The sequence below is a fragment of the Halyomorpha halys genome, unplaced genomic scaffold (assembly GCF_000696795.3).
Source record: "Halyomorpha halys isolate HHAL.00 unplaced genomic scaffold, Hhal_1.1 Scaffold343.1, whole genome shotgun sequence".
In the NCBI taxonomy this organism is placed as follows: Eukaryota; Metazoa; Arthropoda; class Insecta; order Hemiptera; family Pentatomidae; genus Halyomorpha; species Halyomorpha halys.
In genome coordinates, this window is record NW_027109758.1 from 1650231 (window position 1) to 1794409 (window position 144179).

The 144179-nt window shown below is 30.1% G+C and overlaps 3 protein-coding genes across 4 annotated transcripts in view; 2 read left to right on the forward strand and 1 right to left on the reverse strand.

The window, feature by feature from the left end:
- The window catches only part of hh (hedgehog signaling protein), a 79647-nt gene extending 61993 nt beyond the window's left edge, over positions 1–17654 (forward strand). The window contains exons 2-3 of the mRNA XM_014421795.2: positions 3899–4160; positions 15783–17654. Of these exons, the coding sequence (XP_014277281.1) occupies positions 3899–4160; positions 15783–16471 (951 nt within the window). The 3' untranslated portion in view covers positions 16472–17654. The remainder of the gene's footprint in view (positions 1–3898; positions 4161–15782) is intronic.
- Positions 17655–25039: 7385 nt separating this feature from the next.
- On the forward strand, positions 25040–48287 carry LOC106681501 (RNA-binding protein cabeza). 2 transcript variants are annotated; one of them, XM_014421846.2, is made up of 10 exons: positions 25040–25178; positions 25367–25555; positions 31708–31932; positions 33205–33286; positions 40622–40650; positions 42643–42773; positions 45253–45382; positions 46164–46577; positions 46695–46836; positions 47789–48287. In XM_014421846.2, the coding sequence occupies exons 1-10, from the start codon at positions 25166–25168 to the stop codon at positions 47820–47822; spliced, it is 1389 nt and encodes a 462-aa protein (XP_014277332.1). In that variant the 5' UTR covers positions 25040–25165; the 3' UTR covers positions 47823–48287. The 2 variants fall into 2 exon arrangements, with proteins under 2 accessions (XP_014277332.1, XP_014277333.1); XM_014421847.2 differs by lacking the exon at positions 31708–31932.
- Positions 48288–50593: 2306 nt separating this feature from the next.
- Positions 50594–62745, reverse strand: rl (Mitogen-activated protein kinase rl). The gene is made up of 7 exons (XM_014421848.2): positions 62623–62745; positions 60961–61071; positions 59681–59815; positions 59167–59283; positions 58898–59065; positions 55973–56161; positions 50594–55823 (listed from the first exon to the last, which is right to left on the reverse strand). Exons 2-7 carry the CDS (start codon positions 61024–61026, stop codon positions 55704–55706), a joined length of 795 nt encoding a protein of 264 aa, XP_014277334.1. The 5' UTR covers positions 61027–61071; positions 62623–62745; the 3' UTR covers positions 50594–55703.
- Positions 62746–144179: the final 81434 nt, after the last annotated feature.

The following is a 144179-nucleotide window of genomic DNA, read 5'->3' on the forward strand; positions in this document are numbered from 1 at the left end:
GTAAGGTTTGGGAATATTTAATGTTTTTTCAATAAAAAATCCAACACAAATCCTATATAAAAGTAATAGAAATATTTAGCAGTATGTAATGTAAAATTAACAAAATATCATTTCATATTATTTTTTGTATCCAATTCATTCCTTTTTTTCTACTCTATTTCTGTAGTTATACCCTGTTTTTTTTTTCTTTTAGAGCAATATATTTTTGTCAGGATATTGGTTATATTACCAATTGCCCTCTGTATTTTGACGATTTTCTGAAAAATGAATTCTAAATCTGATATAATATTAATATGATTAATTCAAACGTGAAAAATAAATACCTGAAATAACATAATTTTTATTTCTAAATATGGGACCCATATTTAAAAAAAAAAAATGCTATTCTAAGTGAAATAATAGTGTAGTGCCATATTCGATTGGAAATTAGTCTTAAATTATTCTAAAATTGTTGAATTTATTACTTCTGTATTACTCATAAATTTTATATTACTTGCTGTTTGATGATATAACAGTAACCAGGGTCCTAAAGGATAAGGGCGTGAAATAATGGCCGCCATCACTACAGCACCGGACCTTAGGCCGGAAGGGAATAGCACTATTCTCGATTGGATTAGGCCATACTATTCGCCACGCCCTTCACTTAGTTCATAAATTATACTTACTCCATTCATAAAACGAATACTCTATTTGACTCCGACGTTTATCGAGGATGGAAAGGATCATGTCCTATGAAATCATTGGCATTAATGTTAGTATGAGTGTTCAATTTCAAGCAGCTTTATAAGCCATATTTTTTATCTAGCTATGGAAAAAATAAATAAATAAAGTGACAGATATAAAAACTTTATCCCTTCATACTTTTTTTCTAGGAGTGTAGAGCATTGTTATTATAACTTGTCCTTACAAAGAATCTAATAAATCATATAAAAATAGATGATAATTTTTTGTGAAAAAGAAATAAATTTAATAACCTTCTAAATACAATTATTTGTATTTATTATTATGATCCTGGAATAAGAACTACGGTGTTAATTTTAATTCAATAAACCTAATTCAATATTAATAAAGACGGTGTTGATAAATCAATAACATTTTACTTACTTTTAATTTTTTAAAATTAATTATTACAATTAATTTCTCAAAAAAAAATATCAAGATCTTCCACCAACAAATAAAACTATTATTTAAAATGTATTTACTTATTTTTACAATTTTTTTATAACTTATTTTTACAAAGTATCACGTTTTAATTTTTCTTGGTTGAGATAGTTGTTATTTATTTTCATATCGGTAAATATATAAAATTATAAATAGTGAATAATAACTATTTTGACGTAAGAACACAAACTACTCTTATTATGGTAAAAGTATTTGAGTTTCAAAATGGGCAATCTTAATGCTTCGAAGCTGACCAGTTCATTCTGTTTTATTTAGTAAAGAATAACACAATTTATTTTTTTTTTGTTCTTATTACGAGCCTGAATATAAAGTAACTTTAAAATAAACTAACGGTATATATTCCGACTCTCAGGTAGAACTTGTTGAGGAGACTTCCTCATTTCCTTGGTCTCAGGTGTTTCTAGGGGCCATAATCCTGGTGTCTGTCCATTGGAAACCATAAATTCACCAACTTCAGAAATAATAAACCCATCAACTTACTGTAATAAAAACTGACATCCAAAAAGGTTTACCTGCTCTGATCCGAGCAACTGTCAACCTTTTATTCCATTTGTACCTAGGGATGTATGTCAATGTCAAAATTTTATGTTTATTCCAGGTACAATATGTCCATTCCATAAAAATGAACCTAACTGTTAATATTTGCTCCCAAACCTAGAAAAATATTAAAGGATCTTATGCTTAAAAGACTGTTCTACAAAAATGATAACACTTTCGCAAGGTCCAGATATCTATCATTTTAAAAATTCAGAACAGTTACTATTTATATACAATGTATATCAGGAATAATATTTTCTAATAATTTATTTATTAATTTTATTTGTGCTATGTACGGACTGGTTATTTATAACTGTTTCTACCTTCATACTTACACTTAATCTTTCATTATCCTTCTAAGTCCAAAACTATTAATTTAATAGTTTAATTATTATCTACTTTTTTTAAATTTCATATATACTTCATGAAATAAAAAAGTAATGTAAAATTCCATTGGTTCTAATGACAAAGGACTCCACCAACGAGTATTATTGCGTTGGTATTTTTCTAGTTTACTTTTTAAATTTTTTATGTAGTCTCGAATGTAAGCTATCAAAGGTAATGAATAAACAGATTTGTTTACCATGAAACAAAATTCAAACTACTCCAAATTAATTTAAATTTATAACAAAGAAATTCACAAATGCAAAGGTTTTTTTTTTCGCCCTTAATATTTGCATGTCGGAAGGAATCCAGTAGACAGAACACTATTCTGCTTTACGATGCCTCCTCCAGAGGGAGACTAAACGATATTACCGCTCAATTTTATTGCCACCAGCCAACTGTGGAATTAAATAAAAGGCCTGCAACATGTGCACCTTTATGTTAGGCTATGGTTTTATTAGGCCTTCGTTAGTAATCATGGCCCCATAAAGAGGCGCTCTGCAACTGGGTTCTTTATCTGCAGCTTTATACCGCATCTATCCCTCCTTGGTTGGTATCCGTTTGTCGTTTTCAACTGGAGAGAAATTGGTTTAATTACATTGAGATGATTTTGCTGCAATTGTTGAGTCGTGAAATGAGTTCGAATAGAGTCGAGTCCAAATTACTAAACGTTTTAATTGGCGAGTATAGTATACCCAATTAATGCTAGTTTCAATATTCTCACAACCAATGAGGACGATATTCATTTTATTTTTGAAAAGTTGTAAATATTTCGAAATATCGTTTTGTGAGTATTTACATTATTGAATGTAATCGAATGTCTTTACACTGATTATATTGCTCCAAACACTGCCTTCATTAATTAAAAAAAAATAAGGATAGCAACCATTTATACAAAAAGGCTAGACAGGGAGAGGAGATAAGATCGGAACCGACCGAAAAATCCTGAAATTATCAGCGGATGCAGAGGCACACCCCCCCCCTCTCCCTCCACGGTGGGGGATTCCAGGGCCCTTTGTCGCTTTCTTTTTTTAAACTGTAATTTTCGCACCATTAAAATGCAAATGCAATAGTCTGGGAACGGGCCGCATGTTTTATTTGTCGGCTTTTTAATCTTGTTAAATTTTAAATTGATTTCACCCCATAAATCCGTTAGCATAAATGGGAGCGACCAGCCCCAGCTAGCTGAGTTCTTTTTTTCTTTTCCTTTTTTAATGCCGCATCGGAGATGGTCAGCGAATAATACAAGTTGTCCATTGCATCCGAATACTGGAGCCACAGCTCATTCAACAACTCCAGGTATCAGCTTTTTGAACAACTGGTTCTTTTTTTTTTTTATTAATTCTTGTTCTGTTCTCGTGGCTGGAATAATATTTGGCATTGGTTGTGATCTTAAGGAAAATATTTTGGAGGTGAATGATCTATACGGTCATTTCTTTGTAAAGGAGCAAGGTACAAAACTTATCCTCAGCTAGTAATTATAATATTGTGAATGAGGAATATAAGCAATCATAAAGAGAGGGGAAGGCGGTTATCTATATCAAATCAAAATTCAATTCTAATTTAATATAACTAAATTATATTCCAGGGATCTCATGATATGCTCTTTATTGAATGTAATACAGGGGATACTATAACTGCATCCTGCTTTAAATTTCTACGCTTTACTACCTCTACTTCTTCAAATATTATTTGTATCCCATCTGATTTAAAATAATCAGTTGAACTATAATTTTCCAACGCTTGATAACCAACACATCCAATATGATTATTAAAACAATTCTTAATCTTTCAGAGGTGCATGGAGAAACTGAACACGTTGGCTATCTCAGTGATGAACCAGTGGCCCGGCGTCAAGCTGCGGGTGACGGAGGGCTGGGATGAGGAGGGCTACCACGCCGTGGACTCGCTCCATTACGAGGGCCGCGCCGTGGACATCACTACCAGTGACAGGGACCGCTCCAAGTACGGGATGCTAGCGAGGCTAGCGGTGGAAGCGGGCTTCGACTGGGTCTACTATGAGTCCAGGGCGCACATCCATTGTTCCGTTAAATCAGGTAATTTCCAACACCTTAGATTAGTAATAAGTAAGATTCTGAGATTACTCTAAACTTGTGGAATAAATTACGCAACATCTTCTATTTATTTATTAAATTATTGCGGTTATGGATAGCAATCTAAGTTACCACTCATTTTATATAATATATATAACTCTTGAGTTCCCAATCATGTTGGAATGTATGCTGCTGACATCGGATACTAAAGATACAAGACCAATGTTTCCTTACCAAACCTCTTCAGTTACCACCTAAGGTATCATTTACACACAATTACCACCAGCGCAAGAGGGCTTGGTCAAACTAATGCATGAAAAAACCAGTAATAAAAAACATTAAAGAGCTGAAGAACATTAAATTTCCATAAAATGTTACAAACGAAAATCAAAACCAGTACTGAACTTTCTGCTTTCTGGCTAGAGACGTACAACAGAAAAATAGACTTTTTTTGGAATGAAAAATTTCTTCTAACAGATTCGTAGTTGTAATAATCACTAGGTCAAACTGCGGCTATTAAGAAAATACCACGGGTTTCTGAATTTCCACCAGAATGGACCCATTTTGAACATTAACTGATATTACAGCGAAAGGTTTTTGTCTGTAGAACCAGTTCAGAATTGTTGAAGCCAAGCCGCGAGTTTTCGATTTAAAATATATCTATAATCTATAAACGTGAGTTGTTTTGTTTTATCAATCGAATTGTGAAACACCAGGTTGTTTCCAGCAGTCGTACTTGGTTCATTGTATGACTTGTCTACCTAAATTAATTTTATTATGTTGCTGGTGTGATAGAGTATTCACATATATTTTATATAAATAATTTGGTAAGTAAACCAGTTGAGAGGTGGTGGAACTGTTTGAAATGGTATGCCTGCTATCCTGCTATCCTTTCTACTTTAGCACAGTTGAAATGAGCGTTCTCGGGTCAGATTCAATTAGTGACTATTATGAGAGCTGGCTCATCTATCATCATTCCCAGCCGCTATAAATTGTATTCTCATCCTCTAGTCTTGCCTAAATAATTCCTACTAGTGTGATGTGGCATATTAAATACTAAAAACTCTGGTGTATCGTAACTTCAAGCTAGTTACGAAATGTGTGGAAACAATGTAAACCTCATTAATTTGTTGCAACCGTTCTTATTTTAGTTAAAATCCAACTATGATATATATATGAATACTAGTTGAATTGTTCTACAGAGAGAAAAAAAAATCAAGACATAGGTTGTAATATTGTATATCTTTTTACAGGGGTTCCTCGCCAAGATAATAATAGGCGTAAGTGAGCAAGTTACCACTTTCTGGTTCGTATCGGAGGCATGAAAATTACCATTTGCCCACCATTAATTACATAGCTAAATCTCATCACCGATGGACGATCTGGAGTCGATTATAACAGTAATATATCGAAGTGATTAGAGGAGGAAAGCGACGGGTATAACCAGCTCCAGGGCGGGTCCCTTAATTGTGGCCAATGTAATCTTCCATCCATCATCTCTTATAATTTCTGGTCAACGCCTTCTTTCTTCTTAATACAAATTTGCTTTCTCTAGGGGCCATCTGATGTATAAATTGCAATTTCGCCCTATTATTAAGAGCGACCATCTGCCGCCAATAGTTGCTTATATCGAATGGCGTTAGGTCATCGATCCAACCAGCCACGTCTAGATCGGCGGTATTAGTCACATTGCCGACCTTAGAACAGACAAAGCCGTCCGCAAGGTCGGCAATCCAATGTCCTTGGAATAGCGTATAAAGAACTTTTTACATGTTCAAATCAGAATACAGCATTCATCAATCTATTTTTTTTTATTCCAATGTTTTGATTTTGGAGACAGAAATACTTCTTGAGACGTCAGTTTAATAGCGCAAGATTCCATGACTCAATTTCATCACTCAGTCGAATTTAAATCAGATCACAAGTTATTTTAAATTCAAGAATTAAAGCTTTAATCCCACCTGGGTTGAACCTTGTAGGATTTTTTCATGGATATGATCACGTTAAATTAACTATTGATTTTCCTTTGAGCTGACATGGAGATCGCTAATACCGTTGGCACTTACCCTCAGTGGTGGAGTATATTCCATTCTCATTCACACTACCGTGGGACAGAAGTGCGGAGAGACAATGTAGCGTGAAATAGACTCGCTTACCCCGCCATACCTCATACTTCCTCGCTGGCAATACATCAACCTCGGACAAAGATCAACTCCTACTTATATTTCAGATAACATTTTAGGATTCACGCTGTATTTTCAACTTTTATTACTACGACGGTCGGTTCCTTTCATCCCAACGAAAAAAAAAAAAAGAAAAGAAAAAGTAAAGGAGTGGACTTCTAAAAATGGAGGGCATCTACCTGTAATATATACTTCGCACGTATTCGGTTTGAAGTGTTGTTTTTTCTCTTTTCAATATGCGTGAATACGTTTTTAAATTGCCAATTTCTTTTCGATTTCACAAGTGTTGATTTTTAATGAGAAATATTTGGTGTTCCATGTTCTCAGAAAAGAATTATTATTTTTCTCTGTTTTTAACTTTATTTATTTTTTTTAATGGGATAACTCTTCGGGATAGAGCCTCTTGTAGCTAATTATATACTGATTTAAATTACAGAGTATGAAGTAAAAACAAATCTGAGCCTTATTCTGAATACCTCAACATTTTCAACATGACATTTTTCTCATGGAGGTTTATATGCGTTATGTAACAAAAACTATCAACAAATACTTCACTTAATTATTCAATAATATTAAGATTGCTTAGATTAATAACTAATATCCGAATCACCATCAATTTATCTCGTCGATTAAAAACAAAATACCTGCTTAAATTTAATATATTTTATGATTCACATTCGAAAAGAGGACTGGTATATTGTGATAATATTTTGACCATAATATATTAATGTATCCGAAAAGTTAAAATGTTAATGGTTTAAAAAGAAACCTAGACGTATGTAGATTTTGAAGGTGCAAGACAAGAAGCGAGGGATAAAAAACTTGTCAAGTGATAAATATAAATTTATATGGTGTTTAGAAGAGAGGATCAGATAAAGGGTGGCATCCCTCAGGGTGAATTAATAACCTCTCTTCCCTTTTCAGGACCCACCACCCACTCGAGCTACTATCGTCTTCAAATGCTTTCCCTAGGTAGGATGCCATTGGTCATAGCATTTAGGTCCGTACAATTCTAGTTGCTTCTCTTTCGATTTGTATAGTATAATTTTTATGTAATCCATGGTATAATATTGTATTTTTATAATTCTTTCATCCCAATAGTGGGAGAGATATTACTGATTTTAAACGGTAAAACTTATACAAATAGTTACGTCCCAATCCCGCAAACACCTATGGATTTCTCACATACTAAATCTTGTGGATATGGCGTTTTAATTAATGAGATATATAAAGCTGATCCCGTTAACTGACCAAACAGCTCACATAAATCACAAACAGAGCCGGAGACTCGGATACTTGATGCTTCTTTATTTAAATGAGGCTATAAACAGATTCAAGAGGGGTGGTTTTTAGAAGACTGCATTCCACACGTGGGCGCCCTAGCGACTTCTGAAGAAGAGGAGTCCAAGACGCCAAGTCCAGAAGTAATGTCCCCACCAGATCTTATCTCCTCTACAGAGTTCTTCTATTAGGGCTCTTTAAAATTTCCACTGCCTGTTGACAAATTACACAAGATCAACGTCGTATTGTACATTAGACACTAGTTCCATTCATTAACATTATAAAAAAATAAAACTGGATTAATCGTAATTGCGTTCCAACCGAAATTATTGTTGTGAATAAAAACCTAAGATTGGGCACATCATACGTCTTGCCAATAGAAATTACATCCATAGTAAGACCCCTCTATTCAAGAGAATTTGAGCAATCCTTGTTTTTATGTTTGCTTGTCTCCATTCATATTTCTAAAGTTGGTAAAGTCAGAAAATCGCGGAGAGTTTCTTTAGCGTGCTAAGCTAAAGAAAAATGTTTTGACACAAGAACCATATCGGTTTCGATATGTTCATCATAGCTCGTAAAACCTATTTCCGCCATTTTCAAACTTAACTATTTCTGGTGCAGTAATTCGCTGATGGATTGGATAATGCAGAGTTTGTCCGAAACGTCTTCCATAATATATTGAAATAAAGGAAGTAAAATGTATTAAGGGCTCCTTTTCTTGAAAATAAATAAATATAGACTTATAATACAATGAGAATTAGCAATAACGGTTAATTTTTAAAATAAAAAATAAAGAACCTATTAGTAGTAAAAGAAAATATTATTTATATACATGTGAAGTACAAAGGTTTGTACTGAATACAAGATCAACCTCATATTCTATCATACATAATAGGTAAAGTTGTATTCTTCTACATTAATAAGTCGTGGAGGCATCTCTTGGAGCGAACTAATTTTCTAAATATAAGAACTGAATTACTGAAATATTCGTAATGGCGCTAAGTTGTCAGCTTACTCTTCAGTGTAAGTTTTTTTTGTCGTGGTAAAATTGCTGCCGTATTATTTTAATTTCATATATAATCCTTGTATAAATAATAAATAATTCCTTATATACTTATATAATAATATAATAGTGATTTTATAATTATAATCATTGATAAAAGGTATAGTTCCATCAACAATTATTAAGGTTAGTTCCATCAACAATTACTTTACTTCAAATAATAATAATAAAATCTGAATTATCCGTAGTAATATCAAACCAAAACCAGCATACATCTCTTCAAGCGAAATAAATTTCTAAATATAAGAACTGAATTGTTGAAATGCACAATCCTATTATAATAATACTATGATAACAAATATTTTTGTAATTACAAGTTGATGATATAGTGGCAGAGATATTGGCGAAAACAATCGATATTTTATTGTTAGCTGTTGTAGAGAAGTACTTGTCTTATAGAATAAAAGTTACACTTTCTTAAAAAAATAACTGAAAATATATCAATAAAGTCTCATAAAGTTATCATAAAAATTTATCATAAAAGTTATCATAAAAAATAAATAAACTTAGAATTTTGTCAGTAATATTAATTGTAAATAATGAAAGTCGTTTATTGTTCACAATATTGTTCTTAAATAAATTTGTAAAGGTTTTTCACAAGACTATTTTTTGTTAATTTTACCGAAATGTTAAAAACAAACAAATAATTTTGATTCGAACCTGTACACTTAAACCTTTTAAGATTTAATAGTAATTCCATTTAATATATCGTAATGACTGCGTATAAAGAAAGCTGAAGAAATTATATTACTTTATTACTTTGTATTACTTTATTTTATTTTTACTTTTTTTTTTTTCTTGAATACAGCCCTAACCATTTTCAATTTCACATCAATCATCTATATATTAAATATGATTTTGTGAATTGATTTTATGAATTACATAAAAATGTAAATGAGGGTTTTTTTATTCCACAAATATTTTTCCGTTTATAAGGGTTCCGAGTATAAGGAAAACTTAGGAAATTATGATTTTATTTTTTTAAAAATGTATATATGGTTTTATTTTCTTATTTGATTTTGTTTTAGAAAATGTATATATGGTTTTATTTTCTGAGACTCTTGTTGTAGGAATTTCTACCATCAACGGAGCATCCATGTTAATGTGTACTTATGTAAATAGATGCCGAAGTAATCCTCTCATAACAGCTATTGAAATTTGTTTGATTTTTTTTTAATAGAAACGCTTAAGAAAATAATCTTCAACCCGAACTTTCAACTGCTCACTGATTCTCTACCCCCTTATCAATAATGTTTGACTAATCTCAATACGATTATTATGGTAACAATAACATGGATTTTTCAAGAATTTCTATTTCTATTATTTTTTGTTAAGACATATTTTCTGCTACATTCAAGTCGTTTTCTGTGAAAGACCTTTTCGGTACACTAACCGGAAAAGACTCTTTTCAGAATACCATCTACTTAACTTTTACTACCGGTCAAGTCGGTCGTAAAATCAGTTTTGGGACCCAACTAAGCCAAAAGCCACCTTCCAGCTACCTGGCAAAATAATCCCTTTGCCCGTTATTTGACTAACGAATACCAACCTTCAAATGTTTTCCTCGAAAATATTTAACATTTGTCTACTCTTAAAGTTTACTGAGCTGAAAATTGTAACGGCTGATGTACTTAACTGAAGTCATTTCTCGAAATTCTGGATGTCCGTTTGTCACAGAACCGTTAGGTCTTGACCACTGATTTCTGTTATGTATATAATTGCAATACACCACATTTAAAATTCAATTTGGAGTTTAATTGTAGAAATAAATTACATAATCACAAATCATTGGCAGACATAAGGAGGGCATTAAGGATAGCAGCTCTTCAGAAAGTTCGATGCGCGCATGACACAACTTTCGCTTACCACCCTGGATGCTTCACCCAAGTTTTATGTAGATTGGTGGGTTCATGTTGAAGTATCGCCGTTTTGTTAATTTTCAAAAAGAAAATGTAAAGACCGTGGAAGGCCTAAATTATGAACTACAATTTTTTATTTTTTTTGTAGCTATAAAAATATATTTTACACATAGCTAAGTGAAAGTAAAAAGTAAACACTACTCAGAATGTATATTTCAAAAAAGATTAAAAATAACAATTATTACAAATCATTAAGGTAAAATGGATCTTCTTGTTTGTACCACCAAATACAGAAATTATAACAGGATAATATATCAAGTCCGTTATACCAATCGTTGATTATTCTAACAATTAAATTGGTAACAAAATGTTTAGGATAAAAACTTTACTTCTTTTTTTTTTTTTCACAAAATTAGATTAGAACATTGTATTTAAATGATCAATTAATCAATCGTTCGTAATAGATAGAATGAACTACAATCAACATATCAAATTCAAACCTCTCAAAATATTAATTAACAGTTTACTTTCCAAAAACTAATATAATCTAAGTTGAAAAGAAGAGCTTAGTTTAGTTGTTTTTGTAAGCTGTAGAAGATTGTTGATTTGCAAATGATAATTCATAACAGGAACGTACTATTCCCTTGGGACAGACCGGAAAATACATAATATAGAACATAATGTATTGGTTCTGCTGTCAAAGCAGGTTCCGTCTCTTTTGTTGAGAAGGAAAACAATGGCGGAAGTGGAAGCCGCAGAGCGCTGAAGGTATTTCCATTCTCCTCCACATGAGGGCGGCATCAAACAGTTGGAAAGGTATCCAGTAATAAATTAACAAAGCGAATCATATATCGGGCGGGCCCCTGTAGTGACCTGAGGACTGTTTGACGATTTGTCTCCGTGGTCCATTAGTGTGGCTGCCACAAACAGGCACAAAAACTGGCGGCGGTTAAAGAGGCGACCCCCTGGGCAGGGTCAATATAAATATTGGGGTAGTTTGGGGTCTTCTCAGGTAATCACGTGGGCCACACGCTAAGGTGCCGATACAACAAAAGGAAAGGCCGTTCGCAAGTCTCTTTGAAATATATAGTTGCTATTTCCATTACGAGGGATTTTAAATACAACATGCAACAATTATTTGAAAAATTACATTTCATGTTCACGAATTTGTTGCATGTAATTCATAACAATGTTAGATCCGGGTGTCTTCTGGACGGAAGTTCAATGTAGGAATACCATCACCAGTATTTGTGAAAACCTTATTGTGTTTTTATATTTGAAATATTAATGTGTATAATTTAAGAAAAACGTCAAGCGGTATTTTCTTTATCAGAATTTTAATTTCAAATCCAAGAAGCTAAAGATAAGACCCTTCCATTAAGATCATTATTAAAAATATAGTTTCCTTGTTGAGAAATATTTTAATTGACATTAAACAACGGGGTAATGCTATGTAATAACCCTAATTGTTTTTCAACTTCTTAACTCTAATAAAATAGAGAACAATCTCATTTTGTCAAATATTAAATTCCCAACATGTTGTTAATTTAATAATTCAAATATTGAAACAATATAAATCAATATTGGCATTTTACAAGAATATTATATTGTCCCAAGATCTGGGGTACAATAACATTTTAAAATTATAACAGTTTTCATTTTGTGAGTTATCCTACTTCGCGACCGAAAGCTCATTAGAAACTAAGGATTGCTGACACATAACATTAGGAGTGCCGAAATAATGAAAGTGTATCATATTGAATACATTATTACTAATTTATGGCACAGATATATAATTTAACTTATTTATATAACTAACATTTTGTTTTTTAGATCTATATATTAGTTTTTTTTTAAATCTATTTCATTGTTTTTTTTTAACTGATCTACTGCTATTATTATCGTGTCTTCGATTTATTTTCATATTGCCATCTAATGATAAATTCTTTTAATTTGTTAAATGGTTTGAGTCAGAACTGAATAGATTTTGAAATGGAGGTAGAGTGCTTTTTTTTTTTTTCCAACACATAACCATTCTTTTCAGCAGGCAATCCGTCTGTCATTTCTGTTTTCTATTTTGTCTGTTTATATTCAGTGTTGTTAATTGTGCCTTATGTATGTATTAGGTTAGAGTAACATGAATTTAAATTGTGTACATCCGATTTTTTGTTGATAGCCAAATTTTTATAGCTTCTACATATGTCCGATATATAATTTTTGGTGCGTCAAATTTGAATTTATGGCCGGTTAGTCTAAAATGTGTAGTGAGAGCAATTTGGTCAGGTTTGTTGGAGTTGTTTATTATAGAGTTATAACTATATTTGTGTTGATATACCCTTCTTTTAAGATACTGTTCTCAAGTACCAAAATAGGATTTCCCGCAGTTCTCTTCACAGAAAATTTCATATATTATATTAGATTGTAGCTCTATGAAAGCTATATATATAGCTATATTAGATTGTTTTGTCTTAGTCTTTCGTATTGGTGTAAAGTTTGGATAAGGGACCCGCGTTTTTGCATGAATTGCGTAATCGTTTTTGTTTAGATTTTTTTGATATCATCTCTTAAAGGGTTGGTACATAAGGCCTTGTGTAGTATCTTTTGCTGTTAATTTCTTGGGGTTCAGGCTGTCAATGTTCGTGTTTGCTTTAATAATTGGCACACCAGTTTATATGGGTACCCATTTGTTAGGAGGAGACCTAGACTAAATTTTACCATAGAATTCAAAATAGAAAAAAAAAATATCATTTTTCGATGTATTTTTAATTAGAAAATCAAATGGAGAAATAGAAAGAAAATGGTGGAAAAAAACTATTCACTCTGGAAAATATATACACTATACTAACCAATATCCAAAAAGATATAAAATCAACACCGCGAAAAATTTAATAAACCAGGCACGCACATCCCCTAAAAACAGAAGAAAATAAAGTAGTAGATCTCCTCCTAACAAATGGATATCCACATGAACTAGTCAACCAATTACTAACACCAACATTGATACAACCTCAACCCCAAGAAACCAACAGGCAAATATAATAAACAATTCCTTATATGCCAACACTCTTTGAGAGGATGTCAAAAACTCTAAACAAAAATGATTATGCAATTAAATACAAAAAAACGCCCACCTTATCCAAACTCTATACTAATACGAAAGACAAGGACAAAATAGCACAACAATCTTATATAGTAATTTCTCTGTGAAGTGAACTGAGGGGAAATCCTGATTTGGTAATTCAGAACAGTATCTTAAAAGAAGGTCATATCAACACAATGCATATAGGGATGTATCTGAAATCATTTTGGCTTTCTTCTGATACAATCTCCGAACAAATTACAGACTCAAAGCATACCATCTTGACACCTTTGTCTAATTAACCGCTCATCATTGCACCACAACATTTATAATTGGAAAGAATATAAAAGATTAATATCAATAATGATTTGTTCTGGTTATTTCGATAATATAAACTTATTAGAGCTCCTGTCAACTAAAGATATCTACGCTGTGCATTGTCATATTTTGTGTTGCTCTCAGTACTTCAAAATCAGATTATTCAATGCATCAGAAGAATATTATAAGTTTGCTAACAATGAATGAGTTCAAAATAATCGATATTTGAAAAGGAAGAAGAGAGATGAGAAGACAAACAGCTGAGCAGAGCAGTAGAGAGAGAACCCTGGGAGGGCGGAGATAAGGTGACAGGACAGCCCCCTTTGTCGGCCTGTTTAACATAAACTACAAGGACCCCTACCTCTAAGCCTACATCTAGCACGCCGATAGATCACTCCGGTTAAGTGCTCCTCCCTGTAGCGGCTCCTCTTGCAGTGTCTCCCATTCGATCTAGTCTTCCGAACAAATAATGCATTTTTTAGTAATTCTTTTTGCAATTATGGAACTAATATATGCTGCGATATCTCTTACCTGAACAATTTTGGCTATCGACGTTAGGAATATCTAGAAGGAATCCACATTTAGAAACAAACATGTCATATTGTCTGTTATTAAGTTGGATACAGATTTACACAAATAACTTCAATACCGGGAAATTCAAAACCCACTTATATTATTGACTACCGACGTTTCGACCTAAACATGCTGAGGCCATCATCGGGGGTAAAATTGAGATAAAGAGTACGCGTAATATGAGTTATAATAAATGAGTAATAAAATTGAAAAATATATATAAAAATTATAAAACAAAAACGGTAATAATTTAATGGAAACACAATGACATTCTCTATAACTTAATTTTTGAATTTGAATGAACTCTCGTTATTTGAGCTGGTTTTGTGAACTACTACCTCAAATGGACATAGTTCAGCATGGCAAAATTTAGTTTTTATAGTTCCTGCTTCTCTAAAATTTTTTTGGACATATTTATTAATAAAACCGATATAATTTGAATTTTCAAGATAAGAATCAATCAGGTATTGAAATATTCTGAATACTTCTTAAAATCATTTAAGTTTGATGAGGCATTACAGAATACACCACAAGAAAAATAATAATTATGTGCAATTTTGAGAATGTACAAATACCCCCATTTCTTCCCACTTCAGCTACAAGTTTGCCAACTAACTGTTCTTTGAAATGTAAAGATATTAAAAATTACTTCTAGCATTCTACTAGTTAATGTCCACTTACTTAATATTTTTTAGATGTAATTCAATAGCCAATATACTTTGTACATACTCAACTACTTGGTGATATACTCCACTGCAACTTTAAAGAATGAATTGATGGTGCCTCACTGTTAACAGATGCCCTGAACATTGCTTTTGGGTTAATCCATCACACCTCCATATGCTGTAGTCCTTCCTCCACCATGGATTTTAATGAAACAGGAATCTTCAATCAAGGAATACAAATTCCATTAGTTATTATTTTATTTGACCATTAGTTATATCTATAAAAGTCTAATATATAACTGATGGTCGACTAGCTAATTAGTGATTGATTACTTTATGCTGCTTTATTGCTGGTGGAAAAAAAAGGCTTCAGTGTAACAGAAAACAATTTTCTGCCCAGCCAGATTCGAACCAGGGTCATTAGAGCTAGTAGTATCATGCCTTACCATGGTGGCACCCCACTTCCTAGGGCATTGCTGGTACTGTAAAATAAAAATATTAAATGGTGTAAAAATAAAATTTTAAATTTGTTAGTAAACATGTATAAAAATTATATGGAATTTATATAATTGTTTATTTATAATTGAATATTTTCTTATTTCAGAATCTTCTCAAGCAGCTAAGAATGGAGGATGTTTCACCGGAAACAGCACTGTTGAAGTACCTGGAGGAGGGAAGAAGAAACTGTCAGACTTGAAAATTGGGGACGAAGTTGCCACCTATGACAATGGCAAAATTGTTTATTCTGAGGTAATAATGTTCTTAGATAGGAACCCTGACAGCAGAAGGCAGTTTTTGGAGATCAATACTACATCCACCAATCTGCGGGTAACTCCACAACATCTCCTCATAAGAGTAAAGAGTAATAACACATTGGAGAATGTATTTGCAGCTAGGATAAAATTAGGAGATGTTCTCTTGGTTAGCTCGGATAAAGGTGAACTCCGTCAAGAAAAAGTTATTAATTCCAAATTAGTTCTTGATATAGGAGTATATGCTCCTTTGACTAAAACCGGAACTGTGATAGTTGATAGGGTTGTTGCATCTTGTTATGCAGTTATAGAAAGCCAAACCATAGCTCATTTAGCTTTTGCACCTATAAGATTATATGTAAATGCAAAGGAGGCTATTTCTAGGTTTTACAGCCTAGTTACATTCCGTCAAAGTTCTGTGCATTCTAAAGAGACTGCAGTGAAAGGAATACCTTGGTATCCTTTTTTCTTATATAAATTTTCATCCTATGTTGCACCAAAATTTTTAATGTATGACACAAGTGATGTGAATGAAGTATGAAGAAAACTAGTTAATTAATAGTTTATATAAGATTAATCATTAGAGCCTTGTTTGGTCATTAAAGAGCTGCTGACTCCTCAAAATATTGTTAAATTTACCATTAATATAGTACTTGATATGAATTAGGATTCACAAAATTTTTAGAGGGCGAGTATATTCTTGTAGTAAAAAAAATTGACAGTTATGATTTATTAAATTAATCACTAGAACTGCAAAATATAAAAATCGAATCATAATATTTCATTAATGGAGTTGTTTTTTAAATAAATGAATTAAACCAAACAGTCCTTTCTCTTGGCTCTGCAAGAACGCTTATTTAAAAATTACCTAAAAGACTTAACATTTGTTACATATTTAATTTATATATTTTTTATTTATAAATTGTGTATATTTAAAAATTGTAAATCATTCCCTTGGCGACTACTTAATTCGAAAAAAAAAAAATTAATATTCGAATATGGTTATGAACTCGCCTGTAAACTAATAGATTTTTAAGTATGTAAATATATCATTGTAATATATACTTGTAATATTTCTTAGTCTTGTACAGAAAAAAATATTATATTTGTGAACTTGGTTTATTTATTGGTTATTTATAAGAGCCATCACAACAAATTAAAACCTTATATTATCGCAAAGATATATAAGAAAGAATATATATTTATGTTAAAAATAGAAAAAATTGTATAGATAAAAATACAATTAAAACAGTGATGAATCTACTAGGGTCAGTTATGTTTAAGAAATGTTCAAAAATAACCAAGTATATTCCAAACCAAGTTCACAGAATATTTTTAAGTTGTAAATTGAGTACCAATTTATTGTGATCAAACTTATAGAGCTTTACTATAGCAATATATAAATATAATATAAATCAAAATTAGCTCATTATTTATGTACTGCCTAAAGTAATATGTAAATATTATTTATTTATGAGCCACCATTGTGTATTTTAGATTGTAAATAAGTATGTATATTATATAATTTTATAATGCTATTCTTGTACAGTTTTTAAATATAGTTTACCATTTTATTTTTCCATTTTTACAATACCATTCTTACATGTTATTTATGAAATTTTGCTGTAATGTGATATACTAATGTTGAGCAATGTTAAAAAATAATGTATCCAAAATTACAATAGTGTTTTTCATATTTTGACTAATAATTTTATAGTGCAGTGAAGAAAAAATAACTTTATAAAAAATAAACATGATTTTAAGGTATATCAGAATTGCTTATTTTATTTTATTTTTTTATCACTCCAAAAAACCAATTTTACCAATCAATATTTAACCTATTAATTTATCTAAACACCTATCATGAAGATGAATGAAACTTATAATATAAAGTTTCAATAATAAATAAAACATTTAAGACCTCAAAATTCATTTAGGACTTTCCTTATTACAACTAAAAACCAATATTAAATTAAATTCAAAAATAGCATAATTATAATATAAACAGTTATAAAGGCATTTATTATGTTTCAGATATGACACACTCCACTAAAACATTTGTAAAAAATAGCTACCAGAATTAATCAATAAGTAATAGTTTTAATCATGATGATTCATTCAAGATTTGTGTTTTATAGAAATTTAAACAAAATAATTAATGTGTGCATATTTATATGTAAATAGACTTGCGGTTGCTACTAGAAATATCAATGTCAATTCTATCATTTTTGTACCAGGAGGGTTTGAAATTTCATGTTTGTAACTGCTTATCACATCATAAGAAAGTTTACAGATTTTTTTCTTTCTTTTTTTACATGAACTAATTTTGTTTAATATTAATGAAATAAAATTATAATCAATATAAATCAAACCCCCATAATATCTTTGAAATCAACCATCATCAACAATTCCTGATCCTAATTACATTAAGCTACTGATGCAATATCTTATAAATCAGAAGAAATATATAAAAATAAGCAGCTTTCTCCTATTCCCTTCCTCTTTCTACCTTTCAACATGTATGACAATTAAACTTCAATAAATTATAATCTCAAAAAACCATTGCTGGAAAAATACTTTGTATACTTAATATATTTGTGCTGTTAGTAAACCTTTCCCCAATTATTTATGAAACTCTAACAAATATTCTTTTATATAGAACAAAATGAATAGGCCATTCAATATTCTATTAAAATCAAAACTCTAAAATTGGATTTGTTAAAAAGTTATATTATTTAAAGTTTTTATTTTAAACTTTTGATTATCCCCCAATTAAAACATGCAGAATAGGCCCAATTATTACACCAATCATTTTCCAAAATTAATATTTGAATAAGCTATAGTCCGTTAGTTAGTTTAAATTTTATCATTGGTAAGGAAATAATTTTTCCAAAAATAAATTTGTTGAGTAGGTAGTATAAGTTTGGCACTATTCTATATTTAGTCGTTATTTCCAGTAGACATTTATCCCATTGGATGACATTCTTCAACATTTAAGTTGGCCGAATCAGGAAAAGCTATGGCCCAGTCTTGAACGATCTTATTTATGTATTCTCCAATTAAATTCTAGAATTTTAAAACAGCTTTGTTTAATTTTCAGACTTTGGCCCTTTCTAAAAGGTAATTAAAATTTTATACTGATTCCGTTTCTAAAATCAACTCAGCAATACACACTATTTGGAAAAGAAAAATTAAATGTAGTATACTTAATGCAATAATTATTTTATTTAAAAGACTAAGCGAGTTTTTTTTCATTTTTTTTTTCAATGAGGTCAAAACCGACAACACACGATCTATGGAAACATTTTTTTTTTTTAAAGACCTAAATAATAGATGTTTTGAATGAAAAATATATATTGAACAGCCTGTTCAACTTATTTATTTGGACAGCCCTGATGAAGCCCTGCAAAGTGGGGCGAAACGTTGGAAAATAAATAGTTGTAAACTATTTTTGTTTCACTATTGACCGCAACCCTGACCATCTCCCTATATATAGAAAAATATATATGTATACATGGAAAATAGAAATGTATAAATAAAACTATAATCTGGGCATTTTTTCTTGTCTACTTGTCAAGAATGTTATCTTGGTTTATTGTTAAAAGCCAGCTTAATAATTCTTGATGAAATTACATAAATATTCCAGATATGTTTTTGACCATTTTTTTAAAAGTTGATAAGAGCCTGAAACATAGAGAACAAATTTAGTGAAAATAGAACTTGAGTTCTCAGAACAAACTAAATGAGATTATATCATTAAATTTTGAAGTTGACCTCAAGTTAAGCATGATTCTCAAGAACTGTAATCATTCAACTGTCCTCCAATAGTGGAAAATCATGTTTAATTAAATAATTAATATACATGCTATATTTCAACTATTTCTGGTTTAGGAACCAAAAAAGAATTTCATTCAGGCTTTCACTCACTTAGAACATATATTTGTTCCTTATCTAAGATCACTGTTTAGATCTACCTTTATAGAATCAATTTTTCCAAAAAAAGGATCAATTAATTTTGTTTATTAAGATCAATAATTTTAATCTTATTTCCTTTTTAAAATAATATAGCCCTTAGTTATATATTTTCATTTGTCAAGGGGTATAAAAATATACTTGATATGAACAGTATTATATTAAACTTAGGAAACATCTTCTGGTTTGTAGCCAATCTTTACCAACTTCATCGTATTCAAGAATCATGGACGGAATCTCCAGGTGAGTAGATCTCATCACAATAGGACTGAAAATTGGATCAGAATTTTGCTCTATCCAGATATTTGGATTTCATAATATCTTAATTATCTAGGTTTCATGATATCTCATATTGGGATGTTCAAATCTCAATTTATAAAGTAAATTTTAAAATATGATTTAACAATCCTGAATTCAAAATCTATATTAAAATAAAAAAACTAACTGACATTGTCTATGAGGAAACTGAAAAGTTATGGGGAAGGATATTATAAGCCTTGCATTATAACTCCAATCTTACTAGTTAATGGATAAAATTAAAAGAAAAAAAATCTACAATACTTAATTTTTTTTTAAATTATTAATTAGCAATATTTGTTATTTTATAATGTGAAAAAACCATATTACATGCTTTAAGAAATAAAACATGATATTGTTCCATCAAAATCCTCTTCCAGGAAATCCAGATCAGAAAAAATCAGAGCCCTCAGAATCGAGTTTACTGTGTTCCATAACCATGACATAACTAATGAAATGTTTAGAGCCACTTTTTTGTAAAACCTAAACAACCATTGATACAGAAGGACTTGAAACAAGAAAAAAACAGCATAATTTCTAATACACCTGAAGCATTTTTAAGTTAATCAAGAGTAAAGAAAAAATATACTTTGGTTCACAATAGCCCTTAAAATTTTGTCTATGTCCTTTAATACAAGAACTTATACAATTAAGTTTTAAACTAAAGACAATAGTTTTGGCTACCTAGGCCCTTCATGTGATGTAACTGTTAGGACTAATTTATTAAAGTAAAAAAATAATATCAAGAAAACTAAAAAAGAAGGTTGTGAATTATAAAATATATCTTAACTATTTGATAATACTTTATTGTAACAAACAACTTTGTTGCCACTAATTTGGTAAGTTAGTGTAAAAAATATTGATCTTTGGAATAACTTCAAAGAACTTTTACAAACCAAATTAAAACAATCTGTTGCAATGTAGAAAAACATTTCATAAATAATGATAAAATGGAAGGTGTAATGGTTTTTTTTTTTACACACACAGTTAAAGGAATTTTATAATGTATATTCAGAAAACTGAATTCCTTTATGTAAATTTTAGTTCTTTTTCTACCATAGATATGACCGTACTTGGAAAATTGGGGATTATTGTAGTCGATTGTTGAGATAATATTTTCTCAAAAGAAATCAGTAATACTATTAAATATATTGCTTCTTAAACTTCCAAAACTAGTTTAGTATATAGCATTTATCACATTAAAGCAAGTTGGTCATCAAAGGGAATTAAAGAGATTTTCATGGCACATACACTGGTTATCATTAATCAATGCCATTATCATTAATCAATGCCTCAAGGGTCCAGGCAGATTTGATCATTATAGCAGATTACTGTTATAACCACTATATAATCACTACACACAAATATGTAAATATGAAAAAGGAATTTTTAAAAATCAATTATTGCTCCCAAACAATAATAAATTGCCTTATTTGGATGAAGATTGCTTTAGTTGACAATCAGTCATTATAACCGTGGTTGCTATATATGTTAATACAAATAAACAGATAAGGCTCTGAAAATCATAGATCCAGAAATATCTATCCCTATAACTGATACATTGTTATATCTGATATCGAGCGAATACCTGATGAATATAACTTTTTGAAATGTAAAAATATGGAATTTTTAAATGGGTTGGGGGAAGAATAATTTAATGGAAAGATCAAGTAAAAAAGAATGAGTAAACAATAATGAATACTCTTACTGAACACATGAAGTGTGAAAACATTTAGTCTAAAACAATCAATCAATTACTTTTAAAACATGATCATTAGAAATCTAAACAACATATAACACGGGGTTTAGAAGTATTTACAAAGACATTTAACATTGGTCAACAATAAAAGCTATTTCAAATTTAATCAGCCTAATTAAAATATTAAGTTCATTTTAAAAAAATGGACATACAGCAACCTCATTTCTAGGAGGAATTCAACACAATGAGTGATAGAATATATCATAATTCAACGATCCTTAGCAACATAACATAAATAAAATCCACCAAAGCTAATGGAAAAATGTTCAAAGAGAGGAAGTTGAAATGCGTACTATGCAATCAAAGCAAAAAAAAAAAAAATGTCAGGTTTTACAATACCAAATTATGATATCAATCCTTTGTCAATAAAAATAAAATCACAAACATAAAATAAGAGAATAAAAACCTTAAAACATGATATTTGCTTAAAATAACAGAGTACTCATTGAATACAACAAATGGAAATATAAATAAATAGCATAACTGAAACTTAATTAATGTAATTTAAGACATAAAAGAACCTTAAAGCATAATTTAAAAATTCATAGAATTAATTTCAAAAATACATAAAAGTCATTTTAATTATACATAAAAACTCATATGTAAAACTTGAAAGTAATTTAAACCATAGAAAAAAATCAATATTTCAAGTAATATAAAATTTTAAAACACTTAGTAACATAAGAAACAAAAATAATCAATTTAAAATATTTGTATAATAGAAAAAATAATTGTATAGTAATTAAAAATCATCTCATAATTTTAATTTTTTTTGTTTAAAAGTGTATAATGAATCAGAAAACATACCACAATTGACGTTGTTTGCTTTCCTTTGAATTCTATTAACAGGAGAATAGTAGGCATAATTATTTTGAGTAAAAGGAACGTTAAAGGTCTTTGAATGTATGCAATACATTATGAACAGGTGTACAAAAATTAATGAATTTCATAAGTTATGGACAGTTAATTTTAAAATTTAACAATTCCTATTGAAATACCAGGTCACTGTTGACTCTGTGAGTTTTAAGAAATTTCAACTTTACCATTAACTGTTTCAGGAAAACCAGATAATCAACTTCTAAAGTTCAGTTAACAAATCTTAAAAATGTGTGCTGGACATTTACTAATGCAGCAATCTTACACTATGTATAAAAATTCGAGATTAGTAGAATATAAATATTTCGCAGTATTAATATTTTGGATGCCTTGGCTAACTCTTTTAATAAAACAAAGCATTTTGATGGCTCAAATATGCAATCATTAATGTATTTATTAAAATTTAAATTTGAATTGAAAAAATCTCCAAATCCCTTACATTATATGACTTAACCATTAATTAGTCATGTCAAACATTCAGTTATGTTTTTTCGGCATAGCAAAGGAAATATAATATAATTATATAACAATAATTGTAGTTATATAGTTACTTATGACCATTATCCAAACAAGGTTTATGTAAAATGGGTAAAATTGTATAAATTATTGTTATGATAATTTGCATTTTTCATTTTTAATTATGCTTCATAAGCTCCTTAACTGAATGAAACTCAAGCATTCATTTAGTTACTCTTCATTGAATTGTTCACGAATTATTTCTTCTAATGTTAGTAATTATTCCTAAATTGTAGTTTTAAGTAGTTAATTCATTTATAATTTCAAAACCTAATAAAAAATAAATCTTGACCTTTGAAACCCAACTATAATCATTTTGCTAGTAATGATTTTTACTGGAGGTAAGGACAGTCACGTAATAATAAAAGTGAACATCAATTTAATCAGTGCATAAACATGATCATATAACTATGGAATGTTATTAGGAAAACCATGTATTTACTCTGGAGATGATGACAGTTTAAGGAGATATTTGTATTGAGAAATGGTTTGGAAAATCATATCATATTTTCAACAGAATGAAATTATAAGTCATGGTCCAAATAAATTAACAGCACAGTAATAAATATGAAATAATTACTTTTTAAAATACGATAACTATATATAAAATGGATTAGTAAAATAGACATCAATATATCTTTTTTTTAATTATCTTTAAAAGTAATTACAACATTCAATAATAGTTCATTAATTCATGAAAGAATTAAAAATCCTTTGAATTCTTATAAGGTTAAACTCAAACCTTTAATTAATTTGAATGGATTTGTGTTTAACAATTATATAATGTTTTGATATTTGAGGCCCTGGGTCCTAAAACATGGTGTCTCACATTAACTGTGAGTTTGTGGGATCACTAATTTCATATGATTTTGAAAAAAATTTTAGGAAATTTGTAATTTTAAATTAATTCCATAGTATTAAGTTGTGGAAAACAACTACAGAACATTGCAATCAATAAACATTGCAACATTACAAAAGTTTTAATTTTTCCAGCTTAAATTTATGAACTGAGTGCTTCATTAAACAAATATGTTCAGGGGGTCATTATAGTTGGAAGAGGTTCAGAAGCATCACTCCAATAATTTGAATAAAGGTAAAGTTAAAAACTTCAGAACCTACTTCAAACTGCGAAAATTAAGGTAAAACATTATTCGAAGTGGTTATTATATCAGAAATTTCTTTTAAATGGTATCTAGAGTGTGAAGACAGTTTTCCACAAATGTTTAAGTATACAGCAAATTTCATGGAATACTCGCCACTCATCGAGCAAGCTCCGAAATCCGAAAATTTGATTTTGCCTCTTCCTCCATGTGTTGTAACAACTTTCTGGCATATATTTAGATACATTTTCCTTTTGTAATTGAACGTTATAATATCGTTACTTAGTTTCTGATATTGGATTATTGATGTTGACTATCGATACATAACCCCTCACACATTTTCATAAGAATCAGTTTAAAATAATCAATACAGCAATACAAATTTATTAGAAAGTTTGAGAATATACAGATGAACAAAGAAGGCTAATGTAGTCATCCAACCCGAAATTTGAATGAAACAGAGAAGAATAGGATAGAAATAAACGTTTATATGGTAAAATTATTCTGAACTAAAAATAATCAAGTAATATTATTTGAACTAAATTATTTTTTAGCTCTCATTTTATAATTAGAACTGCAACCGTTTCAGATAATATAAATTGTAAATTTAATGAGCCTTGCAAAACAGCTGATTCCGTTCGATAGCTGAGCTGAACAAGTTCCGAATGTTCAACGACGCCATTGTTAGTCTAGTTGTTTAGCGTTACTTATTGTGATGGCGGATAACCGTAAGTAGATTGTTGTATTATTGGTGTAGATTATTAGTCCCTAGTAACTGTTATTTATTGCTTTACGTTATAATTGATAATTTTATACAACTTAATTTGTTTTGTTCATCTGTTGTACTAATTGTTTTCTACCGGTACTCTAATGAAGCGTGCACTTGTAACTTAACCTCATTGATTTTAATATTTAGAGTACGGAAATTACGGCGGCTATGGAAGCTACAGTTATTCTCAAGGAGGTTCGTCTGTAGCAACCAATTATCCTCCTCCTCCAACTTATGATCAAACAACATACAGTCAGCCACCACCTAATCAGTGGCAGCAGCCAAGCTATTCTGAACAAAACCCACCGCCACCCTACCAACCACCTCAACCTACAGGTAATATTCATTTTCTTAATTTATTACTCATAATTTATTATTCAAACTTAATATTTATGAAACTGCTAAGCATTATTATTCTATTAATGTGTAAGGAATTACAATGGCATTTATTCATAGTTGCTGTTAAAGAAACTCTAGAGGCATTTGTTCATAAGAAATATTATTTTCTTATTCTTAAATTAATTATAATCTTGAAATGATTTGTAGACTTAATTATAAGTATTAAATATTCCTAAACAAAAATAATGTAAGGCTTAGTGTAAAGAACATATTGAAATATAAACTAGGCGCATATTAGTTGGAAGGTATTGAATTCTGTCGCTGGTTTTCCCTCCTTTCATGTTTTTAATGCAGGTATTGGGTGAAATAATGCATGGAGTTCCTTCTGTGCTACAATCAAACTCCTATTCTTAATTTATTCAAGTAACATACAAAGTTAATGTATTTAATAACTAATCACATGGGAAGAGGTATCATGGATTTGCTACTGAAAGTAATGTAAAATATCAACAGAAAATTGATGAGTGACTATGGGTTTTTAAATCTGTTTATTAGAAAAGTTTGAATGCTATTAATAATTGCTACATTGGCAGTTCCATTTGAAATGACCACTTCGCTCATACCAACTAACTGATTGGACTGTAACCATACACTACCTTCCATTCATATTTTTATAGTTTAACTTGCAGATATTAAGAAAGAAAGTGTGGTTTGTGTAGTTACGTTGTCCTTTCTCCCCACTTTATTCAGGCTCAAATCTTAAAACAATCCATTCATTTAAAAATGTATTGGGTTTTTTCTGTAGATCAACAATAATAATACCGAAGGCCTAACGAACGTGAAGGTTTGATGCCGATACCACTAATCAATCTCTACATACATCCTTCCAGTGATGTCCTTCCAAACCCTATTCTACTTGATCAGTTTTAACGCAATCCTCCCGTCTACCCTTTAGAAGTTTACCCATCGGTTCAGTGTTTATTAACATTTAAGGGATCTGCTAGTTAATAACACGCTACAATCGTACACGCCCATCTTATATGCATCAATACTATAACTTGAATTATATTTACTGGGTGTAGGCCCCTTAATTCAGTGTTGTGTAATCTTTTAAATTTTCCTGAAATTCATCATTTTTTGGTCCAAATATTTTCTGCAATATTGTATTTTTGAAAATCCTAAGATGCTGTTCATCCCTTTGTGTAAGGGGCCACGTCTCGCATCCGTAAAGAACAGTAGGAAGGATAATAGTTTTGTAAATTCTAATTTTAAAGTTTTCCGGTAGAAGGCGCGAGCTAAGCAGTTAGGAAATTTAAGAACAAGAAGCATTTCCCGCCTTTAACCTAGCTTTTATTTCTTCATTAATTTCTTTTTTTCTAGTTTCCGTAGAATATAAATACTTAAACTTATTTACCTGTTCAAACGTATTTCCTCCTATGTCTATATCACCGAAATTGCTTGCTTTTTTACTGCTAACTAAATATTTTGTTTTATCTGTATTTATTTTAAGACCTAGTTTCTTACTGGAGTTTATTAACGTGCTTGTATTTAGTTCTACAGTTTCTTTGTCCTCACCTAATAATACCAAATCATCAGCATACCCAAGTACTGGTATTTTATCACCCAAAGTTAAACTCTTTTCGGTATTCATCACACTTTTAATGACATATTCTAGTGCTAGATTAAATAAGATAGGTGATAAAGAATCACCTTGTTTTAAACCCAACCGGACCTGAAATTTCTCAGAATAATGATAACTGATTCGTACCTTATTAAATGTTTCGGTCATGCCCATCCGTTCAAGATTTACTAACTTCTTTGGTATTGTCTGTTCAATCTGAATATTATACAGCTTCTGGCAGTCAATAGAATTGTAAGCCTTTTGGAAATCTATATAAAGCTGTTGAACTACCCATTGTATTCCAAATTTTTCTGCAAGATTTACCCTGTAATGAAAAAAATTTATCAATAGTTGAATGATTTTGTCAAAAACCACATTGATAGTCCTTTATAATTTCTTCAGCATATTCCATGATTTGACTAGTTAAGAATAGCGTAAATATTTTATAACACACAGGAAGGAGTGAGATTCCTCGATAGTTATTACATTCTGACGTCGATCCCATTTTGTGAACAGGAATAAGTAAAGACTCCTGCAATTTCTCAGGCATCTTCTCATTTTCCCAAATCTTTTTAACCAAAAGGTCTATTTTAGAAACTTCAATTTCACCACATACCTTGATAAGTTAACTAGGGATATTGTCAGTTTTTGCTGCTTAAAAAGATTTTAATATTGCAATGGTCATTTTGACTTCCTCCTGACTTGGTTCTTTTATCCACGGTTTACCACAGCACTCTGGTATTCAGTCAGAGGAAATTGACGATTATTTCCGTAATTAGAATACTGTCAAAGTCTTTCTAAAACGTATCTAATTTATCTACCAGATTAACTAATATATTATTTTTTCTCTTATTTCCGTCACTACATAGCGGAATTTTCAGGATCGGTTAATACCTTTATACATTTCTCTGATGTTATTTTCTATTTTGTTATTTTATATCTCTAGTAGTTCATTTTTATGGTATTCTCATTTTTTATTTCTGAGAAATTTAGACATCTCATTCTTTAAGGCTCGGAAGTAACATTGTTTTAGGTAGGATTATTGCGAGTTTTTATCTTAGCAGCTTTTCTTTGTTTGCACATTTTAAGACACTCTTCTTTGAACTAGGATTTATTCTTATTAATTTCTCTTTTTCCCAGACACAAATTACTGACCTCTTTAATATAATCTCTGATTGCTACCTTTAACTTCTCAATGTCTTTGTAACCTTCATCTAAAGGTTCTAAGACTTCAAATCTATGTTTTATTTCAAGTGCGAATTTATATAGAATTTAAGAGATTTTTAATTTCTCCAGATCAAAATTTTCGGGACAGAAACCGTTTTCATTTCTCTTTTTTATACTAAGTTTTTGTCGAATTTTCATGATTTCTAGTTTGTGATCTGAACCACATTCTGCCCCTCAATTGGATCTCACGTTAATTATACTATTTTGCCATCTATGTTGTACTATGACATGATCTATTTGATTACACCTTGGCGAATCTGGTGATTTCCAAATGTATTTGTAAATATCCTTACATTTAATGTAGTATTTTGATTATTAGGTTTTTAGATATGGCAAGGCTTATTAGTTGAATTCCATTATCCTTACTATATTCATACAAACTTTCTTTACTGATCGTTGGATAATATACTTCTCTTCCAATCTTAGTGTTTGCATCACCTAATATTATTTTCATACAGCATTGTGGTAATTTATCATAAACTTCTTCCAATTTATCATAGAATTCGCATTTAATCTCTTCATCACTGTTTTCGGTTGGAGAATAAATGTTTATCAGAGTGATTTTAAACCACCAGTTTTTTTATTTGAACCAATGTCCCAGAACTATTGCTACTAATATCCTATCATTAAAAAATTGGACATCCCTCTACACGGGAAGCAAACTCTTCCTATCTCCCCAGGCATTGTTGGTCAGTGAGTCCATTGGACTTGGACGCGAGAAACTTCCGAAGAATTTCCATCAACTATCCCACATCCGCCACCTGTGAGACGCTCCTCTATGCGGTAATGACCCCATGCAAGGTCTAGCCCAAATTTTACCTATTAAAATTATTGTAGTGAACGTTTGGACATGTTTATATTTGCTGTCAATCACGCTTAAAGGTCATGCCTTTCTTTAAGGTCTGCATTTCTCCTTCAAAAATTTCTGATTTTTTTTTAATGTTATAATTAATTGGCATAATATATCACACAAATTTATTGAGGTTATATTTGAATTTTAATGAAATGATATTTCTACCTAATCACTTGAATTAAACCACTTTGGGGTATTTAGAGGGCAGGATCAAGCACATTCATCTCATAAATCATATGGGGAACATTTTATATATCATATTAAATTGAAATTGAATAGTTATATAAGTATATAAGTATTCTATGAAAAGGCAAAAGTGTGAAAAGAATGAATTTAAAAAATCATACTTATATAATGTAGGGCATTGCCTTTAATAGTTGAAAATGTCACCATCCAATATCAACAGTGGATTGGGGATATTTTAATGATATCTTTTATGTTAAGGAGCCCTTGAAAAAAAAAAAAAAAATGGGATTTTTACAAAGTTTAGGACCTTATAAAATGATAATATACATGTGCCTGAAATGAAAATCCGCGTCTACCATCTTAAAGGTGCTTAAATAAAAACTGATGATCGGGTTAATATGATATATACCTTTGCGCGTATTTTATTTCAGTATTTTTTTTTTTTAGGAAGTTTTAATGTTGATCTAACTTTTTACAAAAAGGTAAACTTTCACTAGTATAGCTCATCTGCTGGATAAAGCTGGAAGTGACTGCCAACTGATTCTGTTAGGATTTTTATTTTGAAACTGTTTACCAACTCCTCCCACACCTGGCTTATACTAGTTTTAAGTATCATAAATCACAATGTTAACCATTTATTTGTTGAAGAATCATTTTCTTTAAAATTATGGAATATATCATATCTGTGATACTTTTTTAATCCAAATACATCTTATTTAATTTGAAGAACATTTTGCTGCTCTGGAAGAATAATAGTGTAATGGCAAAATGTTGTGAAATTGACTCTATTTATTATGTTGGCAGGCTCTAAAGTTTTTTTACTAGATTTGTTGTATTGATATAATTGTAATTATAAAATTCTTCCCATGGCGAATTTTCAAGTACAATTATATCAGGTTAGATACATCTTACAAATATATTTTTAGTTTTTGCGAGGTGGTTTTTCTTGACAATGTTAACCACCAGATAACGTTGGTTATGGACACATTGTCATTTATAGCACTTGCTCTGTGATCAGAATTTTTCTAATCATTTAGGTTATAATTAAGAAATGACCAAGAAAGTGTGATATCCACAGAGTTTATGAACAATACTACTCAATACTCAGACTACCGAAGTGTGACAGCTCTATGGCATTCACTGTGAGAGAATCCTTTCTAAGTATAGGCCAATTGCACAGGAAGTGTATTGGTTTTGTCATTTCAAGGTGACCCCTAATGCTGACAGATATAGGTGTGAGGGGTAAGTACTGTTTGGGTCAGAATGGGCAAATTCTTAAATATTAATTGTGCCCCCTTGCTAGGAGTCGCAAATGCGTCAGAGAGTCTAAAACACCAGCCTGTGTGATGGGAAATGCCCCAATAACTCCCTCCTCATAACTCGTGGACTCTTCTGGGTCTAAGTGGATATGATAAAGCTCTATAGAAAAAAGTACTTCATGAAAAAAAAAAAGTGCTTTAATGAGTTTTATTGTAGTGTTCACACCGACAGATCCGTGAGTTACGCAGATATTGTGTTTTCTGACACAAGAGGTACTGGCCTTAGATTTGACAGTGATATTTGAAAGTAATGAACCTCAATCAGGTGGGTGGAGTGGAAAGGGAAAAGGACATTTACGAAAAATCTATCCCTTTTCTTAAAAAAAAAAAATTCCGCTAGACCTTAGGAGAGAGTGAGTTCATCATGAGAGGCCTGTGGGTTAGATTTAGCAGAACAGTCGTAAATAGGAAAACGAGCTTCTATAGAGACTTAGATGTTGGTATGAGAGTGAAATAGAGTGAATATCGTAGATAGAGAACAAAAAACAGGGAAAGAATGAATAAGGAAAATGTAATATAACTTTGTTTGAGGAGGGGAAAAATATATATATATTAAATAAAATAAAATTTTAAATATATTGTATTTAGGTTATAGTTAGTTATTGTTTGAAAATAGAAAAAAAAAAATGCATCTGTGATTATATGTTAATGATTATATATATCCAGTCATGGTTTGATGTGTTGCTATAGCACTAGTCAAGTTGGATTGAGAGCCAAAAGTGGTGGTTTGGGTCTAAACTATTGTTTAAAATTCTTATAATTATTGGTAATTTAATTAATCAAGTTTTTTTGTTAAACCAATAAATTTGTTTGGAATACATTTAACCTTATTTAATAGGTTTCATTAAGATAAGAGATACTTTTATATTCGTATTGATTATTTATTTAGTTTTGGTTATTAGATGAATTTTCGTGTAATAAGTGACAGTTAATTTTTGTCTAGGAGCTGCTCCTGCTCCGAATTATAGTCAACCACCACCTGCGGCTCCACCAACAAATTACGGTTCTCAACCACCCCCCTCATATGATAATAATATGAGTGGAGGTGGTGGTGGATATGGTCAAGGAGGTGGAGGCGGATATGGAGGTGGTTATGGTGGTGGAGGAGGAGGAGGGTATCAAGCCTCTCAGGGAGGTTACCAGGGTCAACCACCGCCTCGTCCTCAAGGTAAGTTCTACTAATTTTTTTAATAGTATAACTTGTAGTTTTTAAAAAATATTTATTGTATGAATAACAGTATCTATAGTATAACAGTCTGTAATCGTAGCAAAATTAACCTAAATATAATTGGGTCAATATAACAAATACGTAACCATAGTTTAGTTTTTTTTAGATAACTAGATATTTAAACATGCATAATGAGTAGAATTTATATTTTGCCTGATGATGACTAAGAAAAGTTAAGGAACCCACTGGTCTACTATAGTTTCTTTAATGGAGCAATGTTAGTGAAGACAGCAAACAATTATTGTATTGGTTTTAATAAAGATCATAATTAACAGAAAACTTTCCCTTATAATTAATATTTTATCAAAATATCCCAAAATTATGACAATGACGATATATTTAGGTTACAATTTTTCCTCAATATAACAATTAAAAATAACTGAAAACATATAAACTGATACAGAGGGTGAAATTGGTTCAAAGTTCAGGTCAGTTAGGCAACAATAAGTGCAAAACTTGCTGTCATGGTTTTTAAAATGCTACTTTCCTGATATATAAAATGTATGTATGTATGTATATGAGATATCGACATTTTTAACCAACATCAATATCTGTATTTCTATTTCCATTTCCCATTTCTGTTGAAGGCATCTGAGACATGTTATACTTAGCTACAAATCTATAGCTCTCATACTGTATCATACATCTATCATGACACGCATTTGCATTGTGTTGCCAATGTGCATTCATTGAGATGTGTTTTTAAAAAAAATATTCATCTAGTTTTATAGTAACTTCGGTCCTGTATTTTCGGAATAGGAATAATGGTGAATTTTTCTTTGGTAAGGCAGTGACAAAGAACTTAATGCTTTAGTCATGATTAAATTTATTACCTTTTATTTATGTTATTTTTTAGTTTTTTCTGTTGTTAAATCTTGGTACCCTATAGCTTATTCATGTTTAGAACTGTGTGTTTTAAACCGATAGTGCTATAGGAACATTAATAAAGAGCAAGTTAGCCCAGAATTGGCTATCGATTGTGGGTGATCAGCTCATTGACATTTATTCATGTGAAAATATTTAAAGTTGGCCCGTAACAGACAGATTAGCTGCTCAAGTCAATTTTAAATCCAACTTCTTTTATTAATTTTAACAAAGTTTCAGATGTAATTTATAAGTTTCAGGGAAATGCTTTAAACTTAAGCATTTCAGTTATAACTAAAACCACTTTTTTGCAGTTAATGTGAATCAGACTATTTTTATTTTTTCCAGGTGGAGGTAACTATGGCGGAGGTGGACGAGATGGGGGTTATGGAGGTGGTGGTGGTGGCGGCGGCGGCAGAGATAGCTATGGGTAGGTCAACTTCTTTAAATTACTCTTTGGTTCTTCCTTAAATTAATTCTTTTTATGTGTTTACTAAAGGAATATCTTAAAATCCTTTCTTTTGCAAAATGATGAATTTAATAAATAATAATTATCTGATTCCAAATAAATGTTTACTTGCATATTTTAACTTCAATCCAATCCTCCCTATACACCCTCTTTTATCTTACAGGAAAAGTATAGAAATATAACTTATTTATGTAATTTTTTATTTTATTTTCCCAAGTATTTAACAATGATATAAGTTTTGCCATTAAATTTTACTTTTGTTGCTAATAAATTTACTTTGTTTTTCGGGCAATATTTGATCGCAGTTAGAGAATTTTCTTTTTAAATGTATCTTAATCATTAATAAATTTTATGAAAATACTTTTATGATTGCAGTTAAAGAATTTTCTTTTTAAATGTATCTTAATCATTAATAAATTTTATGAAAATGCTTTAGGATTACTCTAGGTGGATAACAATGCCTTAGTTTTCCCTTTTTTGTTAGTTTATACCTCAAATGAAATATTTTATAATATGTGGTAAAAGTAATAAGATTGTCTACTTGGATATCCTGTAATTTAGTTTTATCTGAAATTTTTGTTATACAAAATCTGGAACTTCCTATGATCCTTGAAACTTCAGTATTTTAATGCTTAACCAGCAAAAAAATGAACTTGATTGTTTCGGTTGTATTCTTTCCCAAAACAAGTAAATATTTTAAATCCAATTTTATGCTTCCAGTTTTAAATTTATTGGAACTTGAGTTTTCCATGCATTCACTGAAAAAAAGAGTAAGACGTGTTACATTTTGGTAGTCATTCTACATATTTTGCAAAAAAAATGGTTTCTGTAGTATTCTGGAGGTGATAATGTATTTATTGTATAAATTAATCAATTTATTTTTTATGACAGAATTCTATTTTCTCATGTACCTACCATAAATAAAATTCAGCCTCATAATCTCCAATTGTTTGTTTGAATTAATGCTGCCTCCAGTACTCTCACCTGCTTTAAAGTTATTCCAATCTTAAAAGTATTTATGTTGGATGAACAATTAATGTAAAGAAAGTAATTCTTTACTGGCAAAGAAAATTTCCAATCTTGTAACTAAGTAAATTCTTGCATGCAATATGCAAACATTTTGTCTCTCAGGTCCTGGGATGTTTTTTAAGAATGTCTTAAGATGTACCTATTGAAAATTTAAAAAAAATAGTCTAATCAAATTTATGAAATAATAAGTGTTAAATAGATTATCAGAATCAAGGACCAGGGAATTTTTCCTTAAGGTGATTCATTGTAATTTCATTCTTATATCCAGTTGTTCAACCATTTGTTGGACTATCAGTAAAACTCACTTTTTTCTCAGTGTCCTTCTGGCTTTGTATACTTATTCACTTCTGCTAAATATAAGAAGATTAAGAGGAGATAGATTTTCTCAATCTGTAAAATGTTTGATTTCTCGACAGGAACATTTTTTAATAGAGGAATTCCATAGTTACAAAGTATATAACACTCGAATATAATTGCATTTTTTATGGACTAGATAAGAACAAATATGCTATTGTTATCTTACTAAACCATATTCACTCTTTTTTTTACACCATCTTGGTATTTTAAAAAATTCCATACCACACAAAAAATTATTTTGAAATGATATTTCTGTATTTTTTTCCCCTAACATATATTAATGAATTATTAGAGGATTCATCTTTAAATTCAGTGTTCAGTTTGGCCCAAATTAATTAAAATTGATTCATCAAATGTATACAATAAACAATTTTAATATAATATGGTACAAGATTTTATCACCATGTAAAATGATGGTGTGAGTACTGGATTGTTATGAAGTCCTAATATTGCATATTAAAAATCATCAAATGAACTATTAGAGAGTGAGGCATATTTTTCTTTTATAGGAATAAGTTATATTTATTTAATAAACAACCTGATTTAAGGGTTTAATATTGTTTTATGTCTATAAACATAGTGAATAAGGATAATTGTGAAAACAATGCAGTACAGGTCTGGTTAGAATGTGGGATTAAAGGTATTTTGATCATTAAAGGCTTAGTAATCTTAAGGCAATAAATAAAAAGAATTTGAAATGAACAGATAAAACTTAAATATATATATTGTTAGATATTTAACAGTATATTTTCCTTATAATTTATTATTATTTTTTTGTACTGAGAGATTTAATGTTTTGGTTTAAACTTCCCAAAAGTATTATTTTGAAGAAAACTGCTTATTATTGCAATGTTTTTTTATACATTTTGGTGGGGTTATTAGCTTTACAATTGTGAAACTAAAAGGGAAGGTATACATTTCAAGTTTGCCTAACCCTGTAATGAAATTACTGTTTAGGATGTGTAACTGTTGTCGATTAATTAAATCTAATTAGAGTATTAAGATGACATATAACACACAGCATTAGCAGACAAAAAGTTATATTTTAATTTTCATACTACTTGCATTATTTATATGTGTGACGTTAAAATCAAATTATATTTATTCTGTCACACTTCAAGGTCTTATGTTGGCACTGCCAAAATTTTTCAGCAATTGTCACAATCCTTCCACCTAAATCTTTTTCTACTTCTCCAATAAAGCACAATTTGCTAACAATCATAAGTGAAGATTACAGAACTAGATTAAAAAAATTCATTTGATCAGGAATTGGTAAAATGTTTAAACTTAATAAATGCTCTTTACCAAAATGCTGGTTTTGGCTTTTACATGGTGTTTACATGTGGGTAATCATAAAATATTGTGTAAGCATTGCTTTTAGTCTGTATCATCGATAGATGTTCAAATTGTTGGTATTAAAAAAAGAAATCCATATTCTACACCTTTTTAAATGAGGTTATCATATTTAATTAGTTATGTAATTGTATAAATTGATGAAAAAAACTGGAGTAAGTGGAGTGTCGGCCAATGAAATAACACCCATGTTAATAAAATTTTGCGTTGGACTTCTAATTATTTGTTATCTTGATAACTTGAACATCTCAAAAATTCTTATTTTACTCTCAGATCCTTGGCAATACAGATTATCAGGATTCTACTGTAAATAGGAGGGCTTGGTTTAAAACAATAGCTGAAGTTGTGAAGTAGATTTTTATTGGTGATTTAAAATTTTTTTGAAATTAAACTTCTCTTACATGATTAAATGTTAATACCTTATTACAATACTAGATAGCAACTAATAAATTAGGGCAGTTCAATAAAATATAAATAATAAACAACATGTGTCGTGTTGGTTATAACAATATTTAATGTATATTTTTTAAATGTCTTAAAGATTTAGATAAAGGACACATGTTTACATATATGTTTTATTTCAATAAGATTATAAATGTATTATTAAGAATCATCAAGAAAAATATGCCTTCTTGATAAAAATGAGTTGAGTGTAATTACAAAATCAGTCCTAGACACCTAACCTAGCACACTTTTTTATATATATATCATCACGGATTGTTTATTAATATAGTTTTGTCTTAAAGTTTAGTTATAGTTTGTGTTAAGTATAGTTTCCATGCATTGCTAATGTTTAACCATTTTTGTAATTGTATAAGCTTAGGAAAAATACGTAACATTACAAGTGGTATACAATATCAACCTGTTTTGATTCCCTCGATCATACATGGAAAAATAGGTATCATAGTTACATATTTTATGTTATTTTTCTATGACTATTATTTTGATAAAATTATTTGTTTATAAGTATTTCTAATTAATGTTCACTTATTACTATTTGCAAGCATTGCGATCTTTTTTTCTCATTTTGCATAGTAGTAAAAAACATGCTAGTAATGTTATAAAATTAAGTTTTCAAAATAAAATATAATTTTGCTTAGGACAAAATTTGGCCTGAACATTATTTGTTGCAATCTGCAAATAGTAATTATACTTGTATGTTAATGGTTTTTGTTAATTTTATTTCATTATTTAAATTTGATTTATAATATTATTCGCTGGTTGAAGTGTTTTAACAGGTATTATGAATGTTATGACAGGACTCTTAACGAAATGGTTTTTGAAAAAAAAAAAAAAAAAAAAAAAAGTAGTAAAAAATACTGAAAATGGAATTAATGGTAGTAAGGGATTTACTATTTATTCATTTAATTATTCTTTTCTTTTTTTTTATCAGTGGTTTATTTTGCTATTTAATTAGATTTTTTTATTGTAAGAAATATTTTTTAACATCTGCCATAATTGAGTAATAGTCCTTAGTGTACACAGGTTTTATCCAAAATTATAGAAACAATAAAAATATTGACTATGTTGGTGTCCTCAGCTCTGCAAATCAAGTTCATGGTATTGTAATTTACATTACTAAAAAGTTTTCTACTGGTATTTTATATTTGCTAAAACTTTGCCAACATTTAGTATTAAATGGAATATTTGTTCTTTGTTTTCTTTGTGGTTCAATACTTTTTTGTTACTTGAAATTGATTTATTTTAGTTTTTCATATTTCTTAGAGTTAATTTATCTTTGCCAGTATAAAGTAATGAAATATTTGTGTACATTAATCTGACACAGTTCCTAATTTTTCATTGTAAATGTGTGATGTAGTTTCTTATAATTTCTATTGATAACTCGTTAAAACTTATAAATAGTGATTTCAATTTGTATTTACTTTTTTCCCTTCCAAAATGTTAGCATATTAGGGGTCTATTAAAGAGGTTTAGAATAGTTGCAATCATCAGTCTTTAAAGGTGTATTTCAGAATTACTTTCTATAAACGGGCTAAATAAATTCTAAGCCTTCTTATATTTTGCTGTGGTTCCTATTTAATTATTGTTTGTCAGCTAAATTTATTTAGTTTAAATTAGTTTAGTTTTGATACTGATACTTATTATTTTGATGATTGTTGAACTCAACTTGCATTTGACATCTCAATTACTTAAAAACACATTTGTTATTTTGCAATTAACATTAGAACTAAACTAAACTGCATATTTATAGCTAATACTTCCAGTTTGTCATTAACTTACTCAATATCTTGCTTAGACGATAAGCCTAAAAAGAAAAAAAAGTACAAATTTAAACATTAAATGTACATCTATTGTTCTATATGACCAAGTGCTTTAACTAAAATAATAATTTTCAATATGTAAAAACCTCATTAAAAAAAATATCAGTGAAGTATTTTTTATATTTTATTAAAATTTTAAATTACATAAATTCAAAACTATTACTGGAGAAAAATATAGTTACAATATTATTTACAATAGACCATTTGATGATATATCTCCTGGTATTATCAGTATTACTAGTATAAGCCAGAGCATCGTGTGGGTCTAATGGTTCTTAGAGCCAATCCCTACTTAAAATTTGCCACTGCATTCTAATCTGAGTGAGAGTGTGTGTGTAGATCAGTAAAGAAAGAAATATTAATTACCCCAGATGGGAATTTAACCCATACCATTTCAAACTGGACACTGGACTATGTGCTTAGCCATTAAGGGCTCAATTTTGATCTAGATTTTATTGTTAAAGCAGATTTGCTTTAATAATTTTTATGTGTAGTTACTATTACAATTAAAAGATGCATAGTGAGAAGGTATTAAATATAATTTATAGAAATGATAGTAAATATTACTTTTAATTGATTTATAATTAGATGACTGTGTTAAACATGCTACTAACCTTAGGGTTACCAGTAGTTTCCTGTGCTACTGACTCTAGGCCACTGGTTTCCCATGCCACTTTCAAGGATTTTGCGAAAAATATTTTAGGAATAGGTCATTCCACACCAACTCAACACAATTTTTAACCTTATCATCTCAAATATTCTTCAGCTTTACGAAGGTTTTGTGTAGTATCCTAGCCTTTTAAGCTTACACTGAAAAAACAGTCTGATCCTCTATTTGTATCAAATACTACTGTAGAGGTTCTGCCATATACCTAATTCTATCAAAAGGGTTCTGCCATTTTCCTATTAGAACCAAAGGGGTTCTTCCTCCCAAAAAAGGTTGGGAACTATTGCTTTAGGCATTTTGGTCAAAACGAGTGGTTTTTTAAGTTTACTGTTAAACATCTATATGTTCAAGTATTCTTACCTACTGAATTAAGTTTAATAAGGCTTATTTTTATTTTAATATTTTTTATTTGATTGAACTAGTAATTTATTTCTTATACTACAAAGTTCTAAATTAAACAGCCCTCTTCTGTGTCCATGTATATCTAATCATAAATATATCTTAATGTCACTTCAACTTGAACTTTTATCTCATCTAATATTTTTGTACAACCTTTTAACACCATAGTCTAGTCAGATTTTATAAGGAAATAAAAAAAAAAATATGATAGATTTTATTAAATATATACGCTTAACTCACTCTCATTGGCAAACTCGTTTTACAATATTAGGCGCCTAAGGTTTCTTAATTAAATGACTAATCTGTTAACATCACTACTGTGTACGTGTATTATATTTGTTGCACCAGAATAGGGTGGAGGGAGGGGGACTATTTACTATTTCAGTTTCTGTTTTATATTAAATTAAAATAAAAATATAAATTTGATAATACCTTTTGAAAAAAACAAAACATTTTTTTAGACATACTCTAAGAAGATATGATAATAAAACCCAGTTGTCTTGGATTTCGGAATATGGGTGGTATATCTTGATACATCTTTTAAATTTTAATTATAATAGTGACTATCAACATGTTTAGGATTTTCTTGATATGGTCATCTTATTATTACTAACTTTTCTATTCCTGATTTTTCTTACTTTGCTCAAAAATTTGTCATTTTTATGATTGCTTATAATGTTTGTGTTTACTTCTTAATTTTAATATTGGTTTTCCTTACATTACTCTCCGATTTGATTTGACTTCCACCTACTAATTCTTATTAGAAATTATTCTCTTTTCTCTTTTTAATTCACTTAAATCTCTTAAGATATTAGCTCTCTGGACTTTTTTTTTTTTATCGATTAAAGTTCTAATTATTCACATTGATGGAATCATTAGTAGGGTTCTAATTTTTACGAATTTGTTTGTGTTGATTTTTTTTTTTTACTTAAATTCTAAGTGCCTTAAATAAAATTTCTTTTGTTTTATAATAATTCAGTTTATTTACTAATTATGTTTGAATCATTTAGGACGGTCTGTTTTAAATCATTTATTTTAATTTTGAAAGTAATTTAAATTCAAACCTGTTCGAGAAAATATTTAAGGAAAATTTTGACGGACATGACTTAACTGAAAGAAGAAGAAGAGGGAGGAGACTTCCTAAGTTAATGGAGGAAATTGGATTTGAAACAACCGCACTTACATCATTTTTTTTTCTTTCTGTTTTAGCAGTGGGGGTCGAGGTGGTTATAACAAAGGTAAATGCACCAATAAAAATTGGTGCTATTATTTAAAAACTTTATTATGAATTTTAATGGTTCATGAATCACTTAAAATGAAATACATTTTGAAACTTTTATAAAGTTTGTTTTATTTTATTTTTATATAGTATGTATATATTCTGAAACAGTTTCAAAATGTATTTAAATGTTAATTGGAAGATATTTTTATTGAAGCTAATTGTCATGCAGTGATTATTTAGATTTTAATAAACTTGATAACTTACTTAATCTTTTTTTTATTTAGTTTAAAATTAAATAGAAGTTTTAGACCAAGCTTCATCCTCAGATTAATTCAGGGGTCTTCCGCAACACACATGAAAAAGTTGCTACTAACCTCTTAGTTGACTAAGCGGAGGCCAAATGTTGGTTTTCTTAAGTTATAGTATATAGCCATAAAAGTATTGATATTATATTTTTATTTATTGTTTCCTTTAATCATAATAAATATCTTCCAATTGGCATTCTCCTAATTTTTTAAAAAATCACTTTATTCAATTTATATATTTTCTTCTATAGTGGAAAGATTTTATTACACCAAGAGTTAAAGAAGGGTAATCTTAATTAAAGGTTTTATAACAAAAAAAATACTAACTGTTGTGTGAAGATGAACTGAACTGTAAGACATTGTGATTTGGATAAGAAAGTATAAGTAATAATTGATTTGGTGGTTAACAGTTATTATTAAAAGCAATATGATGAAGATGTGTGGTGTTATATAATTGGCTGAGTAAGGGTAAAACAATTAACAAAAAAGTATAAGCCAATTTTTTAATTTTTAATTGAAAAGTTTTTAAAATGGTAGTTATTATACAATACTGAGACAGAAATCTCATAATATTTATATCCTCACTTGAATAGTGTGTGTTCGGTCTTATTATCTGGTCATACAGTTACTTCTCTCTTACAGATATGTAATGGTGAATTAAGTGTGTTTATTGGGTATAACAGGTTTGGGTTGGCTATAAGTTAAGGGTATAAAAATTAAATTATCATTTAGATTTAGACTAATCAAGAGATGTATAATTGCATTGATATCCGTTGTACATAAGGTGTTTTTATAGCATGCTACATATTTCTCTGGCTCCGTGTTTTATTTTTTGTTAAATTATTTGGTGTGGTAAGAGTTTAATTGACTGAAAGAAAAATCATTTATTTTTGGTATAGTTTCTTGCTTTTGCAACTGGTTAATTAATTAATAGACAAGTTATTGCCCGGTGTAATTGAATAAGAGCGTATATTGATTAATGCCTCAAGGTTTTCAATTACAAACACGATATGTTATCGAGTCATCTATGGCTTTGGTGTCTTGGTCTGGTTAACACAATTTAAATATGATGAGATGAATCATTTACTTCTTCGATATATGATAGTATTTAAAACTCACGGTGGAAAGAAATCTGTCTACTGATTGTACTTAGTGTTTTATTTGTTTTTATTTGTTTACTTGTTTATTATTAGTGTTAATCATGCTGTGTTGGTGTTTTTTATATGTTAGTAGTATATGGGCTCATTTGGTTGCAGTTTTGTATGATAGAAATATACAGAAAAACTCTTGAGTTGTTTTGTCGTGTTACTTGTGAATTACTTTTTGACTTTAGTTAAAAGTATGATTTTTTTTTCTCTTTCAATTAGAGCAATGTTTTATCTAAACTAAATTATTTAAATTCTACTTTGTCAAAAAATTGCAATAAATGATCAAAACTGCTTGCCAAATTAGTTCACTGTAAGTGCGTTTGAAAGTGTACAGATTTTGTTGTTTGTAAATTGTTTGTTTGTATTCAAATTGGAATTTTGTCAGTTTAGCCATTTTAAAATAAAAAAAATAAAATAAGAATATTGATAAACTGTTAATAATTTATTGATATAACTGACAAAATATCTCAATTACCATTAGTTTATTTTTTTTGTCTGTTTGATTTCTTCATATTTGTTACTATTTGTTATTATACCATTTACTTTATGACATAGGTGGTGGAGGAGGTGGATACGGTGGGGGTGATTACGTTGTTCAAGAGGATACTGTTTTTGTGTCTGGTATGAACCCTGCTACTTCTGAAGTAGATATACAGCAACACTTTGGCTCTATTGGTGTTATAAAGGTTAGTTCTAATTTGATCTCATTAATTTATTCACTACTAGCACATTCTGTAATGCTTTGCTATTGTTGGATTTAAGGATGAATATAGATTGAATGGATGAACACAATTTAAAGTTTCATATTGTTTATTTAAAATGAAACATTTACATACATATTATTATTTCGATTAGGCAACAGATGCGATAAGAAATATAACAGAATTTTTTAATTATGTTTTATAAGCTTTATTGGTAATTTTTTTCATTTTACTACAAAACCCAAGGCTCTATAGATATCTAATAGCAATAAAGAGGGACAATGGGTCATGTGTGTATGTTGCAAAATGAAGATTCTTGAAAAAAAAAGTATGGATAAAACACAAAGATGTATTTTTGTATTTCATTGGATATATGGGGTCTGGTCAGTTATCATTACTGTTATTTTGTTTTCTTCAATTGTTACTTAATCGTGGTATTATATGATGTAACATGGTTTTTGTGATTTCAATTGGCATATGTTCAAACAAATCCTTCAATTTTCCTACAAACGGAATATGCAATGCATAATTCTCCATAATAAAATATAAAATCTTGGTTTAAGTCTTTCTTTTAACCTGGAATGTAGGCTTTTAGCTGTGTACTTACTATCATTACCCGTTTCCATGAAATAGTAATACAAAAAGTGTTTCTAGCCTCATTATTAATATTGGACCACTAAAGATCTAAAAAGGCAGTACATGATCTTTCAAATGAGCCTCCTAGAATGTTCAGGACATATATAACCTTCACATTATTATAAATAGTAAACAAATTTCTTATGTAGCCCGCCATAATTATAGATTTAAAAAAACTATTATTGAGAAGCTCAACATGTTTTATCTTCGCTAATCTGGTTTCAGTGACTTTTTTCCCCCGATTTAATTACCTATTCCAAAATGTCTGCAGTCACATTTATAATTGAATGAGTTTATTTTATTATACAAAAATATGAATAGCTTTTATGTGCTAGTGGTATTGAATTCAATGTGAGAATGATATTGAAACAATTTAGACAGGCTAACCTATCAACGTGCGGTAAAAGATTTTTTTAGGAGGGAAGCAAAGTTGATATCTATTTTTAGGACTCAAGAAAACTCATACATAAATTCAAATTTTAGAAAATTTGGAAAATGAAATTTTTGAGCAATACCAAATAAAACTTTTAAAAAGTTTTTCTTTATTTGAAACCAATATTTATATAACCCTTAAAACGACATTATGTGTAAACGGTGTAAGTGTAGATTAGAAGAGCAGACCTTGAGCTTTACAATGGTTGTAGTAACGTAAGATTTGGATAAAATGTATGAGGAGATATGAATAAAATAAAAGGATTTATGAACAATTAAACATTGGTATAAAAAAGTTCTAATAAATCAAGTTGAAAAATTTCTAATTTTAAATTTCTTTGAAGAAGAACAGTATTGAATGGTTTCAGATGACTCTAGAAACGAACATAATTTGGTTTTTCCTATTAAAAAAAAAAATTGATAACCTACTTTACTCAGTCCTATTACTTTTTGTAATTTTTTGTGAATATACATTTAATAATCAGTAATATTTTTTTCTTATTCTTAATGAGGAGGAAAATTAATAAGGATATACTAACTATGAAAAATTTCTCAAAAACAAAAAAAAATTACGTTAGGTACGTGCCAAAAATATTTAATTTTGTTGATAACTTTTTTTATACCAGAGAAATCAGGAATTTCAGTTGCTTTAAACATTCCTGCAGTGACACAGAACCTTTTGAAAACATTTGAACCATTTCCTTTTGAATGAATTTATTGTAAATCACAACATCCTCTTCTATGTAGAAGATGTTTTTGTAAGTTTCCCATAAAGAAAATTTTAAAATATAGTAAATTTCCATATTGTTCAAAAATTATTTAGGAAAAAAGTAAGTAGGGTTAACTTTGAAATGTGATTTAGTATTCCTAGATAGTATTAGTAGTATTCCTGTTAAAGAAAATTAAATAAGCCTGAGGTGAACAGGAAATGTTCCATATAATCTCCGTTTTCAAACATGGTGGCTATATGTCGTTATACTAACATGTTGGGTAGAACATGTGATCACTTAGACCAAATGATAACTTTAAGAGACTAGTTGCCTGAACTTCCCATCTATTTGATACCAATAATTGTAGTCCTTTTACTTCCCTGCAGTGACTACTGTTCTCCACTGAGAATTTAATATTATTGCTATCGTGTTTTAGAGGCTTGGGTGTTGGGTACACTGGACCAATAGATTTATATTTTTTATCAAGTTAATTGATTATTGTCCTATCGTTGAATTGCGATTCTCAACTTCTTTTATAAACTATTTGCCCAGAAATAAAATTAACATTAGCAAGCCTATACTCCCAAGTTTCATAAATCATTTACTAACATAATAAATAATGTTATATGCAATGTTTCTCATTTATTATTTTAATTGATTTTTTATCGTAATGTTTACTATTCCAGATTGACAAAAGGAGCGGGAAACCCAAAATTTGGATGTACAACGATAAGACGACTGGTTTGCCTAAGGGAGAAGCTACTGTGACTTATGATGATTCAAATGCTGCCAGATCTGCTATTGATTGGTTTGACAGTAAGTATTATTTTGGGAGATGAATTTATCTTAACTTTTTTATTTAATTAAAATTTTAATTGTTTTATTGTGAGTCTGGCCTGCTTAGTTTTTGTTCAGAGTAGTTTAGTGTACCTTCTTGCAGACCTTAAACTCTTTTAAAACCTTAAACTTCTTTTATTTGAATGTGTTTATTTTAGCAGTACGTAAATACCTTTAGCTAGCATGTTTAAATTTTGAATTCGCTCAAAAACCTTGAAAACTCACTTCCACATAATGTAAAGTTTGCTGTGAATCTAAATATGTTCGTATGCATAAAATGTCAGGTCCAGATATAAGAAATGTTATGTGAAAATATTTGTTAGATAAATTTGAAAATTATTGCCAATCTGGATCCTTGGTTTTTAGGATGATGCTTTAAAACATATAAACACTTATTATAAAAAAATAAATATTTTTTTTATTTTACACGATTTCAAGAATATTGTGGTATTAATATTGTGTAACTAAAAATTAAAAATACTACACTTATTTTTCATGATATACTTTGAAGCAGTCTGGTTGCTAGGTTACTTTTTGTCTAAGGTAACTTTTCCTCAAGACATTCTATTTTTTTCTGTAGTTAACAGCACTTTTTTTGTAAGTGCTGTGTAACATATCCCTAACTCCAATTTTTCTATCCCTTTCCTTCCCCTGGAGATAGTAAAAATAATTTTTCAGTTTATTTCAATGGTATTAGTACATTTAATTTTTGTTAATTATAAGTGAAAACAAAGTATATATATTTTTTCTTTTATTTCAGACAAGGAATTTAATGGTGCTACCATTAAGGTGCAAATGGCAACAAAGAGGGACAACTATATGGGAGGACGTGGTGGTGGTAGAGGAGGAGGCGGAGGAGGAGGAAGGGGAGGTGGTGGTGGTGGAGGCGGCGGCGGCGGAGGTCCTGGAGGTGGCCGGGATGGTGGTGGCTTTGGAGAGCACAGAGGAGGAGGTGGACGTGGGGGCAGGGGAGGTCCCAGAGGTGGCGGCCCTGGTGGTCCTCCATCCGGTGGAGGAGGCAGTGGAAGGGATGGTGACTGGAAGTGTACCAATCCTGAATGTGGAAACACAAACTTCGCATGGAGGCAACAATGCAATAGATGTAATGCTGACAAACCACAAGGAGGTGGGGGTGGAGATGGCCCACCACCACCACCTGGTGGCGGAGGAGGAGGTAAAGATATTATTTAAGCCTTAAAAAGGGAAATAAATTTTATTCTGTTTGTAAGAAGTTCTTTAATAATGATATCCATAGTCTTTATACGTCAATTAAATTTTACATTGATGCCAGGTCGCAGAGGTGGTATGGATGGAGGAAGAGGGCGAGGTGGAAGAGGAGGTTTTGGAGGTGGTGGATTCGGACGTGGGGGAGGTGGAGGTGGTGGAATGGACAGAGGTCGAGGAAGAGGAGGTGGACCAATGAGAGGACAAGGGTAAGTTCTTTTGTTAAGAAAGATTTTAGGATATATCAACATGAATTTCTTAAATAAGTACTTTAACTAATTTTTAAAATCAGTTATAAGCGATAATTTTGTGTGTATTACAATATTTATTTGCTTTAATTTTGATTTTCTAAAAGGCTTGAAAATTTAAATTACCTCAAGCATAGCTCTTCTGTTATATATTCATATAGATATTATAAAATCTAATCTATACCAAGTACCTAATAATTGAAGATCTTAGTTTGAAAATTAATTTATTTCTTTATCTGAATCATCATTAATTTCATTACATTACTAACTGGTCAGGGTCTTTATTGAACCATAATATATTATTAGAAAAAAAAATAAGGAAACAAAACTATTCAACCTGAAACTACCAAAGTATCAGAAATAAGTTAAAATGTTCAATTTGATACTTATATAACTTATTATATAAAAGGGACACCACCTATAAGTTCTTAAACTTATAGGTGGTGTCCCTTTAAGTTAAAACTGCATTTTTATTTTCACTGTAGAAAATGCCACAAGAGAAATCTTTAAAAACAGAGATTTGTTCATGTGGAATGTAGTTTAAGACAGTGAATTAGGAGCATTATAATTAATTTAATACAATTAAATTTAATTAACAAATTTACAATATTTTTATTATAATTCATATATATATATATATATATATATATCATATTTTAGTTATAATTCTAATTTACATCTAAGTTAATTAACTTATTTGGAATATTCATAATGATAATGTTTTGACTGGCCAATTATTTTAATTATAATAGTGTTGGCAACACTATTATATGTGTGACTAACAAGATACTGAACAATTGTCTCTGTACAGCTAAGCAGATGTTATGGTTATATTTAATATGATTTATTATAACTTGTCACTTTTAAGTTATTGTTTGCTGTATTGTGAATTTATATATATTTTTTTTTGTAGGAGGGGTGGAAGAGATCGAAGTCGCCCATACTAATTTATTATATTCCTGAACACTTTTTCTTGAACTGTTTAGACTTATAGTATATATATGGGTCAAGCTCTGTTTCATAGGTTTATAAGAAACTAGAAAGGGAGTGATGTTACTGGGTTTATATCGAGTTTCAAGCACCTTTTAAAGCATGAGTGTTTTAAATTAATTAGTAATAAAATAAGAATTTTATGCCGAATATTTTATTTTATTATGTATTCAATACTTTAGACTGAATGGATTTTTTTCTTAAGTGTCAGACAAGTCCCAGTAGCTTTTAAATGTATATATCTGACTTAATTATTTAAAGGGAAATTGTTTTTCCTTTTGTATTGTTTTCTTTCATGTTATAATTTTTTAATTCCAATTTGACCTATACATTTTTTTTCTGTTCATTGTGTGTAAACTGTCTTACATTTATGAAAGAAAAAAACAAAACATGAAATAAAGAATTTTGTATTTATAATTGTATTTGTTTGGCTCATTAAATTAATCCAGTTACCTTCTAACATAAGTCAGAGTTCAAATTTTTTTTTTCATATCGTTGGCTCAACAGACCATGGAGTTTCTAGGCCTCACGCGATGTACTTAAGAAATACATCATGCGTTTCCTAACTTGGTTTTCATAGTGTGGGTCCGTCACTCCCACGCCTATTTTTGTGAGTGCCACCCATTGGCTGACAGACCTCACAAATGCCCGGGGAGAGATTGTAAGTGAGTATTGCATAATTTTTTGCTTAAAAAAATCCCAGGTAGGGCTGGGCTCAAACTCCGCAATCTGTGGGTTGGTAGACAGGTGCGTTACCACGCTGCTACCATCACCCCCAAATTTTAAGTTGACTTATTTTTAAAAAGTTTTATTTGAATTTTTTTATTCTGAAAACTTCTTGAATTTGTTCTTTTAATAAAACTTCTATCCATTAAATCTTATCCACAAAAGTTCAGTAATAATTGTAGTTTATTCTTATAATTATAGTTCCTTAAAAATCAATGGGACGAACATTTATTTTAATAAAGGCTTCCCAATGTAAACGACACAAACGCTTCTCAGTTACAAATAGGTGATCAGCAGTCCCCTGGTAAATAGGCAGTGTTACAATTATAGCAAAAAGCCGGGTATTAATCTCTTAAAATATTGCTACCTAATATATCCTTGTCAGATATTGATGTTTAGAGGCAATTGATATTACTATTTATCTAGAATGGAACAGAACATTTCTGTTTTAAAACTTTATTGATCAAATATTACATTTATGATATTTATAATTATATATGTATCGATCAATACATAGGAATAAGTTACTAAATAATTTGATTTAATCATGCTTAATGACTATAACTCAATGACCTTCGTTTTTCCTCTACCAGTAGCACCAGTGTGCTGGTTAGCACTGACAAAGCAGTTGCTGTATAGTGTGTGCACCCCATGGTATGGTACTCATGTGATCTCGCCACCAGGTCCAAATCATCGGCAAATCCCAGTACCTGAGCCAGCTGCCTGTCAATGATTGTTCCAGAGGTTTGTATTCCGGAATCCCCAATAACCTTTTCGAGGGCCAGTTCAAACAATGAACATGCGAGGCCATTGCCCTGCCTCACCCCCTCCTGGACTCAAATTCCAGTGAGAGTTCTCCCTGAATCCGAACTGAGTATTTCATCTCATCCATTGTGATTCTTATTAGGTGCACCAGTTTAGGAGAGATCCCACGACCGAACAGTACTTCATATAGCATGGACCTTTTAATGCAGTCCATCACATTGTTTTTATGTGAGATTTATTTTATACATTATTATTTTATTTTATTTATACATAATAAGTTGAATATCTTAAAGTAGAAAACTTCATAAAAAAAGGGCCAGAAGGTCTTTGATCTCATGGTAAAGTCAGAGATACTGCAGTCTTGACAACCAAGATGTCAGTATATTCAGCAGCCTATTTCATTGCTGTATTAGCCTCTTCAAATGCATTCCCCAACCACAAAATAAACCTATGTTATAGAGAAATTTATCCTGAAATACTTGAGATAGTAAATCTTTTAAAAAATAAAATCACTTGAAAAGAATGAGGCTTCCTTCATCAACACTTTTCTTCTCAATTAGTTAGTGCTGTTCATCTCAGGATTGTAAGTATAGTCATTAAAACTTACCATTATGGTGACTTCAGAGGAATTTCTTACATCCTTCATGAATCTCATTGAAAATGTGGACTCAACAACATTATGAAGAAGAAAACTAATCAATCATCTACTAAAACATGATTTGATGGGTGCTAATTGTTGCTGGTCAAGAGTAAAAAACAGAATAGAGTGAAATATTTTTTAAATCTTCATCTAACTGCTTAACTATACATGAGTGAATAACGAGAGTTATTACTGAAAGTTTGATGATTATAGGACTTTACTTTATGATGTTTTATAATACCTTTTTCTCTATTTTGATGGAATGTAGAACCAGAGCCATGAGGGTAGGTTCAAATTTATCCCTCATTATGTATTATACTGGAAGTTCTCCTCAAAAATGTTAACTATGGAGATATGAGTGAAAAATTGAAAACAACAGATTTTGAGAAAGGTGTGGAGGAGGTAGAACTAATGGGTTTTTCACAATTGATGGGATGTATAAAACATCTGCAAAAAAAACCAACAGATTTGCACCATCTTATGTGAGTTAGGTAACCTCTTTTCTTACTCCTCGATTTTCTGGACTAACATGGGATCTACCAACATCACAGAAATTCATAAATATAAAAATGTTTATAAGGTTAGTGATATAAACCGTTTTCATTATCCCATCATTTTATTTTACAGGAAAAAGAAATTATGGATTATGTATGTATATTTAATATAGAATATTTAGGAAAAAGTTATAAATGACAATTTGACATTACTAAATCACAGACACAGAAATGTGCTAATGGCAATGTTAAAAACTATAAATTAATTAGTACATTAATATAGTGAATTTTGATGGAGACACTGAAGTATTCCTGAATGGCCAAATATTAAGGATAATTTTAAATACAACTATATAACATGACTTACATATCATTATCAAATACATATTTAATAAAATGGAAAGACTATTTTTTATTTATCAAAATATGTGTAAACGTGATAACAATACTGCTCAGCGAGCAGCAATAATATTTATTAACTTCCTTAATTTAAAATGTAATACCTATACATAATGTACACAATACATATTAAATGTTGACTTCACACATATACATGAAGTAAAGAGACAGTAAAGATTTTTAATAACTTTAATCTGGGAGTGTAATTTGTCAATACTGAATACAAATCTATGAAAGAATGTAATAAGTACAAGAAGTAAACAGGTGGTATATCAGGTACACAGCTAAGCAAATGAAACAGAAATTACTGTAGTTATATTCGAGAGAAAAAAACATTTTATATTTTTAATGTCTGAATATTTACAAAAAAATATACAAAAATAAATGATTTAGAAGATGAAATATGGCATCTTGTTGCTTACTACAGTTATCCCTGAATGTGAATTTCAATAGGCTAATCCTTCACCCATTAAAATGCATAATTTAAATGAAAATTTATTATTTTTTCGTAATAAGGGGGATGCTTTCTAGTAATACAAAAATCTTATTTACACACACCAGGGAACTTCTTATAATTGACTGTTCAGACATAATTGAACAAACTTTTTTCATTGAAAAATCAACAAGTACCAAACATTTGACTAACAAAAAATGTTAAACTTGTATATAAACAATTTTCATAAAGTAATGATGATGTCAATATACATATCAAGTGCACTTTATTCAAATTTAATTAGTTTAGGATTAAAACATCTTTTTTAAGCTTCAAAATAATTTAAATATCTTAGAGTTAAATTTCATTAAAATAATTATTGGTACTATTATAAAACAGTTTAAATGCAAAATTACTCGCAGATTAATTATCAAGAACACATTTAAAAAATAAAAATGCCATCTTGTGAGCAACATTTATTATTTGCTGAAATCTAGGATGGATCCTACCAACTCTTTTAAAATAACCAGATTATTGCCCAGTTAAATTGTTTTATCACATGAAAAAGATCTTATGTAAAATATATTTAACATCAGCTATTTATGTTTTTTAACTTAGTGATAGTAAGAGACCGGATTTTTATGCTATCATATTCAGTTTAACATTGTCAAATCAGTTCACTAAAACACCATTAAATAATTTTTATTTTGTATATCATATATAGCATTTTATTGAGTATCAATGCCTTAATAAGAATAATTTGATTTTTTTTTCACAAGAAAACATACATAAGATCTTATAAGAGTCAAGCAGAAGATAAAACTAAATATCAAAGTGTGTCTGGAAATTAATGTTAACACAGAAATCATTGACAATTATAAGAATTTTCTTTAAATGCTTCTATTTTCTGTTTATCAATTTTGTATTTCTCATTTGGTTAAAAAATAAATTAAAACTTTTTTTCTTTTATTTCTTCCTTATACTGAAATTTCATTTTATTGCATAGTTACAGTTTTGGAAAAAAACTTTTTCTTTATTTCATTCTTTTTACATTTAAGCATTTTAATCATATGGATAGGCACATTACAAAGTTATATATTTGATCATATCTTGCTGCATTTTCAGACCATTTTGCAGCATAAAAATTCGGTATCTAGTGACGATACATATACTGAATGGTGACATCTAAACAGATTATTATGTTTTAAAAAACATGGTATTGACTTATACGCAGTAGTCTATTATCTCAGTATAAATTGCTATATTTTTCTACCAGCAATACATACATCCATGCAAAAGTGCAATTTATGTATGAGTAAGACAACTGTTACTCCGTTTATAATGATTTGTGAGACAAACACTACTTGATTTAAATTCTTGACAAAAATCTATGTTATAATATTCAATACATTACAACGTATACAACTTTAATACACAAAAACATGGTATTTTTATACACATTTAAACTAATTTTAACAACAAGAGTGTAAATTACAATAATAATTAAGAGAAAATATTTTTTGAACTTGAATTCATTCAAACTAAGAATATCACAGCCTCAAAAGAGACTTCATATTACAAATTCTATTAACTGGAGTGCTTAGTGGACTATCTGTCAATTTAAAAAAAAAGAAGAAATATAACAACAAATTAAATTTCATTAATTGACTCAAATAGAAAACATTTTGTTTTTTTTATTAAGAATAATGATGAAATAAAGTCTTCCATTTTTTAAAAATAAATACTGGAATCAATGAGAAAAAAAAAACATGGAGGTAGGATCTAGCAATAAGTAATCATAATAAATATAAAATTACTGAAACAAGTATAAATTAAATTTAAATAAAAATAATTTAGAAGAAATAAAATTCAAAATTTATTTTCATAAACCGAGGATTAAAAAAACAAACCACATTCTGAGACAGAATAAAATTTATACATTTCACTACTGTTCTTCTTTAATTAACTAAAACACAAAAAATTTCCTATTTAAAAATTGTTAGAATTTCTCCTATCCAAAAGTAAAACATTAAAAAGATGAATTTTGAACCCAGATTTTGAATTAAACATCAGCAACAATGAAGTTACATACAAAATTTAAGGATATTAAATAATAATCATATAAGCTCAACTAAAGAGAAAACAACTACACAAATGAATTTGACCCATAAAAGTATTTTTAAAAACCCAGGTCTTGTAGGCACATTTTTTGTTTTTAAACCTTAAATACTTTTCAGCACCCTAGTTTTATAAGTTCAAGCATAAATAAAAAAAGTTATACATGCCTAGTGAATAATGCATAATTTTACATAGTGGATATATAAACAATTACAAGATATTCAGAAACTATTTACAAACTATAATATACATAAGTCAATATAAACAATGCATACTTGCAACATTAAATCAATTCACAAAAATAATTTCCAGATATTTCATTTTTGCAATCAAAACTCAATATACATACTATTAGTGCAACCTCCAGTAGCCTCAAATAAACTTGGCATAAAGTTAACAAAGACAAAAAAAAAAGTACAATACAATAAAATTTAAATAATCAAAATGAAATCATCGACACCACAAAAAATTAATTAAAGTGAATCATTAACACTATGCAGAACTTATGCCTGCTTAAGCTATAATGGTTAAGTAAATTTCTACTGAAGAGAATAATATTTAAGGCAAATAATTTAATACCTCTCAAATTTCTCTTTTATTTTGTTGTTTTTTTTTTCCCAGGAATTTTCACATTATTTAGTTTCCAAAACTCCAAATAAATACCATAGGACAATTAAAAAATGATTTTAACTAAACTTATAACTATGATTCTACCAATTACCAATAACAAAAATCATATTCAGCCAAATTTATACAATAAATCTAAACAATAAATCACAGTAAATAATCTTAAATTATGATGTGATTCTAGTTTGAAATCTACAAATAAAATAATTATAGAACAAAGTATATGATAGAAAAAGAATGCTCAAATAATTTGTGTTGTTACACATAAATTTTAAGTGCTGAATGCTAAAGAATAATTTGATATATTTTTGTATTTTACACATTTTTATAAATTACCAAAGCTAGAAGATAACTTTTTAAGATTGATTAATAAATTGAAATGATTAGTACTCTTTAATTTGTCACTATCACGGATCTAGAAGTGATTAAAATAAATGAATACTCTAATAGAAGTTATATAAGTTAATTAGACAGATGAAATGGTCTTAGAAAGCATACAGCACTTAATGCAACATAAAAATTAATATTAAAACAATTAAATGAAGGTTTAATAAAAAAAAAATACAACAAAGGCATTTAAAATTAAGTGTCAAGTCTTATACAGCACTTATAAACTTATAATTTCGATTCAATGGTAATTAAGTATCAAAATAAATTTTGATGCAACATTTAATTTTTAAAATTAAAATATTGAGGCAGAGCAATTAATTGTTACATTACTATTCAAAAGGAAAAACACTACACATTCATTTATATTTCATAATGATACAATTACATTTCTTTCTTATATATGCTTATCAATAAACAACTTAGTATAACAACAAACATGCAAACAAAGTTAAATATTACTCAATGATCTGAACCCTGAACATAGTTAAGTAAGAGTTAAATTAACTAAATTTACAACCAGTCCAATTTGTAACAAAAAACAACAACTCAATTCAAGGAGCTGAAAACTGTTTGTTTTTCTTTGAAGTATTTAAAATTCTTCATTGAACTAAGGACCAACTCCAATATGTCTAATATTTTGCAAACAAATCTGAAGTTTTTTGTCTTTTTTTTTTTTTATTTCATCAAATTCTACATTAGTAAATGTAAAAAAATAATTAGTTGACAAATGGTCAAAGGCTAAGACAAAATATTAACATTTTATGTGATTATTATTACATTATCTTTTATAACCAATCTCTGCCTCAGGGTTTTAATTAAATTTTTTTTTTTTTTACTTTTCAAATAATTTCAATACCTAAATTTTATAATAGAACATTAATACTGACATGACCTCTTATTTGAAATAAAAAATGTAATTTTTATCTAATTCTAAACAGGAATGTTTGCTATAATTAAAAAGAAAAAATCGATAACTCAGATTTATGGACCTTAAGAATAGTAATTTCCATCTTTGTTAACTACTTAGGCCTTTAAAATCACTCACAATGTCGAATTTAATGAACATAAAGATAAATTTTAAAAAAAGATATAGTTGGATACAATATGAAAACTTAATGAGAATTGAAAATTACTTACTGCCTTTCTAAGATGATGAAATTTTAAATTAATTTATGAAAAAAGTAGCATATGAGCACTTAGTGTCTAATTAAAAGGTGTTAAAAAGAAAGGTCTAACCATAACCAAACTAAATATTTGGATTTCTTTCTTTAAATAGTACTGTTTCTTCAAAAATAAATTCCTTCAGTGTTTCCTTTGGTAGATCGTCAAGTTCCATAGCAAATCTGAATGGTTCCTCAGCTACAGGCTATAAAAAAAAATTAAAACACATTCAGGAAATTTACTTCATAAAGGAAAATTATCTTACACAGTTTCATAGTTCTTAGGGAACTTTCAGAAAATTTTGTATAAAGTCATAAAAATGAAGCTTTGGGAAAATATGAAAAAGGTACTTACCTCATCAGCAGGATCATAATACTGCTCTAAATACGGATGGGCCAGGGCATCATCTACAACTATCCTGTTATGAGGATTAAAAGTGAGCATCTTGTCAAGGAGATCAAGAGCTTTTGGGTCAGCGTTAGGGAAGAGTTTCGTCCACGGCACTTTAGGCTTGTACGGCAGCGACTGAAGGTAACTTCGTGCCTATTAAATGTATAATTAATTCTTAATTTTTTTATCATCTTGCTCTAAAAGACTACTGGAACATACAGACTTGTTTACAATTTATTAAAGTATTTTATGCTATAAGAAATCAAAATGTATTTGTAAACCTTTCTTCTTCTAATACTGAAGAAATTCAAGTTTTAAATAGATCCTGGAAAACTTAGAACTTAAAAAGACTTGGTGGTAAGCTATATATTATTGGACCTGCCATAATTTGGAGAATATTAAGAAAAAGTTATTAAGGAATTAGTGACACCAGAAAAAGTTACAATGAATAATTTTGAATTAACATTGAATAACTTCCTCCTTCCTCATTCTGCAATCAATTCTCAATCGGACATCGTATTTATGCACTGTTCCATTACTTTGATATTTTATGATTTCTTTTACTATTAAGTTGTCACCAATCCTGATTTTCCTTATTTTTATATAATTATACTCCCGAGAGAAATGATCAGTAGCAACGACAGTCCTTTAATATTAAAAAAAGAGTGAGACCTAAATGAAAACTATTTCTCAAGATGATGAGTTTTCAAATCATTCATAATGGTTGTCTAAATGATGTTAGAATCTGTCAATAGGATGTAAGTTCTTGGTAAGTAATAAAAAAATGTTTTTAGTTAATAACAAGAGAACATTCTAATTCATTTCAAAAAAGATTTATTGTCAGAGAAAAGAGTGTGATTGCTTCACTTGTGAAGACAAACCGGAGCTTCATCAAAAATGTTGGTAACTTCTATTTAATGATTATACATGTAATGAAACTTGTTTCAACTCACCAATGAATAATCATTTTAGAGCAGTTAATGTATTAAGAACAACACCTGGATTTTTATGCAATTGCATCTTTGTAACCTTTTTATAAGCCACTGATCAAAAACCTTTATGAATCAGTGTATCCAGATGCAATTAGCCAAGTTTTATTTTGCATATTTGACAATAAATGCATAAATTTGAACATATTTGGACCATTTCTGTTTAAAAACAAATAGAACTAATAAATTAATCAGCAACAATGAAGAAGAAATTCTAGATTACAATAGACAGTTTAAATTTTTTTAATTGGAAATACAACAAACAATATAATAAACGCTACCTTCAATAATTCAATTCCAAACAATAGGTTTGGATTTTTCCACTTTTGTGTCCGTTTTAAACATTACACTTCATTTAAGTTTATGTTGTTACTTACTTTTCTTACTTGTGGTAAAATTAATTATTTTTAAAATGCCAAAAGTAAGTGCGTCAAAAATAAGTTCAAAGTTATTTCAAACAAAAGAAAGTCAGAAATTGATGTTAATCAATACAGGTGAGCTCTGCTGTTACTTTTCTGTTACACATGTAACTTGATAAGTGATTGTTTTTAGAAATTACCTAAAAGATGACATAATCCTTCTAAAATTTAAATGTAGTAAGAATTCAAATGCTCAGTATAGGACTCCAATGGGAGTCTTGGCCGAGAAAAAAAAAAAGAAAAGAATTTAAATGGAGTAGTTTAAGTAAATCAGCCTCTCAGTATTTTTATATTGTGATCTTTTTTTTTTTTTTTAAAGAACTAGAACTAATTTTTTTTTAAAGTGTAGATCAAAAACTAAAACTTTTATATTTCAAGTATTGTCTCAAATTATATTTCATGTTTATTTACATCTAGTTATTACTAACAGACGAATAAACAATGAAGAAAAGTTCAAATTTTTTTTTTTTATTATTTCTTTAGTTTATTACCGCTTTTAAAAATACTTGTTGTTTTCTTCATTTAATATTCTTATTAATAATGGTGATTCTATTATCCTAATTTAAATCAGGCATATATAAGGCTTAAAAAACAACTTGTATCTTGTACAATACTTATTTTCTGGGTCATTTTACTGAAAATATGTCTTATTCTGCGAGATATACGACCTGTTTTTGGTTATTTCCTTCAAATATTATTTTATTATTACTATTCATAATTTTTTGAGACTATCTGTCAAAATTATTAAAGGGTTTTTAAACTATTTCTACCCTTTTCATTCTTTCAGGGTATAACAGTAATATCTTAGCTATATTTCAATTTTTTTTATTATTATTATTATTTCCATACCTACCGAGAAGAAGTTGATAAGTCGAGTTGACTAGGTAACAGGTTATCAACTTCTTCACAGCAAGTACTGATTTATGATAATGAAACTTTCTAATCAACCAAGGAAAAAAACACAACCTCCCTCCTCTCAAAATTTGAGGTTTTACATTTTAAGATACATAACAATATAAACATTGAATAAAAAAAAAGTCCTTCTGTGGCTTCTATCCCCGATTATTGAGCTTTATATATAATATTAATATATAAACATTATAAAGCATTATAAATTTAAACTATGGTGTTCTGAGGACCTGATAGTTAAGTGGGCTGGGGTGAGGATTCCATAGCTCTTGGTTTAGAAGGTTGTGGGTTTGAATCCCCCCTGGGTTGTTCAAAGTTTATTTTAAGGCAGCCCTGAGAAATGAATCTTAACATTCCCAATCTTGGACTGTATAGGTCCTCAACGGAGGACTTGAGCCACAAAAAAAATCTATGGTGTAGTAATTTGTTGTTTCTGAAAAGGGATGATGTTTGTTCGGTTGGACAAACCACATTAAAGTGAGATATACAATTTTAATCTTAATTTTAATCAGTAACAATTTATTCACATCATCAAAAGTAAATAAGTAAAGGGTGTGTCAATAATTCTTTACCTTTTCATTGATGATGCATTCCAAATCTTCATGGGTCGGTGAACCCAGTACACCAAGAATGTGATTTAACTGATCCAAATAATGTTTTCCTGGGAATATAGGTCGGTTGGATAGCATCTCTGCTAATATACAACCAACTGACCAAATATCAATAGATTTAGTGTAGCCCTAAAAAGTAATTTCAAAAAATCAGTTAAGTAAATCCAGAGGTGAATAGAATATAAGTTAATAATTTAAAATAATAAAAATAAAACAATAATATAAACTACCTTAGAGTTCAACATTATTTCAGGGGCTCTGTACCAACGAGTAGCAACATATTCAGTAAGAAAACCAGTATGGTCATGATCTGGATCAGCAACTCGAGCAAGACCAAAGTCACAAATCTAAAGCACATTTCCAATAGAAACCGTTTCATTTTTTATCTTGAAAAAATCTTTGAGCAAAGTCATATTTGAAATAATTTAAATTGAGAGAAGAGAAAATCAAGATTATTGCAAAACAAATATTGTATTTAGTAATAACAATTCACGATACATTATGGATGATGAGAAGGGATATTTTTGATAATGTTATATATTTATTAAGTATTTTTAACATAATAATATTTTAAACTAAATACTATAATCTGGATTTTTCTTCATTTTACACTTTAAATTATTTCAAATATGGCTAAGTTCAAAGATTTGTTCACAGTAGTGTATAAATATATGTATCAAGTAGAAGTATTGCTTATTTCAGTCAGGAACAATGGTAAAAAAAAAAAGGAAAGAAAAAGAATACCTTTAAATCACATGTAGTGTTTAAAAGAAGGTTGCTGGGTTTCAAATCTCTGTGTAGAACATTTGCAGAATGAATATATTTAAGTCCCCTGAGGATTTGATAGAGGAAGTAGCAAATGTGGTCATTACTTAGCCTCTGCAAAACAAATAACCCATTAGTTACAAACAAAAGTTTTATTTAAACAACTAATCTAAGGAAGGATGAATGGTTGGCAATTTCTCAACTTACTAGTCACAACACTTGACAGGGACATTTGGTTAAAGTTGAAGGCCAAATGTTATTGTTACTAATACTAATAATTAATCTTATAACAGTAAAATGAAAAAAAAAAAATATATATATAGTTTAAATTTAAAAAAATGATTTTATTATTCATATAATATTATTTGTTTGCTTAACAGCTGTTTATTTAGCAGTTTAATATTATTATTTTATCCAGCTAAGGTATATAAAAGTGTGGTGGCACCATGGCAAGGTGCGATGCTACTAACTCAAAGGCCCGAGTTCGAATCTGGCTGGACAGAAAATTGTTTTCTGTTACACTGTAGCCGTGAGTCGACCCTGTGGGTTCTGGAGCACTCCTGCAGTTCACCCAGCCTCATAAACTGGGTATCTTTAATTGGGTAAAAATCTAGTGGCCGAGCGTGATTCTGACCAAATCACCTCCTTGCACAACCGTTGGTATAGTAACAGTTCTTCCTAACAAAGTATTGAACCCCTGATCCTTTATGGGTTGTAGCAGTACAGATTTTAAATTTTAAGATATATAAACCAATTACTGCCTTATTCTAGACCAGCGATGGCGAACCTTTTGAGATGGGTCATATTTTGTTCACAATTTTTTTTGAGTACTAGCTCGTGGGTCATTAAGGGTTTGAATGAACAAGGGGTAAAGAAAATTACATAAAATATTTCATGTTATGTATATACTATTTAATGAGAAATCTGTTGCTGTTTATTTTCAGATAATTTTTAATAAAAAAAATAATTTATAAAAACCAATGAGTTAGTTAGAAGTTAAAAAGCTTGCGTGGGTCAATCTCTGACTCACGGGTCATAGGTTTGCCATACCTATTCTAAACAGTATAGGAAGATCCAAGATAATTCAATGGGCTCATTACAAGACAGAAATGAGTCAGTACTTTTAAGAGAAATGTATTTCCATCACAAAATTATTTTTTGATACTACTAAAATTGAAGAAATAATCTTACCATATTGGCGATTTAAATAAAGTGAAATATTAACTTTTAGTAATTCAAAAGCTAAAAGCATGTCTTACTTGAGTCTTGAGAAGTTTATAAAGGTCTGTTTCCATGAGACACTGCACAATATAAACATCTTTCATTTGATCAATCGTAGCTGCCCTCAAAATATCTCTTATATCTATTATCTGTAAAAAAAAAAAAAAATTAAATCAATAAAAAAAGTTCCAGGGTGCTAGTCGCTTTTAATTAAAATTATAAATGGACTAAAAGAAAAACAACAAAAATTAATATTATTTAAAATAAAAACTCAGATCTCCATATTATATTTTCATATAGTATCTAAATTGTGTTGCTTGAGTTGTGATACTTTATAAGTATTTTTTTTAAAAAAGCGACAAATCATTTTAAAGGTACCTCGCCTCCACCATCCTTATTCAGGATGGCTATATAATTTTTCCTGAAATCAAGAATCTTTTTGGGATGGATTTATAATGATACATAGATTTTTACTTTCATATACCTAATTATTGAATATATAGTAAGGGAAAGTGTATGCTATCGCAAAAATTCGAGTTTTTGACGGAAATACATGTTTTGAGGTCCTCTGAGTCCAAATAACAGTTTCGTAAAATGGTCTCAGTGTGTGTGTGAACAGCCCAGGTAAAAAACAAAATGTCGTATGAAACTGAAATTATATATTTAAGGCGGGTATATACCTGATATGTGACAGTAGTTTTTGCGATAAAATCAACCGATCGGAAGTGTCACTTTATATAATAGATTTTTCACATTTCTTCGATTTTCACGATAAAAGATCTAACGATATTGATTAAACTCTGCATATAAACGATAAATGATAAAGAAATTGTCTTTAGTATCACCTTGGTCTTGTCCTCATTGAAATGGTCTCACCGAGCTTAAATGACTTTTTTTTAATTCTTCCTCCAAAGTACCTGTAATCTTTGTTTGTTTATTTGAAAAAAATAAACAGTATACATTGATAGCAATAGTAAACAATGGATACACAATATTAAAGAATTATAAGGAGAAAAAAGGAAAAATTAAGACATCCGATATTTTCCGATTGCATTACGGTTTCTTTAAGCTGTTATATCCTCGGAAAGAAAAAAATTAACAAAAAAAATTCGTTATTCCCACCCTGAGAAGCAACAGAAAAATAAAAATCTTCCACAGCTCTTGGATTTCGAAAATAAAAAATAGTGAAAACTTTAACAGGAGCCCACCAGCCTACACGGGGGGAGGGAGGGAAGACTAACCTAGTAAGCGAAAGGTGGGTGATGCGGGCACCGCGCCAAATTATTAAAATGTTATAAAGATTTTTTGGGACAGCTTAAGTAACAATTAGTAATTTTTTATAATTAATAAATATGACTTTCTATAATACCTAATAGTTTCTTAAGTTCTCATTAAAATGAAAAACCCAATATAAAAAGGTAATAAACAGAAGTATACGTTAACAATTATATGTTTTAAATAATTAACTTCTTTCAAAGGATGAAAAATAAAAATATATTAGTACACTACGGATACCAGTAAAGGAAAATATGATAAAGGGTAAACAATTGTAGATACTTTTTTTCATGCAAAACGAGATTAACTTAAAATTCAAAGTTCATAAATGAAAAAATACTATAATATTAATAAAAAAAGTCTTCTAACAAAAAAATAACAATTCTTAAAGTTTTCTTAACTATAATTATAAAATCAAGACTTACATTTTCATGTTTAAACCTTGTGAGGATTTTTATCTCCCTCAACGTTCGCTGGCAATATGTCTGGTGTTCAAAGGGTGATATCTTCTTTATGGCTACCTTGGTCTTAGTCACGTTGTCATAAGCCGAACTGAAACAGGAAAAATATCAACATTACTTTATAAGTAGAAAAAAAAAAACCTTCAGTTATGCATATGTCCTATAGTTATACATGGGGATAGAATATATATAACTAATATTTTCTGGGGAAATAAATCTTTATATAATATAAACTAAAACCCGATATTTATTTAAAAAATAAAAATAAAAGAGTGAACTGAGAAAGAGTGTATCTATCATCTACGAAACTATAATCTAATTAATTGAACTGGAGGAAATATATATTGATCAAAAATAACCCTTTCCATCGCTGAAATATTTTTTTGTACGAGGCAATTCTTTAATTATTTTTCCTAGGGTAAAACAATGAAGAGTAGGACAAGAACAAAGGTTCATTTTTCTCGTTCATTCTTCCCTAACTCCTGGCATAAAATAAAGCTAAGTAGAGAACCGTTTCCAAAGCTCCATCAAGGGCTGCCTAGAATCCAAACTGCCCAGACCAAGGAGGGCCCGGGAATATTGTATATTATCTAAATAACAAAAGCTTCTCAAGAGAGGAAAAATTTTATTGTAACTTCAGTTTTAGAACGTGAAAAATAAAGGGTTATACTGATTTTGAATTTTAAAGAATATTTTTTTTATAACTTTTAAAAAATAAATTCGTTTTATTCATTTTAAGAAAAAGCTCAGTGTACATTTCCTTTTTTTTTTATTGTTATTTTTTCCGTGACCTTTATTATTAAATTTATACAATACATACATACAAATGACAAATGTATACTACATACTACTAGTACCTAGCGCAACCTTGCGCGGAGGCAATATCGTAACCAATGACGGTCTACTGCACATTTCCCCGGGGAACGAGGGTCCTATATCACTTCTGAAATATTAGCTTAAAACGGGAAGAGAAGACATTAAGATAGTTTAATCAAGTAATGTTTAAAAAGCGTCTGAAGTTGAAAAACTGCATTTTATAGTAGATTTGACATTGGCCCTTAGAAAAAGTCTCCAACTTGAAATATAATAAACTAGAACATTGATCCAAATTTCATATATTATTCTCAGGTTTTCGAAGTAACAAATGGCACGAAATTGGTATACTTGGACATTGGTCCTTCTTTTACTAAGGTACAGAATTGATTATTTTTTAAAAGGATTTTTCTTAAAAAAATTATTTACTCATTGATAATTTTTAAAAACGAACTTCCTTAAGACATTTATTTTATAATTTATAAAGAATATAAAAAAAATCTAATGAGAAAAAATAGGTTTAATTTCATTTTTCCTTGCTGAAAAAAAATACTCAACAATTGCTATCTTAGTGTATAGAAGGCTTAAACTCATACAAAAAATTGTTTTTAATGTGGGATTACCAAAAGAAAATTCTATTGGTCAAAGTCTTAATTTAAAAATCATTTTTCTTACAAGATAATAGCAAATCATATTGATGACATTTTTCTTTGAGAAATCTGCTATCATTTATCATCATGATGTTTATTTCTAATTTCAATTTCCAAGATCATTGCAATAATTTTATTCGGCGTTAAATTTTCAAAAATAGGGTTAGTTTTAAATTATTCATTTAAAACCATGACATGAGATAGAAATATAAAGTAATTGCCCATTCCAATAATAGCTAAAAAATCATTCGTTTTCGTCAATTAACAGTATACGATATAGCGATAAAACTATAATTAATTTTATCTATGATTTATGCTCTTATAAGGCTTAAGAAATTATGAACAAATCTAATATGGTTAGTAAGAGATCAATAACCAGCCAGGAAGAAAATAAACATACAATGGTTTGTACAAAGTAGATAGAAACTCTTGAATAGCATAAAAGAAATTTAAGAGTCAATTTTGCAGTAAATGATTCGTAAAATATTCTATAAAGTTTAGAAGTTATACATAAAAGACTTGCAGCGCTTAAAAGAAAAGTTACCAACGAGATAAGTGGCACTTGTTAAACGTTATTATTAGAAATCCACAACTTCCTAAACATTCAATTTTATCACAATATCGTCGATAATATCATTTACAGTAAACTTATTCTCTGCCAATAATATCAGCGGAGCTATGTTTGGTGCCGTATCCTAATAGTATAAGAGGCCAAGAGGAGAAAAAAGGCAGTTATCTCACCCCAATTTTTGATTACTTTAATGAAAACTATGTATAATTAATAGTCAAAATTGACGAGTCTGCCAAGTATAGGTTGGGGGAATAAAAAATATCGGCTGTTTGAAAGCGAAAAAAAAATTAATTTTTCATTCGGAGCTCTATGTCTTAAAAAGTAGGAACAACACAAGAAAACCTAAGAGATTATCATTTAAACATGAGAAAATTTGTTAAAATATGAGCCCTAAAACAGTTATTAACGTTAAATAGTTTTCGAGATATAGCTTTTTAAAAAGCGACATTTCATAAAAATGTGGCATGGGACGTACTGTAAGATCAGTAGTTAGTAAATTTATTTTGAAAAAATTATATTTCAAAAACCATTTGAAGTACAGATGTGTATTAGCACTCAAATTAAAACTAGTTTAATGAGCTATAAAGTAGTTTATGATGTTTATCTTCGTAGGAGTAATAGTTTACATGGAATTTGCTAAAATAAATTGATTTATAGTTGTTCGGACAAATTTTAATTTGCCGAATTTATATTCATATGTGAATATCATAAAAACTACTTTCACTACGAAGATAAGTGTCATAAACTACCATATAGTAAGCTAAATTTTCTTTATTTTGAGTGTTGGCAGACATTTGGGCGTCTTATGGATCTAGAGATATATTTTTTTTAAAAATCCAACATTTTATACGAACAACTAGAAATTAACATTTTGTGAGATTATTTTGTCAAATATCATAAAAACTTCACACTCTAACAAAGATATATATAATACGTCGGCATAAAATAAATAAATATGAGGAGAAGATGGTTGGGGGTGCGGTCAATGAAACACAAATAAGTATGACTAACTTATTTGTGTTTCATTGACCGCACCCCCAACCATCTTCTCCTCATTTATCATCCACGGTCAACTATCTCTCATAATTATAAATAAATATGGTTTTGTTTATTTATGTTGTTCTTTCACCCTCCGACAAACGTCTCAAATCATTAATCTACGGTCAACTATCTACACATCATTATATATAATTAACTATTTTGTAGTAGCTTTAACTAGTTTCAATTTGAGCGCTGGCAGACATCTGTACGTCCAATGGTTTCTGAAATGAAGTTTTTCATAAATCAGCTTATTTTCCGAACAACTATAAATCAATTTATTTTAGCAAATATTATGAAAACTACTATTATTCCTATGAAGGTAAAGGTCATAAATTTCTTTATAGTCCATTAAACTAGCTTTAATTTGAGTGCTAATAGACAGATGTCTATTATTGATGAAGACAGATGTACGTCAAATCGATTTTGAGATATACGTTTTTCACAATAAATTCACTAACTCCTGATCTTTAACTACGTTCTGTACAACATTTTTATGAAATGTTATTTTTTAAAAAGCTATATCTCGAGAACTATTCAACGTAAATAGCTCTATTAGGGCTTACATTTTAGAAAATTTACTCTTCTTTAAATGATGTTCTCTTGGATTTTCTATTGTTGTTGGTAGTTTAAACGATATAGAGCTCCGAATGAAACATTAATTATTTTTAACTTTTTGAAACACCCGCCAGTTTTTATTCCCCCTACCTATACTTGGCAGACTCATCAATTTTGACTAGTAATTATATATAGTTTTCATTAGATTATTCAAAAATTGGAGTGAAATAACTGCTTTTTTTTCTCCCCTTGGGCTCTTGTACTAAGTGTGCCTGAGAGCCACAGACTAAGGTTCATTCAAACTATACCACTTTTTTTTATCGTAAAATCAAGTTCAGGTGAGTCTCAAACAACCAACCCTCAATTCACCGGGCTTCCATATTATCCGAGCCTAAATTAAGAATTCGTTGCAAAACGTCATTAAAAGTTGAAGAAAAGGCACTGGTGTACGAAAAGCAATACGATATACTACCTGCCAATACTCTTATATTGCGAGGTCAGCATAGTATGGCGGCCAATGAGTGATGAAGTGCAATCAAGCACTCAATATCAAGGACTTTGACTGTACTTATATTTTTGAGTAATTTAAAAGCCCGTGTACTTTTAATGTATTATATCTATCCTGACCTCCCTCTATTTAACATGACAATACAGTAATCCTCCAGCATTCTTAATTTGTTTTTTCTCATCATATTTTCCTGATTCCCAATTAATATTTATCAGAGAATTTGCTTAGTCGTAATTCAAAATATTGACGCTATCTGAACATCTCATAAAATTCTGCATTTTTTAAAATACTTCCAAGACAACTGGATGAAAATTTATCAACTAATTAACTAAAGAATTGAGCCAAGATTTAGAGATCTTTCTTTTGTGAGAGGTCGCAAAGGAAGAAGAACGGTTATTAATTACAGTTTACTGAAAGGCTACTCAGATCCTCCGCTTCATTAACGGTAAAAAAGACCTGAGATTTTTAAAGGTGGCAGCCCCAGTCTTGTAAAGCGATCAAAGGGTAAAAATCAATGATGAATTTTTGTCCAGTAGCAAAGAAACCGTTTAACATTTTCTACTGGAGCTTTTAAGCTAGTTAGCTTAATTAAACTTTGGCCGAAGGAGACAGTAATTTCCTGGAATGAGCGAAGGGCAAACATAAATGCTGATGAAAAAACCTGAGAGAGGAAAAATTGAATTTTCGAAGCATTGTAAATCGAATCACCCAATAGTAAAAGCAATTAGAATTAACGAGAGAGGTATTTTCCCAATTTAACCAATTGAATAATTTTCTTTTCAAAATTTCCCACTTCGAAATTGTTAATTTCATCTAATTATAACAGATGAAATTAGTTATAATTGATAAAATTAATCATAATCATAATAGATGAATAAAAATATGAGTAATTGTATTATCCATAATTTTATTTAAATCTATTATCTAGAGGGAGATGTAAATATCATATAGTCGCTGCAAAACAATGAAGTGGCATATCTACTATTTCGCAATATTCGGTTTTATTACATTTTAATTTTGATCTATACTTCCTTCTCAATAACTATAACACATAACTGAATACATGACGTCAAACATTAAAAAATACGTTAATTCTAGAACATTTAAGAGAGTTTTTTTTTTATTATTATTTTGTTTTTATTTATTTTTTTATTTTATTTATTTTTATTTTTTATTTTAGTATGTATCAGATTCATTCATCACTATTACACTGTGTGGCAGATTGTAATATCTATCAATCAAAAAAAAAAATTCTAGAATAATAAAAGTCAAGTATTTTTTTAATTAATTCAACGGTGAGATGGCAGTAAACTTTTGAGTAGGAAGAATTAAATTTACAAAAGTTGCATTTACAAAAGTCGGAGGTACGGCTTTGGTCTTGGATCCGACGGTAAGATTTGACAGTAATGACCTCAAACAGGAAGGTGGAGTGAAAAGGGAAAAATATGAAAAATGCATCCCTTTCCTTAAGAAAAAATTACGCGAGACCTTCGGAGAGAGAGAGTTCACCGTGGGAGGCCTCTGGTTAATTATTATTATTAAGGTAATTATTCTCCTTGAAAAATGTATAATAGTTGATATTATAAAAATATTTTTAATTATTGACAATAATATGTTTCAATATTAGCATGTAATGACAAATTAAGGAGTTAATTATACAAAATACATACAATAGTTAATCAGGTAAATAGTTTAAATTTAAGCATATGTTTAAATTTTGTTGAATTTGTTTTCTAGCAACCTGAAGATGTGGGATAACCTCGAAACGTCGTTGTATGTGAAATAAACTATTATATTTAAATAAGGAAGATTGTGCCATTTACCAATTTGATATTAGTTCTAGAAACTTTTCTAGTAGAAGATCGTTAATTTAAGGTAATGTTTTTTGTTTTCATTTTGTTCTAAATAATATCTTTTTATATTACCTTAGGGGTTTCACCTCAGGTATATCTTTATTGTTTCCTCAGTTCCCAAAGTAGAGAAACTATTTATTCATGCAGGTATAAGTATGCGATCGCGCAAAATTTTGAAAACGATTTTTTTTTTCGATAGAAATACACGTTATAAGCTCCCCTGGGTTCAAATGACCTAGTCCCGAAAAATATTCTCTGTGTTAAAACCCAAAAGTCGTACAAAATTTAATTTACTTACTTAAAAAGGGCAAAAATGTACGGGATGCGGCAGAAACTTTTTTCATAAAATCCGACTGGAAGTATCACTTTATAGAATCGATTCTTCACATTTATTCGATTTTATCAGCCAATGTTTGAGCCTAATCGATCGAACCGTTGATTTGATTTTGATGAAATTTTCATGAGTTCTGAAGATTGGTATCTAGTTCTATTCATATCGATTCTATCATATTCCGTCAACTATCTAGTTTAAAACTATGTATGTCGAGGAAAATACGTTTACACTGAAACTATAGTACAGCATCTAACGAAATTGATAATAGACTCATTTTACACTAATCCCAACTTTTCTCCAAATGTGGACCAGATCGAATAAACCGAAATATAAGTGAACCGAGGAAAACATTCTTGCCTAAGTAATAATAATGGAGTGAATCGGATAAAATAGAAACTAGCCGCCAATTCTTACCATCACGGAAAATTTCATAAAAATCACATTAACACCTTGATCGATATTGCCCAACATAAATTTGGTTATAGAAAGACAGACATGGTACCGATTTTGTTCCTTGTTGTCTAAAATATAAAATTCAATAGGAAATTTTCTGTTCTGAGGTCATATGTATATTTTCAATTCCTATTTATAAAGCGTCATTAGTATGGATACAAAAATAGTTTTTTTTTTTTTGTTGGAAATGTGAAGATTTTATATAACCATCGTCATAACAAGGTTTTATAGAACAAACAGCGTCTATAAAATAGTTTTTCCTTAGTACAGACATGCTTATACTTACGATGATGTATTGAAAACCTATAAATCCTACCACTTAAATGTACCGCTCAGTTAACATGAACCCTATTCAATAATTAATTACAGTTGATAATTGGAGTTAAGGTTACACATTGTTTAACCGCGAGCATCCTATGACTACTAGTCAAGTGATACAATTACATTAGCTTCATGATCATTTAGCAATTAATGGGCATGGTAACAGCATCTGGGATAATAATCTAAACTATTTGGCATTGTTCTAGTTCATTAAAATAAATAATTAAATTAACTGTTAAAGAATTGAGATCTAAACTACGAAATAAATCTTTTTAGAGTAAAAGTAACGAAATAACAACCATTTCATTAAATAAAATATAAATATATAATATTTTTTATTTTCTCCGGAATACAAGGGATAACCGTTTCTCATAGGAGACGTTTCCATTGTCCACTCTATAATTATATTTGAAAAAAATTAGATCTTATCGATCCATTACGTCCATTTCCACAATTACATAATTTATGATTATATCGCACACTTTATAACAATCATTTCCAGAAAAGAAAAAAAAGCCAAATATCAACATATTTTTATTTAATCACCTTAATTCACCCTATATTCTTTATCTTCTGTTTGAAGAATTGTTCTTAATATTAATCCTAAACTTAATCTTAGAACATATTATTTGACAAAATGTAATTTTTAATTATATTATATCATTAACACAACATATATTTCAGAAAGCTCATTTACTGTTACTAGCAAAACATAATATACAAATATAAAACTAAAATATTACAATTATAGTTAATTTCAAAACGGACATAAAATGCATAGTACAACATTATGTTGACATAAATAACAAAATGGATATATTACAATAATCAGGGTGGCTAAAACAAATAGGGGTGGGGTGGTATTAGACTAAAGTATGTCAAATAAATAAAAATTAAACATTTACAGAGAGTGAAAAGTAGATGGACCTAAAATAAAACACATATAATTTGAAAATTAAAGCATTATTTTTATAATTTTTAATTTATTACTTTTAAATTTATCGTGTGTATATCTATTACTTTTTATATATGCCATTATTATTTTTTCTTAAAATATTTATATCTTATCATAATTATTACATTTATATTTATTTTTTTTATTTTAATGTATTTATTTTTTTATATACAACTATGTAGAGTATATTTTTGATTTTAACTGAATATAATTGTATGCATGACCATTGTTCTATATTTAAAATATTATACTGTTGAATATAATTCAATCATATATTTAATGAAGGAAAAAAAGAGTTATGTAGGAGCAAGAGAGGAAATGTATATTATTTATTATACCTCTAAGAAATTACTTTAGTCAAAAACACCTCTTAGAAAAAGGTGCACCTAATTCCTATAACTCAGTTTAGCAAAAAGTTGCCAGAAAACCTTTCAGTACCAACAAATTACGTAGTCCTAAAAGCATTTTCCTACAACATAGAAAAGTATGTTCAAATGTATATTTTGAGAAAAGTAGTTACTTAGTTTACTATTTCTAAGGAAGTTTTTCAGAGGAAAACGCCAATAACTCTACCTCATTTTGATATCAAAGGAAGACGCACAGCAGTGGTCCGAATAAGGGAAAAACTGTTGTTTTTCGTAATATAAAATAACTGATCTGTACTTTCCTTCAGAGTTTTATTCGTGGCTGAACATTCTTGAATCAACAACTTCTGTTAAGTTGATGCCTTCTAATTTGAAAATTTCTCTGAATCTTGAAACCCACTGCAAATGTACAGCTCTTTTTGAATTGTCTCCAGCTAATGTAGGAATATTTCGCACAGAAACTTCAGTACCGAAGTAGTTTATTTTTCGAGCTAGTGAAAAAGTTTTTGTAATCCGAAGGTATTTTAGTCATGGGACTAGATGGTATGACTAGATTTGGAGAAACACTCTTGGATCACAATTGTGATTCTACAAACTTTATGGAAATTTCATCGCAATGGTCGAAAACAATGTTCACTCGTGAGGCATATGTTTAAAGAGGTTGAGCTGACAAAAAATGGTTGAGCAAAACCACCAAACGCTTTTTCTCTCACTTTTTCAATGTGACTTGGTGGACCAGTGACACAATATTTACTTTGGTACTGTTTGACGTTAATCGACTTCTTCATCATTCATATTTCATATTTATTTTCGATCTCAAAAATCCAAGACTAATTTTTTGGCTTTCTAAAAAGCCCATATTTTTATATCAAATCCTCGCAGTGTTGCAAGCATAGATGCAAGCTAACTTAATTAAACATTTTTCTCCTCTTGTAATTTATTGCTTGGAGTTTTACTCGAATGAGATGCAGTATGAGAAGCGAAGTTAATTAATTCAGTTCTTTCTATTACATCGACACAACTCAATAGTTTTAACTTTTTGGTAAAAAAAAAATAAATAAATAAAATCTGTATCTCGAAGGTAATATACACTAATTTTTGATCAATGATAAGTTAAAAGTATTAGTGAAATGACGTTTATTATTTGCTATTTGCATTGTGAAAAAATTGTAGAGAACCTTAAAGACAGAGTACTTAGAAAAATCGGTTGTATTTTTATATGCAATTAGAAAAAGTAAATAACTCCCAGTTTTAACATTTTAATAAAAGTACAAATGACTATAATTTTGTATTGTAAATTTGAACCTCTCTGGAACGTGCCGTGTCTAATATGAATTAATTTTTTTCTTTGATTTCAAACGAACTGAGTATTGAAATAATACGATTTAAATTAAGAATAAAACAAATTAATATTTTAATTATTTAGATAAAAGAATATATAATTTTTTTTTTAATCACAAAAATAAAATAAAAATAAATCACAGTCAATTAGTATTATTTCACGCATCATTTTATTCGAATGCTTTATTTTTTCCCAAGGAAGAAACCGTAAACTGAATCTAAACTTTGAAAATGTATTGTTTTCATTTGTAATAAATTCTGCTTATTTTTCTAGAATGTAATTAACGATTACATCGAAAATCTTTATTTGAGGCGCCAGACCGTAAAACGTCATAACTGACAAAATGAAAACTTTTAATTTTACATTTTTAGTTTAATTGTTTGATAATAATAGTATTTTACATTCTAACAGGAGTGAGTTACCATTGACATTATTCTCTTAAAAAAAACAAATTTCTAAAAAATTCTTTCAATAATTAATGAAATCAGTCTTAAAAAAAGGTCGGTAGTGCCAAATACTTCAGTTAACAAAAAATTCAGGTACCATGTTTTATTACCGTCATCGCTATTTTCAAGAGCTTCTTCAGAAAATTGTCCAATAGCGTGCTAAAACATTAAAATAATAGTTATCAAGATCACCTTTATTAACTCTGTAATTTTCCCTCCTGATAAAAGACTGATGAAATTCTAAAGAAATAAAAATCGAATTAGTCCTAACACCACAGTTTCTAATTTAATTATCAAAACCAAAACCGCAGGTTCTTAATTTGTTTATTGGAAATTAATTTACTAGATAAATGGATTTAAAATGTTATTTCTAATTGTCCTTCGAATCCTCACAACTGATGGTATATCAAACTTTGGGCAATATCCCAAAAGGGGCCTCTACATGTTGGCCAAGCCATGGCGAACTCAGACATGCCCAAGCATGTGGATGGGTGGCTTGTACGAGTTGGCCTAAGCTCGTTGCCGATCCGTCGAGAGTCGGTTTTTGGACACAGATCAAAGGGGTTCTTGAGAGCGCTCGTGTAGCATCTCCACCATTGTTCTTTGTCTAGTTGCAACTGTGAGCTGTTAGGAGGTTAAAGGTGTTTGTTGGTACTTTTTATAATAAGTTTTATATTTAAACTAATTTCTTTATATTTAATTTCCTTTCATTTTCTTTTTTTTGTAATAAAAATAATACAATCCCAGTGCAATGGCTGAGATCACTTGTACGTCATGCTTGCCTCTCTGAATAACACTGACATGTGGATGGCCCGCTCTTTGTTTATCGAACATTTGTACAAGCCTCCGATTCGTGGCGAGCGGCCAACATGTGGATCCTCCTTAAGACTTATCTATTTATCTACCTATATTATAAATCAATGAAATCGATAAAATAATATTAGGCCTGCTTTCTTTAAAACGGATTTGTGTTCTACATAGTCTATCTCAGCCGACTGGATTTTGCTTCAACATTCTAAGACAGCGGTTCTTAAACTGAAGGTGGCTCAGCGTATTCTAGGGGTGCAGGATGTTAATGACACTTTTTCAAAATTTTACAAAAAAAAAAAAAAAACACAAGAAAAAAATAAAGTAAAACCATTTCCCTCAAAAAGAGAAGAGAGGGCTCTCGTAAAAATGTGTAAAAGAGTGTAAACATTACTAAAATGTTCATAATAGTAATAATAATTTTTCAAATATATCATTATTTACGTAAGCTTTAAACAGTTAAACTGCATCGTTCTAACACTAATCATTATTTATTCTGCAGGTTTTAAACAATTATACTGCAACATTTCAACATAAATCACTAATTGGATCGCACATTTTAACAGCTATAATAACTGATGAGTTCCAACACAAATCATTATTTGGACAACATACTTTAAACAGCTATAGAGCAACTTAAAAACACAAACCATTATTTGGACCGCAGATTTTAACAGCTATACTGCAACGTTCCAGCACAAACCATTATTTTCATAGGTCGGAATTATCAAAACTTATCCCATTTCTCAAGTAATTTTCCTTCGAACTCAATGTATTGCGCAAAATCCTTTTCTTGAAAGCCTAATATTATTAATGATAATAGGAAACCCAGGTAGATAGATACACATGAATGAACAATCACATATCAATGGTTAAAAAAAAGATAGCAGTTTAGATTCTTCTATATACTTATCATTATTCTGCCAAAGTTACAGTGTACAATAGTGACACTGTTCTACAATAGTGATTTTAAAAATAGAAACAAATATTTAATGTCTAGTAAGTACCCTATCATATGGTAAATCTAGACGATGGTATAGGTAAGAGGAGAGTATATTTCAAAATGAGCTGTATTGTTAATATTACATGATGCTTCAATCTAATCCACTGACATTCACCACAACAAAAACGAAACAAAGTACAATTGATAACATACAAATATATTGTTATAAAACATTCCATTTGTTATGGGTTTATTACAACTTCGTACCTAATACGTCCAAAAAAAAAACAACTCCCATTAATTTTAAAAAGTGTTAAATTAGACCTTTTTACATTACATGCATAATATTTAGAAAGGATAGTTTTTTTATTTTCCCTAAAAGCTTCAAAACTGTCCCATTTGTGATCTTTACAGAAAGGGACTTGGAACTGCAGACAATAGAAGAGAGATTCTCAGATCCATTATGAACCAGACACATTAGTCATTTTAGGGAAGATAATGGAAGCTGACCTTAGCAATGGAATCCGATGTGGACTCAATAGTTGTTTACTCCCTTCGTCGCCCTAAAGCATGGCTGAGTCCGTAACAGCTCCCTCAAAGAACCCTTGAATGAATCATTTCTTTCGCTCTTAACATCTTTAATGGCATCCAATCCCATCTTCTCTCTTACCTAAATTATTCCGCGGGATTTGGTGAATGACACAATTCTTCCTTTTTCAACTGCAATAATTTATTTCATATAATCAGCAACAAAGTTTCGGGAAATATCCCCCATCTTCAGGTTGCTATAAAACCATATTCAACAAAAAACCCATAACATGCGCTTACAACACTACTAATATACTATATATACTTCAAAACTATTTATAAACTATTTACCTGATAAAATAACCTATATATAACATATAAATATCTCCTATATTGTCATTCTTGCTAATATTTAATAATATTATTGTCATTTAATGAATAAAAACTATTTTACTGTTAACAGTCATACATTTTTAGGAGAATAATTACCTTACTGAAGGTTATCTTCCACTATGATAACAACCATATAGACTATAAAACACTTATACAGACTAGTTAAGCATAGTAAGAATAGAAAAATAATAGAATCAGTGCATATTACTAAACACATTGACAAAGCAATTAATTTTAAAACAGATACTAAAACTTTAAGAACACTTTATATAGATATTATAAATAAATTAACATTTTAGTGTTGTTATATTTTTATAGAATTTAGATCATTCATTGTTCATTGTTGTTTGTTATTATATAAAAATTGTTTTTAATAAATTGTTAATTTTAGTAAGATTGATCATCTTTGTGGTAATAGAGGTAGGAGATAAGTGTTTTATAGTCTATATGGTTGTTATCATAATGGAAGAAAACCTTCAGGAAGGTAATTATTCTCCTAAAAATGAATGATTGTTAAGAGTAAAATAGTTTTTATTCATTAAATGACAATAATATTATTTAATATTAGCAAGAATGAAAATATAGAAGATATTTATATGTTATATATAGGTTATTTTATAAGGTAAATAGTTTATAAATAGTTTTGAGAAGTATACATGATATATTAGTAGTGTTGTAAGTGCATGTTATGGGTTTTCAACTAAATTCAACAGTTTTATAGCAACCTGAAGATGCGGAATATTTCCAGAAACGTTGTTGCTGATGAATATATGAAATAAATTATTGCAGTTGACAAAGGAAGAATTGTGTCATTCACCAAATCCAGTTTAATTCCAGAGACTCTTCCAGTAAAAGACCATTAAGTTTACTAACTTATTCCTTTTCCTCAAAAGTCTCTAAAACTAAAGAAATAACTGAGTAAAGAACAAAAACAGATAAACTCCGAAATGAGTTTAAATAACGTTTAATTATTCCAAACTAGCTAGTTGTATATTGACCATACAGGAATGGTGACACAGTACCGATGACGTAATAATGTATCTACATTAGAATTAAAAGTAATACCGATATTACTAAATATCCTTCATTTTCTATTAATTTTTCTGATGTTTTTATATTTTAAAATATGTTTTCTAAATCAATGATCAACTTGTATTTTGTCTTTATTGTAAAATTCGAAGATTGCCTTCATGACATTGACTAATTATTATTATGTTTTCGTTTTTTCTGTATCCAAGGGTAATTGATTTCCAATAACAATGGCCCGCAGGAATTGGTTCACAGTTATTAACGACCCCAACGTTTAGGAAAGTAAGGCCCAGAGAAAGAGTTTTTGATTTCACAGGACCCAACCAATTATAGAATTGTCAGTACTAATTGGAAATTGATCGCTCCAATTCTACGGCAGGAATCTATCTCTACTCCATGATGGGCCGGCCTTAAATATTCAAGAAACTCTACAGCAATAATTACGAGAACTATACGTCCATCAGAATCTATATAAGATACAAAGGTACATCATAAAACGAGTAAATATTATATTGATAATTAAGAAAAACTTCTGTACAAAAAGTGGGCTGTAGGTGTCTGTGACAAATCGCTCACTCACTTATCGGTTACTTATCCTAAAAAATACAATGCTTCTGTAGTTACAATCATTAACAGTCGTATACCTTAAGCTGTGGACATGAAATAAGGCTGTGTTTAAAATAAATTGGACTGAAATAATTTTTAAAATATTGTTTCTAAACCAAACAATATTGTATTCGATTAACTCGGAAACTATATATCGCCTGGATTATTACTAGATTATAACCTTCTTCCTTATGAAAAGAAAATATGCTATTCAATTAACACATAAATTTAATAATATCAAATATAAGAAAATAAAATGAAATATTAATAAAAACCAAAAGGATCCTTTCTCTAATTAAAGAAATAATAATAAACAAACGAGATGGAAAATTATGATGCTTAAATATAAAAAATCTAAACCTTAATCTTATAGAATAAACAATAATAAATGAATTAACTCTATTATATTATGCAATGAATAGAAAACAGAACACTCGATATTTGATACAAGAACAAAAGAAAGTCACTGACAGAAGATAAAAGAATAAAAGCTCGTCGATAAGCGAATATCGAATAAAAAATAGATAAATTTCCGAAGCTCTTCCAAGATGGCCGCCGTCCTCCAATCAGTGAAGGGCTAGTGACAATTTGTTGAGTGAAAGCCACTCGCAATACTCTACCCCAAAGACTCGGAGACTAAACAGTGGTGGTGAGCCAGTGGGTGGTTGAAATTACCAGAAACCCACAAATCCATTGGAGTCTACTGCTAACTCTATGAGGCACCAGAATTTGCAGTAGTCTCCAATGGCAGAGGACCGATTGGGAATCGAGTTATCGGTTAGTGGGAGAAGGTTTACGAATTGACATATTTAATACCTCAAAAAACATGAAATTGACACCCTAGGAGTCCCTATTAGCTTGTCTCAATGTTTAATAGTTCCTCACTGTCCTGTACTGTCCATGGAAAGAGATGTTCACAAACCCACAGCACCCACAATAAAAGTTCACCTCATGAAGTGTTTTAACTAACTGTAATAAAACAAATAGCTGAAAAGTCAATTGGAACGGTGATTAAAAATAATTCTTTCTTTGGGCTTTAACAATAAGAATAAGCTTCCTATTGCATGGCGAATAATTATAATTAATAATAATTATTTAGTATAATATCACCTTAATTTGAACCTGTAAAAAGAATTGCGTAGAGAAGGTTAGCTAACTTAATTATGGTGGTGATATGAGAGAAGTTGGTTGGTGAAGAAGGGTAATGAAAGAAAATAAAGTAAGAATCACAAAAGAAGAATTATTTATAGCACAGAAAGTATTACATTTACTCGGTGTTTTCTTTTTTTGACCCGAACATCTAATCAGCTTCTCCTTTATTAAGTCAACTATAAAATAAGAGGAAGGAAAACAAAAAAATATAGAGGAATAAGGCGAAAAATGAAGTGACTAAAAACTTTATAGGACACAGCATCATTAACAAAAGAGGAAGAAAATAGTAAATTTTGAGATGAGCAAAATCTAATTTAATAGAAAATAATTTAAATGATCAAAATAAAACACGGAACAATACTCAAATGACTGGAAAGATAAAATTTCGACGTTGTAATTCCAATTATTCTATTACTATTTTGCATGATTTAATTTTTGTTGTTACTATAATGGTAATAGAAAATAACAAACTTAATAATTAAAATCTCATTAAAATATCTAATTAAATCATCTTCCAACAACGTGGATCAACACTGAATCATTAAAGAACATTCCTTAATTAAAATGAACGGGAGGAAAATCTTAGTTTATTGGATAAGGATAAAACGACATCAATATAAAGAAAAGAAAATCTAACTAAAAAGACCTAATAATAATAATCATTAATATTGTTTTTTATTATTAATGGTTGGACTGATAAAACTTCTGCGCTGCCAATCGTTAGATTATTATTTTATTTTAGTTATTTTACTTTGATTTCATTTTTTCTTCTATTGATGTTAATAGAAAAGTTTAAATAATCTTTTTTAATACACCGCATAATAATCGACAGCGTCGAATAGTGATCGTCCTATCATTGATTTATTAAAACTAAAATTATGTCCTGTATTTAATATCTACATGCATTTATTACTGGACACGCATTGCATCAATAATTGAAGTATGGGTTAAATTTAACTGGATAACGAAATAGAAGGAGCTTAAATATATGTTTAGGCGGAGTGGAAATTACTTGCATTCTGTAAGTAGTTTTATACCAGTCTACCAACGGTAATTGTATGGACGGAAGGCAATTATGTATATAATCATAATAATAATAGTTATTAAATATGAAAACCGCTAATGGACAATCCATGCTCCAACAGTAGATAAACATGTGATGGACAATTACATAAGGGAATCCAAAGCTATGATGACGTTTGCCTATCAATACCGACGTTCAATCACGGCAAAGTTTCTAATATTATTGTAGTATATGTTTTATACTAGGGACAAAGGCTAATATGATATCAATAATTAATACTTAAAAAAAAAATAAACCTCTCTATTATATAAAAAAGTTTTCAGTGGTCACCGTCTAAATCACCATTTTTATTGATACCTTAAAATGCCCTTCTGCAATAAAAGGATCTTAGTTCTACTGCATACCTATGTTCTTATGCCAAGTATATGTATTGTATTTACTTCAGTGACAATAAAATAACTGTAAAATTGTATTTTACCCTCAGCGAATTGAAATCCTCATCATGTTGCCAATCAAATCCACCAGTCTATCGGTGTGTGTTTTAACTGTGTGAAACAGTTAGTGGTGTATTTAACTGTCATTCAATTAGAAACGTTTGCTATTAATAAATAAAACTAATTGTTTTTTTGGCCACAGCCCTGACCACCCCCTTCCAATAAAATAATATGATACAATTTCAATTATTGTTCACTCCTTGGCATTTAGAAATTGTGTATCAATATGAGCTCGATATTTAATTAAGTAATGCACGAATTCGCAGACGACATTATATATCGTACATATTAGGGCAGATGTGTTATGATGACCTTCATTTTTCAATTGGATAGTTAAATGCAACTGCATAGGTTTTGCATAGTTAATTCCAAAACGGATATTAATGGCTCGCCTTTATAAGTTGAAAAATTTTTAATTAACTCAATAAATAGTTATTGAATTCATCCGTGTTTTATTAATGTCACTGAAGTGATGCGAAATGATTGTATTAAGCAACAGACCAATTAAAGCAAATAGTTATTACTCCTATGAGATCAGTACCTTAAAGACACAACCGTATTTCTCGTTTGGAAATCCTAAAGAAATCAATAAGTTATTTTGGAATATAGGAAGAAGTTAACGAAGCTGGACTCCCAGTGGCTAATATGGGTCTTTTTCTGACCCAGTCAACCCCCACGCACTGCAATGCGAGGGGCTTTTAACAGGCAGATTCTTGTCCAAAAGTAAACCATTTTTTATTGTCCTTTCAATTCCTTTCATCCTACTCTGACTCTTTCAGATTCCGGATCTTCCTACAACTTCTTTGAATTATAGAGGAACGTAATGTAGTCGTTTGCCGTATGTATAAATAAATACTACCTTAGATAGCCAGTTCCTTCTTATTTTGATTCGATGTTCAAGATGAGTAATAACGATTATGTATGATTTTCGGTATCTTCTATCGGAATGGAGTTTCGATAGAACAGGAACAATGAATCTCGGCCGAGAGAATCGGTTACCAACGAAATTCATTAAAGTAGGTTTCCCGAGAAATTTAGGTTCCCTATTCAAAACTAAATGAAAACACCTTGATTTAGTGAACAATTTTAAAGGGTCATTGTATATAAAGAGTGTAAATGTAACTAACGATTATTTTTTATTTTTCCTTCATGTACATAGTTTGATTATGGTGTTTTTTTTTTTTTATCTTTCTGTCAATATATCTATATATATATATATATATTTAGAGAGAGGTTTTATTTATTTTTATGTAATTTTTCTTTTATTTATTTTTTAAATTTTAGTATGAATGTGATCAGTTATCGCAATTACCTACTACCCAACAATGCTGTGGCAGATTACTATATCAATTAGATTATATATCAACAAATAAAGTTTAAATTTTTTTTTTAAATATTTATTTATTGCTATTTACATTATAATACATTTAGTAAATATGATCTCAGTTAAATTGGAGTGTTATAGGCGTTTAGAGAAACTACCCACTGGCAGCACTCTAATGACGTTTTACATCAGCAGGTCTCGTGGCCATTTTCTTTCCAGGCGCCTCGGAAGATTGTCAGGAATGGAAGTGGATGCAAGATTAGAAACTAGGAGGTTTGAGTGGTTAGGCAGTGATAACTGGTTCGGGCTAGATCGGTTACATACGAAAGATTAAGGTCTTTATGTATGATTTTATTTGTGACAAGGTAAGGAGCATTGGGAATTTTACGAAGGATTTTGGATTGTAAGGATTAAATACGAGAGGAATTCGAATGTTTAGTGGAGGCACAAAGCTCAAATCCATATGTCCAGATCGGCCTTAAGTGTTAAAATTAAAAAAAAAAAAATAATAATAATAATTTCAAGGATCGTTCCAAACGAAATCACCCAAAGCCTGAAACTCAATGTCCCATTTTTTATGACATTTTAGTGTTTAAGTAACGCCTGCCAAAGTATATATTTTACATGAGTAGTTTTTTAATGAAGATTTTTCATAATTTAGTGTATTGCCGAATTTAACTACGTTTTCTATGATAATAATGTTCCTAAATTTACAATGGATTGTGTGGATGTTTTATAGCTTTTTTTTTTTTTAAAAACTAACATAATTTGTGATTAAATTTTCTTCCAAAAGCAATATTTTTTATCAATTATAGAAGGATTACTTCAGCAATGTTTTCTCCGAGAATCGGTTAAATGTAAAAAAAAATAACGGCCACTCTTTCATGTTATATAATGAATTAATTACAGCTCCTAATTGACACCTAGATTTTGATAACTCGTGATTCTATCATTTCTCCACCTTGTAATTTGGCATGGCTATGACCAACATGAGCGGATAAATAGCCTAATAGAGCTATTTACATTCAATAGTTCTCGAGATATAGCTTTACAACAAGCAACGTTCCATAAAAATGTATGGAACGTACTGAAAGATCATTAGTTAGTGAATTTATTTTGAATAATCTATATCTCAAAAACCATTTGGCGTACAGATGGCTATTAACACTCAAATTAAAGCTAGTTTAATGTACTATTATGTAATACCTTACGTTTATCTTCGTTGAAGTTGTAGTTTTCATGATATTTGCTAAAATAAATTGATTTATAGTTGTTCGGACAAATTTTCATTTGCCAAATTTATATTCATATGTGAATACCATAAAAACTACTTTCACTACGAAGATAAGTGTCATAAACTACTTTATAGTAAATTTAACTAGCTTTAATTTGAGTGCAGAAAGAGATCTGTACATCCTATGGTTTCTGAAATGATGTTTTTCAAAAATCAAACTTATTGTCCGAACAACTATAAATCAATTTATTTGTGCAAATATCATAACAACTACTATTCCTAACAACGTGAAGGTCATAAACTATTCTATAGTACATTAAACTAGCTTTAATTTGAGTGCTAATAGACACCTGTACGTCACATAGTTCCTGAGATATAGATTTCTCAAAATAAATTAACTAACTACTGATCTTTCAGTACGTTTTTATGAAATATTGCTTTTTAAAAAGCTATATCCCGAGAAATATTAGACGTAAATAGCTGTATTAGGGCTAATATTTCAGCAAATTTACTCTTATTTAAATAATGATCTTTTAACTTTCCTAGTGCTGTTGGTGATTTTTAGGATATAGAGCTCTCCAAATGAAAAATTAATCTTTTATAAACTTTTGAATCAGCCGTAATTTCTTATTCCCCTACCTGTACTTGGCAGACTCATCAGTTTTGATTAGTAATTACACATAGTATTCATTAAAGTAATCAAATATTGGGGTGAAATAACTAACTTTTTTTCTTCCCGGCTCTTGTACTAAAAGGTGAAATTCGGCGACTCAATTTTGAAAAACCACTATTATAAAAAATCCCGTTGATTGCCTTGTGGCATTATATGGAGCAGATATCAATCCAGCTAAGGTGGTATAGTCTAGCTATACCCTAAGGTTACACCATGGAATTAATGGAACGTAGGGATGTTGGCTGCCACTCAAAATAGTACCGTAACTTGGGGTTACTTAAATCCAAACCGAAAAAAAGAATTGGTTAAGTGTATATAGAACCTAGTGCTAGTACTGCTGACAGTTACAGTTTGTAAATCTTATCTGTTCTTACATAAAACGGGATCTATGTTTAATAAAAAAATATACTTATCACCTCCTCGGTCCAAGTAGCCTCAAAGTAAAGTATTTAAAAAGAACTAAATGTCCTTAACATAAGCCATGAAAAATACGCGACAGAAGTTTTTCAAATATTCGTTTTGCATTATACAGACACAATCTTTAGGTAAACGAAAAGACTTTTTCGATCCGATTTTAAGTTTTAGAGAAAGTAATGAATTGGTAACTAAGCTAAATTTATGAAAACCAATTAAAATAACAAATTCCCTCCACCACTCACCCTGTAACTTATCCTTCATCTCTCATTATGAAGTTATAATTAATATAGGTCTGAAGAAAATATAATTAATATAGGTCTGAAGAAAATATAATTTATAATTTACAAGTAAACACATTTATATTAACAATATAGTAATCAACTAACACCCATAATTTGAACCTAGTACTGTTGTTCAACTTACGGAATGCTTAAAAGAGATTAAAACAAAATAAGCCAAGGACAGGGTTTATTAAGCTCTGTAAGATCAAGATCTATTTTCCCCAGCAAAAATTAATTTGGACTACAAAAGGAATAATTGAATGAGGGTTCTGAAACGGAATATGCTTGGGTTTAGTCGTAAAAATGTAATGAAATGGATATCTTTTGTCTTCTACGTAAATAGTTTTGATCTGAAACCTGTAAAGGTGAAACGCGTTCATAACTCAAACCGTATCATTTTACAAAAGTAAGACGAGAGGATGGATGCTATTCTGTTTCTTAAAGCTTCCAAAAGAAAGCGAGAAGATCACTTTATTGTTATATGCGATATCACTCAAACAATTGTAAGGAATAAAATTGAAGTCAGGCCGTAAATTGTTTCGGACAAATAAATCTCACCAATTTCAGCAACTTTTTCAATGTTTCTCAATTTAACTGTTATTCTGACATAAATTTCCTCTTTCCATTTTAAATAAATATTTCAAAGGTAAGATAAGACGTTACCAAGGCAAGAGGGGCAGGATAGCCGGGAAGGATTGCCTATTATTTTTGCTGATACAATCTCTCTTGACATGTCGTACATTGACCAATATAACTGCTATAATTGTTTGTTTGAAAGGTACTATAAGCAAGGATGCCCTAGAGTGAAGAGGGTGGTTTTCATGCCTTTTTCCAATTTTAGCCACTTTTTCAATGTTCAACAAAAAGGGCATTGTTCCATTTCAAGCCGTTTTCTGTAAAATTGGAATTGTCATAAAAAAAAAGTTTACTCATGATTAAAAAAGGATTAGCTCCAGTTTATAGTTCTATCATTTTAAACCAAATAACCTCCACTATAACCAGTGAAGCAAGTAGGATATACCCTATCGTGATTCTTAACCTTTTCGCTCCCAGTGGAACAATACGTTCCAGTGGACGCTTCGAATAGTGTGTAGGGTTAAGTAACTGGGAGTGATGGGAATGCTTCTTCAGGGACACAGTGGGAGGCCTTTCCCCAACCACTGGGACAAAAACCCATTCGCCCCAAAAATGCAAAAACTCATATGTTCCATCCTTAAAAAACCTTGAGAGATTTCAAGGCTATTTTTTTCATAATTGATAAAATCAATTATGGGTGGGTTAAAAACTAATCAACTATTTTGTTATATGACCTAAAAAAATCCATTAAAGTTTCAGATTTTTTAAAATTCCTTATGGTACTGCAATTGAGCTATGAAATTCTAATAACAGAACATTTTTTGATGCTTCTATAAAATTAAATGAAATTTGTAAACCAAAATAGTATTAAATAATTGAATAAATTACAACATTAGGTCAATATATCCCCCACTTAGGTCCAGACACGCACTTGACACTACTATATGGTTTGAGTGAGGTGGCTCAAAGTTAATAAGAAACAAGTCAAACGTGGGGAAGCTGCAAAGCACCACATTGGGTATAAAAGTACTTTATGGTATACTAATAAATATTAGCTTAGGGACCCTATTTTTTAATTCTTTTCAAATCCAAAAATGTATATTTAGATTTTTTCACATACAAAATTCTTCATCCGAATAAAACCATTAATTTTTTTCTTATCTCTATCAGGAACTTTATTATATATATTTATTTTCATTGTTAATTTCTATTTAATTTTTTTTTTTTTTTTAAACAATCTCTTCAATAAATAAAATTTCCTATTTTGCCTCTTTAATTGCCATTCTATGGGTATTACAACATTCATTACCTATCACATTTCGTTCATTTTCATAACTTTTATTAACACAAGAAGCAGTATTATTAACAGTCAGTTAATAGGCACTTGCTTGGACAGTGGAACAGTACACAGTCCCATTTTAAACGGGTATTTCAACCATTCCAGAGCTCGCAGTAACATGAGAACGCCTGTCACAAGCCGAAGCTCCACTTACGTTCAACCGGAGTGTTTCATTCCTCTATCAACTCAAGTTTGTCCAGGGTTCCAAAGTTCTTAGTAAATGATATTTGAATTTCCAGATATGTACTTTCCTTATGTGTGCAACACACAAGCACATTTGTTTTTCATTATACGCGAACACAACCGGGACTCAACAGAGAACAAATATTTGTTTTTCAGACATATAAAAAATGGATAAAGGCCTATAAAAACTGCTGTTTGTATTTTATTTTATAAAAAGTGCTGGTGATATAACGTAGTCGCAAGCATCAAAAAAATTATTTTTATAGGTTCTAAATAGATAGAAATAGTTCTATAATAAATATAATAGAAGCTCAATAAGAACGAGATAGGCCTAATTGGTATCCCTACAAAACTACTTTTCTTTCTTTAACAAATTGATCTTAAATAAATGACGAAATTACATAATTGATTAATGTCAGACAGGAGTTAAATAATATTATAAAATGTCACAAATATATTTAAATTAAATCCAAAGGAAAACTTCCAAAAAATTATTGCTTGAAATAATATATAAAATATTTATTGATAGGAGAAGATGGTCCGGGGGGGGGGGCGGTGAGCAAACAAAAACGTTCTAAAAGTAGCCAATCACTAGTCATTAAAGATGAACCGTATCAAACTAATAATAGCGTGATTCTCATCACCCATTTAAAAAATTATATTAATTTTTAAACTTGATTTAAAGTTAATTTTACTAGACAATTTTTTTATAAATAACTTTTTATAATTAAATTAAATTAAATTTTATTTGTCTGGTGATAAACATACGCACGAAAGTCACTGTTGATTTAAAAGTTATTTTTTTCCTTTTAAGAATTTATTTTGACTTCAAATGAAAAAAAAAAAAAAAATATTGCAATTACAGTATACAGTAAAATATATTATAATGCTGAAAAGCATCAGAATGTCGACTTTTTAAAATTTGATTCTTATTTTTGTAATTGAGAGATAAAGAACTGCGACAATTCTTATTATCATAAATTTTGATTTAAATACACTAAATACGAAATTTATTAAGGCAAAAATAGCCAATTAATAGGCATATTAATAATAGTCATGTAGATCAGTCTTTTGTAATGGATTTTATATTTTTAATCATAACATTACTCTTTTTAATATTTTTAATAATTACATTACTCTTTTTAATATTTTTCTTGATATGATGAGTGAGTTTTTGTTTTAGAAGTTTTATTTACTGTTTTACGTTTTTTATTAAATCTTATTTCTTTTCTCAGTGTTTGTTCTGAATATATCCAATAACAAGACACAGTAGGTTACTGAAATTGGTATATTGAATTCTGTAAGAGAATTCTCATCCACCAACTTTACCTCCTATTTAATTTCTGCTCTTGACGTTTCTTTATTCTTTACATATTCCAATCTCCTGTTGGTTTTCAGTAGTCCCTTTCATTTAAATTATTAATAAATTTATTTATTTTACTATCAAAAGTTCTTCCAATTCTATTTAGCCTTTTTTTCATTTTCTTACATCAATTCACATGATTCTTAAATTTTACGAATAAGATCTCTTCTTTTTTCTACTGCATACTTTCATTTTTTCTTTCACTAGAAGGGTTGTCGTAAAATAAATGGGTAGTGATTTACGCATTCAGGACACGTTCAATTAAAACATTGCCTAATAAGAATTCGTGTTAAAATCTGATTCATTTTAACTCCTAAAAAGTACGCCATTCTATAGCGCTAGAGAAGATTATAAAATCAATAATATCCTCAAAAAGATAGACTACATGCCATTGTAATGACCCAAGGAAAATCAAATCAAAATTCCAAACATAGTAGAGGTTAGGGGGAGAGCATGAACCTGTATACCTGGTACATTCTGTATATAGATCAAATGAACACAATTCAAAATCTGATATCAATAATTGTATTTAGTTAAATTACATTTTAATATATAAATACCAATATATAAATAAATTGAATACAAATTTTGTTTTTGTAGGGAAAATAAACCATTCAAAATACAGTGACGGTGATGAATTATGGCCTCGAGACTTTAGTAGTTAATATGATGTTTAATGTTTAATGTTTGTATGTTATATGAAATACAAAATTGAGATTCACAGTTCAAAGACGAATGTGCGGGTGAGTTTGGGAATTATAATTGAAGCGGGTAACGCCTTGCCTAATTCCCTCATTTCGAAAGGGCCACCTCCACGTCCAGCCCTAATCCCTCACAGTGAGTGAGGCTTCTACCTTCAAAGCTTCTTTGAGAAAGGGCTCAACGGTTCAGAAGAACTCTTTTGAAAAAAATCATCATTAGTGCTTCTTATTTCTTCTTCCTCAGGATATACTTGGCATGGCATTAAACATCTATTACAAAGAGAAAGACTTAATTAAAGCGATGATCTGCTAAAACTGACAAGGGAAATATAAAAAAGCTAAAAATATAATTAAAATCACAGTGTCGACATATAATTAGAAGTATCCACCATCAACTTTTAGAAGATCTATAAACAGAACCAACAGCAAGAAGATTCAAAACCAAAAACAATACTTTTAAATTAAAGTACTGCCAATTAATGCATGATACTCTTTCTCAGTTCTAGTGAGAAACAAAAAAACAAATCGTCCATAATAAAATAATAGAAAAATGATTAGTATTTTCCAAGGTAATGAGTCATCAATATAGACTTGGTCAATGTGATGGAATCCATATTTATAAGACAGTGAAAAACTAGGCTATATTAATAAGATAAATGCTGCTGTTTTTCAACTTAAATTAAAAAAAAAAATGAATTAGTGCATTGGAGTTTAAAAAATATTGAACACTCTGAAATCGCTTCATTTTATATTTAAAGTAGGGAAATAGATTAATGGAAAAATACAAACGAAGAAAGGTGGTCCAAATGGTGGGAAAAAAAGAGCATTCAATTGGCAAAGAAAGTATTTATTTGAAACTGATAATTCGACCTAAGTCTGCACGTCTTCATAAGGGCACAGTGATGGTATCCTTAGCGATTTTGGTGGTAAACAAGGTGACAGATTTTGAATTAGCATGCCAAATATTTATTATATTTATTAAAATATCATCGAAAATATTATTTTTTTTTTAGTTCCGAGAAAGTCAATACATTTTAAGCCACGAAATTACAGTCCGGGTGGAAGCGTGTATCAGTTTATCCAATTTCAAAGTATTTGAACTCGTGAGGAAAGCATCTCTTTTCTATACATATAAGCAACCGTGGGATTGTTTTTTCCTTTTCATAACAAATAAAAATAAAATAGAGATTTTTTTTGCGGATAACTCTGTTTATAAATTTCTAATTTAAAAACAATCGTGTAATTTATGGAACTTTATCGATTCTCTGAATCATCAAATGTACCCTAGAAGTGAGTCACTATGCTCCACCGATGTTGAAAGTTTCGTTTGGCCCACAGTGGCAGGTAGTGAAAGGCGGGTAACAGTTGGGAGAAAACAAGAAAAATATAAATAAAAGTATTTTACTGTGATAATTCAGGTACTATATAGTATAGGAATGAACCTAAAAATATAAGCCACACATCTCGAAATATCGACCATATTGGGCCTACGGAGGTAGGTTTTACCATCACGTTTTCAAACTTTTTTACACGAATCCATAAACAGAAATAAGTTTCCATTTATTTCCAGGTATAGTAAAATTTTGAGGTATTTATACAAGACAATAAAATGAAAATAATTCTTATAATATTAACAAAACCTAGCACAGGAACTAAATCTGAACGGATCAAAATATATCACTAATGCACTCCAGCTGCGAATAGGATTACAGGAGTAAACTTGTGACATTGACTAAGTGTTCTAGAGAAATGGCGATAGGAGACAGGTTGCAATAGAGTGGCCCTGAGGGTACGCCAACTCGCAGGGTAAGCCCTGTAGTTAATGAGTCTTTGAATGGAATAAGTGAACCTAGGCTCAATGCCTAGCTTTAGAAGAGTTAATGATGCAACTCTCCAAATCAACTGGAGAGTTACATAGAAAATAAATAAAATACATTCCATAAAATTGGTTCACTTAACTATTCACCGCAAACTTTTTACCATGGACCCAATAGTTCCTGAAACTGAAAGTGACCGTTTCTACTGATCCTCTGGTGCTGATAAATTGATTGAATAAATCTTGTAATAAACCTAGAGTGGTAATTGTTTTTCAGTAATTATCTTGGAGGATCATATAGCTTTCTAGTCAAAGACAAGCGATTAAAATATATTATGTCAATACGTGAAAAACTAAAAACATTAAAATAAAAAATTATTTTATAAAAAAAACAAAAACGGTTTAATGATGCAAATTAATTTTTATTTTTTTAAACATTTACACCATATGGACACATTATATAAAAACAATATATATTATATGGATGAATGAAAGTATTTGTTTTTGAAGCATTTTTTACATTTACAATTTACTTCATTCAGAAACTCATTGATTCAGAAAACAATTGAATGTAATTAATTTTACATTATTTAATTACATAAAGACCTTAATGTTGCCTGTGTAACCGATCTAGCCCGAACCAGATATCACTCCTTCCATTATAAACTCTCTAACCACTCAAACCCCTTAGTTTATAATCTTGCATCCTCTTCCATTCCTGACAATCCTCCGAGGCGCCTGAAAAGAAGATGGCCACGAGACCAGCTAATGTAAAATGTCATTTGAGTGCTACCAATGGGTAGTTTCTCTACACGGCTGTAACACTCCAATTTAACTTAGATCAAATTTACTAAAGGTATTATAATGTACAGTTGTAAATAGCAATAAATAAAAATTAAAAAAAAAAATTTATTTATTTTGTTCTTTATTGGAAAATTGAAATTTTTTATTATTTTATCAACATATTTATATTTTAAAAGTAAACATATTGCACAATAAATAACGATATCAATATACTAACTTCTAAGTGTCTATATTATACGGTAATAAAATGCAAAATATTTTGTACATATGAATATTCAACTGTTTGTAATAACAAATCAATAACGCACCTGTTTTATAACAATATTTTGTAATATCTGCAGGGTCAAATGTTTTAAAACAGTGTATCGTCTTTGAGGTCTCGTAACGACTAGCAGGGCTTGTCTTTGCACTGTGTCAACGTGACTGCAATCTACAACTAATACTTTGCAGTCATCCTCATACTGCTATCATCTGCAGGACCTGCATCCTCAGCTTACGACTAATAATTTGCTGTCTTCTACTACTATCATATCCTATGCGTTGTTCATCCTTAAATTAAAGTCAGATAGATTTATTTTCATCCAGCACACGTTATTGATTATTATCGACCTTAATATTTTATTTTATTTCTTTTCAATTAACGATTACCCAAAACAAACAGAACCTCACATTTACAGCGTTAGGAAATTCCTTTAGACGTTGGATTCCGTTCACAACATGTAGTGCACAAAAAATCAATTTCATTCATTGTTTTCAGGATCAAAGAGTTTCTCCAAAAACTTTCATATTCCGCGCTAAATCAACTTGACCAGCAACCAGATAAAACATATTTTAATGTGTAATGCCTGAGTTACGAGTGATAGTGATTTGGTGATAAGTAAATACTGAAAGAAAAATCCGAAATATCATGATATAGCAAAAATATCATCCGAGAAATAACTGTCATTTAAACTTGGAACGTTTCATTACAGCCTAGTACTGTTTCCGACAGCTGTCACAATAAAGGCTTACTACTCACTCAAGGCTTAGAAGAGAGAAGCACGCTATACACAAAACGGCTCCAAGAACTGACAACATATTCCAACGGAGATGTTGGTCATAGGTTGTTATTTGATCTGCTTGTAGTATTACAGATATTGTTCACAATTTCTTCACTAATACTGGTCCGATTGAAATTCGATTTCTATTTTTATTAAAAAATTGGATTATCTTTTGATCATCCTTATAGTACAAGAGCCTAAGAGGAGAAAAAAGGCAGTTATCTCACTCCAATTTCTGATTACATTAATGAAAACTAGGTATAATTACTTGCCAAAAGGGATGAGTCTGCCAAGTATAGGTAGGGGGATAAAAAATGGCGGCTGTTTTAAAGCGATAAAAAAAAATTAATTTTTCATTCGGAGCTCTATATCTTAAAAAGTAGAAACAACACAAGAAAATCTAAGAGAACGACATTTAAAGAATAGTAAATTTGCTAAAATATGAGCCCTAATAGAGTTATTTACGTTAAATATTTTTCGAGATATAGCTTTTTAAAAAACAACGTTGTACAACAATGTAACGTACTGAAAGATCAGTAGTTAATGAATTTAGCAAATTTCATGTAAACTAATACTCCTACGAAGATAAACATAAACTACTTTATAGCTCATTAAACTAGCTTTGATTTGAGTGCTAATAGACATCTGAACGTCACATAACTCTTTTAGGGCTAATATTTCAGCACATTTACTCTTCTTTAAATAATGTTCTCTTAGAATTTCTAGTGTTGCTGTTTGTTTTTAAGATATAGAGCTCCGAATGAAAAATAAATGTTTTTTTAAGGTTTTCAAACAGCCGATATTTTTTATTCCCCACACCTATACTTGGCAGACTCATCAATTTGGCTAGTAATTATACCTAGTTTTCATTATAGTAATCAAAAATTGGGGTGAGATAACTGCCTTTTTTTCTTCCCGGCTCTTGTACTATCATGAGAGATAAACGGTTTTCGAATTATTTTAAAATATAATGAAAAGTAAATGGGTTTTTATGAGAAATACTTTCAAAACCACAGGTACAAGTTTATTACGCTCTATCTTGACAAGTACAGGTCTGATTCAGATGATTTATTTCTACATTCGAGCGTGTTTGTGTGTTTCTAAATACATTTTCCATGTTAATTTATAATTTTTTTTAAACAATTTTTATGTCTCTTGTGTGCAGGTACACATACAATTTTCTAAAAATTATTTTTATGGCTTATATTATTATTGTAGTAATATGATGGAAACAGAATATTTTTGGAAGTACATACATAAATCTGGTACAAAATAAGGCTTACCTGATCGTTAAGAACGGTAGAAACATAAACCAATAGAATTCAAAATGTAAACATTTAAAAATGAATTAATAAAAACAAAAGAAAAGTGATCAGAAGATTAATTGTGCTTCTGAATTGAATTCTTTCAAAGTATGTTGACTGTAAAGTATTAGTATTGAGTATTGAAGATACTCTGGACTTCACCAATGAGCTTTCGTTCAGTTTTATGTCCTTGAATGAGAATACAATAAGTAAGGGCTAAAAATCAACACTGAATTCCGCCAGAAAGTGAAATGTAACTCACAATATCGACAAGTCGAATGAAATGAGGATCAGGCGGATATTAAATATAAGGGCGAGGACCTGATTGATTAGAATATTTTGAATCCTCTGAGAATTGATTCATCAAGTTCCAGCGTTCTCACTAGAAAAAGTATGTTTAGAGAAGCATCTAAGTAGTTTAATATCTTAGCAGCCTTATTGATACTTACACCGCATTAACATGGTAATAACTAACATTTAAAACATGGATCAGGGTTTAGAACTTTTAAATAGAAGTTTAGAGTAACAGCCTTCCGCAACTTTGACCAAGCTGCTCTAAGCCCTGCATTGTCTTTTATGGCCGATTAATTAGAGGACGCAAGCTTCAAGTTAAAGTTAGCTCTTAATGCTAACTGGTCTAGAATAGTTGATCAGAAGGCCATACTTTCTAGAAGGTCTCATCTATCCATACATACCTAAAAATTAAGTAAAAAAATTTTAATTGTCTAGCTAGTCTCTAATTCCGAAATCTTGATGGTTTTTCATATTGGAAGGCGAAGAGGGAAGATGGAAGAAATGAGGAAACGAATGGAACCGATGGTTGGAAGCACCACCGCGCTGAAAGGCATAAGGGTGGAAGAAAAATAATAATAAGAAGTTTTTCATCATGTTAAATGATTAGCGAAGTGAAATTTAGTATTTCCACCAATGGGCAGTTGGGTTATTTATCTAACGATATGTAGCGAGGGGAACAAGAGGTTTGACTACAATCCACTAGAGCACAGCACATAGAGTCTCACCGTAGCTCTCAAATTTATATATTAGTGTATATTGTAAAAAAATATTGTTATTTTTACATATTATTAAATGTACTTACTTTGCAATATCAATAAAATAATAAATAAACGATGCCAAAATAAAGCACGAAACTAAAAAAAAAAAAACCTCAACCAGATAAGATAAGACCGCTTCTCGGCCACAGCCATATGCACTAGGCCTGTAGATAAAGGTTTATAAGAACCCCTGATTGATCACTGAAGAATCCAAGATCCACAGCCTCCATTTGAGATAGTTATGGTTTATAGCCGATTCTAATTTCTAAATGATTGTTATTTTTTGTACACCCTTGAAATAATCTCTCTACAATCAGTGGCTAGCGACCCTCCAGGTTCACACTCTACCTTCTCCTCTGTCGGAATAGTACCCGGCAGGACGAAGAAACCATCCTCCGAGATATAACGGGTGTCACCCGTTAGTCTGATCCCATCTAGTCATCTTCATTGTCTACTACCTTACCTTTATTAACTGAACCCGCATTGTCGATGCCTTCTGGACAAGCAGAATGAAGAAGATAACACACCTCGACGGATTTGATCAATGATAAAATGGTCAGTGACGTGATTCTAAAAATGATTCTAAAGATGATTCCAGTTGAAGTTTTACTAATAAATATAACTATAAAATATACTTAAATTCATCATTGATCTAGGTTTATCCTCATGACACAGGTTCCAAAACTAGCCCAGTCACAGGTATCCAAGAAGTATAATATTACTTACACACAGAGTGTAATAGGATAAAGTCGACAAAATCTATACCTCGAGTACAACAAAAAAAAAAGAGTTTTTATAAATTTAAATTTAAAAAAAGCAGAAATGTTTTGAAATTTTTTTATTTTTATCTTACGGAAATAAATTTCCTAGTCTGAAGTTTGCAAATTGCACTTTAATGTTAAAATTATAAAATGATGCATTAAGAGTATAAATATTTCTAAGTAGGTAATTATTTTTTGAAAATTATTAAAAGAAACTTTATGATATTAATCGATACATATATTTGTTTTACGGATAAATGACTTGGGTAATCAACCTGTTACACGAATAACAAATTTTTGTTAACTTAAACAAACATTACAACAATTGTAATGTAGAAATATGCTGAGTGCATTGTAACTAAATAACATAAATATTTTAGGTGCCTATTCTAATATTACATAAAATATTTTTTGTTTTAAATCATCGGGAGAATTATTTTAATTATATGAATATGTTGGATATATACTGGGTATAGAAAGCAGTAAACCGGAATTTAAAAAAAATATATTTAAAGCATGAAATTTTTATGCCTCAATTCAGATTGAAAGATTTTAGAGTAGTCCTAGATTTTCAAATATTATTATAGTGTGTTTAAAGCTGTTTTTATGTGCCTTTCTTGAAATCCATCCGGATCATCTTCCAACAATCAATCATACAGATAATAATTCACCAATGTTATAATGAACATTTAATAATTATGCAATCATAATCTATTATTGCACCATTCGCTTAAATAAAGATGTGAATTGTCTTCTGAATATTAAAAGAGTAAACTATTTATCACATAATACGAAAACAGAAAAGACAAGAAGAGACGTTAAGAACTTTTTTATGGGATCATATAAATGGATAAGAAAACAAACAGCTTTAAACGAAATGGATAACTTAGATTATATATAAGTTCATTTTCGTTGGTGAGAACTGTTATCATTTCACAACCTTCTACATCCGAAGAGCTCATTTCCGTAGTCAATTTACTTAACGTTTTAAGGAGACATTCCGTTTTATTATTTAGGAGAAAACAGTCTTATTTTATAACAGTCTTTAACTAATTTACATCCTGTAAAACTTTATGATGCATATTTAAACAATATGTAAAGTGGAACAAAGAATTAGGGAGAGGGGGTATACTAAGTGAATGAAATGACCATAATAAAAACATAACGCCACTTCGTTTAAAAAAAAAAAAAATCATTTATAATTGTAATTTAAAATCTGTTATTCGTCAACTATGTTCACACCGACAACCAGTGAATATGATGTCGAAGTAATTAAGGAAATGACAAGCGACTGTTTGTGAAGGGATTTACAAGGTCAATATTGAAAATATTAACTGTCAGAGGGGTAGACAAAATAAGTAATTAAATTTCCACCAATAAGATTGAAAAAAGAAAAAAAAACTAATTGCTTTTTAATAAAGCCACGTCAGTATTATTGCACGAGTGAGGAGTATATTGAACAATATTACATCTGTAGTGTTTGTCTAAACCTATAAGCTCATACCACTTTAATAAGAAATTATAATGGATTAATACTTAATTTATTAATTAATAATTCCTATAAGCCATTAGCAGTTTAATGTTAATTAAACACACACACACACACACACAATTCCTGCAACAGATGTTGAATTAGCATATGAACACACACACAAGAAACATAAAAAATGTAAAAAAAATAAAATAAAAAAAAATAAATTCACATGACAATTAAGTGAATCAAATCAGCCTGGTAGTGTAACAAATACAGGGTGTAGTTCACAGTATTTGGGTTATTCAGGATCTTTAGTTTAACATGTTAAAGCATGTTAGATGGAAAAACTTATATTAAGTCGAGAAATATTTCCTTCTTCCACCAAGTTAAAACGATGTAACATGGCCGAGAGTCTGTTACTATGTTTGTTAAATGGAGAATGACGTCACGAAACAGACCAGCTGAGCATGTCACCGTTTTCTTTGTTGTCGTGTTACGTTACTTACTCTTAGTTTGTGTTATTTTTTTCTTTTGTCTTGTGTTTTGGACTTAAACAAAAAATATAATCAATTTTACACTTCCACTTTTCACTTATTTTTGGCATATTGTAATAAATTACTATAATTAAAACTTAGAAGTAAACAATAACATGAACTTTTGGAAGGAAAGGTTACTCAAGTTGCTCAGAAAATCCGCTAGGAGCTCTCATGCATTTATCATTTAAAATGACTTTAAACTTATACTTATAACAACTTAAACTTATAAACATAAACTCGTACTTATACTTAAACTTATAAACAAAAACTTATACTTAAACTTATACTTATAACATTTTACATTTAACACAATATCAAGAATACCCCTATTGAGGCATCTTCATATGTTGATTTTATAACCAGAAGTGTGGAATTAAATGCATACAATATATTAATGGACTAATCTTTAAAAAAAATTGTTAACAGGTACAACAAAAGAAAAAGAAGCTATTTGAATTATTAACAATAAATTTTGTAAATCAGCATGACCATAATCTTATTTGAAGCTTTAAAAAAGTGGAAATATTTTAATTTTCCAGGTATAAATGTAATGAATGAATTTAGACATTAAACTAATAGGTAGTCCATGTTTGAAGACAGAATCCACACTGAGCTATTGGACAATATCATTGCTAAGCATTTCCTGATATTCCAGGCTTCAGTGTAAGCACAGCGGGAACCTGCTAATCTCTGGTGGGTACACATAGCGCATTATACTGCAGCAAGGGCAACGTGCAGTATGCAATATAATCTAGGCAGAAATCATGACAAAGGCTGATATCAAGAGAGAATTTCACTATTTATAATTGATTTGGAATAAAAAAAAAAAATGTCTTAAACAAAGGAATTTTGATAAATAGCATATCAAGCTTTTTTGTGTTAATAAGACATAGTTTAATAACTTATCTAGGGCCCCCATAGCTCAGTGATTAAGACACAGTCTTACCAATTTGATGCCTATTTGCGGTGCCGGTTCGAATCCGGCCTGGGACGTTGACTTTTTTCATTGAGTGGCCGTCCCACAAAATGAAGAACTTTGACCCCCAACCATGGTTAGGCAGTATAGGACTCCAATGGGAGTCTTGGCCGAAAAAAATAATATAAAAATAACATCTATAATAAAAGCGGGCTGCAGGTTTCTGTAACATTCACTCACTTAATTATCATCTGCCTAAAACATCACAATACCTAGAAAGTTGAAATAATAATTGACAAGAACCTTTAGAGCACAGAAGGGTTTCGAAAAATTTAGATACAAAGTGATTTAAAAAAACATCTGTTCATTGTTTCGGACTTAGCTAAAGCAACGCAATGTTAACACCTGGATAAGAGCCACGTCAAATATACTAAAAAACAGCAAATGAGCTCTGAAACAGCTTTTTCTAAAAACAAATAAAATGGACATCGGCCCTTCTTTTACCGAGGTAAAGAATTTATGTTTAAATGAGGCCAATGAACAGGTTTTACAGATGGATATGGATAAAGAATTCCACAACGAGGAGGTAGTATGGTTGATAAAGGATTATTCGAAGAAATTAATTCTATGGGAAGGAATTATATAAGTTATATGTATATTCTATTCCAGTACTCTGTAATCTGACGATTAGGTAGTCAGGAAGCTCATCGATCAACTATTCATCCAGATTAGCTAAGTCCTAAAAGTAAAATATTCCTCACAGTTAGAATAAAATATTGAGTTAAAGAGACCAAGCAAAACCAGAGGAGGGAAGTAGTTTAACAAACTCGTTTGAATAAAATATATAATAAAGTCAAGAGTCCTGAGGTAGAGGAAGAATGACTTTTAAAAGCAGTAATCTGAATTAAAAGGATGAGAAATCAAAGCGTAAATATTTAAGAGTAAATTTAGAACCGTATAATCCTTCTACCCTAATACTCTTTTTTAATTTTTTCCCGAAGGAAGATGCTATTAAATAGCAAACCATTACAATAAATTACAATTTTATTTAGTACTGAATAGATGTAGCAGAGCGGTATTATAGTAATCCACTAATGTGGACCAAAAGATACTTACACAATAAGATTTTTGCCGCTACTTTTTCCCGAAATGTATTACTTTATGTGAAAGTGAATTTACTGGTGTGTGGAAATAATTTTATATTCTGACTGACAAAAATGCCCATAGAATATTATGTAAAAAAAGCAGGCTCGTAAAATACGAAAAAGCTCCGAGCTATACGAGTTTCTTTTTATTTTACGAGCACTAGTGTGAAAGGAATATAAAGCAACAATTTCTTGGGTAGGAGGCAACCATAGGATCCGACAGTTTTCTGACAAATGTCCGGCTCAAATATCAAATAAGTTAAACAGATTATCTGCGTTTAAACAAAAGGGTCGATTTCAAACTAATAGCACTGTTTAACCGAAGGTCTTACTTATTCTACTGTGAGTAAGATCAATAACCAAAAGCCACATCTTGCAACTCACAAAACGACTCTTATCTAAAACAAAAAGCACACGCGACTGTAATGCCATTACGTAGCTCTAAATAATAAACTACATGAAACATAATATAGAAAAAAAAGAAGAGGTCTCTTCAGCTAGAAATGAATCCACTTCAGTCTAATACTATTCGTAGAGGAAAATTACTTGAGGAACTAAGAAGCATATCTTTCACTAAATCTTACATGTTCGTTCAAAAAGTTTCAAGTCTGCCCTTAGAACCAAAAATTTATTAAACACTGCCAGCGTTTTTGCAATTATTCATAGGGGCCTTGGAACACAACGTGATTTTGAGAGAACTCGTCAAAGCTGCCGCTGGGATCGTGTCAAATCGCTCTCCTATAAACCGGTAAATACAAGTATACATAACACAATAGATTTTATGCTTTTTTAGGATTTTCTCAAAAGGAGCTTCAACAATCCTGATGAAAGTCGCTAAATCAATGCACACAACTCCAGATTTTTCAAGTCTTAATGGCGAAAATGGTGGTCCTGAAAAGTTGAAAACTCATAAGGAAAAGTAAAACGAAAAGTATTTTATAAAACAAAATAGGTTATTTTGTAGAATAAAGGTTAATATATATTATTTACTATTATTATATTATTGTAATTTATTATAGAGGTTAATTTATAAAAAAAGAATTTTCACGGGAAGCAATTAGCAGCAAGAAGCCCTACTATATCTGTTGCTTGTTGCTATAGATTTATTTGTATTACTAGAACTAACTAGAATAAAATAGTATTCCTCTTTTAGCACCAATTCAGATAGTGAAGTGAATCTATATTATCAAAACAGAAAAACAGTCGTTTTAGTTTATAAATATTCCGTTTTAAGATGCACTTTCCAAGGTCAAAACAATAATAGCTGTTGAGCAAGTATTACTTCTTGGAGCCACAACATTTTTGAACACATTATTACGGGAACAACACAATTTATTTTGTAGGGATTCTGGTGCATCTTTCATACTATGTAGTATTTTCGTGGACATTTGAGATTGGGCGGAAAACTATGAATTTACTTTAAAATTTATTTTGATCATGATAAAAATGGTGAACTTCTGTTAGGTTGATGTAAACACACGCATAAATGTATATAAATAACTAGAAATTGATATTGGTTCAATTACTTTTCAGGAGGTATTGAATAGTTACAATTATCATTATGTTTATCAATAGACATTCATTCAGTGTTAGATCAGTTTTATTGCAACCTGTTGCGACCCTTTTCAGTTGCAGAACGTTGATGCAACTGGTTGTTGAAGTAAATGACTGAGACCTCTTACCTCAAGACGTATTGGACTGATTTTGTTACCGATTCCTTTTCACCTCGTCATAGAATTAAGTTATTTTCTTTTTTTCCTGGACATTAAATGTTAGGTTCTCAACAATACTCTATGTTTTATTTCTAGTAAAATTTACTCAAAAGGCAAAGAAAAACATATCCCAAGACAGGTTTTAAATATTCCCTAGTCGTTCTACGCATGTGTGTGTTAGGAATAATACTGCAAGGTTTTAATTAAATACAGATCAATAAAAAGTAATAGCTAGTGTTGGAGAAAATCTCTTGGATTACTGCCAAGCATGAAGATGTTAGTTAATCAAAAGATGTTGGCACACAGTTGCCCAAACTGACAATATTTGAAGACTGGAAGGACTGTTTCCATGCTATTAGAAGAGAGGAGTTGATGAAGAACTAAGCTGCCTTAGGTTGACAAAGGCCGTGGACAATGAACAAAGTTCCTTTATAATATCACCTCCAAGGCTTTGATACATGGAACTTGGTAATTTTCTCACCACATATAACTTATGGTTATATCAACTTCTGATCTAAATGTCTTTTTTTTTCTAGAATTTAATAAGTGAAAATATTCAGCATCGTTGTCCAACCTCATGGATACTTTACTAACAGAAAATACAAGACAAAAACAACCATTCTATGAAAATTTTTACTAAAAATCTGATCGCTATACAATGGGTGAAAAACACACACTCGATATGAATTCGTCTTGAAATTCAATTTACGATCATAATTAATAAAAATACTGTAACCCATAGTAAATTCCAGAGTTAGGTGTGCTGGAGAAGGTTAAAGAATTAACAAAACGCAAATCAAATCTCAGCTGCAAATATTTCAGAGGGTGGGAGATTGAACTTATATCGTGAGATCTCATAAGTAACAGATTCATATAAAAAAACGTAACGGTACCTAGGAAGTAACCACTAAGAGAACTACAGCTTTCGGCAAGTCATAAATAATATTTAACTACTCATTAAGAAATCTATATTCAAAACCAACTTATCTGCTGATGACACTTTTATTTAGATAGGAAAAGGTAGAATACTATTTTTTTTTTCAACGCTACCACTAGGTGTAATACACAGTTCTTACTCGATCTGTAAATTTCCAACCTCTTTATTCCACTTTACCTTGCCTCCTTCTTACTACTTATATTCTGAAACGTCCGCTAACAACCATGATTACTACAAGAATTTCATCTATAGTTCCAGAATTATTTTAAAAACCGTTTCCATTTCTAAATAAAATTATCCTAATGTTTCAACTTTTTCCTGAAAAGCTGAAAAATAATAATTCTTAACGAAAGAAATCAAAATACTTCATGAATTCTCATAAGGAAGAATAGAGAATGTACCGGCACAATAAATAAATGTACCTAAAATAATAATAAATAAATTAAGGTAAAGACAAGCCAAGACAAAGGGAGACCTTAATTGTTTGGTGTGGTGAGGAAGCGTGAACTTGGAATCCGCAGCCCAGCAACCGCTTTCTCGACAAGGGCAAAGCTCAACACAAAGTGCAATTACTCATGAATTTTGACAGGACGAACAGTAGACTAATGACACAAGATAAATAATAGCTAAGTTGTAAATCTTACACTTCTTGTACTTGGCATAAAAAAAAAAAATTAACTCTACAACAATAAAATAAATTATTTTTAAAGCTAAATCAAGTAATTTATTTTTGTTTTTATCCAGGGTAACGAAAAATACTACTGTCATATGAAACGAGTAGCTTATACCAATTCTGGCAAAAGTTAGCTAGACAAATGTAGCTAAACAAATCTGTAACTTATAACAAGAATATTTTAGTAATAAAAAATTATCTTTATGCACCCGGAAAGTCTGAATAATAAACTTATAAAACTAACTTTTTTTTTTTTTTTTTTAAATCTCTGATTTCATAGCAAACGAAAGCTTTATTTCAGTTTCCGAAAAATGAGCCTTTTCTTAACAAATTGGTATCAAAGATCGAATACCAGAAATGCACATAAAAAACGATTACCAATAAAGGACATGTCTAGACTACGAATTTTGTACAATTGGAAAATCAGAGAGCTATAACACACACAAGTTTAATTCGTCTTTAAATACAATTTTATCAATAATTTTGTCTTAGTTAGTTAAATCGGATAGCCTAAACGTTGGAAAGGGCTGAAATACTGGAGAACGGCTGGTTTCATAGAAAAATATTTTATAATACTTGAGGTATAATACAGTTGTTAGATTAATCAAGTTTTAACCAGGTAATAGACGATAGATAAACTATTTAACTGAATACAACATTAATTTGTTAATGGAAGAGTATTTTTCTCACAAGTAGGCATAGTGCAGATAATTTATTCATGACATTATTATACATGTTATGAAAAAATTCACATAAAACGGAAATGAAATTATTTAGAAAAAAAAAACCAATACAATTTTAACGAATAACTATTTTCATCATTCTATAAATATGATTAGTATAGTACATAAGCGAATGGTATATTTATTGAAGGTGTCCAATTATTCCTCCCTAATACTCAACCTTGGATTCAGGCCAATACTGATAGATCGATGGTGAAAACTAACACGGGGCAGTATTGGAAAAACGATGGAAGAGCCTGACGTGGTCATATTCGTTTACTACTGTTATTGACGATGTGATAGAATTCTAAGAAGGGCGAGAAAATTTGTTTAGTGTGAAGTTCCAAAATGGCCGTGAAAGATTTGGTGTATTACTCGCAGTAGAACACTTTATTAGAAATTATTCTAATAATGCAACCATCTACGGAAGGTGTTAGAAAAGTAGATACCAGTAAGTAACAATATACAAGAACTAAAAGTAAGAATTTCTCTACAATTGTATGAAGCATGCCCTCAACAAAATTGCCGGACACACTTCATTTTTGGTTTGCTGGTTGGGTTGAAGTGGACTGTATAAATGAAAGATGAACATGATTAAATAAAAAATAAAATTCTATTGTTTAAGTTACAAAGGGTGTAGTGGGTGGCCGAAAGAAAACATTTATGCTTAGATGGTTAGTAAAATTTTGAATGTGGGGCTATGGAATTGTAGATAGAAAATTGAGGTGGTTGATGATGATGTGGATGTTAACTATTGATAGATGAGCTATGTGGTGGTGAATGGTAATTAACTTACTCCATGGTTCTTTTTCCCTCTACATTCTTATGCTTCTCTTCTCTCTACTTCCGGGAACAACTCCGAGAGTTCTACTCACTCATGGTAGACAAAATCATCAGGAATCATGAGAGACAAAAAGGAATAATGAACTGCTTCTACCAGAAGACAAGATGGCTCTCTCTCACATTAGTCTGGGATCCTTCTCCCCACAGAGAGCACTGGAGGAGGTGAGATCCGGCTGTTGGCCACCTGGGGCGCCACTATATCCTGTAGGCCATTATGCCATGATGTTTGATGGTGCCCCCTCCAATTCAACCTTTCGGTTGCCGTAGGTTAACCGGAACAACAATAACATCAATAAATGATCAACAGACTGAGATAGGCCAGCTTATAACAAGCGCGAACAGAACCTACTCTCCGTCAATAATACTACAATCCCGAACAATCTCTACAAATCTGAAACTAACACTAACGGTGTACACCAACAATACTAGCCAGCTCTGATATGAGATCTTGGCTCTAACAGGTAGCCTAAATAGTAGAATCAAGAAATTTGAATAGAAGTTCCTCCGTACAATTACAGGAGCGGTCTGGTATCAGAGCCTTAACACATGGAGAAGATCTCACAGTGAACTACTCGACTGCAAAGGATTGGTCAGTCAAAATCTCATGATAAGATTGCAAGGAGGTTAAGATGGGCGGGACATCTGGCTCGAAGCAATCCATCAGGACGCCTCTACATAACAATAAACGTAGGAGGCCAAAAAACAGATGGATAGGAAGAATCAACAAAAATGGGAAAGAGCTCCATGCCGCAACGGGGAAAGCAGTAGCCCAAGACAGGCAGATGTGGAGAAGGCTGGTTCGGGCGGCCAAAGATGTGTAGAGTCAACCAAAAAAAAATTTAACAATTTCATAATTTCCTAGAGTGTATAAAGCACTTAACCTATTTCGACTATTTTCTGACTTGTATTATTTTTACCACCCTCTCTAGAATTGATCTATATTGATAGATTAATAAGTGAATTAATAAATATGGCCATTATGAAATCCTAAATAAGGAAATTAAACATTATTCATTGTCATTCTATGACCTAAATCCAAATACTGACGAACATCGAGTGCTTGGATTGGGCAGCAAGCTCGACCCCAACCCTAAAACTTGAAGTTAATTAATAACCATCTTCCATAACAACCTTCAAGGGCTCGAGAGGAAAAAGCAATATTGACCTCACTAGTAATGTTGACCTTACAAACTAGACTTAGGTCCATTATTTATTTTTTACCTGCAAAAAACCTTTTTTTTTTTTTTTTTTCTCAAGCACAAAAATTCAAACGTCGACTGGAAAAGTTGGATCATTAAAAAAATAAAACATTTTATTATCAATTTACACAATTTTGATCCTTTTTACTCTTAAATAACTTTCCAACGTTTCGGCCCTCAGGCAATTCTAAGGATACAACCTTCAACATTGAAGTCATTGTTTTTTAAAATCTCAAATTTGCAGGCTAATTGCCATTGTTTAGAATTATCAAATTAGCCTGCAAATTTGAGATTTTAAAAAAAACAATGACATCAATATTGAAGGTGGTATCCTTGAGAGAGGCCTGAGGGCGAAACGTTGCAAAGTTATTAAAGAATAAAGGTTAAGAGTAAAAAGGATCAAAATTGTGTAAATTGATAATAAAATAAACCACTTTCAAACCATCATAAAATAAATAATTAAAATAAAATATTTAATAGATACACAAATTATAACAGAAATAACATATAAATTATACATTCTAAATCCGGTATAGCATAATTACGTTTAGAAGGTTACTAGGTCGCAACCACACTACTTAAGCAACCAACCGACTGTAATAGGAATATTTGATAAAATTATTTGCATTTTAAAATAACTGCTTTGAGGGAGGAAACCCACAAAGTAATTTCGACGGTAAGAAATAACATTGTGTTTCTAAGATTTCATTAATGGATGGAGATAAGTGCATCTCATACAATATTCATTTATCTATCTCTCTTGGGCAATAAGAATGTTAAAAGGAACAAGGTAATAAATGAATATACATAATGTATAAATACGGATATTTTATAATAATTCATTAGAAGAAAATCTAATAAATTGAATTTTTGTATAAATACATATTAATGAAGTTTAAGTAATTTGAATTTTCAAATTAACTATATCAATAAAAAAAAATAAATAAATTACTTACTTCGTTATTACAAACGAAACTATTATGATTTAATCCATTTAACGGAAACTGAAAACTATAAATTAAAAAAAAATAAAATAAACATGATAGTAAAATATCAAACACGCAAAAACAAGTAATTTTGTATAACAAATTAAAATAATGTTATATTAGATGTAAGAACAATATTTTGTTGGAAAAGGATGTCTTGGTAACTTTCACTATAATGGTAGAGAAGAAAAAAAAACTGGAAACGAAGAAACCAGAAATTATAATCCGCAAGTGTTTAGAAGAACAACCACCACTGTATAAGATCCAATCCATCAATCAATTCAGTATACTCATATTCCTCAACCCTTACTAAACTAGTGGTTACAGATACAAAGGTTTTGTACTAGTACTCGCGCTCAAGCAGTGTTGCTCAAATAAGTTATTACTTAGGTTGAATGAATTCTTTTGGAGATTAACAAATAAAAAATAACACTGGATTAAAGGTAATAGAAATTTATTGTAACAAACTTTTGAATAAGTTATTGAGATCATAGATGTATTTAAAATAATTACGAAGGCATTCCTAAAGAGAGCTTGCTGAGAGGTTTTTGAAAGGTTTACCAAAATAAATAATACATTGAGTTTATAGAACATAGGTTTTAAACGAAGTTGATTTGATTTGTTGAACGCAACTGTTGCTGGTAATGATACTGATAAGTTTTGAGAGAATAAAAAAAATTTGATTTCAGGAAAATTTTCTTTATAAATCATAAACAGAGGGGAAAATAGCTTTATAAAAAAAAAAATGATAAGACAGATATTTTTGAAAGAATGTTTTTTGAAAGATCTAGTATTACTACTTTTTTTTTTTTTCTCAAATCAACCAAATAAAGTCCTAAAACCGTTTTTAACTTACAAGAAATTAATAAGCTTTCATCGCAACAAAAACTAAAGATGAAAACCTAGAGGTAAGAAAAAATTTAATCACCTCCTATTCATAATGATATGAATAACCACACAAACTTAGTATTACTACGTGATTTACAAGAGAAGTTGTATAAATGAACAAAATGTTCCTCAAAATAAATTTAATCCACATTTTACACAAAGTATTTCCATTGTTTTAAGAGAAGTCTCGACCACCGTCTCCACTTAGATGAAGCTCTACAACAAAAACTGGATTTAATTAAGGAACTTGTGTTTTTCTTACGCTTTAAATTATTTCTTAGAGTTGATGAATTGGTTCAATTACTGCTCAATGCTGACGATTCACGGTATTGTCAGTATTTTCCTTTATCTAAGGGAAATGAAAGCCAGGGAACTTTCCTCATCGAAAGCGTAGACAAATTCCCAACTGATTAAAACTAAAACACTCGTTTTTCTCGGACGTTGAAAGTTTACTAACTGATGCTATGAAATCATGCTGAAATGTAAAAGATTTTTCTTTTTTGGTTTATTGTACTCGCTTAGAAATTATTTTGTGTTATTATCTATATTGAAGAAATAATTGAATTTAATTTCACTTTTAATACAGATTTTTTTAAATTGTTAATATCTTTTGGAAAGAATATTTCTAAGCTGGTGGGGGGAGTTGAGTTCTGACGGTACCTGGTACCTACTTTAATACCTATCTCCCTATGTAAACATGAAATAAATGTAGACATACAGGATTAGAGGAAGAAATAAATCAATTTAAGTAGAGCTTGTGTATATCATTTCTCGTTCCTCGTTCCCTTCATTTTTTTTTTAGTTTAAGAGTTTATGAAGTTATACTATGATAGATATATTCCCCTTTCCAAAGATGCGGTAAAATATCTATACAATACAATTTATATATACATACCCCTTAAAAATATATAATAATATAAATCACATTTGGACCAGGAATAACTCCGTTGGTTGGAGACAAAGTAGGCTTCACGGAGGATCGTTGAGATTTCATCTACAAAATTGAACCCACTGAGCTAAGGCGTAACTAAATTCCGATCCCCAGGCTTCCATATTGATCCAAGGGCTGCTCTTACTCGCTTTAGGCCAGTATGATAAAAAAGTAACTTATGATATAACGAACACTTGGTTTGCGGGTTTTTACATACCAAAAAAGCATATATTTCTTCATGAATTGCCTCTTAGTAGTACTTACCTGAAAAAAAAAATACTTGTTAGAAAAAACAAAGCACAAAAAGAAAATAAAAAAAAAAAAATAAATAAAGTTGAGCATAGAAAGCACTAAACATTTGCACATTCCCTTATCCACCAATGACATGACTATTTTAATACAAATGATTAACATAAGACTTCACTTAAAAACCAAATGGACTATATTATAATCCATTATACATCTATGTTTTAAAGTTATAATAGACGGATAAACATATAAATAAATTTTTGTTATTTAAATACTTATCCTTACTGCCATAACTCAATTAATAATACAAAACTAACAGGTTATTATAAACCGGAGAGATTAGTGGCTAAGCTGATCAAGAAGATAAATGGTTGCAAATGCCGCAGTGAGTAATATGTTGGGTCGCAAGTTATTAGTATTCAAGCTTAGTAAAGAAGCTTATCCTTCAAGAGGAAGCTACAGTAACAAATAGCTAATGCTTCAATCAAATGAATAAATGTTAAAATAATATATATTTTTTCTTAATCAGACAACTCTTAAGCGGGGATAATTATTTTGTGGAAGATATATTTGTAGTGGATCGGTCAAGGCAAAAGTAACAAAACAAAAAAATAATAATGCTCAATTTTTCTCCCTACCTTTCGAAGCACTTTGTGATTCTCCGCCAGTAACAGGAAAGTTCTTCCTCTGTTTCTCTCTTATTTTTTAATTTGTTTTATTTTATTTACTATTTTTCTTAACCCCTCCCTAGTCATTCCTGAAATGCGGGGAGGGAATGAATTTTTCTTATACTCATTAACCTAATTTCACCAAAGTGGGAACGTCGAGTTTTCATTCCCTGGCACCAAAACAAAAGAATCAAATCGGACTCTCGCCACTGCAGACATGATATTACAAAGGTAACGCTCCAAATCACCCAGCTACAACGGTCTCTAAAGTTCCTTCTCTAGCCTTCACTTTCTTTATCTTAATTTTGTTTTCCTTGTAATGTTCATCATACGTCAACTCGATTGCTTTTTCCTTTTATAATCTCGGTTTTCCTCATCAACTACCCTACAAATTTATTTTATTTATTTTTTAATCAAAGAAGCACCCAGTCTCAGTTCAGAGATTTTTATATAGTATGAAAATATGTGCATTACATATATCAATAATTTTATTTCAAAGGAGGAATACTTTTTTGTACATATATTTATACATTTCTCAAGGGATAGCTAGTTCACAAACGATTACTTTTCAATGAACAGTCGGGACAAAATCACATAAATTGGACTCAGTTTATGGTGCCAGGTTATAACCTATAACAAAAGAAATACAGCACGGAAATTCGAATACGTAAGTACTTAATATCTTGATCATGTCAATAGTTCTGATCACAATTAGTAACTGTACACGGTGGAGGTTAACCATCACTAGTGAAAGCTGAACGAACCTGACTACAATCAACTTTCACAAACCATTTTAGCGATAGATAACAATCTGCTTTCTCTCTAAAATGTATAAAAGTAAATTTTGTAAAAATTATGTTATTAGTCCAACCATATTGTGTCGAGCAGCAGGATGATAATTTTTTCTTTACAATATTATATTTTATTAGAAATATGTACATTCACTGTAATGTGTCAAATATATACAGTTTGTATGAATAAATCAAAAGTTTATCATACTTTATTTCTGCTTATATTTGTTTGCTACCTGAAATTTATACCTTACTTTAAGGTTTAAGGTAATAGGAGGCAACTCTGATGTATTAACTTACAAAGTAAGCTCAAAATAAAGTTCAAAGTAAGCTTTAGTGTAATAGGAGGCAACACCAATCTTTTCAGAGGAAGGAGTGTTACAGAGAGCTTAGTGTAGTATCTTAACGCAAATATATTTATTTTAACAGAAAATAAAAAAAAAAATCTCAAAGGCCTAATTAGAAAAAAAGGTTTAATTTAACATGAAGTTGCCTCTACATTCCTGGCAGACCCCTGATGTATTAACTTACAAAGTACATTTCCATTACTACGCTCACAAACATTTTATCACTCAAAAACTATTACTTCTAGATCCAAAATTTCCGCAAAGCTTCATTAATAGATTGTAGAAACTAAGAATAAGTGTAAAAAACCGGTAAACAAATTTTAATTTCTAAACATTTTACAGAAATGTCAAAAAGTTTTTCGCCGCAATAATTTAAGAGAGCTAAGCATGAACAACCAATCATACTTTATCTTCAGACCAACTTCTCAAAAGGGAAAAAGTTTCGCTACCTAGGAAAAGTAGTTTTAATGAACTACTCTATTCTTGTTTTCATTCTTGTTACGGAACATCTTATATAGCAGAATGAGGTTAAATCATAGTTCTTCTTAAGTTTAAAAAAAAAGTTACTAAAATTAGAGAATATATCACGAATATGGGACAGTACAGTCCTTACTGTTATATTTCATCGTGTTACTAACGAGGATGGATGAAATACGATATCTTGCTGTCAACTTATAACTGGGACATAAATCGCAATTAAATTACAAGAAAATAATTCTGCGATACCAGTAAATGTTTAATTTATAAGTCCTGTAAGTTAAAAAAATATACAGAAGTACGCCCTGAGCTTAAATCTTTACCTAACGGCGCTAAATGGCTAAATTTGATATAAACTGTATTGTAAGATATTTTAAGTGTTTGAAATGCAAATTCAAGAAAGGAAACAAAAGGTTGGGAAGTTCTGATTTTTGTTAATATAGTCTTGTTCTGGGTTGAAAATACTAGATGGGTTGATCTGATAAATGATATAAAATTGTGTGATATAAAATTCAAATCCTGGCAATGAAGCAGAAAAAAGGGCAAATAAATGAAAAATTTGGGTAGTTTTGATTTTTGTGAAAATAGACCGGTTCTGGATTGACTACACTAGAATCTGACTTATGTGCTCTACAAATAAACAGTATCCGAGATAGATTTTTTCCAAAAAGAGCGTTTTGTTTTTATTTATTTTGAAAATAAAAAAACATGGAAAGTGTCATGGAAACCGATATTCCTAATATGAATATCATTATAGATTACTTTAAAGTAAATTTAGCAAACTTATTTTTTATAACTAACAGTTCTCAGGACGTCAAATAATTCCTAAGAAATGAAACTTTTCCAAAAGACTTATTTTAGAAGATTGCAGAATAGTATGAAAATATTGTTTTAATAGTAACCATATTTTGCTTAATGACTTAATATTTAACTGTTAATAATGAAATCATATTTTTAATAAAATACAATAGTTAATTAGATGAAAGCGTCAAAGATTAAAACATTGTATTCACAATACATATTACATAAGAATAAAATATATATAAAACAAATATAACATAAAAAATATACTATTCGGGGGTGAAGACTATTTAAGATTTATTCTAAACAAGCTGGCCCGGCAATGCTTCGTTAATGCAATATTTGAGAATGTATGTGGATTTAATAAACACTATTGATAGATCATTATCAATTATAGTATTTAGTTAAAATTAAACATTATTATGATTTGGTAACATAAATTAATACTAATACTAATACATTAGTTATATAAAAATTTTCGAACAAATTAGAAAACATAATTTTTCAGCCCAAAGTTTTCGCACTACATCAGCCTTTGATTTCTTTTGAAAAATAAAAAAAAAATTAAAATAATTTCAAAGGGAATCAACTAATCTACACCAAACATGGTAGTGGGTGGTTCAGCCAAAGGGCGCAAGCGGGATTTAATTAAACAAATTAGAGCCGCAGATATAGAATAAAACGTGAGAATTTTTTTTCCCAATTTAAAACCCATATTTCGCCCTTATGAGTGCATAAAATCTAAATGTCAATGCAGGTTAAAAGAGCAGACATTTAGCTTCACAACGTTTGTATTAATATAGGAATTGGATGAAATGCAGCAGAGTTATAAACAATAGTCACCGGAAGAAAAAATAATCCCTCCAAATTTGTAATTTCCTTATAAAATGGTATTTATCAGTTTGAGGCGACGCTAAAAACGAATGTCAAGCGTTTACCACAAAAAAAAAAAACTTCACTTACTTTACCACATTATGTTTTTATAATTTTTTGTAAAAATACTATAGTTTAATAGAATCAATATTGTTTTCTTCTTTTTTTGGAAAGAGACCAGTCGACCAGCTACCTACTAAAATAATTGAACGATTTTAGTTCATAGCTTTTTTTTATACCCCAGAATTTTCGGATTTTGGTAACTTTTAACCTTCCTGTGGCGAAGGGGAACATTTAAGAAAAAACAGCAGGTAAATCGGTCCAGTGATTAAAGGGAGGAGATTGTGAGTGAGTATTGCGTAATTTTTATGCCTCAGAAAATCCCGGGTAGGGCCGGGCTCGAACTCGCAATCTATGGGTTGGTAGGCAGGCGCGTTACCACGCTGCTACCGTCAACCCCCATATATATATATATATATATATATATATAGATTAGCTTAAGTCCATTTATCCATTCATTGTTTTGTCCATTAGTTCAAAGGTAAGAGCATCCCAGAGCTTACCGAATTCCGTTATTCACACAGTTATCCTCACTTTGGCCAACCAAGAACTTCCGACTTGTCTCTTATTTATTATTAAAGTTTCATTATTCATACTGTGTTTAAAACTTTAAATACATTGTGTGAAGAAAACCAAATAGCACAGTTGCTAGATTGGTCATTAATATGGCTTCGTTAACACGAATCATGTTATGTATGCTGTCTGGTTGTGGCCTATAACTGTTGAAAGAATAGAGTCTATGTTATCATTAATATATAAAACCTGAAGTATAGCAAACTCATGAGCACTGAACTAACAGAAACTACAAAAATAAAAAAAATCTATTGAAATTAAGTTAAAGGAGAAATTATTCCGTATCCGTAAGTACATTAAGTGTTTCCTTAATCACATTAAGTGTATCCTTCGAGCTGTTAAAATAAAAGAGAATATTTCTACTTTAAACGTGATTGCTGTAATTTTTTTTAATCAATTTTTACTTAATTAATTCTTAGATACAGATTATTACATACGGTTAATGTGATTGCTTTGAACCTTAAAATATTTTAAAAGCTATTCAGCTATACTAGAAAAAAGCTTCTCCTCATACAATGCCATTTTGTGTACTTTTATAACTCGATAAACACAATAATTGAAGATTCTTGGCGCTACCTCGGCTTCCGCACGGTAAGACAAAACAAGCCCTTTTCAACTAAGAATACTCCCCTAACGACTACTGGAACCACTAAAAGGACCACCCTTACAAACCTAATGACCCACGGATTTGCAATTACAAAACAAACAAAAAAGTCTACTCTGTGCATAGTGTCTCCGATTCAAAACAATTAATCTTTAGCGCAGCGGCGCCAGGCTATGACGTCAGTACTGACCCAACGGAGGAATCAAACTGGGTCAGGACTACAACCTCCTTCTATTCAAACAACAAACATGCACTCAGTTTTTAGTTGCAACATAAGTTATCACAAACAACATAATAGTCATACTATAATATTATAATAATCTATTAGATAATCAGTCTTAGATACAAATGTATAATTTTTATAATCCACATTAAAACATCCTTAGCTAAAATCATTATCCGATTTACCATTTCTAAAAAAAAATATGCGAGATACCTATGATTTCAGTTATTCCATGTTAACGCTAAAGACGATATGAACCTTCAAGCTTATTCACATTAGTATATGACTAATAAACATGGTTGTACAAAAAATTACACGGACATCTTAATAAATTTTTACAACAGATAGCAACTGATATAAAGGAATGAGGATCCTCCTAATCTGACAATATAGTTTAGTTAAACGTTAGGAGAACGCACCACCGGGTGACAGTCTCCCTCATGCAAACTCGTGCCTCTACGCAATGTATCTCATTTGATGATGGTATTTATTTTTTAGGTGTAAATAAAATAGTTTAAAAAATATATATATTCTACACTTGACCATCTATACTTAAGTACTATACAATTAATACTGAAAATAAAACTATTGATTTTATGGAGTTAGTCATTCTGTCAACTACAGATAACAGTATCCATTAATAGTAGGCATATCATAACTCATTCTGTGTATATCAACAATGTAATTTAAAAATTATTTACGTAAAATATAAATTAAATTTAAATATAAAATATAACTTTAAATTATAAAAAACAAAGACATCATTTTAGAGACTAATCTAGATATCAAAGTGAAATTATCAAGTTTAAACAATTTTTTTCATGCATACCATCACAAAAATACCTCTTCATCTCTCAGAAATCCTTCAACTGAAAATATCCAAATCCATGAATATATAGAAATATAAGAGCCTTCATAATTTATAAATGATTGATTGTCTACAGTTCACTTATACATATGTCACGCAAAAATGATACGAAATCCATTCTCTAAAATGTTTTGTTTTTGAATAATGTCAATATTGGAATGAGAATGCGGTGCAATAATTGAAATCAAGAGCAATATCAATCAAGGATATCAACTCTCACAGATTTATTGAGAGTTAATGACACATGCTCAATTATATTAGTATTTCATTTGCTGATGTTTCAATCCACGTCATAGTTCCCTTTGAAGGCTGAAAGCAATATGGAAAATAGGGCGAGATTTAATAAGAAACGACATAGAACTAAATTAAATGGCGAGAAGAGATATTATAAAATTAAAATGAATAAGGTGAGATGGTGTAGAATTCAAGAAGAAAAGGTACAACCTTGTCTCCTCATGAAGAGAACATTCTCTCCTCGTCCTAATTGCTTTTTAGATTCAATGACTACAACCTGGGTCTGAACCTTGGATAAAAAATAACAAAAGGGAATGTGTATTTAACAGAACACTTTACCGATTCTGTATGTTTAATTCTTAAGATAACTTTTCCAAGTATTACAAAAACATTGGTAATTATGTTTGAGTGTGCTTATTCGGTAAAAGCAACATCCAATTATCAGTCGATAACTCTGCTGGTGTTTTAATAACGATCTCATCATCTCGTCACATTGAAAGAGCCTCTAAGTATTCGCATTGTATAGATGGAACAAAATTAAAAATTAATTTATATAAAACGAGAACGCATAATTTCGTCAGCTCCATCAATTTACCGAAAATTTTAAAAGTAAAAAAGGTACCAATGGTGATTATTTGAAATTAACTTTTTTTTTTAAATGAGTGAATATTTTTAACATTCACTTACATATGTATGAGGGAACTAGACGGCCGTGCGGGTTGGGGCACAGGTCCCAGTGCGCTCGGTTCGGAACGTTGTGGGTTAGATTCCCACCTGGGGCAGTTTAACGTTCATTTATCGGCGGTCCCGAAGAATGAATCTTGAAACTCCCACCTTGGTTAGAACGCGGCGGAAACCTAGGTAGCCGCCAGGGGATGGCAAAAAGGACCACTAGGTGCACTTGCCGGACTTATTCCCCCACCAAATACCAGTACCAGTACCTATGTATGAAATACAGTAAATAGCATCGAGAAGTTTTGTGATCGTGAAGAATTCCGAGTCTTAGATTTAAACGGCGATACCCTTTATAAAGTCCATCAAGTCCAAATAACCAAGTTTCGTGAAATGGAATGTTGTGTCCGTGAACAGTCTAGCTTATAAACGATAGACGATATACGTTTTCACTAAAATCAACTTACCGAAAGTGCCACTTTATATAATAGATAGAATGTTTTAACCATTTTCTCAAAGCTGGCACCAAAGTTATTGATTAAACTCGGCACATCAATGCTTTGATGTATACTTTGTAAAGCGTGGGAGTACTACAGGTATACTGAACCCACAGGGATGACTTAAAGCTATAATAACACAATGAATAAATACCTCAACCGGATTCGAACCTACATGTTTGGAGTTAGCAGCACAGCGTCTTACTCACTGAGCTACTGCACTCCCCACAAAATGTAGAGAAAATCTCATAAATAACAAAAAGAGAAATTAAAAAATTTCGATTCTCCATGATTGCTATGGCCCTTGTCATCTGTTATATTCACTTACCCATACACGAAATATATAATAAGGAAAATTATTTCCATTCTAAATAATAATGAAATTTCTATTTTAAAGCTAAAAAACGATTTGAGTCATCTCAAGGCAGGGAGCAAAATGCTGTGATGTGTGCGCACAAGATTTTTAACATTACTATTTAAAGTTGCGTAGTACTAAACTCAAGTATTTTTAAATTTATACCAAGTGTAAATTTACAATTAATCATTTACTGAAATATTCACTCTAACTCACAAAGTAAAATAAGTTTTTTACAGAATGATAATACAAAAATGTCTTCCCAGAACACACAGTAATCTGAGCGCCGAATGGAGAAATGGTTATGACAGGAAGGGAGATAGGCCTTTCTAACCGGCACTACCGCCCGGTCTTGCAGGTCAATCCTTCAAGCGCCGCAAAACCAACCGCTCACATTTCCTCAATTAAAGAATCCCTACTTGCAACTAGTTTAAAACTATTAGTTTAAAATATATTCTTCAAAGAAAGATTTTTATAATAGTATTTAGTTTAAAAAATAATGTTTACAAGTCCAGAAGTTGTTTTCAAGCCTAAATCTTTACCGAGAAGTATCTTCATAAAGCTGATGTATATAAGTGCACAACGATACTAAATAAAGTATTCGCTTTAAAAAAATATTACTTTGAAGAGACAAAAAATATAACGGGTAATTTCTAAGGGCCATTACTATGACATAAATGAACTTTGGATTAATTTAAACCCGTCCAAAAATTGAAGTTTTTTAAACATCCTACAGTTAAAGGTCAAGAAATTCCGTGTATCTGAGTAAATACATAATAAATATAATCTAATATGAATCTGAATTTTTTCATTAATCCTTAAATTAACGAACGTCACCGATTGCTTTCGAGGCGTTTAGAATTAAATAATACATATTTAAAAGTATAACCCGTTGTCTATGAATTTATTAATGTAATGTTCTGAATCAAAGGCCTACGGTCAAATCAAGATAAATTTTGATGATCTCTAATAACGAGGTACTATCTGCAATAGATGTTGTACCTAAATATTTGTTAAAGATATTTAAAAAATCCAGATTTCCTGTATAAACGTAAAAATTATCGATAATTTGATAAAAGCAAAATAAAACAAAAAAATATATAGGATTGTAAAAATGCGATGTGCGAATTTTACCTTAGAGGTAATGGTAGGTGATAAGTTTTAAAGTCATATCTATTATTATTGTTTTTTTAAAAAATGTGAGATATGCATTGCATTATATTTGTCTAAATCAATCCAGATGTTTGGTGCCTTCTAGAGTAAATGTTAATAACACTATGGAATGATTTTACCCCATTCATCCAAAAATCACGAATAATTGTTGTTTGTAACATAAAATAATAATTTAATTATATAGAATTCCTTATTAGAACATGAATTTTACAATAAAAGTTAAATTAATGAGTAAAAAAATTGGAAATCATAAATATTTTCGTAAATAAAGAGTTCATAATATTTATTCTTGCATTTGGATTCAGTTGGGGAATTAATTTACACTTGTCATGTTCAAAATAAATTGATTAAAGTATAAATGAACAAAGATGTTGCTTTCGGGTTATAAAATCATAATAACAAAACTAAACTGGTATTTACACGTAAACAAATTGTCATTATCATATTTTTTAACTTAGGAAAGTTAAAGAAAAAAAGTAAATTCACTTTAATCTAGCCAACCTATCACCCATTTCAACTCATTTTATTCAAAATGTTGTATGCACATATAGGGGTTGACGGTAGCTGCGTGGTAACGAGCCTGTTTGCCAACCCACAGATTGCGAGTTCGAGCCCGGCCCTATCCGGGATTTTTTCAAGCATATAATTATACAATACTCAATCACAATCTTTCCCCAGGCATTTGTGAGGACCGTCAGCCAATGCATGGCACTCACAAAAAATAGGTGTGGGAGTGACGAATCCACCCTACCAAAACCACGTCAAGAAACGCGCGAGGCCTTACACCTCCAAGGCCTGTCGCGCCAATAAACAAACAAGCAAACATATGCGCATATAACATCTTTAAAATATAGTTCATCATTCCTATAATTAGTTCAACAGCAAGAAAATAGATATGTAAGTACTATTTAGTACTCAATGTTTCTATTTTAACTTAATTTACCTACATTGATAACGTGGGATATGAATTTAATTTTGTATGATATTTGCTGGTAATTTATATGGTAAATAATTATTAATTGGATTTTTGGTATTTTCCACTGTAGCGTGAGACTTCTTTGATTGATCAGAGGGTCAAGTCAAAACAGAATATAACTATTCTGGGCGTGACATAAGACATTTTAGATTGGATTATTTTCGGCATAGAGTTGTAATAACAAAAATTATAATTCATAAGATGAAGACTAAATAATTTATAATGTTATAATAACATAATTATTATATTGTTATAATCATCCACGATCATATTGTATAACTTTGAATAATGAAAAGACAGCAGTGAGAATTTAGTGAATTCCAGTCCTCCAAGCCCTTATGTTACAGTAATCTGATACTCATGTAAATACAATGTAATAGGCATAACTATGCATGTTATGCAGAAACAGCTCAGTGGTGAATCCCAAACCCAGGCTAAGCCATGTAAATGAGTAAATACATTATCATAATAACCACTAAGTTACATTACTGAGTAAATCGACTTCAGAAAATGTATTCGACAGATGAGACCCGCTGACGAGCTCTAAATGGTAGTGAATCGAAAAACAATTGACGAGGGTTTTCACGTGAGCAGAGAGTGCGCTGTTTTAGAGAGATAAGAAAAAAAAAACCTATTCCAGTTCGTTCCAGCTACTCTCTATTCTAAACAATTTTCAATCTAATGAGATTCGTTATCAGAACTGAATAGGAACATTAACGCAACATTTCCTGATAAAGAAGGAAAGAAATGTTTCCTTATGTTTCTAAAAAAAAAAACATGAAATATCACCAAATATATATATATGTACACACACATATACATATATAAATACAAGCTACCATTTATGGTCATTAGGTTTTTGTAAAACTTAAATTTGATTTTAGTAGATTCAGAGTGTTCTATGTTTAATAGGTCAACAAGCACTAGTTGGTATGAAGGACCCACATTCCCTCATTGTTTATATACATTTCGCCAATTACTTGCTTTTTATCCATATTCTAACACTTTTTTTTTTTAAGTTTTAGCTATTTAACATAAGACAATTCATCCTATGAGACATTAACAAATTTTAAAGACGAAAATAATAATAACCTTCACCTCTATAATGATTGTTCTAACTTTTGACAAGGGAGCGAATCCTGAGCGGTGAGATATTTAAATCTTAGAACTGCTGGGATCTTTTGAACGCTCGGTACTGATTGGTCGAGAACTACTTCTAGCCACCTGCATTGGTAGCTGTTGTCGGGAAAGCTTCCAAGATTTCTACTGACAGGTGACCAATTTCCTTCATTTGTTTGATTTACAATTATATCTTGAGATTACATACATTACCCCTTGCTCATTTTAATTTTTTGTTCTCTAACCTTTATTATCTAGCTTAAGCAGTCTAAAGTCGGTTTCTAGTGGCTATTCCCATTAAGGTGGGAAGAATCGTCTTTAAGCTTAGGCGGTGTCGTCGGGAAGGTTACATGCAGGGCTAATGCCTCAGATAGACTATGGCTTCGCTTACTGGACTTTTCATAATAAATCCATATCAAGTTTTTACTAGTAATGATCTTTGTAATTTTTGCTTCCAATGAGCCCACTTTAATACCCAAAATATTAAATTTAATTTATTAAAATCATTGTTTGACTGACATCCAAATTCATTTTGATCACCGCGATCTTAAATTCACAATATTTTTTCATGATATATTTTCCACGTTTGATGACATAGATCTAACAATAACTCCTTACGTTGAAGCTATGGATGGGTCCAGAGGTTACAGAGGTCTAACGAACTGGGGACGGCAAATGCAAAAGGGTGCTTCTTTTAAATTTAAATATTGTTTTTAAATTCCCGAGACTTTAAAATGGGCCTAGTAAAAAAAAAAAAAACAGACAGAGCTCTTGCAATACTCCTTTAACATTGGATATTTAGGAAAGTAAAAAAACAAGAATCATTTTGGTTACGTACTGGTATTTGGTTGTTTATATTTTTTTTCTTAATGAAAAACATACACTCTTCTGTACACTATTCATGCCACTATTAAATATAAAATAGTCCAAAAATTCTGAAGCAAAAGAAACAAACGTACAATAAAGGATAATATAAAAATATTATAGTAACTATGTAATAATTCGCTATAATTACTGATAAACAACTATGTTATGGTCGATTAAAATCTAATATCTAATGAATTCTGTGTAGGTAGATGACAAGTACATTATTGAAGAATTAATTCAAGTGATATATGTTTATTCAACCACGAAATCAATCGTTCTACTATCAATAAATATAGTTTACCTATAGTTAAAAAATCGAATAAAGAGATGATTTTTAAAATTTTAAATAATTAGTAAATTTTAATCCTTTTCATAATTAAAGAATGATAAAAAAAAAAAGATAAATATACAAGAAAGATTTTTGCGTCTAGATAGACCAGGACAAGCAATAAAAGATTAGCCCTTGAAATTTATGAGTAATCGTACTTAAAAAGTTATTCCTCTGTTGACATATTTTAAAAATAATATAAATAATAAATTTACAGCATAATTTCAAATTATAAGGAAGATAGTAAGGGGTGCGGTCAAAAGAGAACAAAAATAGTTAATAGTTGTAAACTATTTTTATTCTCTTTTTACCGCACCATGGTCATTTTCTTCATTATTTTTAAAATAAATAGTAGTTCTACCCAGTCTTTAAGCATATGAGTAACTTCACTTTCTGATAACGTTTTCATAAAGAGATGATAGATTAAAAAAAAGCATAAACCGAAAACCAACATATATTGGTTTTAAATTGAGAAGAAAACAAAATATATTATATTAAACTTTAATCAACAGTAAATAACCGTTTAAATACGCTTCCTGAGTCATTATTTACAGAATTCCTTATTGTTGTGATTTTCAATACATTTCTTTTGTTTTTATTGGGTCTTATTTCTTCCCTTAAACATTCAACTAAAATATAAATAAACCGCATAACTATTTTTAACTTAGAGTATTGAAAACTAAGGTCAATTCATAGTTGCAGATTTTAAACAGATTATATTTAACCTTGTTTTAGTTTTCTAAAACTAGAGCTTAAAACAAATAACAAAATAGTTGCGCAATGCTTTACTAATAATTGTGTAAATACAAAAGTCCTGATCAGATTGAATACCATTACTTTAGAAGAATAATTAAATTAGTATTGAAATTAGTCAGTCTAAAAATGGTATTATTAACATATATTGTTAGAGTTAATAAGTAGTTGAGGAAGCAGATATGCAAATTAGATTATTTTTGTTTTGATATAAGTTTATTAATTTCAATTGTGCATAAAGAAGGAATGTATGAAATAGTTACGAGTTAATAAGTAGTTGAGGAAGCAGATATGCAAATTAGATTATTTTTGTTTTGATATAAGTTTATTAATTTCAATTGTGCATAAAGAAGGAATGTATGAAATATTTTCAAAATGTCTTTATAACTTTACGAGTACTTAATATTTCTCTTGAATTCATATGATATACAAGTGAATTTAAAACGCAAAGCTATTTGGGCTATCAGTAAATTGAAGAGTTTAGAAGAAAGTTGAGCGATAGGACAGGATAGTAAAGCAATGAAGCATTAAAATACCAGCAGGTTTCTTGGAACGGAAAATAAGTGGAAGGTAGGTCACCTTTGTAGGTAGCCTTCTCGTCTCGTATAAAGGACTACTACTCCAGCCGATCTCATCCAAGTAAATAAACCTCCTAGTGACATAGTGAACATTATTCAAGGGCAAAAAGTATATGTTTATTCTAATTAACATATATATAAAGAGTTTTATCAAGCTGGTACATAAAAGAGCAAAAAGTTATAATAAAATAAATTCATTAAAACTTGTATTTTTTAATTCAACCAATGTCGAAAAAAATCATTATATTGATGTCTAGAGCATTTGTGGGATTTCATTTCTGATTTTGCAGCATGGGAAATATTTCAATTGTAATAAAAAAACTGCACCTAAAAATGAAATATTTATTTTGTACATTTATTTTGCATCAATTAAAATCATTAATATTACACGGCTCTGTCCTATCCAGTCAAAATTCACCCAACTTCATGATTTTTTAGCAAAAATTACTAAACCAGTTTTTCTAGAATAGGCCAGAATATTTCTGTATATTCACAAATTATCTTCACCAATATTAGAACAAATGAAAAATGTCAGGAGCATTAGAGCAGTCATATCATTATTGGTTTTCTGAATTTTCGAGGTATTGGTTTTCTCAATACCGAATAAACAAATTCATATTCTAGACATGTTTGTAAAAAAAATAAATATTCCTCGGTCAAACATCAGATTAAATATAAAAATAACTCCTTTGATGTCCTTTCTTTCACTATATGCCCTTTTATAGCTATGACGTTAAAAAAATACAGGAAAAAACAGTAATCTATGAAAAAAAAGTATAGCTCCTTTCAGTTTTCGATGTCCACAGGAAGAATATAAATCACATATAAAGGATTAGGAATTACCTCAATTGAAATCTTAAAACAGAATCGAACTGGATGAGTAAAAGGGTAACAAAGGGAATTTTAAAACTAATTTAGAGAGGACAAAAAAAAAAAGAGATATATTATACTTTTTGATTGTATATATTTATACGAAATAATACCAACATAGAATATTTTTTTAACGCTCCTCCGAAATGATTGACACTAAAAAAAATGATGTACTACAAAAAAGTAACGTGAGTTATAAATACTGATCTTGATCGAGATACAAATATAAAATATGATTAAAGAAGAAATCAGGAAACAGATACCTGCAATCCCTAGTGTCGATTGTATTATTCAGAAAGTAAATAGTTAATAGCAGAAGTAGAAAATGTACCAACTGGGACCGTGGAATCGCCCCTCCTGGCTCTACAATCCATTGAGGATGTACGGCCTCTTCCTTCATACGGGATGATATATTGCAAGGTGCCTTCCCACCGACTTTTACTGCTTCGCGTTTTATTACCAAGAATATATAATTAACAATATTAAGAAAATAAAAAATAATGGTGAGCTAGAAGAAACATTTACTATGTTCAAAAAGTTCTTTATACCATTAAAAGGATTTAAAATTCTTTGAAAATAAAATGACATTTTTCCGGGTTCTCAGTCATTGATCAGTCAGCCATTTTTATCTATTCTTGGAAGAAATTAAAAAAAAATTTTAAATGTTTTTCTCTCAAGTATGTTTCGTTTGAAGTGGCTGCGTACTTGAGAAAAGACCTGTACACTGTTAAAATAATGTAATTATATTATTATTTATAACAAATTAAAAGATAATTTCCGAAATAATGACTATTTATTAAATGATTGTTTGATGAGATAAAAGATTGTTACAGGAAGATAGAATACAACTAGAGCAGTTGTAGTATTCACTGCGATGGTGTAGACTGTATGATAGTTACCGTCATGGCAGCACGTGATAGCTGACAGGTACAAGTTACGGCCACCTTAAGGTCTGTCGGTGCCATTTAACAAACAGAGTTGCAACTTTCAATACAAAAAATACAATGGCAGTTGACTTACTCTTGACAGTCTAAAATGAACTGAAATTAATTTCAGGATTTCGAAATTATGCATTCGGATAACATTAAATGATGAAATAATAATTTCATGAATAACTCATGAAATAATCATCTATTAAATAAGTAGAATTATAAAATAAATTTTATAATTCATTTATAAATAATTATATTATTTATCTTCTTGAGACAATGGGTAACAGTACCGAAGCAATGTTATTTCTAGAATAAACAGCAAAATTGTGTTTTTCATTAACAATAAATTATGACTTTTACTAACATACACGAGCAAATAACATTAAATAAAAAAATTATATTTTATATTTTTATAAGTATTAACAATTAGAAAATTACCAAAAATAATATCAATCAAACCAATTTAAATAATTTTTGGTAAAATGATCTCTACAACACAATCTGTAATTGGAGTAGACGACCTACTATTTCTAATTCTGTTATAGTACTAGAACCAATAAAGAAAAACAGCATCATTGATTAAAAATTGGAAATTGAAATTCTAATTCCTATCATAGAAACACAAGGCACATAGAAAACCTATTTCAAATCAAGCTTATACGTGATTCGTTATTGATACAAAGCCTAAATCCAATCTGTCCTCCACTTTTCCATTTTATTGGAGTGCTTTTGGTTTTTCTTTTTTCGCTATCTATAATTTCATAATCACCTCACATAACTTTAAAAAGAAAAGAGATAACTTTAGAAGTCAGACCAGATGGTTTTTCAACTGAGAAAATTATTGCTATAAAAATATAAATAAATAAAATTATCAAAAATATAAAGTAATTACGGACATCAGTTCCGTCTGATTTTACATAAAACGCGTAATAATAGAGAACATAACTTTATTGAAAAAATAAATAATTAAAATTATTTAAAAAGAATCGTAGTAGTTAAAAAACAAAGAATAAATTTAACAATTTAATTGTTTTATAAATTAATAAAAAAAAAAAATAAGAATTTTCTGGCGAAAGTAGGTTATCAGGAACTTAACTTAGAATGGTCATATTATCCATTTATAGCTTTAATTATCAAACAAGTTTTCATAAAATATTAATAATACGTCTCTATAAAATAAGAATTTATAATACAAGAGCCGATGGGGAGAAAAAAAGCAGTTATTTTACCACAATTTTAGATTACTTAATTCAAAACTATATATAATTACTAGTCAAAATTGATGAGTCTGCCAAGTATAGGTAGGGAGAATAAAAAATAGCGGCTGTTTCAAAACGTTAAAATAATCAATTTTTTATTCCGAGCTCTATATCTTTAAAACTACTAAGAACAATAGAAAATCTAAGAGAACATCATTTAAAGTAGAGTAAATTTGCTAAACTGTAAGCCCTAATAGAGCTATTTACATTCAATAGTTCTCGAGATATAGCTTTTTAACAAGCAACATTTTATGACAATATTATAATTTTATAATATAATAATATATCAGTAGATATAGAATAATCTATATCTCAAAAACCATTTGACGTACAGATGGTTATCAGCACTCAAATTAAAGATAGTTTAATGTAATTCTTTGCGTTTATCTTCGTAGGAGTAATAGTTTTCATGATATTTGCAAAAATAAATTGATTTATAGTTGTTCGGATAAATTTTCATTTGCCAAATTTATATTCATATGTAAATACCATAAAAACTACTTCCATTACGAAGATAAGCGTCATAAACTACTTTAAATTTGACTAGCTTTAATTTGAGTGCGGACAGACATCTGTACATCCTATGGTTTCTGAAATGAAGTTTTTCAAAAATGAAACTTATTGTCCGAACAACTATAAATCAATTTATTTGTGCAAATATCATAACAACTACTATTCCTAACAACGTGAGGGTCATAAACTATTCTATAGTTAAACTAGCTTTAATTTGAGTGCTAATAGACATCTGAATGTCACATAGTTCCTGAGATATAGATTTCTTAAAATAAATTAACTAACTACTGATCTTTCAGTACGTTTTTATGAAATGTTGCTTTTTAAAAAGCTATTTCACGAGAAATATTAGACGTAAATAGCTGTATTAGGGCTAATATTTCAGCAAATTTACTCTTCTTTAAATAATCACCTTTTAAATTTTCTAGAGCTGTTGGTGATTTTTAGGATATAGAGCTCCAAATGAAAAATTAATCTTTTTTAAACTTTTGTAACAGCCGCCATTTTTGATCCCCCTTACCTATACTTGGCGGACTCATCAGTTTCGACTAGTAATTACACACAGTATTCCTTAAAGTAATCAAAAATTGGGGTGAAATAACTGATTGTTTTTCTTCCTGGCTCTTGTACTAAAAATTAAAATTCGACGACTTACGCAATTTCGAAAAACCGCTATTGTAAAAAAAATCCCTTTGATTGCTTTGTGGCATTACATGGGGTTGAAATCAGTCCAGCTAAGGTGGTATAGTCTAGCTATAGCCTAAGGCTACCCCATGGAATTAATGGAATGTAGGGATGTTGGCTGCCACTCAAAATAGTACCGTAACTTGGAGTTACTTAAATCCAAACCGAAAAAAAAATTGGTTAAGTGTGTATAGAACCTAGTGCTAGTACTGGTGACTGTAACTGAGTTAGTAAATCTCTAGTAAACCTATTCTTACATAAAAAGTGACCTAAGTTTAATAAAAAAATATATTTTATGTTATCACCTCCTGGGTCCAAGTAGTCTCAAAGAAAAGTATTTAAAAAGAACTAAATGTTCATAAAATTAGCCATGAAAAATGCGCGACTGAAGTTTTTTTAAATATTCGTTTAAACTACTACTCCTACAAAGATAAACATTATAATCTACTTTATTGTAAATTTAACTAGCTTCAATTTGAGAGCAGGCCGACATCTGTACGTCCAATGTTTTCTGAATTAAAGTTTTTCATAAATCAAACTTATTGTCCGAACAACTATATATCAATTTCATTTATCAAATATCATGACAACTGCTATACCTAAGAACGTAAAGGTCATAAACTACATTATAGTACATTAAACTAGCTTTAATTTTAGTGCTAATAGACATCTGTACGTCACATAGTTCCTGAGATATAGATTTCTCAAAATAAATTAATTAACTACTGATAATTCAGTACATTTTCATGAAATGTAGCTTTTTAAAAGGTTTCATCTCGAGAACTATTGGAAGTAAATAGCTCTATTAGAGCTAATACTTCAGCAAATTTATTGTACTTTAAACAATGTTCTCTTAGGTTTTCCAGTGTTGTTGATAGTTTTTAAGATATAGAGCTCCGAATGAAAAATTAATGTTTTTAAAAGATTTAAAACAACCGCTATTTTTATTGCACATTTAACACCAGGATTTCACCGGTAAAAAATACAACAGTTTTTAAACTGTAAATAAAGTATTTGTTTAAAGACACACATACACATACATATACATACATACATATATTTTACTCCAAATGACCCTTCCACCTAAAGCATTTCATCCTTCAGAAATATCCAGTATTATTCAGAGATTACCTACCCACAAAGCTCCTGGACACGACCTAATAACATCCCACATTCTAAAACGTCTTATTCGTAAAGCCATCCTATTGCTCACCTACATATATAACGCCGTACTTCTTTCCACATATTTTCCTGATTTCCTGACCTAGATGCAAATTATAAGTCAAAATGATAACCAAATTACAAAAGCCGCCTGAATCCTTCTTCCTACCTCTTTATTACCGATCATAGTTAGTCACTGACGCCTATATTTCTTCCTTCATTCCAATCATAAGATTCCTGATCCCTAGTTTGGATTCCGAACATTTCACTCCACTATTCACCCATGTCATCATGTGATGGACCATATGACATGTCGGTACCGACAATCACAGCACATACCAAACAAAAGGTCTTAAGTTCCACTCTATTGACTGGTAAATGAGTTGAGCTTTGGGGCTCCACTAAAGCTTCGAATTCCTCTCGTACTCAATCCTTACAATCCAAAATCTTTCGTAAAATCTTCAATGCTCGTTACTTTGTCACAAATAAAATCATCCATAAAAACCACTATGTTCCATATGTGACCGATCTAGCCCGTACCAGATATCAATATTTCCATTATAGAATGAAATAAAAAAAAAAATGTCATTATTAAATGTTTTTTTCGTCCTTGTTCAATTTTCGGAATGAGTGAGGTCATGGCTATAACATTACACTTCTGTTTAATTGTTGAAGAAGCTACCTAATAACGAACTAGAAGATACACAACACCATAAAGCCTATTTATCCCTCTCTGGCAATAAATTCAGCCTATAAAGATAAATTATAATTTGCGGCGTTTTAAGGGGAAGCTCGCTTATTAGTAGAAAGGGTTAGGTGATTGTCTCCAGGGAAATTATCTTCATGTTGCATCTCACATAGAGGTTCCGTCCTTCACTAACCTTCTCGTATTCCTGCAGTGCCACTTTACATTAAAATTTAACAGACTATAAAGGTGGGTATAAAAAGAGAAAAAAATTCCAAGAGTAGGTGAAATGGTGAACTTCCAGAATTTTTTTAATATAAGCGTTATTTACATAGTTCTATAAAAGAAACCTTTAATTCTCATACTTCTATTATTTTTAACCACACAAGCGTGAAATCCATATCTCTTTCCCCTTAAACAAAAGAGCCTTTGTATTTACTTGCTAATTATCTTTTTGAAATGGATTTTAATGTTTTTTTCATTTTTCTTTCTTTATTTTTTTTTCCATTTCAAAACATACTACAATCCCTAATGTAATAATAGTATCAACATAATAATAGTTTTAAATAAAAAAAAAATAAATAAAGACAAAAGTAGTATATAATTCATTTATATTTTCCTATACTATTGATTTTTATAAATCATTTGTACAAAAACGACCTTAGTGTTTTAAGAGTCCAAACAATGGTAAATAAATTCCGTTATACTCGTCAAATAATTTTGGTATTATACTTCCTTTACTTCTAGCTTAGTTCCTGAAAATAAATATTTACGAATACTACTAGTCTTTATTCAGTCATTAATTGGAACTAAATCTGAAATTAGCCTTATAGATGATAAATTAGTTAAATCTACAAAATCAGACATTATATTTCCAATAATAATTTAGCATTGAATAAATAGTTAAAAGCAGATTGTCACTGTTGCTTAACTTTTCCTCTTTCTTTTTACTTCTACCACAGCATTGCAAATGCAAAAGGTAAACGAATTACAACCAAAAATAAAAATTGTACCTATTTTAAAATAGGTGAAATTGAACCAAATAAATTTATAAAAATTTGAGATGAAAAAATGTGGACCTTAAAAATAAGTAGTATTGTTAGATAACGATTTCGATTTCCCCATTTCCAAAATCAAAAATTGCATCATGAGAGATGTATGTAAATATTTAAATGAAAAACGCAACACACTTTTAAAACTCCCTCTCTTATTTATTTAAAATAAAAACCTTATTCTATTCTTTTATAATTTATTTTTATGGCAATAAATCTAGATACGTTCTAAACTTGTTAAAGCCAGACATAAGAAATAAAAACAAACTTATACAAGAAAATTCACTGAATTACTAAAAGATAAATCTCTGGATAATAAATATTTTATTTGAAAACATGACACGATAATAGGGCTATGTAAATTTATTTAAATGATATGATAATAAGACAAATCAAATAAAAAATGGAAAGCAGAGGAAGACAAACACTTAATAACACAAGACACACCCGTAATAGATCACGTCTTATTAAAGTCAGCTAAGTAAGATATCTCAGTTAGATAGACAACAATTTAAATTCCATCTTCAGCAGTTGAGCGTCTTCATGATGTCTAATCTCAGGCGACAAAGACAGGTTAACATACCTGCGATATAATTGTATAATACAGAATACGACATGGGGACCAAATAAAAATTGTTTTAGAAATAAATGAGCGTACAAACAAGAACGCCTGTCATTTAATCCTCTCCTCTATAACAGGTAAACATCATTACACAATAGATGGTGAAGGGATTGCTTGATAAAAAATTAATATTTCTTAGAAGATCCTCGATCTGAATTATTTAACCAGAAAGTTTCAATCCGACTATAATAATAATGATGTCCATCGGTTCAGTTTTATTAACATTTAAGGGATCTGCTCGTTACTAAGCCCTACAATCGTACACGCCCATCTTATATGCCACAATACAATAACTTGAATTATATTTACCGGGTGTAGGTCCCTTAATTCAGCGTTGTGTAATCTTCTAAATTTTCCTGTTAATTCATCATTTTTTGGACCAAATATTTTGTGCAATATTGTATATTTGAAAACCCTAAGATGCTGTTCATCCCTTAGTGTAAGGGGCCACGTCTCACATCCATAAAGAACAGTGGGAAGGATAATAGTTTTGTAAATTCTAATTTTAAAGTTTTCCTGTAGAAGGCGCGAGCTAAGCAGTTAGGAAATTGAAAAACAAGAAGCATTTCCCGCCTTCAATCTAGCTTTTATTTCCTCATCAATTTCCTTTTTTCTTGTCACCGTAGAACCTAAATACTATTACTTAAATACTTAAACTTATCTACCTGTTCAAACGTATTTCCTCCTATATCTATATCACCGGAATTGCTCGCGTTTCTACTGTTAACCATGTATTTTGTTTTATCCGTATTTATTTTAAGACTTATTTCCTTACTGAAGTTTATTAACGTGGTTGTATTTAGTTCTATAGTTTCTTTATCCTCACCAAATAATACCAAATTATCAGCATACCCTAGCACCGGTATTTTACCACCCAAAGTTAAACCCTTTTCGGTATTCATCACACTTTTAATGACGTATTCTAGTGCTAGATTAAATAAGATAGGTGATAAAGAATCACTTTGTTTTAAACCCGACCGGACCTGGAATTTCTCAGAATGATTACCGATTCGTACCTTATTAAACGATTCGGTTATCAAATCCGACTATAACTGTTTAAAAACTTTAAAATTTTCATGAATTACTTTTAAACCGTGACAATTGAACTTTGGAAGTCAGTCATAAATGAATATACTATGAAATAAAATATATTCATCGCGCCAGGTTGAACGAATAGCATTGTTTTTTTGGATATTTTGTCATTAGTTCACAACGTCAGTAAAGTTAACCAATTTATAAACAAAATTATTGCGATAAAACGACATTCACATATAAAATGCTTTCCACCAATTTCTGATTCTTTTCCAATTATTCTAATCTATTCCAAAATTACAACTTTTTTCAGAATTTCTAAAATTTTCATGTTTGTAACAACAATATTTAGCTATAGAAAAAGATGAGTGTGTACTTCACATTGTATCCTTAGTGATATGTTCAGTAACTAAGTATTCCTAAGAAGTCCAATTCTTAACAGAAATGACAAATCATAAGTATATACACACAAACGATTCATTCCCCCAACAGGTTCTACACAACCAAATAAAAACTAAACCTTCAAATGTATAACTTGTTTGATACGGACGGACGTCAAACAATTAACTTACGAGTAAAATTCACAGAGTGATAAATCTAAGCAAACTGAGAAGTAATGAACGAATGAATAGTTATGTGGTAAGTGGGCTTAGTAGCGAAAATTGATGAAATTAATGACAATAATCCCTGTTACAGGTTTCTTCAGCTCCTACTTTTATTCTACCCATTATGACTACTTTTATTCTTGCTTCCTTCCTCTACCAAGTTATCCAATCCCGCCGTCCATCGTTCATCTCTGATATCCTTCAATTTAAATCCTCAGTGCAGTCCCGCAATACCCGCTCACGGCCTTCAGACTTTTATGTAACTGCCCATCGAACCGCAGCCTTTGGTAGATCTTTCCTCATCCCTATGGAATTCTATTCCCTCCTTCATTCGTAGTTCTAATACCCTTCCAACCTTCAAATCCCGTGTCTTCGACAACCTTCTGTCCACCCAATTAAGGAAGAATAACAATTTAATGTTTCAAACAAAGTTTATATATTTTCTGTACTTAATGTTTCAGAATTTAGTTTATTCTTGTAAATATGTATATTAGCAGAAATTTTACCTTTTCATTTTTATTTTTAGTTTAATTACGTGTGATTTTTATAATTTTTGTTTTCTATTATTTATTATCAGAAGTGTTTGTCATCTTATGTTTTATGATACGACATATGGTTTTACTTTATTTGTTCTATTCTTAGTTTATATATTCTGTTAATTATTGTTGATCATTTTAATCTTTTCAAATCCATTATTTTATTATGTTTTATGACGTTTTATAATTTCATTCTTATTTTGTATTTTACTCTAAGGCTCTAAAGCCTAATTCTGACACCTGTATGTTATTCGAAAGGGATCAATCCCAGAATAAATAAAGATAATTATTATTATTATTATTATGACAAAAGAAAGAAATAATCGTCTTGTTCTTGAATAGTATAGTAAGTTTTTGAATTTTATAATTTGCTTCTAAGTTCTTATTTATAGAGATGAGCCAAATCGAAAAGACTGGATCTAGAAAAGGTGAGGAAATGACATTTCTATGTTTAAAACACAATTCTTCAAAAGTTCAATTTATTGAGAATTTTATTTTAGAAAATAAAATGGTATTACAAAGGACGAAAGTTGGATGTAGAAAAAATATTTCTATGAACTTAGAGAAATGAACTCTTTATAGAAAATGGATATTATTTGTACCAACGTTTAACACTGGTTTATGGTTCACATCATGCTCTGATTTATAATTGGTTAGTCCAAAATCTTATTGGCCTTATCAGCAAAATCAGGCAAATTCATTATAAATGAATAATGAAGATAATTAGTACAGAACGATCTCCCGCCTTCAGTTCAAAGTGAATATTAATTGACTTCCACAAATCATGAGGTATTTATGCAAAACTCAGAACTATTAAACTTTGAAAGCAGTTATTTGCATGATTCGCAACAGTATTGAAGGAATAAAACATCAGTATTCCGTTCTGTTAGTCCTTAAAATTCGTCATATAGATTATTAAAGTGGAAAAATAAAAATATGAATAGTAATGGTTCTAAAAACCTAATAAAGTTTTTTATCCTCAGTTACACTAAGAGGAACTACATCAAACAATAAATCCTACCTCACATTCCCTGACTTCAATTTATATTTTAGCAAACCTAGAAAGGATGATGATTAACCTGAACCTTGACGTATGTCCAAGACATATATAAAGATTAAAATAATGAGCAGGAAAAGGTTTTTTTTTTTTTAAGGTAACAAGTAAATGATGGATATGATACAAGGGAGATAATGGGGCAATACATCACTGCAAATTGAGACCAACGGTCAATCTACGATGAAAAGGGTCCGGTTCGACCAACCTACCTTGTTAAGCTCTCGACTTTTTTCACCACTTTGGAGGGAAAATAAACTTATTATTTTATATTATTAAAAATTGAAAATATTACTTTACAAATAAAAATTATGAATATATTTAATATAAAACATGCTAATTAACTGGCAGTTAAACGGATACTCAAAATTTTGATATAGAAAAATATAGAGTAAAATATAAAAACCCACGGGTTTTGGCCGTCATCATGAATTTCCGACGTGATTCAAGCTTTCTACCACTAACTAGGGAACACATCAATATATTTATCACAAGTCATCCCATTACTTCATTATTAAAATTACAAAGGAAAGTTATTTTATGTATGCTCCTTATTTCATTAAAGAAAAAAAATTTACTTCATAGCACATCTTAAATCAGGGTTCACTTGATTATATAACTTTAACAAATATATCAGTGATGGATCAAGATTTAAAGCTAGCAGTATATCTATCATTCAGATAATACAAACACACAGAACAGTTAACCATTCATGCTTTACAACAAAACCTTGGAGTAAACTTGAGAGGTAGGCAGGTATATGGGATAAATAATGGACAGCTTTTAAGTAGGCACAATAGTTCCCCCAATGTTAAGAGCCGGCGTATCAAAGGATTTCATTTGTCTCTCTTGAGGTGAACTCAGAGTGCTACTTACCAGAACAATAAGGAATGAGCATCTTTTGTCGCGGAGTCGAGGCTCGGAGGTATGGATGGAGTCGGCTGCCATGGCCATTAACTATGTAGTAACTCTAGCTTAACCAAAGCAGAATGCCCTTACGGGATCATTTGCTAATAAACAAATATACTAATAATGAAGAAAAAAATACTAAATCCGATATGCCCTAATGAAATATAGACTTTTTATTTTATACACCTATCGGTGGATGCCTAAATAACAACTTTTTATAATCAAAAACTATACTACTTACAATTAAAAATAAAAATTCACAATTATTGCCAGAACAGCTAAAGAATTATATTATAAAATACAAAATACCTACAACTTAACTGAAAACTAAAAAATAACTAATTTGAAAATGAAAACTAGACTGTACTACATTAGACTACAGGCTAGTACAAAACACAGTTATGAAATAAAACTAACAGTAAGAATAATAATCCAAATTTATTAATTAACTAATAAATTAATAATAATCATTATAATACATCTCTAAAACAATAAGAAGCACGGAATGAATTAAAAATGAGCAAAAAAAATAATACCATACACCTAAGGGACTAGATACTCAAAACACTAACTATGGTATACCAAATTAGTGTTTTGTTTTTTTTGTGGGTAAAGGAAAAATCTTTCATAAGACGAAGTAAGACAAATAAAAAGTTACATAACAGTGTGAGATTCCTATTCACTAAAAAAACCACTACCCAATTCTTCTTTACCACTCCGTGGAAGCATTACTTTACGCGGCAGAAAAGATATCTGCCTACATCTTCTTTCTACAACTACAGTGAAGTTATTGTCTTCTTTCTCGCTCTTGCGCTCTGAGCTTCTAGCTATTTGCGCTGCATGGTCTGCTACAACACTTCAATTCTCGTGCCTGGCCATCATCAAAGCGACTAAGTTTTTCGGAACTAATTTTTTGCTAAGTTTCATGTCTAGCTCTCTTTTTTCTTGAGTAAAACCTGGACAACAGAAGGACAAATGTCCTACTGTTTCGTCTTCGGAATCACAAGTTGGCACGATGATCCGTCCTGCAGTTTGAAGCAACCAAGCAGTAAGGTGAGATAATCATCCATCTCCCATATGTGTTTCTGTGATATCAATGTTGAAACATCGGGAATCACACGTACCGTCTTCAAGAAGATGAGGAATGATCCAGAAGTAGTGGGAGTGTGTGTGTGTGAATTAATTGTATATACATTACTTAAGTATAAGAGTACCTAGTCCTTTAGATGTGTTAAACTATTATGTTATTTTCTAAGTTTATCCGGAATTTATCCTTGATCCCAGCAATGTGACCTAGCTGCGGTTAAGCAGCTTTTTGATCGTGCTTTAACGAAAAAAAAAGGATGCTAATATTCATTACTAACGATAACATATATAGCATATGTAAAACATTAACAAGTATAATCTCATAATTGTAAAAACCAAATGAATAAGTTTCACTAGTCTTTTATTAACATTAAGTATAATCAAAGAGACAGTATTCTTATAGGGACCTTCCTTTCTAAAATACTGGAATATAAACCCATTACATACAAAATATGTAAATAGTTTATCTTAATTCAATTCTTGCATCGTTTATTCGTTCTTGTTCCTTCCTGGGACACGTCCAGTTTATGTAAAGTGGGATGACCTGATTGGGGGAAACCTGGCAGGTGAGTGTCATCTTGACCAGACCATCCTACAGAATCAGTAGCCCTTAACAAGTATTGAACCCAAGGCTGTTCGCGAGATGAAGTGGTCGATTTTTTAAAATTTCTACTCCATTAAACCACTAGAGTATATCGCTTGGATAGTGGCGCATATGACAAAAAAAAGTTTACTTGCCAAAGATAAAACTGTAGTGAGTAGTTTTTCTCTACTTAGGTCTCTCTGCAGTCTGTCCCAACAGTAGAGTTGTCACAAAGTAATCACAGTTTACGGTATTATTCGTATAATATGCTAAATACAAAATAACATTTTAAGGCTTATTACATAAATACAGGAGGATTTAGGAGCTAAAAGTGAGTTAAATGTAAGGTTATTGTTGAATATAAGTTTATTGTTTGAGAAAGGAAAGAAGGTTTATTAGAATTTTTGCTTAGCTATAATGAAGACGAGGCCGTAGTGGTTCAATATAAAAATGGTATATTACTGGGGATGCACTATTATTGAGCCTGTAGCTTTAACAAGTCCCTAATAAGCCTTGATGCCCTCCTCTGGGATTAGACCTAAGACCCTTCCTAGCATTATACCTTGAATTAACTACGTAATTAGTTTCTGCTCCAGGAAGGGTAAATACTATCCATGGCATTAAAGATTATTTTTACAAATTACTTTGAACAAGAATATGAAATACATATTAGAAAACAACAAAATTAATCATATTAGAAAAAAGTAAGGTAAACTACAAAACAATTGTTTAATTTAGACTTTCCCTGGAGTAAAAGTTGGGGGATATTACCCAAATTAATTATTATGCTGATAAGTTGGTTTAAATAAAGAATGACTTATTATTTGCTGGTAATGATGGATTGGACTGTATTTATAATAAATTGATATCATATGCTTTTAAAATGAAATAACCTCTATTTTCTCTTAAGCTTTCTGAAACAATTTGTCGTAAGGTTTGAACAAAAGGGGTTACAATATAGGTTTGTTAGTTATAGTTTTGGTTTCATTACATTAATTGATGAAGGTATGACATTTTACTTGTTTGAGATATTCTTGGGGCTTGAAGGTTGGTTCTGGTGTGAATGTGAAGATGGAAGAAGGGTTCTCTCTTGTTTCTTTCTCCTCATCCTTCTGCCGCCACCGCCTCTCTCGCCTGAGTGTGAAGTTTTACTCCCTCATGACTATTATAAGAAGAGACCTTCTTGAAAAGTTCTGTCTCTTTCTTCCCCTGTACAGGTCAAGATGGCTGCTCTGTTGGTTCAGACTCCTTTGTTTTGGGGACCAAGATGAGCTGCCCAGGCCTCGTACCGCTTATCTTTGCCACTAGATGACATCATGAATTTCTGTTCATAAGTGAGGGGGCAACAAACAAAACTTAAACAACAATATTACATGCATAGAACGTAGTAAATGTATAGAAAAATAAACTATCTGAGATACAATTAATTGTAATAATATTACAATGTTTTCATGTTTCCAACAACACTAAACTTATAATCAACAACTGCACTTGGCACGTAAAACAAAAAAATGAATGATTCTATATGTGAATCTCAAACAACAGGTAACTTTTAAATCAGAACTAAATAAAATGTTTTTTATTTATAAACTAAGATAAAGAAATATACCTTTATGAATATACAGAATATTAAGTGATGGTAGATAATGGTATAGTCAATCATGCTTTCAATGAGGTGGTCTGACACCAATGCAGAAGGAGCGACTATTTCAAGTAAAAATTTGAAAGGCAGATTTTGCACTCAAGATTTTGCTTGAAAGTACAATTTTCGCTAATCTAAGAATATTACTATATTCTATTTCGAATTCAGAAGAATAGATCTTTATTTAGAATTAGGACTTTAAAATTACAAAAAAAAAAAAAAAGAAGATATTTCATTCAAATAGTAAAAAAAAAATATAGACAAGGCGGTGTTAACAAGTATAGATAAGAAGAACAATTAAGACTAACCACCGGTCAATAGCCGACTGGTTGAATAATATAAATTGGAAATATGTTACCCTATACAAGTATGACTCAGAATAAATTAATAAACAAAACTTTTAAAAATAAGGAAATATATGCAAAGGAATAATAATGGTAGTAAGCTAGGGAAGGCAGCTCTCTTCGTGGTTACTAAAGCTCACATTCCACTGTCAATATTATTGAAACAGGTATATATAGGACACACGTCAATATTATTGTTTATATACTCCTCAGGCTGTTAATATATTGACAAAATCCAATACTAACTCAATAATATTTACTTTGCATATGCTCCTTAGGAGAAACAAGGATATCCGTGCGTTTTAAATCTCTTAGGGATTACAAATGTTAAGTACTATTCATTCCATGGAACTTAATCGGAACATTTTTCCAAGTGCAAAAAAGTCTACTAACAGGCAGTATAATAGCCTAAGGCAATAGACAAGTTACTATCAATATTACTGTCACTACTTCAAGTTACTGTAATATTGATTTTTAATAATGGTAACTGGTGGGGGGAATTAGTCCGGTCAGTGTGCCCCCGCGGATACTTTGAAGTTGCCGCCGCCTAATATCAAGGTGGGAGAGTCATGATTCATTTCTCGTTTGTTTCTTGAACGGCCTAGCGTTTTTTTTTTTTTTTTTTTTTTTTTTTTTTTGATATTTACAACTGTATAAAAAATACAACAATTTGGACATAATGACATAATGATAATGATAATGATACAGCATGTAGAGAAACTACCCAGTACTAGAACGCTAAAAACATTTTACAATATAAGGTCACGAGGTCATCTTCTTTTCAGGCGCCTCGGAGGAATGCCAGGAATGGAAGAGGAAGCAAGGATAGAAATTAGTGGGTTTGGGCGGTAAGGGAGTTTATAATGGAAGGAATGATATCGGGTTCGGGCTAGATCGGTTACATAAGGAACATTTAGGTCTTTATGGATGGTTTTTTTGGTAACAAAATAAGGAGCATTGAGGATTTTACGAAGGATTTTGGATTGTAAGGATTGGATACGAGAGGAATTCGAAGGTTTAGTGGAGCCCCAAAGCTCAACTCCGTATGTCCAGATGGGCCTTATTATTGTCACGTAGATCAGTCTTTTGTAATGAGTTGGAAGTTTAGACCGTTTATCTAGTAAGTGCTGTAATAGTCTGAATCTGCGTGGAGTTTCCTGTCTTTGCAGTCTTGTGTGAGGATTCCAGGTTAGTCGTTTGTCAAGGTGTAGTCTAAGATAACGAATCTGTTCTACAGGGGTAAGAGCCACATTATTAAAGTAAACTGTAGGGCAGTCGGCAGGTTTACGACGAAGAGTAAATGTGATTTTTTGGTATTTATTTTTATCCTCCAATTTCGACACCATTCTTCGAGGATTGTGATATAGCCTAGCTTTCAAAATCTAAAATTTGTAGGAAACTGGAATTAAAACTTTTTCGAATAAACAACTTTATAGAACGGTTCCTAAAAACGGCAATAATGATTTAATTTGTTACTTTTATTTCTTCTTACACTCTTTAATCATTTCAACAACTACATATATCCAAACACACACAATAGAAATACATATATCCTAGCTAATAAACCTTAAACGACTTGGAGTAAAATCGGTATATTTATCTCCTAGAAAGGAGTTTTGAACGCTACTGCCCCATATATATTGTTTCGGAAACCGAAAGTCTGAATGGATGAGCCCCTATAATTTAGGCACTACTAGCGCGTTATGTGGCCAACAGCAAACGCTTACCTCCTCTAGCCTCCTTTGTGGGGAGAAGAAGAAACTTGTGTATGAAATAGCAATCTTCTTTTGCTACCAGCAGTCATTTTTTTTTCCCTTTCATTACTGGAAAAATGAGTGGGTAGAGACACTTTGAAGTGCCTCCCGGAACAGAGGAGGGAGGAAACCGAGGAATACAGAATAGATAAGCCCAGACCCATCGATATAATTTACACCATTATCATCAATAGGCATACCTAAAGTTTCTAGACCCATTATTAAAATTAATTAACTCTTTCTAACAATGAATGTTTAGTTTCAGCCACCACCTGAAACTCAAGCAATATAATTTTCTTCTCTGAAAAAAATGTTTTATTTTCGTTACAATGTACAGTTCACTACAAATAAAAACTGAAGATGCGCCTGGCCATAAATTGAAGGCGCACTTCATTCACATATACTTACAGTGCTTCTTGTAAGCCAGTGTGAAATACAGGTATCTATTTTCATAAATCAACAGGCTTCTGTGTTATGTGAGGTTAAGCTACAAGAGTTACAATATTTCTTTAAAAAATAAAATGTCATGAGATTTTCACATAAATCTCTTCTAAATATACACTACTCGTTAACAGTTAGGCTAGATCCATACCTTATGATCAAAAGTACTTCCAAGAAGACAAAAGATGCCTTTCAAACATCTAGGGTTCTAATTCTAATGCCTTTGAAGTTCACGAGCCGTGGAAATTGGGGCGGATCAGCGCTTCCTCAAGCTGTTTTATATGAAACCGAATAGCCCTTTCAAACACATTCTTTACACTCAAGATTTTCTCTACAATAGATCATCCTATTACGTGCAATATGAGAGGAAATAAACTTGAGTAGAGAACTTTCGCACAAGAGAACACGACATAGGATATGGTTTGTAATGCTAGCATTCCTTTTCGAAGTAAAACTAAAACTTATAAATTCAGATCATTCAATACAAAAAGACTAATCATTTTAAGAGCTACAGGCAATGGATAAGGTGCACTTAGATAACAACATTTCACATTATACTTCCAATTTATGTATTGAGATAATAAAAAAAAATCTAGTGCGGTGCGCGTATCACACAACTTTCAGTTAAGGTAAACCATACCTGAAGGGTAAATTAAAAAAAAAAATATTCTTCTCTTACTAATTCGTATTTATAGATTTCTTGTCATGCTAAACACGAATGTCAACTTAATTAAGGCCAAGAATTTAATATTATAACAAAATATAAAAAAGATGTACAAATGGAGAAGATCGGGAGATATCGAGGACAATCGGCTGCCCAGTCTTTCCATACCACTGTCCCTATTTCTAATTTAGTAACTTACCGAATCCTCTTATAGTTCATATTTATATCACTACTGACAATGAGAGATAGCACATTCTTTCAAATAAACAATATTAAAGATACTTTAGAAAACTTTATTTGGAAATCAGTTATTTAAGCCAAGTCAAACTGTTCCAATGAAGATAATATCTTCCTGATATAACATATCACTTGATTGTACATAGATATACCGAATTTAATCTAAATCGATAAGATGGCACTATGACAACAAAAGGACATTAACAACTGATACGAATGCTATTGTTTGTATTAGTTAGTTTGTTATTGTTTTTTAAATAACAAACGTCGAAGACAAGAAAAAATAAAATAAATTGCTTAAACCCTTTTCGAGAAAATATTCCGTGTATACTAATAGGTAAATGGAAGTTATTAGTATAGAACTAATGCAATCAAATTCTAATGCTATCTTAGTGAAAAAGGGATACTTCTACAACTGCAGTGACTGAAAAAACTGAATCAGGGCATATACATGAGATGATTTTGCCTCTTGAAAAACCGGTGTCACTAACGAAAGTGTATGATGTTGAGGGAGTGAAATAGATCACATTCAAAAACAGGACAACTGCAATTAAACAATTAATTCCATAATAATTGAAACAGTGTAGAACAACATTGAATCAACGATATCTCTTTGACCTTCAACATTTCTTTACGTTAAAAAAAATAATGATAAGTAATAGATTAAAATAAAAAGTAATACATTTTATAATTATCAGAATATTTGACTAGAATCAACAGAATTAAAGAAAAGTAAAAGTGAATTTTATTAACGATCCGTGCATATATGGATATTGTTATGTTATTTTTTCCCTATTTAAATTAAAACTATACTTAATATAGGTATAGTATATATAACCACCTAGGTCGGCTCTTAATTCAGTTGATTTCAAAAAGAAAAGAAAGAAAATCAGGCGCACCACGCACTTCTAAAAACCCTTGAATATTCAAAGCACAGAACTGAATATACATTTTTTAAGACAATTATAATCTTTAAAAACTTCTTAAAATGTAGTCAGTTTCAGAAAACTTTAGTTACATAATTTAAACGATGCGAAATGACCTATGATAACTTTTAGAAGTACAAAATAATGACTCAAAATGGTATTCAATTATAGAATGAGTAAAAGAAAATTCAAAATTTTGACTGGTCTGGAAACTTTGGAACGCTAAACGTGACAGATAATGTAAAGCTCTATAAAGAGCTTTTTATATAAAGAAGAAAATCACCTTTATCGTAAATGATTTTCGTGCTTTGAGCACTAAGGCGCTATAAAAAATATAGGAGAGGGCTGGACGTATAATAAAGCAAAGTTCTAAGAAACAATAGCAAAATATCGTTCCATAGACACCATTTTTAAAAGTAGACACCATTTATATAACTATTGATAAATAGACCAATTGTAGTGCAGTACGCTAAGTATCTATAACATGCATAGGATTCGAGTAGATATCATGTTTAAATAATAAATAGAGAAGATTAATGTTGATTGGGGATTAAGCATAAAAAATCATTCATAGACATTTATAGGTAACAAATGTTAAAGTACATTATAGCCATTACTATTTCGAGGTTCTCTGTATTAATAACAATCATAATAAAGTATATACTGACGATAAAGCCTAGTATGACTTTAGCTAATATATGTAATGTTAGAAAATGCACATATAACTAATCTTTGCGAAGGACCATCCTTGTTGAGAAATTAGAAGGATAATTGTCCTTCCCACCTTAAATCTACTGGATGGGAATTGCGCTGATAGGAGGAAGTCTTAATACAAGTGCACTGTGTACATGATATAGTATGTTCTTTAAACCGTGACCATCCGAAGCCAAAACATATAAGGCAACAAAGCAAACCTCCGCGTTAAGACTATGTCTGCCTCAGGCAAAAGAAATATATAAAGGACGTTTGATTATTAATAATTGCGAATGTGCAAAACTATGTTTCACAGTAAGATATGACTAGAATAGAAGATTTCAAACTCAATACTGAAACACACGTTTTAAATTATAGATTTTCACCATAATAAAACTTTATTGTTAGATTAAATACTAGTTGTTAATGTTTGACCATTACAGACGCATTAATTGCTTGTCATTACAGACAAACCCATCAATAAATTTCGTAAGTTAAAATAATATAAAATCTTAACAATTTTTATAAAGTATTTATAAATACTGGTCCACCAATCCGTTTTGTGTTGCCAATGTTGAAAGCTATTTTTCGATAGATTTTGTTACGATTAGCTAGTTCGGAATTAAAAAGGATTTTAAACGCAATAATCAGTGTTCGATTCTGATGTGACGTATAAGTCAAAGAAAGGTATAAATAAATATATAATACATACGAGTTGAACCACACTAGTGAATTCAAATCATTTACTACAAAATAAATGATGTAATATAATTAACTGCCGTAATTGAGAAAAACATTCTCGGTAATTCAGAAAAATGTATTTTAAGTAAAAACTGTATTGATATTATTTCTTGAACGAAAATTAATAAAAAGTAAGAATTTTCATCTAAGGCCAACCATAAGCCAAACCGCTGGAGGAAACATTTAATTTAATTTTGTGTAAATACATGTACAATACATCAATGCGATACCAAGAATATAAACAGACTTAAACCAATGAATAGTCTAATGCTAGGAAACAGCACTCGAAATGGTTATAATATGTATAGACATGTTAATAAAAGGATTTTTATAAGAATCAAATGATCTAAAAAATATATCTGAGGAAATGTACATTAAAAGAAATTGCCATTAGTTATAAGAATGATGGTAGAAATTCAAATTATATTTGCTCTAAATTGTTAAATATTTCAGACAATCATGATAAATCTAATTTTTTTTTTCTTTCTCGTTGTTTGCTGATCAACTAGCTTTTGTAATAACGTTTCGGCTAACTGTGTTTACGTTTTTGCTGAATTTTGAGATTACCTAGTATATTTTTGATTGATTGGTAGGTATGTTAATTTAATGTTATTCAGTTTTCTCCTGATAAACTGTATGGATTAACATTCATCAGTTGTAGGTATGTAAGGTTTTTTCTTTTCTTTCAATATGTGTTGGGATGTTTTCCAGTGCCGTCTCCATTCGACATGTCTTTTCAGAGTGCTAATATGAGTCGTGCCGAATGTCGCATCTTAAATCGTCGAGTTCTGTGAAAAGAACAAATTTTAAAAGTTGTGTATTTTTACTGTAACAGTTTTTGATTATGTATAACGCAATTAGAAATGTTCCCGCCGGTTCTAAAAATATTCTAATTATATTGTGGATTTTTCTTTTACAAATATTTTTCCAGACAAGATAAAAAATAAAATATACTTTTCCGAAAATTTTTAGATCTGTCCTTTTTATCTTACACCGAATATTTCGTTTATGACTAACACACCCAAATCAAGTAATTGTAATTGAATAAGGGAGTGTTTTGGAAATAAACGACTCACGTGTGAAATTGCCATAAGGGTCACTGGTCAACGATTTCTTTGGTGTTGTTTGTTGGGATTTTAGAGACTCAAAGCATTAATTACGGTTAGAAGCTTCTAATTGCATTCTAACAAATACAATTGCAACTAGGTTTGCGTCCTTACATGAGCTTTGAGCCTTTGTAACATACAAACATGTAACTACATACGGGTAAATATATCAAAGCAACTTAGCTTCCTAGCTTTCAACTCCAACTTCAGTTATTCAAATAAATCTATTAAAGAAGAACTTTAGATCAAAATACCTCAAGTTCATTTTCAACAAATATTGTTTTGCACGGG

Bases quoted from the DNA above. Each gene is read 5' to 3' on its own strand.
- LOC106681501 (XM_014421846.2), top strand. The intron at 31,933-33,204 runs GTAAGTTCTACT...TATTTTTTCCAG, and splicing joins ACCACCGCCTCGTCCTCAAG to GTGGAGGTAACTATGGCGGA. The intron at 40,651-42,642 runs GTAAATGCACCA...TTTATGACATAG, and splicing joins TCGAGGTGGTTATAACAAAG to GTGGTGGAGGAGGTGGATAC.
- rl (XM_014421848.2), bottom strand. From the start codon at position 61,026: ATGAAAGATGTTTATATTGTGCAGTGTCTCATGGAAACAGACCTTTAT. The intron at 59,816-60,960 runs GTAAGACATGCT...TTTGTTTTGCAG, and splicing joins ATAAACTTCTCAAGACTCAA to AGGCTAAGTAATGACCACAT. The intron at 56,162-58,897 runs GTAAAGAATTAT...TACATTTAATAG, and splicing joins AATGCATCATCAATGAAAAG to GCACGAAGTTACCTTCAGTC.